Below are 144179 nucleotides of genomic sequence, written 5' to 3' on the forward strand. Positions count from 1 at the left end.
GTCATCCATGAATTGCTCGACGAGGCCGGTCGCCTTGTCAACCGAGGCATCGTTGATCTTGAGGAGCTTCAACAAGCCGTCGACTAGATCGTGCTGCACAGTGACGCTAGCGAGAATGTTGTCGTTGCCGGCGAAGGACTTCAGGGAACGCCTGCTCATCGCAATGGCTGACACCGTGAATGCGCTTGTGAGAGCCCTCGCGCGCCCGTGAGAGCTCGTTCGAGGGCTCCGCGGCGCGCTGGGACATCTCTGCTACGGTTGTGGCTTCGCAGCGGGACCTCTCTAGTGCTTCCGCGGCCTTGGTCTTTGCTGCCCGGTTATATGTCCACCCTAAACTCCTCCTACCTATCATGGCGGAACGACTTCACAGAAAAACAGTTTTGTGGGTGATGAGGAGAGGAACTGTGAAATAATTTTTGAGTGGGTAGTTTTTATAGCCCGGTGCTAAGTGTGAACACATATTAGTTTGATAGGTGTGAACAGATTTGCAATTACTTATTGCATTGTAATAAACAATATGATGAGAAACAAGGTCAAAATTTATTGATGGCTGAAGGTTGACCACGTGGTTGCTGGCCGTTGAGGCGGCCGCGACGCGCTCTTCTCTAGCGTCCCTGCGCGCGCTCTGCTCCTCGTTGAGGCAAAGTTACAATGGCAACGGTTAATAATTCTTAATAATTGTCTTACATATTCAGGATAATTTAAAATGCCAAATGCGGCAAGGCCCAGAACACTCATGACCTACATATGCATACAATTATAATAAAATATAAGCTCTGAGCTGGCGACCTTCCGACGATGGTCTTCTCGGACTCCACGATCAGCATAGCACCCTTGCGGCTGTTCACTCCAAGTGTCCCGACCCGCCTCCGCCTACGGAGCTGCTGGCACTGATGGGAGGCTCTTGGGGCTGCTGGCCCTCTTCCAGAAGAGCTTGACAGCGTGCAATCGCGCGCATGACAACTCCGTGGAATCGCTCCATTTCTATGCCTCTGGCCTGGTAGCAAATTCCGTCGATCACCTGCATCCTCAAGATATCACGTTGGCGATGTTCTACTTCGTCGGGGATGTCACCTCCGCCAAGGATGCGCTCGAGCCTGGCCACCACATCATAGGGATCGAGGTTGACACGGCCGCCGCGGGCAATGATGAAGCCGCAGGCTGCCTTTGTCTTGAATGAGTCGCAAAGGTCCTCTGCCCATTCCTTGCCGGGCATCAGGCTCTCGATGAGCACTGGTGACGGCGGTTCTTCAGGTGGGTCATCGATCATGCCGCCGAGTAGCTCTGGATCTTTCGCACGGTGGATGGCAAACTGCTCATCACACCTCCTCTGCAAATATGTCGATTGTGCTCCCAAGGACTGTGACATCGATGTCATTGCCGATGGGCCATGGTGCCTGCACCGGCCGATGAAGCTCTTGCTCCCCGACCTGCTCCGACTTGTTCTCCTCGCCAAAGATGTAACGCAGGTAGGCATCGACGTCGAAGCTTTGGTCGTTGCCTGACATGCTTGGAATAACTAATGGTAGATGGGTGAGGACTAGATCTTCGTAGAGTGTCACGGCGGTGCGTTGCCGCCTGGGTTATATGCAGCAAGCCGTTAGCTGGTGGCGGGAAACCGGTGAGGGAATAGGCGTGGATTTTACAATTCACTCATGTGGAGTGCGGGAAGTATTTGCTGGAGCGCGGCAAGACTAAGTGGAGCACACACACAACCCGAATACCATATCCGGTGCCACGTGTTATTTATCACACAAGTGTTAACATAAGGAAATGCATGTGTAACTTACTAATCATCGCACACGAGTACTCGCAGACGCATCGTGTGCGATACTCCTAGCCACCGCAAGCAACTAGTTTGCATTTTTCAAAGTTTTTTGTACACACAGAATCGCACACAAACTAACTGTATTAACTGTCTGTGTTGTAAATTCTCATCGTAAACAGTTCATCCGAGTCGGCCGTTTGCCACGTATCACACACATCTTGTTAAGTTGAATCGTTCTGTTGCATTCGCTAATCGAAAACTGTTCGTCCAAGTGAACCGTTTGCCCTATATCACACACACCTTGATCTAGCTAACCATTTATGTTGCACTCCCTAATAGCAAACGGTTTATCGGAGCGAACTGCATGCCGTATATCGCACACACATTGATATGGCTGCCTGTTTCTGTTGTTCTGCTTCATTGCAAACAGTTCGAACGGGTGAGCCGTGTGCCCTACATCGCACACGCAACTAAAATCTGAACCGTGTTTGATGCATCCTCCATCGCAAACGTTTTGCACCTTTTTTGACGGTTATTTTACACCACCATTTGCGATTATGGCATCGCACACAGTTTCGTCGAAGGGTCTCTGATCGTAGTGTCGCGTTAGCAGCATCCTCCAGTAGTGTGCATGTGGATACCCGTGGTGACAATGGGGTATTCTATTGAGTCATTTGATATATGTTTTGGTAATCAACTTGCAAATTCCCGTGGTGACATTGGGGTAATCTTGACATAGAGGTTGATACACGTTTTCGTCTACTCACTCCGATAGGAAGTTTGGAGTGATCCTTTGTCACACATTGAGGGATTGTTCTATGATTCAATTATGTTAGCATTGCTGAGAGATTGCACTAGTGAAAGTAAGAACTATAGGCCTTGTTTCCAAGCATTGCAATACCATTTGTGCTCACTTTTATCACTTGTTACCTTGCTATTTTTATTATTTCAGATTATAAAAATATACTTCTACCATCTGTATTACACTTGCATCACCATCTCTTTGCCAAACTAGTGCACCTACACAATTAACAACTGTATTGGGTGTGTTGGGGACACAAGAGACTCTTTGTATTTTATTGCAAGGTTATTTGAGAGAGACCATCTTCATCCTACACCTCCCACGAATTGATAACCTTAGGTCATCCAATTGAGAGAGATTTGCTAGTACCCTACGAAACTCTGCGGTTGGAGGCCCAACAGAGTCTACAAGAATAAAGTTGCTAGTAGACATCACTTTGCATGCTGCCGCGCGATTTGAGCGTTGACCTCACCAACACTTATACATGCCCTGAATCATGTCCCTTGAGACGACACCCCATACTCACACGGCAGTTTTGTAGCCAAGCCGGTTGCCCAGGCTCCTCTACCCCCTCTGAACTTCACTTTTGTCTAATGCCAATGGAGGAGGACGATGTTGGAGAAATTGACCAGCACACCGATGACTTGACGCCAATGCATGACTTCATGTCAAACCTGCCTGCACCCGATGCAGGTGGCAAAGACCAGACCTACACCTCCGAGGTCACTCCTCCGGAGGCCGGTGTCGGTGTACTAGAGTAGGGGTACCCTAGTATCCCGAACTTGTGCACGGGCAGTCGCAGCATCCCGCGGCAAGGCTTGCCAGGTGACCGCCAAGGTCCTCCGTGGTTCCTTTGGAGCCATTCAAGAACAAAGTATCCAAGACAAGACCCCGGCAAGAGGAGCTTGCCGGGAAGGCCACCCAAGGCATCCCGAGGAACTTGCCGCGACGCACCATGTGTCCCGGCAAGGCCCGGTGAGCGACAAGATCCCGGACGCGACAAGACAACAACCGCGGCAAGGCGCTTGCCGCGGTAAGCCACCACTCTGTACCCGCGCTCCAGTACATCCACCAACGTGTCGCTCTGGGACCCTTCCAGGCGTACGTGGCGGTAGGCTGTGCAGCCAGGGGTGCGCGGTGGCAAGCGGCGCTGACAAGATCGCCATCATGGCGAGCGGTGGCGTCCCTGACGTTCCCTTTTACACTGTTTAGGCGACGCAGACGGGCATTTAAGGCCCTTGTCCCCTGCCGTCAGGGTTAGGTATGATACACTGTAGCAGGTAGCTGTACCTACTGCAGCACCTTTCCATTTCTACCCTTTACCTCCGTTGCCACCTGTTGGTGACCCCTTGAGCATATAAAAGGAGGCCCGTGTGCAACGGAGAGGGGGGTTCGAACACTCACGCTCGGTCCCGTTAGCTGCCGAAGTGTACTGTAGCACTTCACGCTCCTGAGCGAGAAATCAATACAAACCACAAAGCAGGAGTAGGGTTTTACGCATCCGTGCGGCCCGAACCTGGGTAAATCACTCGCGTGTATCGCCTCGATTTGCTCTTTGTGTGATCTCCGCCCCCGCTGAACCGAAAGGGACTCGGTCCGCCGGTCCCATAGGTGTTCGTGGATCAGTACCCCGACATCTTTGGCGCGCCAGGTAGGGGGCGTCGAGGTTGTGTGAACCAGATCCAGCGTTCACGCGAGCTAGATCTTCATCATCCTCATCGACATGCCGCCGAAGAAGAAGGCTTCGGAGGCGGCCGCTCCGTCCACGCCGAACCCGCCACCGCCGGAGAAAACGGCTAGTGGGGTAGACGCCGGCGGGAGAACGGGCGTCGGCGGCGTAGCCGGCTCCCACAACGACCGGGCGCACTCCAAGACCTCAGCGTCCGCACATGCACCGCGCCCATCCCAGGAGGCGCAGGACCGGCAGCGTCATGGTATTCACGGTGCCATGCGTTTGCTGGACCAAGATCCAGCTGGTGGATCACGGAGTGCTCAAGACCAGCATGCACGCCAACATGCTGGCACGAGCGAGGCACGGTCGCCTGGACGGGATACTGCTCCTTCTAACATAGTTAGAAGTCCGAGCATATCCCGCTCCTCGCACCGTTCGACACCACCACCCGCCACTGCAGCAGAAGCTTTGGCGCGAGCTCAACTGCTCCTAGACTACCCTCCAACAGCAGACAAGATCGACGACTGGAGGGCCACCATCCAGAGTCTCATCGGCTTCGCCAACGACGACACTCAGCGGCAGCCGAGCACGTCGCAGCCGCGGCAAGTCAGCCAGGCACGAGCCGGTGGCGACAAGACCGGTGGGGGTGCAACCACTGTGCACTCTCCGCCCCGGAGGCCAAGATCGCCGACTCGCGGATCCACCTTGACAGAGACTCCACCGCATCATCAGATCCACGAGCTCGTCGCGATCAGTGCCAAGTTCTTCACGAACGACAGCAAGAAGACACTCGTACTCGCATCGAGCGCCGAAGAGAAGCGCGGCGTCAATCAGACCAGCGCGCTGGGCCCTCTGTCTACATGCATGCGCCAGGGGAACCAGGCGACTTGCTGTATGCGGTAGGTTGTCCTGCGTTCACTCGTGAGCTGCGGCAAGTCTAGTGGCCCAGCATGAAGAATTTCAAGCCACATGTACCAGAGAAGTACGACGACAAGTCGCATCCGTCGGAGTTCCTCAGCATCTACACCATCGCGGTGCATGCTGCCGGGGGACGGGACGACAAGATCCTTGCCAACTACTTCCCGCTGGTGCTCAAACCCAACGTTAGGTCCTGGCTCATGCACTTGCCGGACAACTCCATATCCTCCTGGGCAGACCTGTGCCATCAGTTTGTCGGCGCCTTTACAGGCGGCTACAAACCTCATGGCCAAGAGAGTGACCTTCATCTACTCGCCCAGAAGGAAGGAGAGCCCCTGCGCAAGTATATTCAGAGATTCAGCCATGTGCAGCACAACATCCCAGATGTCCACCCTGCCGCGGTCATCAGCGCGTTCCATCAGAACATGCGTAACCGCAGGATGCGGGAGGAGATGGCGATGTGCAAGATCAGAGACGTCAATGAGCTGTATGCCCTAGCCGACAAGTGTGCACGTGCTGAGGAAGGGAGGAGACTCCCCGGAGAGAATGTAGGAGCTGGGGGATCTGACAGCGAGGATGCTGCCCCGGCAAAGAAAAACCGGCGGCGGAACAGGAAGAAGAAAGGCAAAGATGTGCTAGTCATTGAGCAGTCCGGCAACGAAGGTGGCGCCAAGAAAGCCAAAGTTGGTAGCTCCAGCAAGGAGGTTGCCGGATGCACCAACTGCCAGGCTGTGGCGGTCGCCGACAAGCAGGATGGCACCGACAAGCAATACTGCAAGATTCACCGCACCAAGGGCCATGACCTCCAGAGCTGCAAGAAGGTCGAGCAGCTTGTCCAGCAACAAAAGGCTGAGTACAAGCGACGCGACAAGGACAGGGCCCAAGGAGGCGCTGGAGAATCCAGCAAGAAGCGTGTCGGCCGGGGAGGACGCCGCGGCAAGGCCAAGCAGCAGCAAGGAGATAGACCTCCCCGCGGCCGCGACAAGGATGAAGACGACGACACCGACGAAGACATGGATGATGTTGAGACCAGTGAGCAGGAGTTCTAGAAAGCCACAGAGGTCTTGTGCGTTGACGGCGGTGCTTCTCTGCATACTTCGCACCGCCAACTCAAGCAGTGGGTGCGGGAGGTCAATGCGGCAGAACCACCCGTCGAATCACGCAAGCTTCTGAAATGGTCCAGCACGCCTATCATCTTTGATATTGAGGATCACCCTGATCGCACAACTGCGGTCGGGTGCTTGCCGATGTTGGTTTCACCAACTATTCGCAACCTCAAGGTCACTAAGATGTTAGTTGACGGCGGGGCCGACTTGAACCTGATCTCCTCCGCTGTACTCCAAAAACTCCAGATCCCTGACAGCGAGCTTGAAGAGACCGGCACATTCCAAGGAATCAACCCGGGAAGGAGCAAGCCGAAGGGAAAGGTCACGCTGCCGGTAACATTTGGCAGCGAGCTGAACTTCAGGACTGAGAGGGTCACTTTTGACGTTGCCGACATTCCATTTCCCTACAATGGGATACTTGGCCGTCCAGCACTCGCCAAGTTCATGGCAGCCTCTCACTATGCATACAACATGCTGAAGATGCCAGGCCCGATAAGCGTCATCTCTGTCCCTGGCGACAAGAAGGATGCTCTTATCTGCGCCGACAAGATCTACCGGGAAGCGGCAGCCGCAGCAGATCGCAAGTCACTTGCCGCTGAAGCTCCCGGGGGAAAGAGGAAGACCAAGTCTGGCAAGAACTCTGATGCCCACTCCGGCAAGCGCACCTCTTCGGAGTGCTGCGCTGCCGTTGAGGACGCACCATCGAGCTCCACCGGCAAGTGTAAGAAGGCGATGGCAGCTCCGCCAGAGACGAAGAAGGTGTCCGCCAAGGAGGACGGCACTGGTGGTACCTTCACCATTAGTGCCACTCTCGACCCTAAATAGGAAAGCGCGCTCATTGCTTTTCTGTGGGCGAATGTCGACGTGTTTGCGTGGCAACCGTCCGAAATCCCCGGTGTTCCCAGGAAAGTAATTGAGCACCACCTTGCCGTTTGTCCTCATGCGTGGCCCGTCAAGCAGAAGGTCAGGAAGCAAGAAGTGGAGCGCCAAGAATTCATTGCAGAAGAGATCAAGAAGTTGGAAGCAGCAGGCCTTGTTAGAGGAGTGCTCCATCCTACGTGGTTGGCCAATCCTGTAGTCGTGCGCAAGGCGAACGGGAAATGGAGACTTTGTATCGATTTTACCGATGTTAACAAAGCTTGTCCCAAAGACCCATTTCCTTTGCCGCGCATTGACCAGATTGTTGACTCCACAGCCGGATGTGATTTGCTTTCATTTCTTGACGCATACTCAGGATACCATCAGATCTTCATGGCAGAAGAGGACGAGGAGAAGACCACATTTATTACTCCATGTGGCACGTACTGTTTCGTACGGATGCCTTTCGGATTAAAGAATGCTGGTTCAACATTTGCAAGAGTAGTCCATATCGCTCTTGAGCCACAAGTACATAGAAATGTGGAAGCCTACATGGATGACATAGTGGTCAAGAGAAAGGACAAAGCAACCCTGATCCAAGATTTAGATGAGACCTTTGCAAATCTACGCAAGATCAGCCTCAAGCTCAACCCCGAGAAGTGTGTGTTTGGAGTCCCCTCCGGCAAGCTTCTCGGGTTCTTCGTATCTCAGCGGGGAATTGAAGCCAATCCCGACAAGATCAAGGCCATTGAGCAGATTGAAGCACCAAAGCGCGTCAAGGATGTACAAAGACTTGCCGGTTGCATGGCTGCTCTCAGCAGGTTTATCTCTAGGTCTGCTGAGCGCGCCCTGCCGTTTTTCAAATTAAAAAGGCAGGACCAATGAAATGGACTCCGGAAGCGAAGGCTGCGCTGCAAGACTTGAAGAGATACCTGTCCTCCCCTCCAATACTTGTCACACCTAAGCCACAAGAGAAGTTGCTGCTATATATAGCGGCAACCAATCAAGTGGTTAGTGCTGCGTTAGTAGCAGAGAGGGAGGCAGATGGTGAGCCAGCAACCACGGCAAGCGCATCCAGCGACAAGCAGGGGGCTTCCCCGACAAGCTCTGGTCCCGACAAAGATGGATCTGCGCAGATGCACGAGGAGACACAAAAGAAGATGGTGCAGCGCCCAGTTTACTTTGTCAGTTCCCTTCTGCAAGGGGCTAGGTCAAGGTACTCTGGTGTGCAGAAATTGCTTTTCGGCCTTCTCATGGCCTCGAGAAAGCTGCGCCATTACTTCCAAGCACACGAGATCACAGTTGTCGCTCGCTTTCCGCTGAAGAGGATACTGCAGAATCCAGAAGCGACAGGCAGGATTGTCGAGTGGGCACTGGAACTGTCAAGCTTTGGCCTCAAGTTTGAGAGTACTTCAACTATCCAAAGCAGAGCATTGGCAGAATTCATAGCAGAGTGGACGCCAACACCAGACGAAGAAATTCCAGAAACGAGCATCCCCGTCAAGGAAGCAAGCAAAGAGTGGCTGATGTACTTTGATGGTGCCTTTTCGCTGCAAGGTGCCGGCGCTGGCGTGCTGCTTGTCGCACCCACCGGAGAGCACCTCAAGTACGTAGTCCAGATGCACTTCCCCAAGGAGCAAGCAACAAACAATACTGCAGAGTATGAAGGCTTGCTTGCCGGTCTCAGGATCGCGGCAGACCTTGGGATCAAGAAGCTCATTGTCAGGGGTGACTCACAGCTTGTCGTCCGCCAAGTGAAAAAGAGCTACCAAAGTCCGTTGATGGAAGCCTATGTCGACGAAGTGAGAAAGCTAGAAGAGCACTTTGACGGCCTACAGATGGAGCATGTTCCAAGGGCTCAGAACGCTATTGCTGATGGCCTGTCAAAGTGCGCCGCACTTAAGTTACCTGTGGAACCAGGGATCTTTGTGCTCAAGCTGACTCAACCGTCCGTAATACCGTCAACTGGACAGAGCAAGAAGAGGAAGTTGATTTCTAGTGACTATTTGCCGGCAGAGCTTCCCAAAGCCGCCGCCAGGAAGGTCCCCAAGATCAACGCCAAGAATGCTGAGGAGCAGTCTGCTCCGGCAAGCCCTAGGGTTTGTTCCGTTGAAGCAGAAGCTCCCGATAAGTTTTGCTCCGGCAAGCTTGTCGGGGAACGTCACGCTCCGGCAGAGACGCAGCTTCTCGCCGTAGAAGCGGATGCTCCCGCAGCAGCCGAGAACAACGCCAAGAGTGCTGAGGAGCAGTCTGCTCTGGCAAGCCTTAAGGTTTGTTCCGTTGAAGCAGAGGCTCCCGACAAGTTTTGCTCCGGCAAGCTTGCCGGGGAACGTCAAGCTCCGGCAGAGCCGCAGGTTCTCGCTGTAGAAGCGGATGTTCCCGCAGCAGCAGATATGCCTTTAGTCCTTGTTGTCGAGCCGCAAGCTCCAGCATGGGCACAGCAGATCGTCCATTTCCTTCAGACAGGAGAACTTCCCAAAGAGCAAGAAGAAGCGGAAAGAGTAGCCCGGCAGTCAAGTATGTACCAGTTTGTCGACAAGACGCTGTACAGAAGAAGACTCAACAGTGTGAAATTGAAGTGTATTCACCGGGAATATGGACAAAAGCTGTTGGCAGAGATACATGGAGGCATATGTGGTCACCACATTGGCGCAAGAGCACTTGTCGGAAAAGCATTCCGGCAAGGTTTCTTTTGGCCGACAGCCCTCCAGGATGCAACTGCACAAGTAACCAAGTGTGAAGCGTGCCAGTTCCATTCCAAGCAGATACACCAGCCAGCTCAAGCTCTCCAGACGATCCCTTTATCCTGGCCATTTTCGGTCTGGGGGCTCGACATCCTCGGCCCCTTTCCCCGAGCAGTCGGGGGCTTTGAGTACTTGTACGTTGCAATCGACAAGTTCACAAAGTGGCCGGAAGTGGAACCAGTGAGGAAGGTGACAGCACAGTCAGCAGTCAAGTTCTTCAGGTCGATTGTTTGCCGCTTCAGAATCCCTAACAGGATCATCACCGACAACGGTACGCAATTCACGAGCCGCACCTTCATGCAGTACGTCCAAGATCTTGGCGCCAAGGTCTGCTTCGCTTCTGTTGCTCACCCGAGAAGCAACGGTCAAGCGGAGAGGGCAAATGCTGAAGTGCTGCGAGCGCTCAAGACCAAGACTTTCGACAGGCTGCACAAGTGCGGAAGAAACTGGATTGAGGAGCTGCCGGTGGCTCTTTGGTCGATCAGGACGACACCAAATCGAGCCACTGGCCAGACACCTTTCGCTCTAGTCTATGGAGCAGAGGCAGTTATCCCCACGGAACTCGTATACGGGTCACCTCGAGTGCTCGCTTATGATGAGCTTGAGCAAGAGCAGCTGCGACAAGATGACGAGCTGCTCCTTGAGGAAGACCGTCTTCAGGCTGCTGTGCGAGCTGCTCGCTACCAGCAAGCTTTGCGCCGCTACCATAGCCGCAAAGTTAACGCCAGAAGTTTCGAGGAAGGCGACCTTGTTCTTCGGCGTGTTCAGTCCGCCAAGAATTCCAACAAGTTGATGCCGAAGTGGGAAGGCCCTTACCGGGTGAAATGAGTCACTAGGCCTGGCGCTGTCCACCTTGAGACCGAAGATGGCGTTCCGGTGAGCAACTCCTGGAACATAGAGCATCTTCGTAAGTTTTACCCGTAAGGCCCGGTTGCCGGAACCCGTTCCGGCAACCACCTTTTGTACAAGTCTTGCCGCTGTTGCATGTAATCCTTTGTACAAAGCCGGGCGCAGACCCCGTGCATAAGTAAAGCTCATGTGCTCCGCACATCTTGTCAATTTCATGCTTTCTATTTTTTGCATGTCTTATCTGACACTTTGTGCAGCACCTACCCCCGGTAAGCAACAACGAGCCATAAGGCTCCATATCTTTATTTTCTCTTCTTATCAAGGAAAGGAAGATTCCCTCGCACACAAGTTTGCCGGGGGGGAAGGAGAAGATAATAGTATGGACCAGGCATCGTTCAAGAAAGTTTTCGCCTTGCCGGGAAGCAAACAACAGAAAAGATAAGTTGCCAAAGTTTGAGCAATCAGATTTTTTAAATTTTTAAGTTATCTTCCTTGAACGACCGTGCTTTGTATGGAAAACCTGTGCGCGGAGGAACCAACTTGTAGCTAGTTGCGCCCTTACTTTGTTTCGAGTCCGCTCAACAAATTAAGTGAGCTGCGACGCGCCCTTACTTTGTTTCGAGTCCGCTCAACAAATTAAGTGAGCTGCGACGCGCCCTTACTTTGTTTCGAGTCCGCTCAACAAATTAAGTGAGCTGCGACGCACCCTTACTTTGTTTCGAGTTCGCTCAACAACTTAAGTGAGCAGCGACTAGTTGCGGCAAGGTTTCTTGTCGGCAGCGGCACCGCCAGCAGGCTACTGACGTCCCGCACTCAACGCTCGAGGCAAGGGTGCCTGCGCCGACAAGTTCCCTAAAAGCGTAGGGCAAAAACATACAAAACAAAGCATCAAGTAAAGGAGATAACATTGCAATCAATACTTAGAATAAAGTTATATTACAAGATAACTTGTCGCAGCTCTAACAGATTGTTATCATGACATGACTAGCAGCGACAAGAAAAGAAGAAATGGGCGGCCTAATCTACGCGATCGCCTTCGACCCTCTTGATCCCGCTCACCTTGTCCACAATGGGTGCGACAAGGGACTTGAGCTCCTCCAGATCAGCTTCCGGCGGCAAGGTCCTGAGGACGTTGGTGAGGCGGAGGCCCGGATTGCGGAAGGCCACCTTCATCAACACTTTTTGAAGAGCTCCCGCGCAGATCTTGCGCGACTCGTCGGCCAGCTGCTTGGGGATCCTTTCCCGGAGCCGCTGAAGGGTCGTCGCCACGCCCTTGAAGAACAGGACGAGCTTGGCGCTGGGTTGGAGGTTGTCGTCGGAGGGATACCCGAGATCCTCCATCCCCAGCTGCGCCAGCTCCTTGTCGATGTCTGTGGCGGTATTCACAAGACTCTCCGTCCAGTGCGTCACAGTCTCCCTGAAAGCATTCTGGGTGGTGGCAGCACTCTCCAGCAGCGCCTTGTCGGCCTTGATTTCCTCCTTCAAGGCCGCCTCCCGCTTCTCGGTGCTGTCCAGAGTCTTGGTCAAAGTGGTTAGCTTCAACTCAAGATCCACGTTGAAGACCTTGGCGGCGCTGAGCTCTTTGCCCTTCTCGGCAAGATCGGCCTCTAGCCGCGCCACCGTCGTCTTCAACTCCTCCTTGGCGGCCTCGGCGGCGGCGGCGTCCTCCGCTTGTTTGAGGGCTCCGCCAAGTTTTTCCTTGTGCGTGGCAAGCTCCTCCTCGTGGGCGTCGAGATTGACCTTCCGCTGCGCCATCTCGCCCTCCTCCACGGCTAGCTTCACAGCGGCAAGTCGCTGCCGCTCTTCGACTTCGGCCTTCTCGAGGAGGAAGGCCTTCTGCGCTTCAGCGAGCTGCTCCCGCTCCTCCGCCAGGGATCGGAGGGCTTCCCGATGGAAACCCCCGAGCTCTTCCGCACACTTCTCAATGTCTGCTCCCGCCTTCGCGACTAGCGCCTCGCGAGACTCCAGCTTGGCTTGCCGCGCGCGGTAGAGTGACAGCAACTTCCGCAGCAGCCGCTCCTCTTCAGACTCGTTGCTGCTGCTGCTTGGCGCGTCAACCACCGTCAACCCCGCGGGGGCAAGTACTTCTCCGTCGAAGATCTCCCCCTCGACCGGCGCCCTGGAGCTTGACGCCCAGGGGAGGTTGATGAAGACGCCTTCGTCGGCCTTCAAGTAGACGCCCGGCTGGGGCTCCTCGGAGCTTGGCGCTGCAACTTCGGCGGACGGGTCGGTGGTCGGTGTAGCGCCTGGCGCTCCTGCGGCCTCAGGGTCGTCAGTGCGATCACCAGACCCTTCGCCAGTTGCTGCGGCGGCAGCCTTGGCGGCCTCTGCGCCAGCGGCATCACCAACTCCGGCTACGTCTTCGGCGGCGACCTCGGTCTCCATCCGCTCCGCAGCAGATGGGTCTGACAACCGGCAAGGGGAGAAGAGTCAAGCAAAATCCAGCAAAAACCCAAGAAGATCAAAAGAAGAAGAACCCAAGGGGAGTTTTGAAGCAAGAGGAGTACCTGCACCAGGTTCTGCAGTCGTGGTCTCCGCTGTCGGGGGGCCGCTGGTGCTGTCCCTCGCCGGAGAACCCTCCCTTGCCGGAGACTTCTCCCTTACCGGGAAACCCTCCCTTGTCGGAGAATTCTCCCTTGTCGGGGGATTCTCCCTTTGCTCCTGGTGGGGCTGCTCGGCTCCTACACAAGTCAATAAGCAGATATCAGCAAAGACAAGTACCCATGCGCGCCTCACAGCGAAAAGTAAATCATACACTTACGCTGGGGGCTGCCCTGGAGAAAAGTCGCCGGGTCCGGCAAGGTTGTCTCGGGCGCCACCTGCTGTCGCAGTAGGCTCGTCCTCGATGTCGATCACCGGGACCTTAGCTCTCTTTGCCGCCTCTGGGCCAGAGTCCTGAAGAGGAACAAGTTCAGAGAAAAGCATGTGAGAAACAAGACAAACAACAAGAACTGAAGGACTACAAGTACAGCAAGAGAAGCATACTCTTCTTCTTCTTCCTCGTCGGAGCTGAACGCGGAGAAGTCGAAGTCCAGCGCGCGCCCGGCGCGAGGAGGCGGAGGGGTAGCTTCCCTTGGCCGCTTGCCGGGAGCAGTGGCGGTGGTCTGAGACGATCCCGCTCCGGCTGTCGGCGCGGCGTGAGCAGCGGTAGGAACTGAAGCGGTGGTCCGGCTAGACTCCGCTCCAGTTGCCGTCGCAGCATGAGGCGCTCCCGCGGCAACGGTGTTTGCCACGGTGGAGCGCGTCACGCGGCGCGGCGACTGTTGATCCGCTTGCCGCTCCGCTGCATCACCGGCCTTGCGGAGACGCCTTCTTGGTGGGGATGGAGGCTCTGCTTGCGGTGGGCTGTCTGAAGACGAGGTGGAAGAGGAGTTGATTTCCAATGAGCCGCTCGTGTCCTTGGCGGGCTCGCTCGGCTCGGCACCACGCCCGGCAAGCTCCTTCTTGCCGGTGGGCTCCCCTCGCTCGGCACGGCTTGCCGCTTCTGCTGCATCTGCCTCCTCCACAGTAAACCCAAATTCGCCCGCGGCTGTGGCTGCCGCTGCCTCTTCCAGCCTAGTGGCAATGAGCGCCATCTCCGCATCCGTGGTGTCGCAGGTAAGGCCATCCTTCTCGTCGGAGCGGATTGGCACTTCCACCAAGTCATCGAAAAACTGCTGCACGGCGTCGTCTGCAGGCTCCTGCCAAGTTGGCACAATCCCATGCGAGTCGCACTTCGGCATCATTGCACGGATGCGATCGAGCGAGGAATTGTTGCACAGCGGAACGACGCCCCCCGGCAACCTGAAAACCTCGGGATGTTGGGGGTCATACTTGAAGAGCTCCTGAAGCATCGCGTTGAGCTCCAGGACCGTGAAGTTGTAATTGAGGCCCGGCCGCAGCCTCATGATCTCTGCCGCGTTCTTGAACTCCCAAGTGGGCCTCCCCCGCTCCTGCAGGGGGGCGATGCGGCGGCGAAGGAAGTCTGCGCCAACGGCGCCAACAGTAAGCCCGGCAAGCCTGAGACGCAGGATCCTGGTGACGGCAATCTTCAGCATGTCGTCTTCCAGGGCCACGTCACTCCAATCGCTGCCGCGTGCTACTGGGGTTTGGCGCCGGGTGGTGAATGGCTGCGGGTTCTCCTCGTCAATCCAGCACCAATCTGCTCTCCACTCCTCCCACTTGCCGCGGAATTCTCCCTCTAGATAAGTTTCCTTCTTGCCGGCCCTTGAGATCCAGGCGATTCCGCCGGATAGAGGCTCTCCTCTCTCTACTCGGGGTATAAAGAAGTGGCGAAAGAGGGCTACATTGGGATGGACTCCGACAAAGTTTTTGCAGAGATGTGCGAAAACTGCCATGGTCAGAACGGCATTGGGGGTGAAGTCAAGGAGGTGGAATCCGTAGGTATTCATGATGTCGCAGAAGAATTCAGAGAAAGGCGGGCAGAGCCCGCAATAGAAGAACAAAGCGAAGAAAGGGTATCCGTTTGGAGCCTTCTTCCAAGCGGCGGCGGGAAGTACCTGCGTGCGCGGGTGCGCCCGCGTCTCCGCCGACCAGAAGAGGTAGTAGTTCTCCCTCAGCTCCTTCGCGGTGAGCCTGGGGGGGGGGGGAAGACCGCCCGCTCCTTTTGCAGCGCCGCCAGCCGCTGCGCCTCGGTCGTCTTCACAGCCTTCCCCTTGTCGGCTTTCGGGGCCATCGCGGAAGTGGTGGAGGAGGTCGACAGCGTTGGTGGTGCTGGTGGCGATGGGGGGCGGGGCGCTGCTCTCTTTCGGCTTTGGGAAGACGAGGGAGCGGCGGAGATTTCTGAGATTGAAGCAGCAACTGGGAAATGGGCGAACTACCCCTGTTTCCTCTGCTTATAAAGAGGGAGGGGGCGGACGTTCCGCATTTCCGAATAAAGAAACCACCCACGATCTCTCCCACGACGCCGCATTCAACGCGTGCCGTTCGGGGAGGGCGCGGCGGATACGGAGAGAGATACGGCGTAACCTAGGCCGCGCGTGCCCGTGCCCTGTTTTGGGCCTGGCCCAACAGCGCTCGGCACCATGTATGGCCCAGGCCCGGGGGCTCCTATCGGTGTACTAGAGTAGGGGTACCCTAGTATCCCGAACTTGTGCACGGGCAGTCGCAGCATCCCGCGGCAAGGCTTGCCGGGTGACCGCCAAGGTCCTCCATGGTTCCTTTGGAGCCATTCAAGAACAAAGTATCCAAGACAAGACCCCGGCAAGAGGAGCTTGCCGGGAAGGCCACCCAAGGCATCCCGAGGAACTTGCCACGACGCACCATGTGTCCCGGCAAGGCCCGGTGAGCGACAAGCTCCTGGACGCGACAAGACAACGACCGCGGCAAGGTGCTTGCCGCGGCAAGCCACCACTCTGTACCGGCGCTCCAGTACATCCACCAACGTGTCGCTCTGGGACCCTTCCAGGCGTACGTGGCGGTAGGTATGCAGCCAGGGGTGCACGGTGGCAAGCGGCGCTGACAAGATCACCATCGTGGCGAGCGGTGGCGTCCCTGACGGTCCCTTTTACACTGTTTAGGCGACGCAGACGGGCATTTAAGGCCCTTGTCCCCTGCCGTCAGGGTTAGGTATGATACACTGTAGCAGGTAGCTGTACCTACTGCAGCACCTTTCCATTTCTACCCTTTACCTCCGTTGCCACCTGTTGGTGACCCCTTGAGCATATAAAAGGAGGCCCGTGTGCAACGGAGAGGGGGGTTCGAACACTCACGCTCGGTCCCGTTAGCTGCCGAAGTGTACTGTAGCACTTCATGCTCCCGAGCGAGAAATCAATACAAACCACAAAGCAGGAGTAGGGTTTTACGCATCCGTGCGGCCCGAACCTGGGTAAATCGCTCGCGTGTATCGCCTCGATTTGCTCTTTGCGCGATCTCCGCCCCCGCCGAACCGAAAGGGACTCGGTCCGCCGGTCCCATAGGTGTTCGTGGATCAGTACCCCGACAGCCGGGAATGAACAAAATATGAGTGAAGTAAATTCCATGGTTTGACCGACACAAGAGCCACACCTTCTGTCGCCTCCATCCACAATGGTTGATCCGGCTTTACAGTTGGGGACATCCATCGAGCGGGAGGTCACCGAAGATCAACCACGCCCGTCGGTGTTTCATATCACTTTGGCCAATGCCATCATGGTGTAGGGACCTATGGACAAGTTGTTCGTCACAGGGTCTGAGGCAATGTCCACTCTACGTCATCGGCCAGCCAAGAAGTCTTGGCTGATTCCCTTCTTGATGATGGTGTAGAAAGAGGCCCTGACTAAAGGTGCAGGATGATGTGGTGAACGAGGGTGTGAAGCAGATGACTGATGTCTTCGTGCCTGGGATGGATGTAAAATTCTGTCATGCATTATAATTTTTGCATCATAGTATAGCTAGTAGCCCACAAGGTGCATATCGGCATGAAATCTGATATGCGCCATAAGCATTTAAGTTTGAACTTAGCACTTTCGCACACCACAACCCCCCAGGTGTAGTCTGGTTTGGAACAAGCCAGTTTATGGGTCATTTGACATAGACTTAGCTATACTCAGGTCGAATTGGAAGCAATCAACCTTGCTCGAGAACTTGTAACTTTAGAACAAACAGATGTGTTGTAGCCCTTGAGACTTAGGTCAGTCACTAGTCACTAGTAAAGTGAGGTGCTATACAAACGGTTTTTAACCACTTTCCGTGACAGCATTCGGAACCGTCTCCTAGTGAGTGTGGGCGATAGGGGGTTCTTCCCACACGACCCAGAAACCGTCAGGGGTATACCCTCTTGGCACACATGCTCGACAAAATGAGGTCGTGTGCGACCGGCGAGCGACCAAATACGGTTATACGTACAGTAGTGCTCAAAAAATACAATTATACAGGCGAAATCATTTCCGGTCGTAAGTACATCCCACAGAGTCAGTCCCTGCTAAACGTTTCCGTTCGTATATACATCCCACACAGTCACTCCAAGGAAAACATTTCTGTTCGCAAATATATCACACGCAATTTTCCCCATCAAATCGTTTGTGATAGTGTTTCCATTGCACACGGTATTAACAATTTTATCATTTGCGTTATTGAATGCATCACACACGGTGCGTAGAAGAAACTGTGTGTCAAAGATTGTCCATCACACACAATTTTTATGTGGTAAACATTTGCGCCAGGTGGCCTACTGCAAACAGTTTTTCAGAAGATGTCGTGTGTGATTGTTCATTAATCTAACACGGTTTATTCCTAGAAACTATGTGCGTTATTGAATGCATCGCACACGATGTTTTCTCAATAACCGTTTGCAATATAAAAACCCAATTAGCAGGCTAATTATCTGATTATTAACAATCCATTTATTCATCTAATTGACATTTCATATTAAGCACACAATATATTTCATTTTCATAATTGAAATACATCAGAGTACAACATCATATAGCTTCAACACTCAGCTACCCCATTACACAACTACACCAGCACCAAGTTTCACATGCAACATCAATAACCTTTCGAAATTAGCATCATAGATGGTACATAGATAGATGTATCTCATCTGGAAAACTACTGAACCAGAAGGTGAATATTGAGCCTTCATTGATGTTGAAGGTCTTTGTAACTTTAGGCCAGTGCCTGTGGATGATTGACCGTCCATCCTTCATCCTCTTCAGGAACACTTCAATATTGAACCGTGGGTGTTGTATGAATACCTTCTTCGCCTCCTGGCCATACAGGTGGTTTGAGAGGTAATCATCAGTGAACTGCTTTGGAAAGGCCTGAAAACAAGGATGTGCATAAATATCTTCTCTATATTGGAAATGGGGCGAAGGAATAAAAAAGGCAAGGTATAATAGTTAGTACCATCCTGTAGTGAACTGATGTCTTGTTCATTGTGCAGACAAAGATCTTGTTGTTTTTTGTCGCTAATTTCTTTATCTTAACAATCTTTCTGAGTTTCTTGACTTGACTGATATTCATGGACAACTCATTTCTCCATATGCAAAAAGGGTCGAACAGTGGGTCAAAACCTCTAACAGCAGGGCCTACATGTGCAAGACCAAATTGTTAAAAACCTAATATTAGAATGGTTCCTGCAATCGCACAATAATGTGCTATTAGACAACGAACCATGCACGTGCTAACCCCGATTGTAAACCTCAGTGCTTCCCATTGTTTCCCTATAACACATATAAGGTAGTTAGTCATCAGGTTATGTAAGGGTTCGCATGCTATCAGTAAAATATGTTGATGAAAAATAAGCACATTACAGATTCACCAGATTAATTCAAGCCACATGGAAAACCCATTTATCCAAACCAAGCATGATTAAGAACTAGGAAATATAACACTTGTATATGTTTATCATGTATTAAGTGCAGCCAAATTTGATTTATTCCTCACATGCACACCAATATAAAATTCTACCCACGACAATTGGACATCGCATTGCAGAATTGAACCAGGTAGCTAACTAAACACCACAACAAATGAACCAAAAATTAACTGAGCACCACACTGCACAATATAACATACTCCTAATAGAAGATTAGACAGTTAACCAAACCAAGCATGCTTACCAACTTGGAAATATAGCAATTGTATTTGTCTCTCATGTATTTAGTACAGCCAAATTCAATTTATTCATCACATGGTATACATAACAGAATGCACACACAACAATTGAACATCGCATTGCAGAATTGAACCAAACAACTAACTCAACACCACAACAAATGAACCAAACATTAACTGAGCACCACATTGCACAATATAACATACTCCTAATAGAAGATCAGACAGTTAACCAAATCAAGCATGCTTAACAACTTGGAAATATAGCAATTGTATTTGTTTCTCATGTATTTAGTACAACCAAATTCGATTTATTTCTCACATGGTATACAATAACAGAATGCACCCACAACAATTGAACATCGCATTGCAGAATTGAACCAAATAGCCAACCGCGTCGCGTCGTTGGCGCGCGAGGCGTCGACGGTGGCCTCGACGGCGAGGTGCTCCTCCAAGATATGGGGGTCGACACGAATGGCAGCCATCGCGACCTTATCCGCGTGTGCGACCGTGATTTTCTTCTCTGCTGCCAAATGCTCCTTCAGATCTTGGCTATACATGGGTAGAGATATAGTAATATGCTAGCCCGCTGACATGAAGCCTTCGGCATGTCAACATAGTCAACGTCTTCGCCGGATTCCGCAGAAATGTGTTGCTCCGGGACCGATAGGTCGGGGCGAACGATGGCCACCTTGCCAACATCTGCCGGAGAGGCCATGATAAACCTCTTCTTGGCCGAACGCTCGTCGGCCTCCTCGGGATACGTGGTCGAGCTTAGGCTGCGGCATTCTAGAGCAGGGGATGTGGATCTGGCGGGGAGGGACACTGCAAGCCTCATCTAAAAACTCAGGGGAGTGTGGCGACGGTATGAGAATCGTTGTGTAACCTGAACTTTCTTATCTAAGCTAGGAGGAATGGGCAGACCGGCAGGGGTTGGCGGGGCCGTCAACAGCGGCCGTGAGCTAGGGTTCAAGGGGAGAGGGGGCGGGTGGGGGACTGTGGAGGGGGCTGTTTGAGGATACGCCGTGGCTACATATTTTTTTAGTAATGGTGGGTGGATATGGTGGTGGACGAGGGAGGGCGACGGTTCAAATGTCTCGGCTACTGCAATTTTACCATAAGGTCGGTGCTGGAGGTGTGTGGGCGGCAATTGAAGTACGACGGCTACTAAAATTTGGGTAAAGGAATTGATGCAGGGCAGGAGTGCCCAAGATCATGCACAGTGAGGGAGTCCTGGATTAGGGGGTGTCCGGATAGCCGGACTATACCTTCGGCCGGACTCCTGGACTATGAAGATACAAGATTGAAGACTTCGTCCCGTGTCCGGAAGGGACTTTCCTTGGCATGGAGGGCAAGCTTGGCGATACAGATATGTAGATCTCCTACCATTGTAACCGACTCTGTGTAACCCTAGCCCTCTCCGGTGTCTATATAAACCGGATGGTTTTAGTCCGTAGGACGAACAACAATCATACCATAGGATAGCTTCTAGGGTTTAGCCTCTCTGATCTCGCGGTAGATCTACTCTTGTACTACCCATATCATCAATATTAATCAAGCAGGACGTAGGGTTTTACCTCCATCAAGAGGGCCCGAACCTGGGTAAAACATTGTGTCCCCTGCCTCCTGTTACCATCCGCCTAGATGCACAGTTCGGGACCCCCTACCCGAGATCCGCCGGTTTTGACACCGACATTGGTGCTTTCATTGAGAGTTCCTTTGTGCCGTCGCCATCAGGAAGGATGCCTCATCCCGTCTTTAAAGACGGCACCGTTGCTAAGGGAGCTTTGGCTGTCGGCCAAACTCTCAGGCTAGGTGGTTTCCTTGTGACCGCCCGTTCGGCTGCTGCGCCGACGATGACGTCTCGGGTCGTCGAAAGCAATCTTCACGTCAGCTCGGAATTCGCCGAGCAGCTAGATCCAATGGAGCTCTCTTCCCTAAACGAGTTCTTGGATCGCTTCGCCGCCCTGGGAGTCGCTATGGATTACGACCAGATTGGGCCTAAACCCGATCTGAGAGAGATTAACTTTCCCCAGGTCACCCATCATGTTGCCGCGGTAGAGGGACAGTGCGGCGACCCTTCATCTATCCTAAGGACAAGCTATGTCCGGATTCCCGACCCCTCGAAGCCGGATACCCGCAGAGGGGAGGACATCACTCAAGACCTGAACTTAAAGTCAGGTGACGGGCTAGATTCATTGGACAGCATCGAAGAATCCAAACTTCCGAGTTCGGAAACTCCTTGGCCCCTGGGTCTCAGATTGGTTGAGGTTTCAGATTTGATTCCACCCACCCACCCGTACATAAGCGATCTATCCCAAATTAGGCAAGAGCCCGAAGAAACAGTACATCATTACTGGGCCAGATTCCTCCTGGTTATGAACAGGATAAAGGACTGCCGCGAGGAAGACGCAATTTCATTCTTCTGCAATAATTTCACGGACAAGGGAATCCTCAACTCCATAAGTCATCGTGATATTACACGCTTCGCTGACTTGGCGTCCATAGTACGAAAGTACTGTGCGATGGAAAGCGCCTAGAAAATCGAAATAATATTTTGGGACAATCCGGCCCTGGATACAAACCCAGTCTGAAATAAAAGGGTGCATCATCGCCAGACACCCGGGTTCAATACCAAAAAGCAAAAGCCCTCTACAGGGCACAGAACCGTACTAGAAGGATGGCTTAATGGACCCTGTAAAATTCACAGTGCAGAGGGCGCCACACCAACTGACAGCCTTAGAGCATGTTGGATCCTCCGGCAGGTGGCAAAAATTGGCGAAGATCTTCTAATTCCAGAAGCCACAGAAAGCCACCCCAGAGACACCAGTATCGTATTAACAGTCTTCGAGACTTTCGCATCAAATAATATGCGAAAAAGAACACTTCGCAGCCTTGCCGAAGTCTACCAAGTAGCAACAATAAACCCATGGAGTGACACGGCTATTACTTTTAACGCCAGTGATGAACCTAAATTCCGAACAGCCCGAGCACCAGCCGCATTGGTCCTCAGTCCAATAGTGGACGGCTTTCGTCTTACCAAGGTACTCATGGATGGCGGCAGCGGATTGAACCTCATTTATGAGGAAACCCTTCAAAAAATGGAAATAGACTGGAACCACATTGAGCGAAGCAGCACAACCTTTAGAGGAATAATCCCCAGTTGGGAAGCGCGTTGTACATGAAAAATTACACTAGATGTGGTGTTCGGCATGCCGGATAATTACAGGTCCGAAGAGGTCATGTTCCAAGTGGCCCCGTTCAGTAGCGGATATCACGCTCTGCTAGGGCGGGAAGCTTTTACAATCTTCCAAGCAATACCCCATTATGGGTACATGAAGCTCAAGATGCCCGGTCCTAACGGAATCATCACTCTCGCTAGTGATCCGGACATAGCACTCCGCGCCGAAAACAAGATAGCCGCACTGGCCCTCGAGGCGCTATCCGAAGCCCTAGCGGCTGAGGAACTGACTGCGCAGCGCTTCATGGTGAATAGGGATGATGTGATACTTGACAAAAGATCCAAGTCCACCTCCTTTAAACCGGCGGACGAAATAGTCAAATTCCAGGTCCATCCAACGGACCCCAATAAAACAGCTTCCATCGGGGCACAGTTAAACCCCGATGTAGACGCTGCACTGCGAGAGTTCCTACGAGATAACTGGGACATTTTCTCCTGGCACCCTTCAGACATGCCAGGAATCCCACGCAGGCTGGCCAAACATAGCTTAAATATCCTAAAAGGATTCAAGCCAGTCAAACAGGCCCTTCGGCATTTTTCTAAACCTAAGAGACAGGCCATGGGAGAGGAACTAGCCAAGCTATTGGAGGCCGGATTCATCAAAGATATAAAACGCCCGGACTGGCTAGCAAACCTGGTGATGGTACCAAAGAAGGACAAATCCTGGCGCCTGTGCGTTGATTTTAAAGACCTTAACAAGGCTTGCCCAAAGGATCCCTTCCCTCTCCCCCGCATCGATCAAATTATCGACGCTACCACAGGACACAATTCGTTGTGTTTCCTCGATGCATACTCCGGCTACCATCAAATAAAGATGGCAGAGTCAGACCAAGCCGCAAAGGCATTCATCACACCATACGGCCCATTCTGCTTCAACACAATGCCCTTCGGGCTCAAAAACGTCGGTGCAACATATCAGCGCATGATTCAGACATGTCTGGCAAACCAGATTGGCAAAACAGTGGAGGCATACGTAGATGATGTGGTCGTTAAAACAAGACATGTCAAATCTCTAGTAGACGACTTGAGGCTAACATTCGATAACCTCCGAACATACTACATCAAGCTCAACCCGGAAAAAATGCGTTTTCGGCGTTCCAGCCGGAAAGCTCTTGGGCTTCATTGTATCCGGTAGAGGAATTAAAGCAAATCCAGCCAAGATCCGAGCTCTGTCACAATTGGATATCCCGAAGGACCTCAAACAAATACAAAAATTAACCGGATGCGTGGCGGCTCTAAGCCGCTTTATCTCCCGCTTGGGAGAAAAGGCCCTACCCCTTTACCGCCTCCTTCGGCGCACCGAACACTTCGAGTGGACGGATGCAGCCACGGCCGGAATCGACGAAATAAAAGCCATCTTGGCAACAAACCCAGTCCTGGCCGCGCCAAACATTTGCGAACCAATGCTATTATACATTGCAGCAACCCATCAGGTCGTAAGCGTAGTGCTCGTCGTCGAACGAGAAATGGACGGACACAAATTCCCCCTTCAAAAGCCGGTCTACTATGTGTCCACTGTCCTTACTCCGTGCAAGTCACGGTACCCGCATTATCAAAAGATTGCGTACGCGGTATTTATGGCATCCCGGAAGTTGCGATACTACTTTCAAGAGTGTTCAATAACAGTAGCCTCGGAAGTGCCACTTAACGATATTATAAACAACCGCGACGCGACGGGCCGGATTGCAAAATGGGCCGTTGAGCTCCTCCCATTCGACATAACTTACAAGCCACAGCGAGCTATCAAATAGCAAGTTTTGGCCGACTTCGTCGCAGAATGGATGGAGGCCGAACTCCCTAAAGAGTACGGCACATATTCCAACTGGGTCATGCACTTCGACAGCTCCAAAATGTTGGCCGGTCTAGGGGCTGGCGTCGTTTTGACGTCCCCCACAGGAGACACAGTTCAATACGTACTCCAGATAATGTACACAGACTCCAACAATGCAGCCGAATATGAGGCCCTTTTACATGGTCTCCGGATGGCAGTATCCATGGGAATTCAACGCCTAGAGGTGCGCGGGGACTCGAACCTCGCAATATCCCAAATAAATGGAGACTTTGATGCCAAGGATCCAAAAATGGCAGCTTATCGCAACGCCGTCCTAAAAATGTCAACTCGGTTCGAAGGGCTCGAATTTCACCATATAGCCCGGGAAAAATAATCAGGCGACAGATGTCCTGGCACGCATCGGCGCAAAACGCGATGTAGTCCCCCCCAACATCTTCTTGGAAAGGCTGTTCAAGCCATCCGTAGTATGGGAAGGGGAACCCAGCAATAACAGCCCGGACCCAACTGCACTGCCCGACACCGAACACTCTGACATAATTGGAGGCTCTGCCAATAAAATAACACCTTCAGCCCACGTAATAATGGCTGTCATCGCCCCGTGGACAGGACCATTCCTCGCCTACCTTACTAGGCAGGAACTCCCCGAGGACCAAAATGAGGCACGCTGCATAGTGCGGCGATCTAAAGCCTATAAAGTCCATGAGGGAGAGCTTTATAAGAAAAGCACTACCGGAGTCCTTCAAAGGTGCATCTCTGAAGAGGAAGGGTGGAACCTCCTAGCTGAAATTCATGCTGGACTCGGCGGTCATCACGCTGCAGCTCGGTCCCTTGTAAGCAAGGCCTTCCGTACAGGCTTTTATTGGCCGACGGCCCGGGCAGACGCCCAGGACTTAGTCCAACGATGCGTCGGTTGCCAGCTCTTTGCAAACCAAAGCCATATGCCACCCACCGCCCTCCAAACTATCCCCATCACTTGGCCCTTCGCGGTCTGGGAGCTTGACATGGTTGGACCCCTTAAAGGCGGAACCCACAAGAAAAAATACTTACTGGTCATGGTGGATAAGTTCACCAAATGGATAGAAGCCAAGCCTGTTAAGACGGTCGAATACGGACCGGTGATAGACTTTATATCCGGGGTTGTACACCATTACGACGTCCCCCATAGCATCATCACTGATAACGGCACGAACTTTACGACCGACGAGGTAAAACTCCGGTGGAAAAACATGGGCATCAAGCTCGATTATGCTTCCGTCTATCACCCACAAACTAACGGCCAGGTCGAACATGCAAATGGTCTTATCATGAGTGGCATCAAACCTAGATTAGTGCGGTCCCTTAAGGAATCTAATCCGCACTGGGTAGAGGAGCTCGACTCCGTACTCTGGGGGCTGCGGACCACGCCGAATCGCACCACCGGATACACACCATTCTTCATGGTGTATGGCGCAGAGGCAGTTTTGCCCTGCGACATAATTCATGACTCACCTCGAGTGCGCATATACGAAGAAAGAGAAGCCGAGCTCGATCGGCAAGACAGTTTGGACGCCTTGGAGGAAGAGCGTGACGTGGCAAAAGCCTGTTCCGCATTCTATCAATAGCAGGCTCGAAGATACCAAAGCAGAGAAGTACGAGCCAAAAATTACAACGTTGGCGAATTAGTTCTACGCCTGCCGGACAAGAAAAAGGACAAACTTAAGCCCAAGTGGGAAGGTCCCTTCATAATTGACCAAGTCCTGACTGGTGGAGCGTACCGTCTGCGAGATGCATCGGATAACCGACTCAAGCCGAACCCATGGAGCGCAGCCCGTCTCCGAAGATTCTATGCCTAGCGCCGGACTCTGTGTTCGTCTCCTTCCTCTGTCCATTTTTTATATACTTTCTGTCTTACATTTCTCTCCTTCCCCCCTCTCTCTCTCTTATAGCCTCTAAAGGCTCATAAAGTGACGCGCTATCCGCGCTCATTAAACCTAGGGGCTTCTTTAAACAGAAGCTTATTTATACGGGCTTCATGCCCAACGCATGTGTCACACTTCCGCATGTACCTTTTTATTCACCATTATATGCATCGATATGACTTAAGTTTTGGCCAAGCTGGGTTGCCTGGCTCCTGTGCTTACCCCTACGTTCCCGATTGTTCGGCTAGGTGGTAAGGGGAGCACCTCTGCGATTGTTACTGCCGGGTCAGCCGGATGTGTACCTCAGACTGGGTGAAGCCGAAAGCTAGCGTTCTTAAGGGAATATTTGGTCAGTGAACTAAAGATGATCTTTTTTCACTTATTTATCTATACGCCCCCAGATGTTTTTCCTGCGTCTCTTTTCGCAGAATGGACATGCACTTTGGGGTATGCCTCCTAGGGAAAGGAACCCCTAACGGAACTATTCTCCCTGGAAGATGTTTCTTACTAACCATGTAATATAACATAACTAGTTGGGCACTTGTCTGTTCAAGCACTAATGACCCCTACGGCTGGTCTCCATGCATACCCCGGTTCTTATATAACCGCGAGGGTATTCGGACACACTCCGGACCGTCAGGTCCCGAGGTTGAAGCGAAAAGGTCAGCCATGACAAACGATCTACAATCCGGCTAGAAGGCATTACACATGTCAATAAAAATTACATAGTCAATCTGACTGATTGTATTCCTCTTCAATACCATCTAACAGGCTGTCTAGCTTATAGTCCTGTTGGGAATACTTTGCGGCCAATTCTACATGGCCGTATACTTAGCTCACAGGGATCTCCTTCCCATCGGGCCCCACGGGTCCGACCTCGGCCATGCGGTTTGGGTCAGCCTTCGTGTACTGCGTCTTCGCCATGGCCCAGGCCTCCCTGGGGCCTTGACGGCAGGCCGACATCTTCCACAATCGGAAGCGCCGCCGCGCTCCCTTCAGCTTCTCTACAAGCTCTCCAAGGCCTTCGGGCATGGAGACGGATGGCCACAAGGCCTGGGCGACACCTTGCATCACCTGCCGAACTCGCTCGTGCAGTTGTGAGAGCTCGGGAAGAAGGTCACCCGTAGAACCGGGCATTTCCTCTGTAGGACGACCTGTTAGCATACCTACAGACATTACTCTGTTAGTCGACTTCCTCGCCGAACTCTTTTTTCAAAGTTCATTTAAGCACTTACTAAATATGTCGCGTCGAAGCCGCTGATTCTCCTTAACGGAGTCCAACAGCTGGGCACGAACATCCTTCAGTTCAACGCCCAGATTGGTGTTGGCATCTTGGAGATCGTTCTTCTCCCGCCTCACCTTTGTCAGCACACTCTCACCAGCCTTCAGCTGGCGTAGGGGTTGTTGCTTTTCCGGATTTAATCCGGCGCCATCTGCAATTTCATTTGTCAGATTTGCACCCGCGTCGCACTTCGCAAAATACTTATCTTTTGAAGTGAATATTACCAGAGGGGGTCTCCTTGGGCTCCCCTGCCGCGGCTAGTGCGGCCTCAAGTTGGGCTTTGCACTCTTCCAGCTCCTGCGACAGTAGGGTATTCTTTTCTGTAAGAACCTGCATAACAAATGATCCTTAAATCAGTTATTCTAACTGTTTCAAGTCTTGGGGGCTACTGGTATATATATAGTTACCAAAATTTTCTTACCCGTATGTCTTTTACATACTGCTCCGTGGCTCTGGCTAGACCATTTTGAGCGGCACGGAGGTACGCATCTCCTGAATTGAAGGCATCCAATGCCTCTTGGGAGAAACAAGCGGCGCGAAGAACTGTCCGGCGACGCCTGTGGTTCATGGCACTCTCCATCTCGGAATTGGTGGCAGACAGCCTGTCCTCATCCTCTGTCGAAGGAGCTTCTGGTGCGCGCCTTGTGTTCGCCTCTGCTTCCGGACCAGGCTTTGGAGCCTGGCTGGTGGAGGCGCGATTGGCAACCCCTCCGAATATAGTCCGGCAAGGTCTCTTCGTCCTGAAGAGAGCACAAGCGTTAATATGCCTTGAAGGAATAGCACCTGGGAACAAGATGGCGCATTATACCTTTGCGCCGGCGTCTCAGTCCGGACCGCACTTCTTTTCAGCCCGCGGGGCCTTGCCGCCCCTCGTTGGCTAGTTGCCGCAGGCTCGGCCTCCCGTCTCAAGGACCTCCCCTGCAAAACACGGTTGTCATATGGCAATCGAAAACACGCGAGGATAGATCCCTTTTCAAAGTGCTGGGACTTCGGTCTCAGTTACCTGTGAGGCTGGGAGTAGCCCTGGGTAATCGGCCGTAATGGCCACCAAGGCGTTGTCCCTGCTCAATTGATGAAACACCCCATCAATCAGCTCCACAGATAAGTCCGGACCCTCTTGAGAGGCCGGGACAAGGGACCGTTCTGGATCCTCGGGTTGTGGAGGAGGGCTGTTTATTTCTTTAACAGCCTGGCGCAGTTCCTGTGTTGAAGTCGTTAGACTGAATATTTAACGATGGGAATATAAAACAGATGGGCAAGTAAAAGTGTCCACTTACCCAACTTGGGGGATTGTACATAGAAAATCCACCCTGTGGGTTGACGTGGAGAAATTCCTCCTCTTCTCCCTTGTACAAAGCGGACAAGATCTTTATTAGAGCGGCAACCGAATCTGGCCCCTTACGGCTGTGGCGGGTGGCGTCGTCCTCCCTGTTGAAGTCCCACATGGGTTGGCCTCTATACTGGAGCGGCTGCACCCCTCGCATGATGCATACGGCCATGACCCCTATCATGGTCAGTCCGGAATGAGCTAACAATCTTATCCGGCCCATTAGGTAAAGAACGTCCTTGTCGCTTTCCCTCCGAGGGCTCCGTGGACGCCAACTTAGGCACTTCTTTAGGGGAGCACTGTCGAACTCAGGGAGGCCGATCCAGACAGGATCCGACAGCGGGACGTCCTCTATATAAAACCATTCCGAAGGCCAGTCCTCGGACGCCTTCTTTGGGGTTCCGGATAGATATCCGGTCCCGGCGATGCGCCACACTTCGGCTCCGCCCACTTGATATATTGACCCCTTCTGAGAACGGGGCACAAGCCAGAATAGCTTTTTCCACAGCGCGAAATGAGCCTCGCAGCCCAAAAACAGCTCACAAAGGGCTACGAAGCCCGCGATATGCAATATGGAGGCAGGCGTGAGGTTGTGCAGCTGGAGGCCATAGAACTCCAGGAGCCCCCAGAGAAACGGATGAATTGGAAATCCGAGCCCTCTTACCAAGTAAGGGACAAGGCATACCCGCTCTCCTTTGGAGGGATTGGGGGCGCTCTTTGCTTGCTCTCCGCCATTATAGGTGGCAAGTCCGGCTCGAACCGGGACCATATAGGCCGGGGGGAGAAATACCTTGGTCTGGAGCGTCACTAGCTCGCTGTGCATGATGGAGCATATCTCCCATTCTCCAGGCTGAGGGCTGGAAGGGTGAGAGGAGGAGCTGCGGCAGCCGGCCATGATAGAATGGACCTCTGTCGGATACGCTCTGATGAATACTTGCGGAGGGGAGAAAGTGTGGTTTGGATCTAAATCCTCGTCCCCTTAAATAGGTGGCTCATTCACGCGGCTAGGGGTGTAAATATAAAAACACCCTGACTTTTCGTATTCGTTTGACACGTGGAAGACGGCCATTATTGGGCGTAGAAGCCAAGGAGCACTACATTTACAAGAAACCGGACATTATTCGACAGGTACACGGAAATTGGAGGAGAACCCGCCTTGCAATGCCGAAGACAATCTGCGCGCCGGACTCGTCGTCATTGAAGCCTGGTTCGGGGGCTACTGAGGGAGTCCTGGATTAGGGGGTGTCCGGATAGCCGGACTATACCTTCGGCCGGACTCCTGGACTATGAAGATACAAGATTGAAGACTTCGTCCCGTGTCCGGAAGGGACTTTCCTTGGCGTGGAGGGCAAGCTTGGCGATACGGATATGTAGATCTCCTACCATTGTAACCGACTCTGTGTAACCCTATCCCTCTCCGGTGTCTATATAAACCAGAGGGTTTTAGTCCGTAGGACGAACAACAATCATACCATAGGCTAGCTTCTAGGGTTTAGCCTCTCTGATCTCGCGGTAGATCTACTCTTGTACTACCCATATCATCAATATTAATCAAGCAGGACGTAGGGTTTTACCTCCATCAAGAGGGCACGAACCTGGGTAAAACATTGTGTCCCCTGCCTCCTGTTACCATCCGCCTAGATGCATAGTTCGGGACCCCCTACCCGAGATCCGCCGGTTTTGACACCGACACACGGTCCAATAACAATATGCGTGTATGATAATAAGGAAAAGTGGCGCGGAATCGCCGATTTTTGCAACGCACAAGGCGGATAGTTTGTTTTTATATTTCTAGCTTGTTGGTCTATCGCACACGGTTCGTCCTAATTTCCAAATAAACTTACCCGCCTTTAGCTTGCACATGTGGTGGTTTTACAGCGTACTTGCATTGCACATGGTTAAGCCAGTACCTCCACCCTTTGCTCACGCTTGCGCGGTTGTGGTGATTTTACAACGCACTTGCATCGCACACGGTTGAGCCATTACCTCCACCTTTACTCGCGCTTGCACATGCGTGGTGATTCACAACACACTTGTATCACATACAGTTAGGATATTATACCCGTGTCCGTTGATTTTCATCAGAGTCTTTGTAGCAAAAAATAACATCAGAGGGGGTCAGAAGACGGCCACACCAGCATGTGGCTGAAATATATATGAGTGAAAAGGGAGGTCTGTGATGTTCAAAATTCCAATGCACAACTTTGACCGCGCGGGCCCATGGTTGGGCGCGCCATCGAAGATCGATCAGAGGGGCCAGAAGCTAAGAACCACTTGGAAGTGGCCAAATATATGTAGGAATATTGGGGATGTTTAAAACTTTAAATACACAATGCATAACTTTGGTGGCACCTGCCTCGCAAACCCGAAAGACGGACCAATGAATCTATTGTTTGTCAAATGACAATTGTTGTTGTCGATAAACCTCTTGGGCCAATAGATTGAACCATCATAAAAAATCGCACAAGAGGGACCACAATACCAGCACCTCTTGCATGCGGCCCAAAATGATGTATTTTGGGAAGGGGTGATGTGTGTTTTCAATATAGAATAATGTACAATTCAGATGTGGTGCGTACCTCTCGATACAAACAACAACCATGAAGGCAAGGTAGTTAAGGACGAGATACGCAGGGTATGATGTAGGTCGAACCCAGCAATCCGAGCATGTGGGAGGGAATCCTAACAACGCATGAGCTCGAGCTTTGGTTGAGAGACATGTGATGGTGACCGGCCCTAACACGAACTAGGAGGAATCCATTGATGGCCCAACACATACCCCGTATTATTGGTCAAAGGGGTGATATATATATATACACTTGGGGAGCCCACAGATATGCGTGTCGTCACAAAAAACCGCACAACGGAGACGCGGTCGAACAAAAGACCCCGTATACACTACATGCGGCCCGAAAATATGTATGGGTACGGTAGTTTGTGTTGTGTTTATATCCCAAATGCACAACTTCGATGGGCCACCAACTACATTATAAACCAAACACCGTACCCGACTCCAAGCCTGGTTCAATACGTACTATATCAATTTCCCAACTTCGAGGCGGCGGCGGCAGGGGGGTGGGTCGTGCCACGCATGCGCTCAAACTTTATTTGGTCTATCATGGGACACACCTATATCTATACCCCTATATAGTGTCCGAATAACTTTGAAAGTTGGTTGTTGGATGAAGCCAATCCGACGGTACAGAGATGGCAAATCCGAGCACTACATGTCATTGGATATCATCTACATTCCACCAGATTCTGCCACATGTACAATCTAGAAGACTCCATGGTTGAACTTAAGCATAATGCACAAACCTCAAAACACAAACACTTCTCCTTTGTTCTCTACAATCTTCCATATCTTAATTGTCCAAACTTTTTTTCTAAATGAATTGTCACCTTTTGTTTTTATTTTGTGCTTTACAATGCACAATTCCATGAATCTTAAAATAGATCTTTTTACAAAACTAATTGATTTAGGATGAGATGAACTATAAGAATTAAACGAACATCTAAATAATGCCTATATGACTCAAAGCTTACATGCTATAGTGTGGTATTTATTCATAATTTGGTTACCAAATCTCATGCGTGCAATGCGCGTGTACCTTAATAGTATCAATAGGAAACCATCATAGTCAAACCCTTCTCATTGTTGGGTCAAAGGTATAGATTATGTGCCCCCCTAATTGTCGGTAAAGGATATAAGCCGCACAAGGGAGACATGCTCGAGAAGAACACCCTGCCACCTATACCCTGCATGCAACCTGAAAAGGGTTTATATAATCGCCATGACAGGTCAAGTCAATCATTATTTATTCTTTTAGAGCAAAAAATAACCCACAAAACATAGTAGGTTTATATAATCGCCATGGCAGGTCAAGTCAATCATTCTTTAATTTTTTAGAGCAAAAAATAACCCATAAAAACATAGTCTACAAATTAGCAAGACAAGGATCCCAAGGTTTATATAATTACCATGATAGGTCACTGTAGAGATATAATATATCTCTATAATGACCGTGTCATGGCATTTAAATGAAGCTTGACATAGTGCCTAGTGCCAGTGCCTGTTTTTTCCATGTTTTTTACATCACAGGAAATCAATATCAAATGGAGTCCAAATGGCACGAAACTTTACGATGATTTTTTATGGGCCAAAAGGAAGCATATGGGCCCTGGTTGCACCTGGGGGAGTCTCGAGGAGGGGACAACCCACCAGGGTGCGCCAGGAGGCCCTGGCGCACCCCGGGGGGTTGTGCCCACCTCGAGTACTCCTCGGACTGCCTCTTTGCTCTATAAATACCTCGAAAATCCCAGAACCCTAGGGGAGTCAACGAAATATTCATCTAGCCGCCGCAGAGTCCAGAAACACCAGATCCAATCTAGACACCATCACGGAGGGGTTCACCACTTCCATTGGTGCCTCTCCGATGATGCATGAGTAGTTCTTTGTAGACCTTCGGGTTCGTAGTTAGTAGCTAGATGGATTCATCTCTCTCTCTCTCTCTCTCGATTCTAATTACAATGGTCTCTTGGAGATCCATATGATGTAACTCTTTTTGCGGTGAATTTGTTGGGATCGATGAATTTTGAGTTTATGATCAGATCTATGTTTTATATCCATGAAAGTAATTGAGTTTCTTTGATCTATTTTATGCATGATCTCTTATAGCCTCGTATTTCTTCTCCGATATTTGGGTTTTGTCTGGCCAACTCGATCTATTTATCTTGCAATGGGAAGAGCTGCCCGGTAGTGGGTTTGATCTTACGGTGCTTGATCCCAGCGACAGAAAGGGAACCGACACGTATGTATCGTTGTTACTAAGGATAAAAAGATGAGATATATATCTACCACCATATAGATAAACAGATCTTGTCTACATCATGTCATCGTTCTTATTGCATTACTCCTTTTTTCCATGAACTTAATACACTAATGCATGCTGGATAGCGGTCGATGTGTGGAGTAATAGTAGTAGATGCAGGGAGGAGTCGGTCTACTAATCTTGGGCGTGATGCCTATGTAATGATCATTGCCTGGATATCATCATAATTATTTGAAGTTCTATCGATTGCCCAGCAGTAATTTGTTTACCCACCATTTGCTATTTTTCTCGAGAGAAGCCACTAGTGAAACCTACGGCCCCCGGGTCTTATTTCTCATATATTTGCCTTTGCGATCTACTTTTTCCTTGCTTTTATTTTCAGATCTATTAAACCAAAAATATAAAAATACTTTGCTGCACTTTATTTTATTTGCGATCTATTTATCCAATCTATTACAACCTTTTTGCCGTCACGCACCAATTTCTGGCGCCGTTACCTGAAAGGGATTGACAACCCCTTTAACACGTCGGGTTGCAAGGTGTTGTTATTTGTGTGCATGGGCTGTTTACATTGTGTTGCTTGGTTCTCCTACTGGTTCGATAACCTTGGTTTCATAACTGAGGGAAATACCTACCGCCGTTGTGCTCCATCATCCCTCCCTCTTCGGGGAAATACCAACGTAGTTCCAACGGCCATCAAGGAGAATTCCTGGCGCCGTTGCCGTGGAGGATCTTCAGCATAACCAGGTTCCTAATCACAAATCTCATCTACTTGCAATTTACATTATTTGCCATTTGCCTCTCGTTTTCCTCTCCCCCACTTCACAAAAATTTGCCGTTTTATTCGCCTCTCTTTTCCATTCGCCGTCTTCTTGCCGGATGTGTTTGTGTGTGTGAGATCTTGTTTGCCACTTTGGAGAATTCCTCCTCTACTGCTTGCACTCCCGAGAACGAGGTTCTCAACTTTAAACAAAGGGGAGGAGAAAGTTTAAAAGATGCTTGGTATAGAATTTGCAATGCTCATAATAGATCTATCCGTAAGCAATCTACCATTGTGCATCTGCGTTGTTTTTATGTTGGTATCACCACTTGGTATAGATTCATCCTTGATACGATTACCAGTGGAAATTTCTTAATGAGTCCTCCTTTTGATGCTCTTAATGCTATGGGAAATTTAGTGGGCTCACCACCTCTTATAGTTAATGAAAAAAAATTGACTCTTGAGCATATTATGGAAAGACTAGATGCTATCGAAAAGAAAATGCTCACTGAAGATCATATGGAAATTATACATAAAAAGATGCATAATTTCGCCACTAATCTTGGATCAAAAGCAGGCGATATTTTTAAGTTGTTAAAAGAAAGGGGTACTTTAATCCATGAAAGAATAGAAGAAAGTCCGTCTCAAATCGTATAAATTGGAAGAAATCTTTAGTAATCTAAGCACGGCTTTTACTACCACTAAAATTATTGAGGAAACTCCCATAAAGAGTAGGAGATCCAAAAATAAGGGTGCAACTCCTAGTGACAGCAATAAAGGAGATCTTAGGATGATTAGTATCCACCCTGATTTTGTTGAAGAGATAAAAGATCCTTTTTGCAAGAATGAAATCTTTGAATTTATTCCTAGGAGTGTTGTTATTGAAAATCTTTATGTTAAATCTTTGAGGGATTCTAAGTGTTTGATTGAAGAGTTGGACAAGGATGACAAAACTCAGATCCTTGCTTTATGCCTAGCTAAGGGCGTAAAACTATAGCGCTTGTTGGGAGGCAACCCAATGAATAAAATTTATTTTTTCTTTTTGCTTCCGATTCTTGTGTGTTTACACAATTATGCTACTGTTATGATTGTGTTTTTATGTTTAATTAGTGTTTGTGCCAAGTAAAGCCTTTAGGATCTTCTTGGTCAATAAATTGTTTGATCTTGCTGAAAAACAAAATCTTTTACGCTCACGAAATTAATTTTCATTTTTTACCAGAGAGCGATAAAATACCCATTCCACTTGAAGTAGATCAATATACAAATTTCTTAGCTCGTCCTAATTTATCAGAATTTCTGGAGTTACGGAAGTATTTGAAATAGTCATATTGCTATAGACTATTCTATTTTCTTTGTGTTGTGTGCTTATTTTGATGGCACTATGGTTTTCTTTGATGAGTTTTTTCCACAGAAAAGTTGGAATACAGTAGATATAATACAAAAACAAAATCTGAATTGGTTTGATACAACACTTATAATAGTGGTTTATTATTCCTATACTACCGGATCTCAGAAAGGCTTTGTTGAGTTTTGTGTGATTGAAGTTTTCGTGTTTTTGGTTATCTTACGATGGATGAAGGAATGATGTAAGAGCCTAATCTTGGGGATGCCTTGGCATCCCAAGCTATTATCCAAGAATGAGAAACCAACTAATCTTGGGGATGCCCCCGAGTGGCATCCCCACTTTCTTCCAACAACTATCGGTATTTTACTCGAGACTATATTTTTATTCGTCACATGATATGTGTTTTGCTTGGAGCATCTTGTATGATATGTGTCTTTGCTTGTTTCATTTTGTGTTTTAAGTTATCAATCCTTGCTGGACACACCTTTTTGAGAGAGCCAAAACTTTGTCATGACTTGTTAGAATTGCTCTATGCTTCACTTAAATCTTTTATGAGCTAGGACTTGCTCTAGTGCTTCACTTATATCTTTTTGAGCATGGTGTGCTTTGTTATTTTTGAAGAAATGCTCTCTTGCTTCACTTAGATTTGTTTGAGAGTTAGTAAAATTTTGAAGAAATTCTGTCTTGCTTCACTTAAATTATTCTGAGAGAAAGAAAATTTGTTATGCTCATGATCTTCACTTATATTTGGTTGAGCTTATGAAAAGCAACACATGAATATTAGTGCCAAAAGTGATATATATCCAAGAAGGATAAAGAAAATAAAATGTCATGAAGATCATTTGACAAAATAAACTTGATTCTCAGTAATAGTTTTGAGATATGATGATGTGATATGTGAGTTATGTTGATGAGTAATTGTGTTCTAGTAAGGATATTGGTGTTAAGGTTTGTGATTCCCTATGCAAGTACGAAAGTCAATAGTCATGCAATGAAAAATATATCCTACTTGTGGTGCATTATTCGGTGTTAATTATTCTTAATGCTTGCTTATGAGATTATTCATTTCTTGGTTGGTCGCTTCCCACTCTTTTGCTAGCCTTCATTTTGCACTAAGTATGACCTCTACTTGTGCATCCAAAACCCTTTAAACCAGTTTTGCCACATGACTCCACTATATCTACCTATATGTGGTATTCTATTGCCGTTCTAAGCAAATTTGCATGTGCCATCTCTAATTTTCAAAATAAACTTCTCTTTTGTGTATTTGTTTCGCTCATGGAGCGGTAACGTGTGGCTAATATTTTCCATGCTAGATATGTTATTCTCAAGATGAGTGTTTATTCACTTGTCATTGCACGAGAGTAAGGCAAATGTATTAGGGATGCCCAGTCCCGAAATGCAAAAAGAAATGGATTTACTTTATGTTTTCAAATAATAAATTCCTTGGAAAGTGTTGATATGGAGGGAACCCGTGGATATGGTTAGCCATGGAAAGTGAAAGTTATGGTGGAAAAAGGAATAAACTTTATTTTTGATATCTATGCATGGAAAGTATTGGGAACTCTAAGTCATTTTCGTTGGTGGGATGGATACACCTCCCAAAATGTTTTTATCTCAAATTTTTTGCTTTGAGCTCTGGCACCTCTACAAATCCCTACTTCCCTCTGTGAAGGGACTTTCTTTTACTTTATGCAATTTTTATTTTGAAATTTGAGTCTCCATCTTCTCTCATAAAAAGCACCAACTAGGAGGCAATATGGTCGTGCTCAAGTATTGGGTGTATTTAATATTCGAGTGTGTTTCATGAATGGATCAATGTTTGAGCATGATGGGTTAGGGATAACTTATTTTAGCATTGATATTTTGAAAGACATGGTTGCTTGTTGATATGCTTGAGTATCTAAATTATTATGTTAAAACTAGACTATTGCTTTGAATCATATAAAAGTCCAAATGTCCATGCTATAAAGAAAAGAATATGATATGACTTGATGAACAACACTCCACATCAAAAATTATGTTTTTATCACTTACCTACTCGAGGACGAGTAGGAGTTAAGCTTGGGGATGCCGATACGTCTCCAACGCATCTATAATTTTTGATTGTTCCATGCTGTTTTATTATCAATCTTGGATGTTTTATAATAATTTTATAGTCATTTTATATCATTTTTCGTACTAACCTATTGACATAGTGCCCAGTGCCAATTCATGTTTTCCATGTTTTTTACATCGCAGGAAATCAATATCAAACTGAGTCCAAATGGCACAAAACTTTACAATGATTTTTTATGGGCCAAAAGGAAGCAGATGGGCCCTGGTTGCACCTGGGGGGAATCCCAAGGAGGGGACAACCCATCAGGGCACACCAGGAGGCCCCTGGCACGCCCCGGTGGGTTGTGCCCACCTCGGGTACTCCCCGGACCGCGTCTTTGCTCTATAAATACCCCAAAAATCCCAGAACCCTAGGGGAGTCGATGAAATATTCATCCATCTGCCACAGAGTCCAGAAACACCATATCCAATCTAGACACCATCACAGAGGGGTTCACCACTTCCATTGGTGCCTCTTCGATGATGCATGAGTAGTCGTTTGTAGACCTTCGGGCCCGTAGTTAGTAGCTAGATGGCTTCATCTCTCTCTTGCTTCTCAATAGAATGGTCTCTTGGAGGCCCTAGCGTGCCCTGGTGGGTTGTCCCCTCCTCGGGTACTCCCCGGACCGCCTCTTTGCTCTATAAATACCCCTAAAAATCCTAGAACCCTAGGGGAGTCGACGAAATATTCATCCAACCGCCACAGAGCCCAGAAACACTAGATCCAATCTAGACACCATCACGGAGGGGTTCACCACTTCCATTAGTGCATGTCCGATGATGCATGAATAGTCCTTTGTAGACCTTTGGGTCCATAGTTAGTAGCTATATGGCTTCATCTCCCTCTTGATTCTCAATAAAATGGTCTCTTGGAGATCCATATGATGTAACTCTTTTTGCGGTGTGTTTGTTGGGATCGATGAACTTTGAGTTTATGATGAGATCTATGTTTTTATATCCATGGAAGTATTTGATTTTATTTGATCTCTTTTATGCGTGATCCCTTATAGCCTCGTATTTCCTCTCCGATATTTGGGCTTTGTTTGGCCAACTCTATCTATTTATCTTGCAATGTGAAGAGGTGCCCGGTAGTGGATTCGATCTTACGGTGCTTGATGCCAGTGATAGAAAGGTAACCGACACGTATGTATCATTGCTACTAAGGATTAAAAGATGAGATCTATATCTACCGCCATATAGATAAACCGATATTGTCTACATCATGCCATCGATCTTATTGCATTACTCCATTTGTCCATGAACTTAATACACTAGATGCATGCTGGATAGCGGTCGATGTGTGCAGTAATAGTAGTAGATGCAGGCAGGAGTTGGTCTACTAATCTTGGACATGATGCCTATGTAATGATCATTGCCTGGATATCGTCATAATTATATGAAGTTCTATCAATTTCCCAACAGTAATTTGTTTACCCACCGTTTGCTATTTTTCTCGAGAGAAGCCACTAGTGAAACCTACGACCCCCGGGTCTTATTTCTCATATATTTGCCTTTACGATCTACTTTTTCCTTGCTTTTATTTTCAGATCTATGAAACCAAAAATACAAAAAATACTTTGCTGCACTTTATTTTATTTGTGATCTATTTATCCAATCTATTACAACCTTTTTACCGTCACGCACGAATTTCTGGCGCCGTTACCTGAATGGGATTGGCAACCCCTTTAATACGCCGGGTTGCGAGGTGTTGTTATTTGTGTGCAGGGGTTGTTTACGTTGTGTTGCTTGGTTCTCCTACTGGTTCGATAACCTTGGTTTCATAACTGAGGGAAATACCTACTGCCGCTGTGCTGCATCATCCCTCCCTCTCGGGGAAATACCGACGTAGTTCCACTGCCATCAAGGAGAATTTCTGGCGCTGTTGCCGGGGAGGATCTTCAACCTAACCAGGTTCCTAATCACAAATCTTATCTCCTTGCAATTTACATTATTTGCCATTTGCCTCTCGCTTTCCTCTCCCCCACTTCACAAAATTTGCCGTTTTATTCGCCTCTCTTTTCCGTTTGTCGTCTTCTTGCTGGATGTGTGTTTGTGTGTGAGATTGATAACCTACAAGTATAGGGGATCAATTGTAGCCTCTTTCGATAAGTAAGAGTGTCAAACCCAACGAGGAGCTAAAGGTAGAACAAATATTCCCTCAAGTCTTATCGACCACCAATACAACTCTACGCACGCTTGACGTTCGCTTTACCTAGAACAAGTATCAAAACTATTAGTACTTTGTAGGTGTAACGTGATAGGTTTGCAAGATTATAAAGAGCACGTAAATAAAAACTAGAGGTTGTTTTAGGTAAAGAAGCAATAAAGTTAGTATAGCGAGTGTGGAAAAGTGGTGGTAGGAGTTACGAAATTGTCCCTAAGCAATTGACTACTCTACTAGACCGATAGCAAGTTTAATGTGGGAGAGGCCACTGCTAGCATGTCATCCCTGACTTGGAATTCTATGCACTTATGATTGGAACTATTAGCGAGCATCTGCAACTACTAATGTTCATTAAGGTAAAACCCAAGCATAGCATTAAGATATATTGGTCCCCCTTCAATCCCATATGCATCAATTTCTATGCTAGGTTGAAGCTTCTGTCACTCTTGCCCTCCAATACATAGTCCTATCAACATACAACTAACCCTATGGTGTGATCCACACGCGTGCTCATATGATGGGCACCAAAGGACAACAACATAACCACAAGCAAATTAAACCATAGCAATTCACCAATTACCGATAGGACAATGAAAATCTACTCAGACATCATAGGATGGCAACACATCATTGCATAATAATATGAAGCATAAAGCACCATGTTCAAGTAGAGGGTACAATGGGTTGCGGGAGAGTGGACCACTATAGATAGATGGGGGAAGGTGATGAAGATGTTGGTGAAGATGGCGGAGGTGTTGGTGTAGATCGCCGTCACATGATGATGGCCCCAGCGGCGTTCCGGCGCCACCGGGAGAGAGGGGTAGAGAGCACCCCTTCTTCTTCTTCTTCTTCCTTGACCTTCTCCCTAGATGGGAGAAGGGTTTACCCCCTGGTCCATGGCTTCCAAGCCGACGGAGGGGCCAGAGCCCCTCCAAGATTGGATATGTCTCTCTGTCTCTCTCTGTTTCTGTGTTCCAGATTCTGGCCTTTCACTGTTTCTTATATTCTTGGAGATCCGTAACTCCGATGGGCTGAAATTTTAACATGATTTGTATCCGGATATTGGCTTTCTTGCAGTGAAAGAAGGGCACCAACTGCCTTACGGGGTGGCCACGAGGGCCAGGGGCGTGCCCACCCCCTAGGGTGCGCCCCCTGCCTCGTGCCCCCCTCGGGCATCGTCTCACGTTGATTCTTCTTCCCAAAAATCACATATATTCCAAAAAAACTCCATAAGTTTTTATCCCGTCTGGACTCCGTTTGATATGGATTTTCTGCGAAATGAAAAACATGCAACAAACAGGAACTGGCACTGGGCACTGGATCAATATATTAGTCCCAAAAATAGTATAAAAAGTTGCCAAAAGTATATGAAAGTTGTATAATATTGACATGGAACAATCAAAAATTATAGATACGACGAAGACGTATCAGAGATCTTGTTTGCCACTTTGGAGAATTCCTCCTCTACTGCTTGCACTCCCGAGAATGAGGTTCTCAACTTTAAACAAAGGGGAGGAGAAAGTTTAAAAGATGCTTGGTATAGAATTTGCAATGCTCATAATAGATCTATCCGTAAGCAATCTACCATTGTGCTCTGCGTTGTTTTTATGTTGGTATCACCACTTGGTATAGATTCGTCCTTGATACGATTACCGGTGGAAATTTCTTAATGAGTCCTCCTTTTGATGCTCTTAATGCTATGGGAAATTTAGTGGGATCACCACCTCTTATGGTTAATGAAACAATTTTGACTCTTGAGCATGTTATGGAAAGACTAGATGCTATCGAAAAGAAAATGCTCACTGAAGATCATATGGAAATTATACATAAAAAGATGCATAATTTTGCCACTAATCTTGGATCAAAAGTGGGCAATATTTTTAAGTTGTTAAAAGAAAGGGGTACTTTAATCCATGAAAGAATAGAAGAAAGTCCATCTTGGATCAATAAATTGGAAGAAATCTTTAGTAATCAAAGCACGGCTTTTACTACCACTAAAATTATTGAGGAAACTCCCGTAAAGAGTAGGAGATCCAAAAATAAGGGTGCAACTCCTAGTGAAAGCAATAAAGGAGATCTTAAGATGATTAGTGTCCACCCTGATTTTGTTGAAGTGATAAAAGATCCTTTTTGCAAGAATGAAATCTTTGAATTTATTCCTAGGAGTGTTGTTATTGAGAATCTTTGTGCTAAATCTTTGACGGATTCTAAGTGTTTGATTGAAGAGCTGGACAAGGATGACAAAACTCAGATCCTTGCCTTATGCCTAGCTAAGCGCGTAAAACTATATCGCTTGTTGGGAGGCAACCCAATGAATAAAATTTATTTTTGCTTTTTTGCTTCCTGATCTTGTGTGTTTACACGATTATGTTACTGTTATGATTGTGTTTTTCATGTTTTAATTAGTATTTGTGCCAAGTAAAGCCTTTAGGCACACAACTTTCGTGAGGGGGAGGGGGGCATCAGCCACGGTTTGGTAGGCACACAACTTTCGTGAGTGAACCGTGTGATATTTGAAAACATTTTGTGAGAAGAATCTCGGTTTTTAAATCCTCGTAAATCCAAAACTAACCCAAAAATTGTGAAACTTGGCATGGTATCACGACATGTTACATATATGTCGAGGAATTTTTTTCGTCCATTTTGGCCCAAGTTTTATTACAAGCCTCTAACAAACCAGAGCTTCTCTCAAAGAAGCCTCGTGGTCCCGATAGGGAAACGTGTCCCCCTTGTGGGCAAAACGTAATCACTGCCTCTTTTCTCCTTGTATTTTCTTATAGGGGAAACATGGAACGATAGGATATCTATGCTGAAATTTAAACTTATTCATGGTTTGTTTGGCCTTTTTATACACTAATTGAGTTTCCTAAGCATTTAATGTCCATACTTTAAATCTGAACTTCAAATGCATGCCCCAGTTCACCAAAATGGCTAGAAAATTTGTACATGTGTCCTTGGGTGCATGTTTAGGTCACATGCCAGGAATGGGAACAAATTACAACTATACCCGCGTCCTGGCTCGTCCTCAAACATTTGGAATCTCGGTTTTAAATCCCCGTAAATCTTAAACTCACTAGAAAGTCATCAAAGGTGGCATGGTGTCACATCATGGCACATATATGTCGTGGTAAAAACATTGTCCAATTTGGGCCAAGCTTTATTGCAAACCTCTTACAAACCGGAGCTTCTCTCAAAGAAGCCTCGTGGTTCTGATAGGGAAACATGTTCCCCTTGTGAGCGAAATATAATCACTACCTCTTTTCGCCTTGTATTTTCTTCCACGGGCAACATGGAACAACATGATATCTGTGCTAAAATTTAAACTTATTCAGGGGTTGTTTGGCCTTTTTATACACTAATTGAGTTTCCTAGGCATTTAATGTCCACAATTCAAATCTAAACTACAAATACATGCTCCAGTTCACCAAAATGGCTAGAAAAATTATACATATGTCCTTGGGTGCATGTTTAGGTCCCATGCCAGGAATGGGAACGAATTACAACCATACCGGTGTCCTGGCTCGTCCTCAAACATTTCGAATATCGGTTTTTAAATCCCCATAAATCCAAAACTCACCAGAAAGTCATCAAAGGTGGCATGGTGTCACGCCATGACACATATATGTTGTGGTAAAAACATTGCCAATTTGGGCCAAGCTTTATTACAAACCTCTTCCAAACCAGAGCCTGTCGCAAGAACCCTCGTGGTTTCGATAGGGAAACGTGTCCCCTTGTGGGCCAAACGATAATCGCTCCCTCTTCTAGCCTCGTATTTTCTTCTACACGCAACATGGAACAACGGGAGATTCGCGCTGAACATTCAAATTATTCAGGGTTCGTTTGACCTTTTATATTCATTAATTGAGTTTTCTAGGCATTTAATGTCCATAATTCAAATCCGAACTACAAATACATGCTCCAGTGCACCAAAATGGCTAGAAAAATGTACATGTTTCCTTGGGGTGCATGTTTAGGTCCCATGGAACGAATGGGAACGAATTCAACCGTCTCGCCATCCTGGCTTGGCCACAAACATTGCGAATCTCGATTTTTAAATCTCTGTAAATCCAAAACTCACCAGGAAATCATGAAACTTGGTATGGTGTGACTACAAGGTACATATAATTGTCCAATTTGGGCGAAGCTATATTACAAGCCTCTTACAAACTGGAGCCTGTTGCAACCCTCATGGTTCCGGTAGGGAAACATGCCCCTCTTATGGCCGAAACGATAATCGCTGCCTGAGGGAGTCCTAGATTAGGGGGTCTCCGAACAGCCGGACTATATCCTTTGGCCGGACTGTTGGACTATAAAGATACAAGATTGAATACTTCGTCCCGTGTCCGGATGGGACTCTCCTTGGCGTGGAAGGCAAGCTTGGCAATACAGATATGTAGATCTCCTCCCTTGTAACCGACTTTGTGTAACCCTATCCCCCTCCGGTGTCTATATAAACCGGAGGGTTTAGTCCGTAGGACAACATACAATCATACCATAGGCTAGCTTCTAGGGTTTAACCTCTACGATCTTGTGGTAGATCAACTCTTGTAATACTCATATCATCTAGAACAATCAAGCAGGACGTAGGGTATTACCTCCATCAAGAGGGCCCGAACTTGGGTAAACATCATGTCCCCTGCCTCCTGTTACCATCCACCTTAGACGTACAGTTCGGGACCCCCTACCCGAGATCCGCCGGTTTTGACACCGACATTGGTGCTTTCATTGAGAGTTCCACTGTGTCATCATCATAAGGAGGGATGGCTCATCTCATTGTCAAGGACAACATCACCTCTGGGGGAGCCCTGACTGTAGGCCAAACTCTCCAACTAGGCGGCTTCGTCATGACCGCCCGCTCGGCCACTGCGCCGACGATGACTTCTCGGGTCATCGAAAATAGCCTCCACATCGGCTCGAAATTCACCGAGCAGATGGATCCAATGGAGCTCTCCTCTTTGAACGAGCTCTTGGATCGCATCACCACTCTGGGAGTCGCTACAGACTATGATCGGATTGGGCTTAAACCCGACCAAAGGGAGATTAATTCTCCGCCGGTCACCCATCAGATAGCGGTGGTGGAGGAGCAATGCGGCGATTCTCCCTCTACCTCGAGGACGAACTATGTCCGGATTCCCGAGCTCTCCAAGCCAGATACCCGCCCACGGGAGGACATCGCCCTAACCCTGAACCTAGAATCAGGCTGCATGCCGAACTCGCGGGGCAACATCCCGGAGCCTGAATTTCCAAGATGGGAAACTCCCCCACCCCGGAGTCTCAGATTGGGTCAAGGTCTAGACTTAAATCCACCCACCCACCCAGATACAAACGATCTTTCCCACATTAGGCAAGAGCCCCAAGATACAGTACATCACTATTGGGCCAGATTCCTCATAATGAACAAGGTCAAGGACCGTCGCGAGGAAGACGCAATCTCGTTCTTTTGCAACAATTTCATGGACAAGGGAATCCTCAACGCCATAAGTCGCCGTGACATAGCACACTTCGCTGACTTGGCGGCCATAGTATGGAAGTACTGTGCGATGGAAAGCGCTTGGAAAACCCAAACAAAATTTTGGGATAATCCGGCTCTGACAAAACCCCTAGTCCTAACTAAAAGGGCGCACTCTCATAAGTCACCCGACTCAATTACAAAGAAGCAAAAGCCCACTGCAGGGCGTGGAACCGTATTGGAGGGATGGCTTAATGGGCCCTGCAAAATTCATAGTACAGTGGATACCATACCAACACACAGCCTTAGAGCATGTTGGGTGCTCCGGAAGGTGGCCAAGAGCGGTGAGGATCTCCTCATCCAAAACACCTCAGAGCACCATCCCATGGATAACAATACAGTATTGACAGTCTTCGAGACCTTTGCCTCAAATAACAGGCGTAAGCGAGCACTCCGCAGCAATAAATCCATGGAGCGACATGGCCATCACCTTCAATGCCAGTGACGAACCTAAATTCCGAATAGCCCGAGCACCAGCCGCCTTGGTCCTCAGTCTAATTGTGGACGGCTTTCGGCTCACTAAAATGCTCATGGACGACGGCAGCGGATTAAACCTCATTTATGAGGAGACTCTTCAAAAAATGGAAATACACATATACCGTATTGAGCAAAGCAGCACGACCTTCCGAGGAATCATCCCTAGTCGGGAGGCACGTTGCGCTGGGAAGATCACACTAGATGTGGTATTCGGCACTCTGGAGAATTACAGGTCCGAAGAAATTACATTCCAGGTGGCACCATTCAGTAGCGGATACCACGCCCTTCTAGGGGGGGAGGCATTCATGATCTTCCAAGCCATACCCCATTACGGGTACATGAAGCTCAAAATGCCCGGGCCCAATGGAATCATCACTCTAGCTAGTGATCCGGACATAGCACTCCGCGTCGAGAACAAAACAGCCACACTAGCCCTCGAGGCATTATCCGAAGCCCTTGTGGCGGAGGAATTAACCGCGCTGCGCTCCACAGTGGACAGGGATGACGCGATACTAGACAAAAGATCCAAGTCCACCTCTTTTAAATCAGCGAATGAAATAGTCAAATTCCAAGTCCATCCAACAGACCCCACAAAAACAGCATCCATCGGGGCATAGTTAAACCCCGCTGTAGACGCTGCACTACGGGAGTTCTTGCGTGAGAATTGGGACATATTCGCCTGGCATCCTTCAGACATGCCAGGAATCCCACGCAGGCTAGCCGAGCATAGCCTTAACGTTCTAAAGGGATTCAAGCCGGTCAAGCAGACTCTTCGGCGTTTCTCCGAACCTAAGAGGCAAGCCATGGGAGAGGAGCTAGCCAAGTTACTGGAGGCCTGATTCATTAGAGAAATAAATCATCCAGACTGGCTAGCACACCTGGTGATGGTACCAAAGAAGGACAAATCCTGACGCCTATGCGTCGACTTCAAGGACCTTTATAAGGCTTCCCAAAGGATCCCTTCCCCCTCCCTCGCATCGATCAAATTATAGACACTACCGCAGGACACGACTCATTGTGCTTCCTCGACGCATACTCCGGGTACCACCAAATTAAGATGGCAGAGTGCAATCAAGCCGCAACGACATTTATCACTCCATACGGCCCTTTCTGTTTTAACACAATGCCCTTCGGGCTAAAAAACGCTGGCGCAACGTATCAGTGCATGATTCAGACATGTCTGGAAAAGCAGATCGACAAAATAGTGGAGGCATACGTCGATGATGTGGTCATTAAAACTAGACACGTCGACTCCTTAATAGATGACTTGAGGCTCACGTTCGACAATGTCCAAATATACGACATTAAGCTCAACCCGGAAAAATGTGTTTTCGGCGTGCCCGCCGGAAAGCTCCTGGGCTTTATCGTCTCCAGTAGAGGAATTGAAGCAAATCTGGCTAAGATCCGGGCTCTGTCGCAGTTGGCTATCCCAAGTGACCTAAAGAAAATCCAGAAGTTAACTGGATGTGTGGCGGCCTTAAGCCGCTTTATCTCCCGATTAGGAGAAAAGGCACTCCCCCTTTATCGCCTTCTTCGGTGCACTGAACACTTTGAGTGGACGGACGCAGCCACGGCCGGATTGGAAGAAATAAAAGCCATCCTGGCCACCAACCCAATCTTGGCCGCGCCAAATGTCGGCGAACCAATGCTGTTATATATAGTGGCAACTCACCAAGTTGTAAGCGTAGTGCTCGTCGTCGAACGAGAGACGGACGGACATAAATTCCCACTTCAAAAGTCGGTATATTATGTATCCACTGTCCTCACTCCATGCAAATCACGGTACCCACATTATCAAAATATAGCATACACGGTATTCATGGCATCCCAGAAATTACGACACTACTTTCAAGAGTGTTCAATCACGGTGGCCTTAGAAGTACCACTCAACGACATAATAAACAACCGCGATGCCACGGGCCGGTTGCAAAATGGGCTATCGAGCTCCTCCCGCTCGACATAACATATAGACCATGGCGGGCCATTAAGTCGCAAGTACTGGCCGATTTCGTCGCCGAATGGACAGAAGCCGAACTCCCTAAAGAATACGACGCATACTCCAATTGGATCATGCACTTTGACGGCTCTAAAATGCTGGCTGGTCTGGGGGCTGGCGTCGTCCTAACGTCCCCCACCGGAGATACAGTCCAATACGTACTCCAAATACTATATACAGACTCCAACAACACAGTCGAATACGAGGTCCTATTACATGGTCTCCGGATGGCAGTTTCCATGGGCATTCAAAGCCTGGAGGTGCGTGGGGACTCGAACCTTGCAATATCTCAAATAAATGGAGACTTCGATGCCAAGGATCCAAAAATGGCGGCATATCGCAATGCCATCCTCAAAATGTCAACTCGGTTCGAGGGGCTTGAATTCCACCATGTGGCTTGGGAAAACAATCAAGCGGCGGATATCCTCACCCGTATCGGTGCTAAGCGCGACCCTATCCCACCTAACATCTTCCTGGAAAAGTTGTTTAAGCCATCCATGGTATGGGAAGGGGACACCGGTAACAATAGTCCGCACCCGGCCACAACACTAGATACCGAACACTCTGACACAATCGGAGGCTCTGCCATCAAAATAATACCTTCAGCCCACGTGATAATGGCCGTCATCGCCCCGTGGACAGAACCATTCCTGGCCTACCTAACCAGGCAGGAACTACCCGAGGACCAAAATGAGGCACGCTGCATAGTGCGGTGATCTAAAGCCTACAGGGTCCATGAGGGAAAGCTCTATAAGAAAAGCACTACCGGAGTCCTTCAAAGGTGCATCTCCGAAGAGGAAGGGCGGAAGCTTTTGGCAGAAATCCATGCTGGACTCGGCGGCCATCACGCCGCAGCCCGGGCCCTTGTAAGCAAGGCCTTCCGTACAGGTTTCTATTGGCCGACGGCCCGAGCAGATGCACAACATCTGGTCCAACATTGTGTCGGTTGCCAGCTTTTTGCAAACCAAAGCCATATGCCGCCTACCGCTCTCCAAACAATCCCCATTACTTGGCCCTTTGCGGTCTGGGGGCTTGATATGGTTGGACCCCTTAAAGGGGGAACCCATAAGAAAAAAAATACTTACTGGTCATGGTGGATAAATTCACCAAATGGATAGAAGCCAAACTTGTGAAAACGGCAGAATCCGGACCGGTGATAGACTTCATATCTAGGGTTGTACAGTGTTATGGCATCCCCCACAGCATCATCACTGACGACGGCACGAACTTTACAGCCGACGAGGTGAAACTTTGGTGCAGCAACATGGGCATCAAGCTCGATTATGCTTCTGTCTATCACCCGCAAACTAACGGTCAAGTCGAGCGAGCAAATGGTCTTATCATGAGCAGCATCAAAACCAGATTAGTGCGGTCCTTAAAGGAATCAAACACACACTGGGTAGAGGAGCTCGACTCCGTACTATGGGGGCTGCGGACCACGTCGAATCGCACTACCGGATACACACTATTTTTTATGGTGTACGGCGCAGAGGCGGTTCTGCCTTGCAACATAATTAATGACTCACCTCGAGTGCGCATGTATCAAGAAAAAGAGGCTGAGCTCGATCGGCAGGACAGTTTGGACGCCCTATAGGAGGAGCGCGACATGGCAAAAGCCCGTTCCGCATTCTATTAGCAACAGGCTCGAAGGTATCAAAGCAGAGAAGTACGGGCCAAAACGCATAACGTTGGTGAACTAGTTCTACGCCTGCCGGAGAAGAAAAAGAACAAGCTTAAGCCCAAATTGGAAGGTCCCTTCATTATTGACCAGGTTCTGACCGGTGGAGCGTACCGTCTGCGGGATGCATTGGACAATCGACTCGAGCCAAACCCATGGAACGCAACCAGACTCCGAAGATTCTATGCCTAGTGCCGGACTCTATGTTCGTCTCCTTACCTCCGTCAATTTTTTGCATATCAATTATCTGTCTATTCTCTCTTTCTCTATTTTTTTCTCCTCAAGGCCTTAAAAGGCTAAACTTGTGTCTTGGTTACACAATCTTGACGCGCTAACCGCGCTCATTATACCTGTGGGCTTCTTATACAGAAGCTTAATATAACTATTTTTCTGGGCTTTATGCCCCGCACATGTGTTATTATTCCGCATGTACCTTTTTTCGCCATTATATGCATCGATATGACTTAAGTTTTGGCCAAGTTGGGTTGCCTGGCTCTTGTATTTATGCCCTACGTTCCCGTTAATTCGGCTAGGGCATAAGGGGAGCACCTCTGCGATTGTTACTGCCGGGTCAGCCGGATGTGTACCTCAGACTGGGTGAAGCCGAAAGCTATCGTTCTTAAGGGAATTTCCGGTCGGTGAACAAAAGATGACTTTTATTTAATTCGACACATGCCCCCAGATGTTTATAGCCTGCGTCTCTTTTTGCAGTTCGGACATGCACATTAGGGCATGCGTACCCAGGGAAAGGAACCCTTAACGGAACTATTCTCCCTGGAAGATGTTTCTTACTATCCATGTAATATATTATAGCTAGTTGGGTACTTGTCTGTTCAAGCACTTATGACCCCTACGCCTGGTTTCCATGCGTACCCCGGTTTTTACATAACCGAATGGGTATTTGGATACACTCCAGACTATCGGGTCCAGAGGTCGAAGCGAAAAGGTCCGCCATGAAAAATGATTTACAATCCGGCTAGGGACATTATATATGTCACTTGAAGTAGACAATCACTAAGACTGATTAAATTCTTCTTCTATACTATCCAACAGGCTGTCTAGCCTACAATCCTGTTGGGAATACTTTACGGCTAATTCTACTTGGTCATATACCAAACTGACGGGGATCTCTTTCCCATCGGGCCCCACAGGCCCGACCTCGGCCATGTGGTTTGGGTCAGCTTTGGTATATCGCGTCTTCACCATAGCCCAGGCTTCCCTCGCACCTTGTCAGCAGGCTGATATCTTCCATAATCGGAAGCGCCGCCGTGCTCCCTTGAGCTTCTCTATAAGCTCCCCATGCCTCCTGGCGGGGACGCGGATGGCCACAAAGCTTGGGCAATACCCTGCATCACATGCCGAGCTTGTTCGTGGGACGACCCGTCAGCATACCTGCAGATATAACTCTGTTAGCCGGCTTCTTCGCCGAACTCCTTCAAAAGTTCGTTCAAGCACTTACTAAAAATGATGCGTCGAAGCCGCTTATTCTCCTTCACGGAGTCTTCAAGTTGGGCTCGGACGTCTTTCAGTTCCACGTCCAGCCGGATATTGGCATCCTGGAGATTATTTTTCTCTTGCCTGACCCACATAAGCATGCGCTCGCCAGCATTTAGCTATCGATTAACACGTTGCGCATCCTCCGGCACGGCCTCCGGATTCACTCCGGGGTCATCTACAATATCTACTGTTAGATTTGCATGCATGCCGCATACTATCTGGCACTGGTAATTCTTTGCAATAGAAGCAACTATTACCAGAGGGGGCCTTCTCGAACCCCTTCAACGCAGCCACCGCAGCCTGTAGCTGGGCTTTGCACTCTTCCAGCTCTTGAGACAATTGGGTATTCTTCTCTGCAAGAACCTACACAAATAATGATCCTTAAATCAGTTGTGTCAACTGTTTCAAGTCTCAGGGGCTACTAATATATATATATATATATATATATATATATATATAATTGTCAGATTTTCCTACCCGTATATCCTTTACATACTGGTCCGTGGCTCTGGCAAGACCATTTTGAGCAGCATGGATGTACGCGTCTCCTGAGTTGAAGGCATCGAACGCCTCTTGGGAGAAACAAGCATCATGGAGTATGGCCTGGCGATGCCTGTGATTCATGGCGCTCTCCACTTCGGAATTTGTAGCGGATAGTCTGTCTGCATCCTCTGTAGGAGGAGCATCCTGCGTCCGCCCCGTGTTAGCTTCCGCCTCTATATCCGGCCCTGGAGCCCGACTGGTGGAGGCTTGATCGGCAGCCTCTCCGGATATAGTCCGGTGAGCGTTTTTCCTACTAGGAAACATGGACGTCATTATATTTTAAAGAAAGACGACAACCACGGAGCGAGGTTTTGTATCATACCTCTGCGCTGGTGTCTCGGTCCTGACCGCCTTCCTTTTTGGCCTACCCGGCTTCGGTGCCCCTTGTTGGCGAGTCACTGCGGGTTCGGCAGGGCGTCCCGAAGGCCTTCCCTGTAAAACACCATATGTGTACGGTAGGTGAAGTGCATAAAAGGGGATCCTTCTCGGAAGTTGGGACTCTGGTTTTTCCTTACCTGCGATGCAGGGAGTAGCCCAGGATAGTCGGCTATGATGGCCACCATGGCGTCATCGCAGCTCAACTGATAGAATGTCCTGTCTATCAGCTCCACAAATATGTCCGGATCCTCTTCGAGTTCGGGATCGAGGGCCCGGTCAGGGTCCTCCGGTTGTGGAGGTGGGCTGTTGACCTCCCTTACAGCTTTTCGCAGTTCCTGCCGTGAAACGGCAAGGTGAGTATTTACGACGAATAATGCGGGAAGGTTGGGAGTAAAGAGTGATAGCTCACCCAGCTTGGAGGGTTGTACATGGAGAATCCATCCCGTGGCTTAATACGGATGAACTCCTCTTCCTCTCCCTTGAACAACTTGGACGGAATTTTTGCTAGAGCAGAAGATGAGTTCGGTCCCTTACGCCCGCTGCGGGTGGCATCATCTTCCCCATTAAAGTGGCCGCACCCCCCGCATTATGCATATTGACATAACCTCGATTATCGTCAATCCTGATTGGGCCAGCACTTTAATCCGGTCCGTCAGGTAAAGGACTTCTCCGTTGGCTTCCTCCTGGGGGCTCCGTGGACGCCAGCTTCAGCATTTCTTCAGAGGAGCATTGTTGAACTGAAGACCCCTCTGAATAGCATCTAGAAGGGGGACGTCCTCCATGTAAAACCACTCTGACGGCCAGTCTTCGGATGTCTTCTTCGGAGTGCCGGACAGGTATCCGGTCCCGGCGATGCACCATATTTCAGCTCCTCCCACTTGATATAGTGACCCCTCCTGTGTATGGGGCACCAAGAAGAATAGCCTCTTCCACAGCCCGAAATGAGCCTCGCAGCCCAAAAACAGCTCGCATAGGGCAACATAACCAGCAATGTGTAATATGGAAGCAGGGGTGAAATTATGCAACTAGAGGCCGTAAAACTCCAGGAGCCCATGGAGGAACAGATGGATTGGAAATCCAAGTCCCCATAATAAATAGGGGACAAGGGATACCCGCTCCCCCTTGGAGGGATTGGGGAAGCTCTCCGCTTGGTCCCTGCCATTATAGGTGGCAAGCCCGGCTCGAACGGGGACCATATATGCTGGAGGGAGGACTCCCTGGGTCTGCAACTCTACTAATTGGCTGTGCAGGACGGAACACTTCTCCCAGTCACCGGGCTTAGGGCTACGTGAGCGGGAGGAGGAGCTGCGGTGGCCAGCCATGTTGGAATGGATTTTTCCGAGCGTGCTCCGATGGATACTCGCCATGGGAGGATGGTGTGGTTTGGATCTAAGAATCCCCGTCCCTTTAATAGATAGTTTATTTACATGGCTAGGGGGCGAATGTAAAAATGCCCTGGCTCCTCGCATTCGGTCGACACGTGGAAGATAGCCCTTATTGGGTGCAGAATCCATGAAGTGCAACATTTATGGGGAGCCGGACACTACACACAGATATTCAGGATTTGGAGAAGAACCCGCCTTGCAATGCCGAAGACAATCTGCGCGCTGGACTCATCGTCATTGAAGCCTGGTTCGGGGGCTACTAAGGGAGTCCTGGATTAGGGGGGTCTCCAGACAGCCGGACTATATCCTTTGGCCGGACTGTTGGACTATGAAGATACAAGATTGAAGACTTTGTCCCGTGTCTGGATGGGACTCTCCTTGGCGTGGAAGGCAAGCGTGGCAATACAGATATGTAGATCTCCTCCCTTGTAACCGACTTTGTGTAACCCTAGCCCCCTCCGGTGTCTATATAAACCAGAGGGTTTAGTCCGTAGGACAACATACAATCATACCATAGGCTAGCTTCTAGGGTTTAGCCTCTATGATCTTGTGGTAGATCAACTCTTGTAATACTCATATCTTCAAGAACAATCAAGCAGGACATAGGGTATTACCTACATCAAGAGGGCCCAAACCTGGGTAAACATCGTGTCCCCTACCTTCTGTTACCATCTGCCTTAGACGCACAGTTCGGGACCCCCTACCCGATATCCGCCGGTTTTGACATCGACACTGGTTCTTCTCGCCTTGAAATTTGTTTTCTACAGGCAACATAGAATAACAGGAGTGTCAGGCTGAAATTTGAAACTATTCAGGGTTCATTTGACCATTGTATATATTACTAATTACTAAGTTTTCTACGCATTTAATGTAGTCCATAATTCAAATTTGAACTACAAGCACATGCTCCAGTGAAACAAAATGGGTGGGAAATCGTACATGTGTCATTGGGTGCATGTTTAGGTCTCATATAAGGAATGGGAATGAATTACAAACTTGTCATAGTCCTGAAACATGGAGAATCTTGGTTTTTAAATCCCTGTAAATCAAAAACTCATCCAAAAAACATGAAACTTGGCATGGTTTCATGACATGGCACATATATGCCGTGGTAAAAAATCGTCCAGTTTGAGAAGAGGAGCACACATTAGTAGCCAACGAAGTCCTTTTTGAAACAAAAAGCTGACACGTTAATATTGCAAACACTTTTATTATATTAACCGTGTCGAAATTTAACCATACACGGTGGCGTGCGTGCAGCTGTTTGATTAGACGGGACGAGCGCGAGAAGTCTGCCATGCAGGCTCGACGGGACGCGTGCGAGCAGTCCGCCGCACAGGCTCGATAGGACGCGTGCATCCTGTCCACCTCGCAGGATCGACGGGACACGTGCAAGCAGCAAGGCCGCCCATGCTCACCGGGAAGCGAGCTCTTTGACCTCCATGCACTAGCCGCTGCCCGCCTCGCTCAAAACTTCTCCATTAATGGGTTAATTAAAGCACCTGGACGGAGGGTGTTTGCTTGTGATCCCATGGCAGCATTTGCTTTGTTCGTGTTTTCAACTCGTATTTCCGCCCTAATTTAAATTGCCACATAGGGCAATGGATAATACGACCACAAATAAAATGGCAATGGATAATAAGATGACAAATTTACAATGGCGCAGATAATAATATTCTTACATATTCTGGATAATTTAAAATGCCACATGTGGCAAAGCCCAGAAGACACGGGGCAAGAGAAGAAGGAAATTGCAGACAACGATCTGGGTTGCTACTGTCTCTACTCGTCGATGGATCACCGGGCGACGATATCCTCCAGCTCCTTCTTTAATTCCTCACGACTTTTCTTGGAAGTAGCCACGAATTCCTCCACCTCCTGCTCACGCTCAATCCAGAGCTTCCTCAAGTCACCCATCAGTTCCTCGACGACCGCTATCAGCATCATCCCCAAGGCACTACTCTGCTCATGCAGCATCTTCTAGCCGGCGGCCTCCTCCTCCTTCTTTGCAAGCGCCTTGAGGAGCTTCGCATTGTCACCCATGAGTTGCTTGACGAGGCCATTCGCCTTATCAATCAAGGCATCGCTGATCTTGAGCAGCTTCATCAAGCCGTCGACCAGCTCCTGCTGCATAGTGATGCCAGCGAGAATGTCGTCGGCGGCGGCGAAGGACTTCAGGAACGTCGGCTTGTTGCGATGGCTGACGCCATGGATGCGCTTGTGAGAGACCTTGTGTGCCCATGAGAGCTCGTTCAAGGGCTCCGTGGCGCGCCGGGACATCTCTGCTACATCTGCGGCTTCGCGGCATGACCTATCTAGTGCTTCCGCAGCATTGGTGTCGGCGTTCTGGGAACGGGGGTCCCCATACTTGACTGCCTGTGGCCTACGGCGTGGCTCAAAGGGGGGGCCCAGCATGGCCCATCTTCACCAACACAAACCCAAGACCCTCGCGAGGGGCCAAGCCTCGCGAGGCGGACAACGTGAAGCTTCCTCAGGCACGGCCTCGTCAGGCTGGCTCACGAGGAGGCGGAGAGATCAAGGCAGGGTACCTCACGAGGAGCCCGTGACGCAAGCCATGACGACTCAGGGCGCCAGGCGGGTGCCAGCCCGCGCAGCGTCCTCCTTTCCTCTTTGGTGCAAAGGGGCAAGCGCAGCCGTGGAGTACCGAGGCATCAGGCAAAGGTTGCCATTTCGGTGCAATGAGACCAAGACCAGGAGGACTACGAGACGGAGGTCACCGTGGATCCCAAGACGGCGTCATCACCAGAGCTTTGCGCAGGCGAAGACCGCTTTTGTCAGGATAGCTGATACTTGCTGTCCCCCTTCAAATTAGCCCGCCATTGTTGGCTCCCTTCCCACTCAATATTTGGGAAGAGGACCAGGGCCTCTATAAATAGGACTAGCCACCCACACAACAAAGGGGGTTCGGCAAAAGGAGAGCGGAGAGGGAGAGAGAGAGAGAGAAAGGTGGTTGAACTCCTCCCAGCAGTTCATCGCCTCAGCCAAGAACAGACCCTCGCGAGGCTGTTCTTCCTTGTATTGTTCATCATCACCAGCCCAAGAGGCAATCCACACACCACACACTGGATTAGGGTATGACACCACAACGGTGGCCCGAACCAGTATAAACCCTGTGTCTCTTGTGTTGTTCTCTCCTTAGTTTAGATCTTAGCATGGCGGAGGGGTGAGGGTAGGTAGGAGGCGAAATCTCCGCGCGTACCCCAGTGTTTGAACCTCAAGGGTCTGCCGGAACCCAAAATCCGACATTTGGCGCGCCAGGTAGGGGTGCGCCGGAATTCGTCTTCCACCGCCCCGTTCTCCTCCGATCGTCACGCTCATGTCTGACGCCCGTCGGGCCCGCGCGGAGCGCCGGGCTGCCCTCGCTTCCCGCGTCACCCAGACGACCCCTATCGGCGGGCATCCACGCCATTCCCCGTCACCTGCCGTCAACGCCGCCACCGGCCCGGCGGGGGACGAGCGGCAAGCATCGTCCCAGCACCCGTCCGTGCGGCAAGACGGCCGCACCGCAACTCCCTCGCTCGCCCCAGCTAGATCTTCGTCCCGCGCGCTCCGCGCGCCCATGGAGGCTCGGGCTGCGCTCATCGCGGCAAACAAGCTCCTGCGCTACCGTCCCGTCGATGACGTCTATGAAGAATGGCTCGACCGCGTCGTCGAGCTTGTCCGCGCTGCAGGGGGCTCTTCCGCGCCGTCTGTTCCGCTGCACCACACCCCGCCCCGCGCGGGCGAAGAGGCCCCAGCGGCGCCCCGGCTGCCTCCTCCTCAAGAAGACGCCATGGCTCCAAGGCGCATGGTCCCTGGGCGGAACCCGCTCCATCAGGTGCCAGCGCAGCAAGAACAGAGCTGCCAAGAAGTCACTGGCCCGCCAGAAGCTGCCCGGGCGCTCCTTGCTCTAGCACGTCGTGACCATCCCCCTGCTCCAGCGTGTGGGGACATGCAAGACCAGGCTCTCCGTCACCTAAGGCCTCCCGTGGCCACAGCAGGCTGCCGCGCCTACACCACCAAACTACGCAGCGTCGCATGGCCCGGCAAGTTCAAACCAGACCTGCCTCCTCGCTACGACGGCACGGCCGACCCTGCGGAGTTCCTCCAGCTCTACGAGCTGGGCATCAAAGCTGCCAACGGAGACGAGAAGGTCATGGCGAACTGGTTTCCCATGGCGCTCAAGGACGGGGCCCGCACCTGGCTCCTGAACCTGGCTCCAGGCACAATCTCCTCCTGGGAAGAGATGCGCACCCGCTTCATCGCCAACTTCCAAGGTACTCGCGACCGGCCACCCACCGTGAGCGACATGCGCCGCATCAAGCAACAACCCGGGGAGACCCTGCAGAAGTACATCCAGCACTTCAACAACGCACGCCTCAAGATCCCCAAGGTGACTGAGGAGGCCATCATCTCAGCTTTCTCTGATGAAGTGCGCGATGTCAAGATGAAGGAGGAGCTGGCAATGCATGAAGACCTGTGCACTTCCTTGGAGCTGTTCAACTCGGCAAACAAGTGCGCCAGGGCTGAGGAGGGGCGTCTCTCCCTCCTCGAGCTGCCTGCCGTAGACCCAGAAGAGAAGAAGCTCAAGGCCAAGGATGTGAAGCGCAAGGGGGCTGCAGTGCTCGCGGCAGAACCAGACACCAAGCGGGGTAGAGATCAGCCCGAACCTCCCAAGGGCAGCCGGTACTGTGTGTACCACGACTTCCACACCCACAACACCAACGAATGCCAAGAACTCCGAGCCGTGCGTGAAGGAAGGATCGGCCGTCGCCCCGACTGCGGTGACCGGGGCTACGGTCGAGGAGGAGGAAGAAACGCAGGACGTTGGGAAGACCGTGGGCCGCGCCAACGGTGGCGCGACCAACCTCGCGAGGATTGCTGGCAAGACCCGCCTCGCGAGATAGGATGGAGGGATCAGCCTCGCGAGGGAGACTGGAGGGATCAGCCTCGCGAGGATCGCCCGCTAGGCAACGCAGGCCTCCCACCGCTGCCGCCGCAGCCAAGGAGAAACGATGACCGCCATCAGGACAAGGAGGCTGGGGGCTTTCAGGAGCCGCGCGCGATCGCCTGCATCTTGGGCGGAGCACAAGCCCCAGCCTATCAGCGCATCTTCAAGCAGTTCGCCCACGAAGTGAACGCAGTACCCCCTAGACTCGAAGCCACATGCCCTCTCAGGTGGTCGGCGTGCGCCATCACGTTCAGCTCAGCAGATCAGCTCAAGTGTGCGGCAACCGCCGGAGTCCTCCCGATGCTTTGTTCCCCAATCATCAGCAACATGGTGGTCACCAAGACCCTCATCGATGGCGGGGCAGGGCTCAACGTCCTGTCCGTGGAGACGTTCAACAACCTCCAAGTGCCCTACAGCCAGCTTCAGCCAACCAAGCCCTTCTCCGACATCACTGACGGATCCACGGTCCCGATTGGGCAGGTCCGCCTCCCTGTCACCTTTGGGGCACGCGACAACTACCACACTGAGCTCATCGACTTCGACGTCGCTGACATTCGCCTACCGTACAACGCCATCCTTGGGTACCCAGTGCTGGCCAAGTTCATGGCCGTAACTCACCACGGCTACAACGTCCTCAAGATGCCAGGAAGTGGCGGAGTCATCACGGTGCCCTGTGAAGAGAAGGACGCGGTGTGTTCCCTGGAACAAGCCTTTAAGGCCGCATCACCGAAAGACCCGGATCGCGGAAGCAGGAGGCTTCCCGAGACCACCCCCAAGAAGAAGAAGACATCGTCCGGCTCGACCACTCAGGAGGCAGGCCCCTCTGGGCCCGCGCCTGCCCAGGGGGAGCCTCCCTCCATCGCATAGGAAAGCACGCCCGGCGCCCTCCCCAGGCAGGGCTCGGGGGCTCTCCCCTGGAGGGCCACCGACCTAGCTAGGGTCACGAGGGAGGTGCTTGGGCACCACATGGAGGCGTGTTTTGAAGCACGTTTCCCTCAAGAAGGAGCAAGGCAAGGAGATCCAGACCCACAGGAGTTCGTCAGCAAGGCCATTCAGGAGCTACAAGAGTCAAGAGTCATGAGAGGCGCCCGCCGCCGACCAGCAGTGGCCCCCCATCCAGGCGAGGATGGTGGGCTGCGCGTCTGCATTGACATACCAGGGCTCAACCGAGTCGTCTCTCTGGAGCGCCTCTGGCCCTCGCGAGTGGGGCGCTGCGGAGGTCCACCCCACAGCTACGTTCGCATGCCTTACGGCTTGCCGAACGCAGCCGACGCGCACCAGCGCCTCATGAGGGGCATCACGGAGGTAAGAGAGGCCAGGCGCTCCGCAGCCCTGGCAGAGATGGAGATGGCCCGCGAGGAGTCGCCAGCGCCTCCGGAGCCTCCCGAGGCCCCTGGGCCTGCGGGCTCGTGAGGATCGGCTCCCGCAGCCCCCCGAGCCTGCTACACCAACACCCCTTCGTCCTCAACATCATCAGGTGACATCTTTCGAGTTTTACTTCCAGCTGGGAGCGCCCCAAGGGCTGCATTATTCCCAGGCCGCGTGGGTCCATCCCTGCGGCGTGTGTCCCTTTATTCCACGTTGTTAGCTTACCTTGTTGGGGGCGCCCCTCAGGCTGCATCACCCCCAAGTCGCTCGGGCCTGACCCAGTGATCTCCGCATTCCCAGCATCTATTCGAACGAATCCACTCCTTCACGGCTAACGTGTTTTACCTAGTGGCCTACTCAGCTGACGCCAACTAACGGAACTGCTCCCGAACGGCACGACACTTGCGCATGGGTCCGTCCCTGCAACACCGACAAACCTGGATGGCTGAGCTCTGGCCACGGCAGCCCCGCACAACATCACCTCGTCAAGCCTTTAGTGCCTCACTACCCCTCGGAAGCAACCAACGGCGGACCGTCAATTGTATAGCAACCCCTTGCTTTTTTCTATGATGGACCTGCAGGACCTCCTGAAGGAGCTGCGTCAGGCGAGGCTCTTGCTGTGCCTCCTACGCTCTTGTCCGCGCGAACCTCTTGCACGTTAAAGGGGGGGTGCCTGAGCATCGCGACTCAGGGCTCCTACTGGCTCTCCAGCCCTCACCCTCTGGCCTTGACCACGGCATCACGACCTGGCATACCAGCAACGGCTGAGATTCGCTCGAGGGCCGGGACCCGAGGACGTAGAGCAGAAAGGGGAGCTAAGGCGAGAGGGAGGAGACACACGAGGACCTCGCCAAGCAACCCCGCTCCTGCCGATGCGCGGACCCGGCCACACACCAGAGAGCGACCCCTGATCCTTGAGATAAGTTATCGCCTGGAAGCGCCAGCTACCGTGGCACCATCCCCGCACCTAATGCTATCCCTTGTTAGCGATGCCGCTCCCCTTTTTCACCAAACGACGGCTGCTTGGGCGCCAAAGGGGACCTCCTGAGCATCGCGACTCAGGGGCTCTTACCGGACTCCGGGTCGGTCACCTCCTGGCCTTGACCACGGCATCGCGACCTGGCATACCAGCGACGGCTGAAGCCGCCTTGGGACTGGGACCTGTCAGCGCAGAGCACCAAGCCCTCGTGAGGTTCGAAAGGGAGGACTGAGCTAAGATGGAATGAGCAACTCGCGCAATTCTACGACAAGTGTTATATATACAAGACAGGATCACAGGCACCTTACAAGCCCCTACGGGACGCGTTTTTGATTCCTCGCAGGGAACGGATCCTAAAGGGACACAAACTACGCGCGTCCCTGCAAAAGACGCCATCATCAACAGTGGGCCGTCAAGCACCGACGCCAACCCCATCCAGATCAGAGTTGGCGGCGGCCTAATGAGCCCGCCCTGCTCCAGGAGCGGCGCCGGCTCGGGGGCTCGTAGCTGTCGTCGCTCGTCTCCGGAGTCGCAAAGAGCTCGCCGGAGTCGCTGGAACCTCCGACGCCTCCACCACCTGAGGAGCCTCCAAGGGAGTGGGTGCAGTGCCCAGTCCTTGTCACAGCAGGGCCTTGGCCACCTTCCCCGGGGCAGCACTCCAGCCAGCGCCCGCTCGCATCCAAGACCTTGAAGAGCATCACCGAAGCACCGTCATAGTCCAAGTGGATCGCGAAGACTCCCCTTGTCCTGCAAACCCGGGCGATCTCCCTCCAGCCGCGGGTCATGTAGACCTCGCCCGGGGCGACGACCGCGACCTCTGCCTCAGTCGCGAGGGTGCTGCAGCCAGCATGCTGCAGCCAGAGCTCCAGGGGATCCCCTTGCGGGATGATGGAGGCGAAGAAGGGAGGCAGGCGAATCCAAGACTGAAGAGGAATGGCGACATGGATCACGAACTCTTGGGAGGAGCCCTCGGTGTGGACCCCAGGGGGGACGACCCACACCTCCGTGACCCGTCGGCGCCGACGATGGCGCCGCCCGTGGCGGTCAGCATCAGCTCTTTCAGGGCCCTCGACGTGGGCGTGCAATGGAAGCGGGAACCCCGGCGGCGCCCGCTCGCCCCAAGGCCTCGGCACCACCTGAAGGGCCCCTTTGTCCGGGCCACGGGGGATGAGCCGTTTCTTCAGCGGGAGAGGGTCTGGCCCCTCTCGGGGAGCCTTTCCCTTTTCTGCCGCCGAGAACCGGCGGATCGGAGCCATCGCGGCAAGACGGAGCAAGGATCGGGAAGAAGGAGAAGCAAGGAGGGGTGGGCTGGAAGCGCGCGCGCCGTTCCGTACTTATAGCCGGCGAAGGCCAACCACCGGCCTCCATGATCGCAGGTAATCATGATCCGTTTTTGCATGCAGGGACTTGTCCCGTCCGTGCAGTTGCCGAGGCATCATGGGGAAGTGGAGGCGCACACGTCCAGTCAGCCGCCACGCGGCGCTCAAGGCCGCAGGCTGTTAGGGCCCGTGGCGCTTCGTTCTTGCCCTTCCGCCTCCCTGCACGGCCAAGTCCGGGCGCGCCTTGGGACCAGGGGCTACTGTCGGCGTTCTGGGAACGGGGGTCCCAGACTTGCCTGCCTGTGGCCTGTGGCGTGGCTCAAAGGGGGGCCCAGCACGGCCCATCTTCACCAACACAAACCCAAGACCCTCGCGAGTGGCCAAGCCTCGCGAGGCGGACGACACGAAGCTTCCTCAGGCACGGCCTCGTCAGGCTGGCTCACGAGGAGGTGGAGAGATCAAGGCAGGGTACCTCACGAGGAGCCCGTGACGCAAGCCATGACGACTCAGGGCGCCAGGCGGGTGCCAGCCCGCGCAGCGTCCTCCTTTCCTCTTTAGTGCAAAGGGGGCAAGCGCAGCCGCAGAGTACCGAGGCATCAGGCAAAGGTTGCCATTTCAGTGAAACGAGACCAAGACCAGGAGGACTATGAGACAGAGGTCACCGTGGAGCCCAAGATGGCGTCATCATCAGAGCTTTGCGCAGGCGAAGACCGCTTTTGTCAGGATAGCTGATACTTGCTGTCCCCCTTCAAATTAGCCCGCCATTGTTGGCTCCCTTCCCGCTCAATATTTGGGAAGAGGACCAGGGCCTCTATAAATAGGACTAGCCACCCAGACAACAAAGGGGGTTCGGCAAAAGGAGAGCAGAGAGGGAGAGAGAGAGAAAGGTGGTTGAACTCCTCCCAGCAGTTCATCGCCTCAGCCAAGAACAGACCCTCGCGAGGCTGTTCTTCCTTGTATTGTTCATCATCACCAGCCCAAGAGGCAGTCCACACACCACACACTGGAGTAGGGTATTACACCACAACGGTGGCCCGAACCAGTATAAACCATGTGTCTCTTGTGTTGTTCTCTCCTTACTTTAGATCTTAGCATGGCGGAGGGTTGCGGGTAGGTAGGAGGCAAAATCTCCGCGCGCACCCCAGTGTTCGAACCTCAAGGGTCTGCCGGAACCCAAAATCCAACAATTGGTCTTTGCTTCCTGGTTATATGTCCACCCTAAACTCCTCCTACCGGTCATGGCGGAACGACTTGACAGGAAATACCAGTTTTGTGGGTGATGAGGAGAGGAACTGTGAAGTGATTTTTGAGTGGGTACTTTTTATAGCCCGGTGCTAAGTGTGAACACATATTAGTTTGATAGGTGTGAACAGATTTGCAATTACTTAGTGCGTTGTAATCTGCAATGTGACGAGAAACAAGGTCAAAATTTATTGATGGCAGAAGGTTGACCATGTGGTTTCTCGCCGTTGTGGCGGCCGCGAAGCGCTCCACTCTGGCGTCCCTGCACGCGCTATGCTCGTTGTTGAGGCAAATTTACAATGGCAACGGTTAATAATTCTTAATAATCGTCTTACATATTCAAGATAATTTAAAATGCCACATGCAGCAAGGCCCAGAACACTCACGACCTACATATGCATACAATTATAATAAAATATAACCTAAAAGGTTGAGCTGGCGGCCTTCCGACGATGGTCTTCTCGGACGCCATGATCAGCATAGAACCCTTGCGGCCGTTCACTCCAAGTGTCCCGACCTGCCTCCGCCTACGGAGCTGCTAGCGTTGGGAGGCTCTTGGGGCTATTGGGCCTCTTCCAGAAGAGCTTGACAGCATGCAATCGCGCGCATGACAACTCCATGGAACCGCTCCATTTCCATGTCTCTGGCCTGGTAGCAAATTCCGTCCATCACCTGTATCCTCAAGATATCATGTTGGCGATGTTCTACTTCGTCGGGGATGTCAACTCCACCAAGGATGCGTTGAAGCCTGGCCACCACATCATCAGGATTGAGGTTGACACGGCCCCCGCGGGCAATGATGAAGCCGCAGGCCGCCTGTGTCTTGGCTGAATCGTAGATGTCCTCTACCCTTTCCTTGCGGGGCATTAGGCTCTCGATGAGCACTAGTGACGGCGGCTCTTCGGGTGGGTCGTCAATCATGCCGCCAAGCAGCTTTGGATCTTTTGCACGGATGGCAAACTGCTCATCACACCTCCTTTGCAATATGTCGATTGTGCTCCCAAGGACTGTCACGCCGATATCGCTACCAATGGGCCATGGTGCCTGCACCGACCGATGAAGCTCTTGCTCCCTGACCTGCTCTGGCTCGTACTCCTCACCGAAGATGTAACGCGGGTAGGCGTCGACATCGAAGCTTTGGTCGTTGCCTGGCATGCTTGGAATAACTAATGGTAGATGGGTGAGGACTAGATCTGCACAGAGTGTTGCGGCGGTGTGTTACTGCCTGGGTTATATGCAGCAGGCCATTAGCTGGTGGTGGGAAACCGATGAGGGAACACTACTGCAGGATGCTGCTAACGTGATACTACGATCAGAGACCCTTCGACGAGACTGTGTGCGATGCAATAATCGCAAACGGTGGTGTAAAAGAACCATCAAAAAGGTGCAAAATGTTTGCGATGGAACCAATCAAACACGGTTCATATTTTAGTTGCGTGTGCGATGCAGGGCATATGGTTCAGTTCAATTAGCTGTTTGCGATGAGGCGGAACAAAATAAACATGCAGCCAGATGAAGGCATGTGCGATATACGGCATACGGTTCACTTGGATGAACTGTTTGTGATGAGGAAGAACAATAGAAATGGGAAGCTAGATAAAGGTGTGTGCAATTAAGGGCTTACGCTTCAGAAGGATTAACTGTTTGCGATTAGGCAACAGAACAGAAATGGGTCAGCCAGATCAAAGTGTTTGCGGTTGATGGCATACACTTCACACGGATGACCTATTTGCGATTAGGCACAACAATCAACATGTGTGCACTAGACGGGCACACACATTCTAATTAAAAGAAGTGTGCGCGATGGTAATAACGAGTGCGCGCGGTTGTTGGTACAAGACGTGTGCTAATATTGCCTATTGCGGTGCACCCTATGGTGCAAACGCCACGTACGCGGCCGGGAAGGTGTGCCCACGTTACGCCTTTCGGGAATAGTGCCGCACTTATAACAATCAATAAATTTTGAGCCTGCGTCCCGCCACATTCCAAATTGCAAACCTGTTCACACCGATCAAAACCTAAATGGTTTCCCACCTAGGAGCATATTAGTACCCGGTTATAAATACTACTACTCCAAGATGACTACACATTCCTCCTCAACTCCTCATCCACAAAAACAAACAAGTCATTCATCATTGTTCCCTTGCATCTGCCATGGGCAACGTGAGTTCTGGGTCGAGAGATTGCCACCAGGGAGATGCGAGCATAGAAGCGGAAGCACGAGAGATGTCCCGCCTCGTCGCGAATGCAGCCAGCATGTCCCACTGTGCGGCCGTAGCAGCACAAAGGTCCCGCCACGCTGTCGAATCAGCATGCAGGTCCCGCCCCACTGTCGATGCAGCAAACTGGTCCGGCCGCGCCGCGGAAGTAGAAGAGATGTCCCGCAGTGCCGCGAATGCAGCAGAGATGTCCTCCCGCGCTGCGGCGGCCTGGGAAAATGTCTCGCGGGTAGGCGAGGACTCTTACAGGCGCATGCATGCAATCGTGCATAGCCATATGGATCAGATATCCGATTGGGCGAGGTTGCAGGACGACATGAAAGCCTCTTTTGAACAGCCTACCAGTGTCATCCAGCAACTAAATGAGAGCAATGCGAAGCTCTTGGCCGAGCACGACCTGCTGAGGGCGAAGATCGTCGGAAGTGCGGAGTAGTAGGAGGAGACCACAGCCTTGTTGAAGAGGACCAGCGTCATCATCGAGAAACTTATGGACGAGAATGCCATGTCGCCCATCGAGCATAGAAGTCTGGTGGAGGAATCCATGTATGTTCTCAAGCAGCATGTTGAGGACAAGAAAGAGCTCATCGCCGCTCGCCGCAGAGACTAGTTCCGGCGGCCTGCAGCAACGCATCAAGAAAGTAGAGATCAACAAGCCAGATCGTTGTCTTCCTTCTTCTTTTGCCCTTGTGTATTTTAGGCGTTGCCGCATGTGGCTTTTTTAATTATGTTCCTAAATATGTAAGACAATTATTATCCACTGTCATCGTCCTTAATATTCATCATGCTTGCTATAAGTCGCAGTCGATGCTATGTAGGTTCGTCGGATCTTACATCAAGATCCGTGCAAAACTTTCTTTTCAGATTTTCATTTTTCTCTCTTAAATCTTAGTCCAGTGAGACATATAGCCACGCTATAGAATAGGGGCTCGGGCGCCATTAATGAAGACGTTGGGAGGAAGGTGCGCGGCAGGTAGAGGTCAAAGGGCTCTCCTCCGGTGAGCATGCGCTGGGGTCTGATCGCACGCCTCCCATACTCACATAGCTACCCCGCACGGCTCCTCCTAGCCAATAAAAAAGGGACGCGTAGAGGCACGTAATTGGTAAGTAGAACACCCACGGTTTCAATAATACTTTTTGTTTCCGATTTGTAACAAGACGACACTTGTTTCAAAATGACTTTGTTGATTGTTAATGTGTGCGCCTTTGCAAATCGGACATAAAAATTACCAAAGCATGTTGGTGCCATGTCATGATACCATGCCAAGTTTCATGATTTTCAGGCGTGTTTTGGATTACAGGAATTAAAAAACCAAGTTTCTCAATCTTTACGGCCGAGCCACGACGCCTAGATGTTTGAATTTCATTGCCATTTCTTGCATGTGACCTACAAATTTACCCCGGGACACACATGTGATTTTTCAACCAACTTTGGTGCACCGGAGCATGTTCTTGTAGTTCAAATTTGAATTATGCACATTAAATGCCTAGAAACTCAATTAGTGTATAAAAAAGGCCAAACGAACCCGGAATAATTCCAAAAATTAGCACGATACTTCTATTTGGTCTAATCTGCCTGTGTAAAAAATTAAGGCAGGAGAAGGCAGTGTACGTATGTCATTTCACACACAGAGGTGACATGTTCCCTTTCGGAACCACGAGCCTTCTTTAGGGAAGCTCCAGTTTGCAAGAAGCTTACACCAAAGCTTGTCCCAATTCGGCCAAAAAAATTACCGCAGCATGTTGGTGCCATGTCATGACACCATGCCAAGTTTCATGATTTTCTGGCGTGTTTTGGATTTACAGAAATTTAAAAACCAAGTTTCTCAATCTTTACGGCCGAGCCACTACGCCCAGATGTTTGAATTTCATTCCCATTTCTTACATGGGACCTATAAATTCACCCAAGGACACACATGTGAGTTTTCAACAAACTTTGGTGCACTGGAGCATGTGCTTGTAGTTCCAATTTGAATTATGCACATTAAATGCCCATAAACTCAATTAATGCATAAAAATGCCAAACGAACCTGGAATAATTCCAAAATTTAGCACGATACTTCTATTTGGTCTAATCTGCTTGTGTAAAAAAATTAAGGCGGGAGAAGGTAGTGTACGTATGTCATTTCGCACACGGAGGTGACACATTCCCTCTCGGAACCATGAGCCTTCTTGAGGGAAGCTCCGGTTTGCAAGAAGCTTACACCAAAGCTTGTCCCAATTCGGCCAAAAAAATTACCACAACATGTTGGTGCCATGTCATGACACCATGCCAAGTTTTATGATTTTCAAGCGTGTTTTGGATTTACAGGAATTAAGTTTCTCAATCTTCCCAGCCGAGCCACGACGCCCAGATGTTTGAATTTCATTCCCATTTCTTGCATGGGACCTATAAATTCACCCAAGGACACACATGTGATTTTTCAACAAACTTTGGTGCACTGGAGCATGTGCTTGTAGTTCACATTTGAATTATGCACATTAAATGCCCAAAAACACAATTCATGCATAAAAATGTCAAACGAAGCTGGAATAATTCCAAATTTAAACACGACACTCATGTACTAGTTGCATGTTCATTGTACGTAAATGTTCTCGCAATTCAAACACCCTCCTTTCCCTCCGTAACACCATTTTGTCTTTTCAAAACATAATGAAAATATCAGGTATACCATAAACAGTTTACTAGAAAGAATCGTGTGGGATGTGATATAAAATGTCTTGGCGCACCGTGTTGTCTAGCTTGCGCAGGAAGCTTCGTCATCTACAGTCCACCGCCCCCTCTTGAACCACACTTGCACGCTAGTTTCTCGCGGCACCGGGCAAATTTGTTTTTGCCACCACGGAAATATCTATCTCCCCGCCCCTCCCTCCCACCAAAAGCCACATTTCCACTGTTCCTCCTTGCTTTCCAAGTTCAAACCTTCACTATTGCTTAATGGCAGCTTAGCCTCCTCGTCGGCGACCCTTCTTCCTGTAGCTCAGCCTCCTCGCCGGCGACCCTTCTTCTTGCAACGCCGCCTCCTCGCCGGCGACCCTTCTTCTTGCAGCCCCGCCTCCTCACCGGTGACCCTTCTTCTTGCTGGGCGGCCTCCTTGCCGCCGACCCTTCTTCTTGCTGCGCGGCCTCGTTGATATGGTCAGGTAATCTACACCCCACCCACACCATCCTCCTTCTTTCCCGTCCCACATGCCCTGACCGACGGCGCTACACCTTCCGTTGAAATCACTGTCCCCCTCCTCCAATTAAGCGCCGCCCACAACCATTTTGCATGCAGTATAACATGGAGCTCAGTAGCATGTGGCCACACGCGCACACGAGGTCGCTATGGCTGCTGTCGGTGTCAAAACTGGCGGATCTCGGGTAGGGGGTCCCGAACTGTGCGTCTAAGGCGGATGGTAACAAGAGGCAGGGGACACGATGTTTTACCCAGGTTCGGGCCCTCTCGATGGAGGTAATACCCTACGTCCTGCTTGATTGTTCTTGATGATATGAGTATTACAAGAGTTGATCTACCACGAGATCAGAGAGGCTAAACCCTACAAGCTAGCCTATGGTATGATTGTCTGTTGTCCTCCGGACTAAAACCCTCCGGTTTATATAGACATCGGAGGGGGCTAGGGTTACACAAGGTCGGTTACAAAGGAGGAGATATCCGTATTGCCTAGCTTGCCTTCTAGGCCAAGTAGAGTCCCATCCAGACACGGGACGAAGTCTTCAATCTTGTATCTTCATAGTCCAACAGTCCGGCCAAAAGATATAGTCCGGCTATCCTGAGACCCCCTAATCCAGGACTCCCCTAGTAGCCCCTGAACCAGGCTTCAATGACGACGAGTCCGGCGCGCAGTGTTGTCTTCGGCATTGCAAGGCGGGTTCCTCCTCCGAATACACCACGGAAGAGTTCGAATACAAGGATAGTGTCTGACCCTGCAAAATAAGTTCCACATACCACCGTAGAGAGAATAATATTTCCACAAATCTAATCTGCTGACGCGTTTTGGCAGCATGACATCACGCCACGGCCCATTAATTATTAGAACCATTTTTCTTTAACCAGCCCCGCACACAACGCGGGGCGGTTTCTTGACACGTCTTGTCAAAGCAGAGATCGTGTTCCCCTTATCACGGGATTCTCATCAATACAAACGTGGGTAACCCAACCGTGCCTGTTGGTATGACTCCTAGATCTTAGGTAAGTCTCGAATAGCCACGAGGAGGACGCCTGATATTCATCCCCTTTATAAAGGGACAAGTATTTTTCTTTTCCCCTCATGTGCTCAATCGAATCCTTCCCCCGCCTCGAGTTCTAACACCCAAAGCTCAGGTCAGGTGCCTCAGACCTTCAATCATGTCCGGATCCAGCCTTCAAGGCTGGTGGGTGCCTTCCTCCGTCATGGAGGAGGACATCAAGAAGTTGAGGGAGGCCAGATATCTGACCGCCGAAATTTCGCATAGGCTGCCCACCCGGGGGCAGGTCGTCCCTACTCCCGAACCCAACGAGAGAGTTGTGTTCGTCTCCCACTTCCTCCGAGGACTAGGCCTCGCTCTGGATCCCTTTGTTAGGGGTCTTATGTTCTATTACGGGCTAGATTTTCACGATCTGGCCCCGGATTCCCTTCTTCACATCTTGTCATTTATTGTCGTGTGTGAGGCCTTCCTCCGCATTACCCCTCACTTCGGCCTGTGGCTCAAGACCTTCGATCTGAAGCCGAAGATGGTCGAGGGGCAGTGCGCAGCGTGCGGAGGTGCTTTAATAAGCAAAATTGTTGACGCTCCATGGCTAAAGGGTTCCTTTCCAGAGGTGTCCGGATTGTGGCAATGGGAGTGGTTTTACGTCACAGCTCCCTGAAGTGCCAAATGGGTAGCTGCCCCCACCTTTTGCTCGGGCCCCCCACCACAAATGATGTCATGGATCAGCAGGGGGCTGAGCTGGGGTCCAGACAAGGATGTGCCAATACTGCAAAGTCGTATCCGAGATCTCTTCAAGGGAGATTTCAGTCTGGTTATGGTAATGCAAGTTATGCTGGTTCGTCAAGTCCATCCTTGCAAATGTCGGCCCCTCCGCATGTGGGAATTCAACCCGGAAGGACCGTGCACTATTCAGCATTTCCTCGGCATGACGCATGAGGAGATGTACAAATCGTTCTTCGGACCCCAAATAGAGTGTCCGGACACTACCGAGGACGTGGGCCTGAGCTGCAACCGCCTCGCTGCCCAAGTAAGTAATCCCCTAGCCGTACACACTGTCCTTTTGTTTATCATGACATCATTCTGACAAATCGCTCTTTGACCAGGACTGGATAGCAATGGCGAAGATGATCCTGTGTTCGGCCCCCCTTCCTGAAGGCTTGGACAATCCGGTGCTGGAAAAGATGCTCAAGCCAGCACCTCGTCTAGTGCCCTCAAAGGAAGATGAAGGGGGGGGAATAAAGAGGGCGAAAGCAGGCCTCCATCGCTACCTATTCCAATCAAAGGAATGAGCGCCTCTGCGAGGGAGGATAACCAAGGGGAAGAATTTGATATTCTCCCTCCCCGAGGAAGGAAGAGGACTACCTCTGAAGATCCGGAAACTAAGGTTTCCAAATGGGAGAAGAAATCTCCGCCAGAGGGTCCTGCCTCGGAGGGCATTCTTGCCGCACGGTGTCCGTGCGGAGATCATCCCTCTACCGAGCTATAAGTAATCAAAAAGTACTTATTAGTGAAGATATCCTACCTTGCTTCCGAAGACAATAACCGATGCTTGTAAATTGTAGTCCGGATCGCAGCTCTTCTCGACAGAGTTCATCTTCGGGGGATCTTCTTCCGGAGATGATGGAGAGCGAAACGCCTCCCCCGGACTCCCCAGCCCAAGAAGTGGGTGACCTTGAAGTGTCGTCGCGAAGCGTATCTCCGGATCCAATATCACCGGAAGATAACCCTTTGGCTGCCCGGCATCCCCAGTATCCGGCTCCTGAGGAGAGAGACATCAAGGGTTCATATAGTGTGCGGTCGGACGTGCTAAAGGATCTTCTGGGGCAAGCTATCGTCTCGGAAGCACATCGTACGCTAATGGGTATGGTAATTGAAAGGATTTCATCTGCCGAAAGCGGTTTGCATGAAGCTTTTATGAGTCTGCTAAAAGGCTTCGAGGTACGTGAAATAATGTATGCCTTTAATAGTACCACATACGTTAGGTATGCCTATGCAGATAGTAGCCCCTGAGACTCTGGTTGTCGTCGAGAACGGCGGCAAACAGAGGATCATAGTCCCAGGTAATAACCAGACCGCCTTTATGTGCAGGTAGTTGAAGCTCCGGTGGCTAGCCGGACTGATGGGTTTGCCGAACTAAAGCGACAGCTGGATGTGGCAGATGCCGACATCATGCTTGTCAACATGCGGCTTGACAAGGCGTAGGGTGAGTGATTTTTCTGGTGATCGTCACATAGTAAGAGCAGCATGATGGGAGGTGGACGAAGAGCACACGGAGGCGCACTTCTCTACAATCCTTTTTAGTTTCGCTACTGAACCAATACAATTTTAATACTCACATGGCATTGTAGAGAAGTAAAGGCGAGTTGCTTTTTGTTAATGGTACAATATGCCAGAAGTAAATGTGCATTGACTTTATGTCCACACATGGTTAATTCATGCATGTTGGCAGAGAAAGGATGTCAGATAATTACTACGTAATAAATGTGTTGGAGCTCGCAGGTATACCACGGTTTAATAAATGAAACCAAACGGCAGTATGCAATGTAATTAGGATTAATTCATCTTTGCTGGACCATGAAGATAAATGGTTACATACATCTGCACTAATAAATCAGTAGGCAACGTCAGTAAAACATAACTTTTTTATGGCAGAAAAAGTCCTGAGATTAGTATAAGTAATTTTTCTAGAATTATTATCATTGAGTTCTCATGTTTCACTAGAAATAAAAAATGAAAGACATAATTTCATGAAATTTGTACCTTGAATTTTCCAAGAATTACAATACTGAATTATCGTTCTTTTCTATTTGAAATGTAACAATCATGAAATCCAGTATTTACTTTAATTATCCCATCACAAGATTCTCAGTTTATTGAAGAGACATAACTTAAGGAAATATATTTGATTTCACATTTCCTAAACCTTGGAAATTATTCAAATGCATTAAACATAAATTATTTTGAAATTTGAAACGATATACAATTTTAAAACTGGTACAAATACAGAAACTTGTGAAAGATATTTTTAGAGTTCAAATAATATTGCATTTAGAAAACTTGGGACAAACTGAATATTAGATGTGTTGCATGATTCAAAACTTTGAGATCAACAAAATCTACATGCATGTGATTCACAAGTTAATGAGTCGTTGTTGGTTGTTGGGGGTTGGCACGAGAGCATGGGGAGGAGTGGGGTAGGAGAGGGACAGTCTGCGCAGACAATATCTCCTTATACTACTTATACAAGAAAACATAGAGCGAACTATAACAAAGAATGCAAGCATGCTAATATAGCGGTGCAAATCCCTATGCATATTGAATGGTGAGATATCAAGGAAGATAGCCTGCAAGTGCTCCTATGCATTATCGCAGCATGATGCCAGTATCTTTAATATGTTGTGACTGCAGATGGAGTTGCCACCGTGGAGACCCTTCGGGCGGAGCTTACCCGAGCCAAGGAGCAAGGGAGGAGTACCAATGCGGCCGCTTTAAAGGCGGTCGAAGAGTTAAGGGCCGAACAGACCGCGCCTTGCAAGAGCAAGGAGAAAATAGCCAAGATGGTTGTAGAATTAAAAGATGCTGCTGACCGTTACCGGCTTCTTGAAGAAGAAGGGCGAAAGCGACGGACCTGGAGAAGGCCCGGGTGGCTGCCAAGGAAGCCCGCTCCAAAATTAGAGCGACGAAGGTGGAGCTGAATCAAGTTGCAGATATCGTGTCTGGGAAGCCCTTCTTGTTGCGGACTAAGTTTGGAGATCCGAAGTATGCTCCTATGGACCGGCTATGGAACTCTGCGGACAAGTACATGGATTTGGCTGCAAGTGCTGCTGATGCAGCCGAGTACTTCAAGGATCAGAAAGGTCCTGAAGTGGAGAATCTATTCTGGTCACAGTTTCACGCTCTAGTTCGTCCGCTGCTGCTGAATGAGCGATTGACCGGTTGGGCCGAGCTCCATAGGTTGTCCGGACTTGCCATGAGGTCCGTTGTGGATCACCTGTGGCCGGGAGGGCCAAGGCCGAGTAGCTACTTTAGCTTAGTGCAACAATTTCTTGAAGCTATGCCACACATCGATGTTGTAAAGAGATCAACGTGCATAGAAGGTGCGCTGATGGCCCTAGCCCGTGTCAAAACATACTGGGCGGAGATGGAGGCCACCACTGTTGCGGCACAGGGTTCGGCCATAGGCCGAGTGGCTGCCGAGCACTACTTTGAAGAAGTCCTTGAAGGCGCTCGCTTGATAGAGGCTTAGTGCTCGAAGAATATTATTTTCCAGTGACATGTAGTCCCATTGTACAAACAATGTTTTTCTGAATTAATCAACACTGTATTTATACTTTTGCCCGAAAGTACTATGATGCCTCCTGTGCGGCTGTTTATGTATATATGTATATAACCTAAAAGTTTGCAGTCGTCGGCTTCCACCCCCATGCATATAATGCGGGGGTGTTTGCAAAAGATGCATATCCACACTTGATCCAACGTCTTGGTCCTTTAAGGAGGTGATAGCGTTGCGAACAAGGCAATCGGACTATATTGCTTTAACACTTTCACTTAGCCATAGGAGTTTGACAGTGGGGCTACTATGTAACCCCTGGTACTTCTGTGCTCGTCCGAATACGGTGCACGTACGTACATGACTGGGAAACGGCCCTTCATTAATGCGGAGGAATCCCGAAGATTCCGATTAGTCATCGAGTGGTTGACCAGTCTCTCGCTATATCATGACAGTCAGTTTTCAGCTTTCTCTACTGAGGTGCCCATCCGAACGAACCAGGGCACAATCGCAGTAGTTCTCCCAGTGCTACCTTAGCCAATATAACAGAACATAAGGTACCAAAACATGGGAGCTGGGCAAACCCAACATTTGACCAAAGACATGATCCGGAGCTGATGCATATAGGGCCAAACTCGCGACGACGAACACTCCCTAAGGTGTTTGGTCTTTATAACATATATCGGGCTAAACAACACCCTTTATAAGAAATCCCATGTGTACAGGTACGTGCAAAATCCTGGCATGGCCACATGCCAATAACGTTGGCATCCTTCTCAGTTGTGTGGAGTATCCAGAGGATGTGAGCAACAACAGACAGTAAAAAAGGTCTACGCAGGGCCTTAATCTAAAAAGAAACCTTTTGGGCGGGTCCCTGCTGCATGTCTGCGCCTGTGTCTCCGTTGTGCCGTGTCCTGGACGGGTGTAGCACGAGTGTCATATGCAAAAGGAGAGAATTTAGGTGAAAGTTGTCATGCCAAAAAGAAGAACGAATTATCAAAATTCCAAAGAAGCTTAGTTGAGCCGGGTTGGCCCTCATTACACGCGGGAAGCCCCTGGTATCGTTTTATGAGGGTTTGAAAACGAACCTCATTTATGTATGATGGAGCGCCGGACTCGTCTAATCGTGTCCGTGGTCTTGACGACCTGCCATTTTTTCTGGTTGGTGAGGCCGTCTAATGTGCGGCTGTTAGAGCCGTCGCGTCCTCCTCCATTCATAAGGAACAATTGGTATTTCCGCTAACTGTGATGATGCCTCGTGGACTGGGCATCTTGAGCTTGAGAAAAGCATAATGCGGTATTGCGTTAAAACGAGCGAACGCCGCCCTTCCGAGTAGTGCTTGAAAATCACTTCGGAATGGAGTGATGTGAAAAGTTAACATTTCACTTTGGAAGTTATCGGGAGAACCGAATACCACCTCTAGTAGTAGAGAGCCCGTGAAGTGGGCCTCTTGGCCTGGTATTACTCCCTTGAAGGTAGTATTACCGTGGCTTATTTGTGTCGGGTCTATCCCCATTTTGCGGACTGTATCCTGATATATCAGATTTAGATCACTGCCGCCATCCATTAGGACCCTTGTGAAATGGTACCCGTTTATTATTGGGTCTAACACCAAGGCCGTCAGTCCTTCGTGCCGGATATTTGTACTGTGATCTCTACGATCAAAATTGATCGGGCAGGCCAACCAGGGGTTGGACCTAGGGGTGACGGGCTCGATGGCGCATGTGCATCGGAGTGCGTGATTGCTTCTCCTCCTTGTCACATTGATCACATTTACTGTTTTAACCTCCGGTGGGAATTTTTTCTGTCCTCCGGCGCTTTGCTGGCGAGGTTCATCCTCGTCTTCGCTTGGTGTCTCCTCCCCTTTGTGTTCAGCGTTTAGCTTACCGGCCTGCTTGAAGATCCAACATTCTCTGTGGGTATGATTTGCAGGTTTGTCTGGGGTGTCGTGAATCTGATAGAGTTTGTCAAGAATTTTGTTTAGGCCATATTGTCCTTCTCTGTTGCCTTTGAAAGGCTTTTTCCGCTGACCTGGTTGGGAGCCCCTAAATCTGGCGTTTACCGCCGCATTATCTGGGCTACCGTCTTTATTTCGACGCTTGTTTTTGTTGCGTCGTGGCTTACCATTGCCATCCCTTACTTCGGATGTGCTTGGGTCGCTGGTGCAGCTACGGGCCAACCAGCTGTCCTCGCCCACACAAAAGCGGGTCATGAGGCTTGTTAGAGCTGCCATTGTTCTCGGTTTTTCTTGACCGAGGTGTCTAGCGAGCCATTCGTCTCGGACGCCGTGTTTAAAACCTGCTAAGGCTTCGGCGTCCGGATAGTCAACTATTTGGTTCTTCTTGGTGAGGAACCTGTTCCAAAGATTTCGGGCGGACTCTCCGGATTGCTGGATTATGTGACTTAAATCGTCTGCATCCGGAGGTCGGACATAAGTCCCTTGAAAATTGGCCCGGAAAGCGTCCTCGAGCTCCTCCCAACTTCCAATTGAGTTTTCGGGGAGGCTTTTCAGCCAGTGCCTAGCTGGCCCTTAAAGCTTGAGGGGCAAGTATTTAATGGCATGGAGATCGTCTCCATGATCCATATGAATATGGAGGATGAAGTCCTCTATCCAGACTCCAGGGTCTGTGGTTGGTCGTACGCCTCTATGTTCACTGGTTTGAATCCTTCTGGGAATTCGTGATCCAGCACCTCATCAGTGAAACATAGTGGGTGTGCGGCACCCCTGTATTGGGATGCGCCATAGTGTTCGGATGGTTGTTGTATTCAGTGTTGGTTGTGTACCATAGCGCGCTTCCTAGATCCATAGATAGATCTGGTCGCGCCGGATTTTTGACGCAAGTTCTCACGTAGAACGTGTGTTGACTTATGCGTGTCTTTGTTAGCCGCTCTATCGCGTTCACAGGGCGGTGGATCCGGCCGGTTGGCCGTATCACTTATCGGCTGTATGGGCTCTAAGGCCTCGTCGTCGAATTCCGGTAATAGCTTGCGCTTTGGATAGCTATTTGGGTGGTAGCTTCTACCATACTTTGTTACTTTGTTCCACTTGCTGTTGAGCGTATCTTGTGAGACCTTGAGCATTTGCTTCTGTTTCTTTAGGCTTCTCGCTGTGGCAGTAAGCCTTCTGCGGAGGTTCTCTTGCTCTAAGTGTATTTCCGGGATGATGGGTGCATCATCGTCCGGACTGTTTTCTTCCCTAGATGGGGATTGATGATGCTTATCTTTGGCGTCCTCGTGTTCGGACGTCGGATCCGTACTATGTTTGTTGTTTGCATCTTGATCATTTTCTGCCACCGGGGTGGTGCAGTTGTCGTCTTTTCCGGAGTCGCGTGGACTATTGTTATCACTGTTTTTGCTATGGCGGGACTTAGGGTGGCGCCGCTGACGTCGGCGCTTGGGTTGCTTCTTGGAGGGGTCATCCTCCGCTTTCTCGTCGCCATTGGCTTCGTTGGGGGTGTCCACCATGTACACGTCATGTGATGAAGTAGCGGTCCAGCGCCCTGTGGGTGGTGCTTCCGGTTCATCTCCGGCTTCGTCGTCCATACCGTCGAAGTCCTCGGAGCCGAAGTCAAGCATGTCGGTTAAGTCGTCGACAGTGGCTACTAAGTGGGTGGTGGGTGGGCGGCGAATTTCTTCGTCGTCCGCATCCCATTCTAGTCGAACATAGTTCGGCCAAGGTTCTCCTGACAGGGAGAGAGACCTTAATGAATTTAGCACATCTCCAAAAGGTGAGCGTTGAAAGATATCCGCGGAGGTGAACTCCATGATCGGCGCCCAGTCGGACTCGATGGGCTTGGATACGAGCGGCTTGGAGTCCGTGACCGAAGATGAATCCAGTGGTTCGGCAACACGGCTCTCGTAAGGGGTGAAGTCAGTATCCGGCTCTATCGCCACTGAGAGTGCGGCCTCCGTGGCGGGGTCCATCCCTCCGCTCTCGGATGGCGTGACTTGCTCCGGGTTGATGGACGGAGTAGCTACGGATGCGATCTCCTGAATACTGTCCGACAGCAGAGTTACGTCATGCTCGTCAAGACTGTACGGCGCGTCCGACATGGGCTCGAATCCGTCGAAGATCAAGTCTCCGCGGATGTCGGCCGTGTAGTTCATGTTTCCAAATCTGGCCCGGTGGCCAGGGGCGTAGCTCTCAATCTGCTGCAGATGGCCAAGCGAGTTGGCCCGTAGTACAAAGCCGCCGAATATGAAGATCTGTCTGGGGAGGAAAGCCTCACCCTGAACCGCATCGCTAGCGATGATCGAAGGAGCCATCGAGCCTTATGGTGATGACACAGTGGAACTCTCAACGAAAGCACCAATGTCAGTGTCAAAACCAGCGGATCTCGGGTAGGGGATCTCGAACTGTGCGTCTAAGGCGGATGGTAACAGGAGGCAGGGGACACGATGTTTTACCCAAGTTCGAGCCCTCTCGATGGAGGTAATACCCTACGTCTTGCTTGATTGTTCTTGATGATATGAGTATTACAAGAGTTGATCTACCACGAGATCAGAGAGGCTAAACCCTAGAAGCTAGCCTATGGTATGATTGTCTGTTGTCCTACGGACTAAAACCCTCCAGTTTATATAGACACCGGAGGGGGCTAGGGTTACACAAGGTCGGTTACAAAGGAGGATATATCCATATCCGTATTGCCTAGCTTGCCTTCCACGCCAAGTAGAGTCCCATCCGGACACGGGACGAAGTCTTCAATCTTGTATCTTCATAGTCCAACAGTCCGGCCAAAAGATATAGTTTGGCTGTTTGGAGACCCCCTAATCCAGGACTCCCTTAGCTGCCATGCGTGCCGACCTCCAGATCTTGGAGGAACACCTCGTCTTCGAGGCCACCGTCGACATCGCCACGCGGTTGTCTACTTTAAAATATAGTTCGTTATGTTTTCTCGAGGCCACCGCCAGTGCCTTCTAGCGATTTGTCCTCTGTAATGTTAATATGCAATCTGATGTTCAGTTAATAGTTTGCTCCTCCCAAATGTAATGTTCAGTTAACACTTTGGTCCAACAATCGCTACATTTCGTAGTACTGTTCTCAAGTATTCTTTGTTTTATTAACTGTCTTATCTTCTAGTACATGTTTCTATTCTGCAATGTCGTGCTCAGTTAACTATTTTGGTTCATTTGGTCTGCTGTCCATTTAACTGTTTGGTTCGGCTCTGCAATTTGATTATCATTTGTTGTGGGTTCAATTTTGTATTGTTATGCATGTGACACCAATCGAATTTGGTTGTACTCAATACATATTCTACTGATAGTATGGCAACTCTCAGTTAACCTGATCAAGATCTTCCTTATGTGTGTTGTAGGGAAACAATGGGAGACACTGCAGTTTACCATCAAGGTTTGTTCAAGCATGGTCCTTTGGCTAATAGCACATTATTGTGAAGTTGTAGGAATCATGTTAATATTTAGGTTTCTTACAAATTGGTCTTGCACATGTAGGTCCTGCTGTCAGAGGCTTATACCCACTGTTCGACCCATTTTTCATATGGGGAAATGAGATGTACATGAATATCAGTCAAGTCAAGAAACTCAGAAAGATTGTTCGGATGAAGAAACTTGCGACGAATAACAGCAAGATCTTTGTTTGCACAATGAAGACGACATCCTCAACTATAGGATGGTACTAACTCTTTTACCTTGTTTTTACCCCTTGCGCCATTTCAAAATTTGTAACGGCGATTTATGCATATCTTTGTTTTCAGTACTTTATAAAGTAGTTCACCGATGATTCCTCTCAAACAACCTGCATGGTCAAGAGGCGAGTAAGGTAATCACTCAACACCCGCGGTACAATATTGAAGTCTTGCTGAAGAGGACAAAGGTTGGGCGGACAATTATCCATAGCCGCTGGCCTAAAGTTGCAAGGACATTCAACATCATTGAAGGCTCAATATTTGCCTTCCACTTCTGCAGTTTCCCAGATGAGATTCATATGTCTATTTACCATGTATGATTCTACTTTCCAAAGGTTTTTGATGTTGCATGTGAAGCTTGGTGCTGTTGTGTAATGGCGTAATTGAGTGCCGAAGCTAACTGATGTAATTCGATTATGAAATCCTGGTTGCTTTTATACGGATATGAAATATCTGGCGTGTCTTATAAGAAATATCAATTTGATTAGTACATGGATTATCAATAATAGGCTAATTACCCTGCTTATTGGGGTTTTCTATTGCAGACAGTTGCTCAGACAGCACCGTGGGCGATGAACTCAAACAACCCACACGGTTTCTAGAAAATAGGTGTGTTCGATCAACAACAATCACACACGGCTTCCGGCAGTGAACTGTTTGCGTTAGGCCACCTTGCACAGACGTTTCCACACAAACAACTATGTGTGATATACATACAAACGGAAGTGATTTTCTGGGATTCACCATGTGGTATGTACATACCCACGGAAATGATTTTCTGCGATTCACTGTGTGGGGTGTACATACGTACAAAAATGATTGGGTTTCAATGCCTCATCCGATCGGACACGAGCTCATTTGGTGTCCAGGGAGGGCCTATCCCCGAAGATTTTTGGGTCATGTGGGAAGGACCCTCCCCCCTATCGCCCACACTCACTTGGCGACAATTCCAAACGCTGTCGCAGAAGGGGATTAAAAACCATTTGTATAGCACGTCGGTGTACTAGTGGAAGAGGCGTGGATTTTAAAATTCACCACGTGGAGCACGGGAGGCATTCACTAGAGCATGGGAAGACTAAGCGGAGCACACACACAACCCGAATACCGTATCCGGTGCCACGTGTTATTTATCACACAAGTGTTAACATAAGGAAACATATGTGTAACTTACTAATCATCGCACACGAGTACTCGCCGACACATTGTGTGCGATACTCCTAGCCATCGCAAGCAACTAGTTTGCATTTTTCAAAGTTTTTTGTACACACAAAATCGCACACGAACTAACTGTATTAACCGTATGTGTTGTAATTTCTCATCACAAACAGTTCATCCGAGTCGGTTGTTTGCCATGTATCACACATATCTTGTTAAGTTGAACCGTTTCTGTTGTGTTCGCTAATCGAAAACAGTTCATCCGAGTGAACCATATGCCCTATAACACACACACACATTGATCTGGCTAACCATTTCTATTGCACTCCCTAATAACAAATAGTTCATCGGAGCAAATTGTACGCCGTATATCGCACACACATTGAAATGGCTACCCATCTCTGTTGTTCTGCCTCCTCGCAAACAGTTCGAATGGGTTAACCGTGTGCCCTGCATCGCAAACATTTTGCATCTTTTTGACGGTTTTTTACATCCCCATTTGTGATTAATGCATCGCACACAGTTTCACCAAAGGGTCTCTGATCGTAGTGTTGCGTTAGCAGCATCCTGCAGTAGTGGTAGGGAGCGTGCCACCTTTGGGGACGAAACAATATCCATTGCCTCGTATTGCTTTCAAAATTTTCTAGTGTCAACATAGAACAATAGGAGTGTTGTGTTTAATTTTGGAATTTTTCGGGGTTTGTTTGGACATTTTTATACATCAACTGAGTTTTCTAGGCATTTTATGTGCATAATTCAAATTTGAACTATATGCACATGCTCCAGTGCATATAAATTGGTTGAAAAATCAAATATGTGTCCTTGGTTGCATGCTTAGGTCCCATGCAAGAAAAGGGAATGAATATCAAACACCCTGCCACCATCACTCGGCCACAAACATTGAGATACTTGGTTTTTAAATTCTAGTAAATCCAAAACTCGTCTGAAATTCATTAAAATTGGCATGCTATCATGGAGCGGCATCAACATGCAGTGGTAAATTTTTTATCCCATTTGGGGCAGGTTTGGGTATAAGCTTCTCACAAACCAGAGCTTGTCACAATGAGCGTGATGGTTTCGGTAGGGAACGTGCCACCTTTAGGGACAAAACGATAACTGTTGCCTCTTATTGCTTTCAAAAATTTTCTAGTGTCAACATAGAACAACAGGAGTGTTGTGTTTAATTTTGAAATTTTTCAGGGTTCGTTTGGACATTTGTATACATTAACTGGGTTTTCTAGGCATTTTATGTGCATAATTCAAATTTGAACTGCATGCACATGCTCTAGTGCATATAAATTGATTGAAAAATCAAATCTGTGTCCTTGGTTGCATGCTTAGGTCCCATGCAAGAAATGAGAATGAATGCCAAACATCCTGCCACCATCACTCGGCTGCAAACATTGAGATAGCTGGTTTTAAATTCTAGTAAATCCAAAAATCATCTGAAATTTATGAAACTTGGCATGCTATCATGGAGGGGCATCAACATGCCGTGGTAAAAAATTTGTCCCATTTGGGGCAGGTTTGGGTATAAGCTTCTCACAAACCAGAGCTTCTCACAACAAGCGTGATGGTTTCGGTAGGGAACGTGCCAGCTTTGGGGACGAAACGATATCCATTGCTTCTTATTGCTTTCAAAAAATTTCTAGTGTCAACATAGAACAAGAGCAGTGTTGTGTTTAATTTTGGAATTTTTTTTGGTTTGATTGGACATTTTTATACATTAACTGGGTTTTCTAGGCATTTTATGTGCATCATTCAAATTTGAACTACATGCACATACTCCAGTGCATATAAATTGGTTGAAAAATCAAATCTATGTCCTTGGGTGCATGCTCAGGTCCCATACAAGAAATGGGAATGAATTTCAAACACCAGGGCACTATTGATTGCCGGCAAAACGTTGAGATACTTTGTTTTTAAATTCTAGTAAATCCAAAACTCGTCTAAAATTCATGAAACTTGGCATGCTATAACGGAATGGCACCCGACATGCTGTGGTATTTTTTGTGTCCATTTTGAGAGAAGGCACACTTGAATAACAGCCAACAAAGGCATTTTGAAACAAATAGCTGCCACTGTAACATCTCAAATGTTTTGTATAATTTAAATCATGTGCATTCTGTTAACCATGCACGTGACGCCACGCCTCACTCTTTTAATGGCTAGGAGGTGTTGTGCACATAGGTGCTTGAGTGCTTGACTAAACGGGAGGCGTGCGAGTTGTACTCCAATGCGGAGGCTCACCAAGAAGCATGTGAGCTGTACGCCGCGGAGGCCCATTGGGAAGTGAGCCCTTTGACTTCCATGGGCGCCCGCCTTGCTCACATCCTCTCTATTAATGGTGCCCAAGCCAAAGTTTAATATGGTTTTTAAATATAGAACACTCATCGCAAATGTTTTAGTTAGAACACCCATATGCAAAACCGTCAACTTCCCCAGGAAGCCATGGGAAAATGTTCCTAGGAGGATTTGTGCAGCTCTTGATCGCAAACGCTTTAGTTAGAACACCTGTATGCAAACTGACAGCTTCCCCAGGAAGCCAAGAGAAAATGTGCCGAGCAGGATTTCTGCAGCTCTTGATCACAAACGTTTTAGATAGAACACTCGTATGCAAAGTGAGAGCTATGGTCTTCCCCCTTAAGTCGAGGGAAATTTCGCAGCGCAGGATATGTGCATCCCTTCAACGCAAACGGTTGTTTTGAATGAACCGTGTGCAATCATCTACAAACAATTTGGTAAGATTTGCATCTATCATATTGGGTATGTTGCCATTTGTCAAGCTGGAAAGTTTGATCTAGTAACATTGCCATTTGTCAATCCTTATAACACTGCGATTTGTCAAAATATGCAGCTAAAAATCACTAGCACTATCTAATTTTTGCAACTAAAATTCAGTAATTAAGTATAGATTTCATTCATAGATTAAGCAGTCATTCTTAATTTATACAAACAGTTCAACTCAACAGCTGAACCAACCAAACTTTTACCCAATTGTTGCCAACCACGTACTGAAATAGCTAGTTCAACTATATATACTAGCTAATTTTAAGTACGTTGTACAGTTCCACCACATCTATAGTCAGATGAACTGAACAAAATAGCCCCTAAATACTGCTACTATGGAGGGGCTTTGTGCTACTTTCGGCAGCCTCTCCTTAGCCGAGCGCTCTCAGTAAGAGGCAGAGGAGGAGGAGGAGGAGCCTACCGACGAGCTGGACAAATGCAATACGGTGCCTGCCGCTGCTGCACGTTCAACGATGCTCGCCAGCTCGAATGCCTATTGCCGCTCCAAGCAATCCCTCTCGAAGTGGCCGGACTGCTCGTAGATCTCCTGATTCCTCGCCTCTGCGTCGGCGTGTGCTATGGCCACGGCTGCGGTAAGGCTCTTTGCATGCTCGACGAGGCGCTCCTCCTCCTCCTGTAGGAACTCGATGTAGCGCGCAAGGTCGCTGACGCACGTGCGGGCCTCCACCTCCGCCTCCCTCCTTCGGGCGGTGATGTGATGGCGGAGCGGGTGAGATCCCGGCGGTCAACGGTGGGCTTGCGGCCATGAAGGTCGATGATGGAGTGGCGGCCACGAAGGCCACCTCCCGCCTTCAGGCCGCGGTGGCGGAGCGAGTGATGGCTGATAGTGGGGTGGCGGCCACGACGGCCACCTCCTGCCTTCGGGCCGCGGTGGCGGAGCGTGTGATGGCCGGCAGTGGGGTGGCGGCCACGACGGCCACCTCCCGCCTTCGGGTCGTGGCGGCGGAGCGGGCGATGGCCCTGGCTTTCATCGGTTGTGTGGCGGCAATGGCGGCCGGCAACAGCTGCCGACGGGCACCGACGGCGGAGCGTGTGGTCGGTGTTCCGCGCACACCCAACAGGGACGCCACATGCACTACACTACGCCAGGGACCGAGCCGCCGCCGCGGTGTAGCCTCCAAGATGGAGCTGTCCTTTGATGACGGCGGAGTGGCTGAGCGACGATGATGGACCGGTGCCATTGGTGATTGTGGGAGAAGCAAACGAGTTAAGCTACAGGGAGGGAGGGGAAAATGCGGTGCAGGACTCGCCGGCCGTGAGGGTTTATATAGCAGGCCGGTAGGCATTGGGATTTTGGGGGATTTCACTGAGTCGGGCAGGAAACTTGCGCGGGAACCTTCGAGGTTGCGCGGGAATGGGCTCACCAACGATTCATTGGCGCCATTTCGAGGCACCGTTTGGCCAAAAGAATGCCCCCGCACGCTGCGCAAGCTTGCGCTGTAAGCCATCTGCGGCAGCAGGGTGACAAGACGTGCGAGAGGAGGATGAAAGGACACATACACATACGGTTAATACAAAAAATGTTTGCGATTTAATTACCTACTATACCCCCGTCCTGGTTTGTAAGTAGGATTTAACTAATAAAATACGAATGCATGTCGCCAAAGATTATATTGTTGGATTCGTATTTGAACACAGTTTCCAGTTATATAATTTTTGTAACATGCATTAACACTATTTGGTTAAATTTAAGGTTATATACTAGCAAGCGTTTGCCCGCAACACACACGGCTTATTCCATCACAAACAGCTCGGATGGATCAACTGTATGCCACGTATCGCGCACGCAACCCTAATCTGATTCGTGCTTGATGTCTCCAACATTGCTCGCACAGTTCATCTTATTTGCCACGTATCACTGTGCCGGCCTCTGCTCGCGTCCCTCGGCAAGCTCTACTCGCTGTTAGGCTCTGCGACGCACTCTGCTCGTGTCCGTCAGCGTGCTCAGCTTGTGTACAACTTTTCCTTGCGTGTTCAACTGCTATATGCATATATATATGGTTGCTCACCATTGAGGCGACCGCGGAGCGCTTTGCTCGCGTCCCTCCGCACGCGCTCTACCAGTGGTTGTCCGTGCGCACGATCACGTCGGGGGCCCCATATGCATGCGGTTACGCCGCACGCATTGCCACGTGATGCAGTTACGTGTGGCATGATGGAGTTACGCGCTGCAAATTAGAACTGCCATCAGGGCCTGCCGATATTTCTGGCCGTCCGGCTTCCCCTTTAATTCCCGCGGCCATTATAACCTTAATCTCTTCTTAGTCTCTATAACCTTTCGATCGCGCCCCACAACACAACAAGCACACCCACGAAGACACATAGAGAGGGGATGTCTAGCGGCGTTCCAATGGAGTTCGGCGAGCATACAGTGGAGATCCACGCGAGGGAGACGGATCTCTCGATGGTGTACACCATTGACCCGGACATGGTGGACGACTACATCAACAACGTTAAGTAGTTGCTTGCTCGAGACAAGTACAAGGTGGTCGGCATCGACCTCCAGTACACCGTCGATCGTCTCGGCATAGATCAGAAGGTTGCCGTCGCCCAGTTGTGCGTGCGCCATCATGTCCTCATCTACCACTACTACATGGCCACAGAGCCTTGCGACCGTTTCAACAGGTTTGTCAACAGCACTGACTACAAGTTCTCCACGGTGGAAACCACCAATGATGTAAAAGCGCTCAGGGTTACGGGCTTGGCCTGCAAGAACCTTGTCGAAATCCGTGAGCACTATAGGGTCTAGGGCAACACGAAGAAGGTCCCTGATTGAACTCGCCTCGGCCATCATCGACCCCTACTACAAAAAGATGAAGCAGAATGCCCAGAGAACAAGTCCCGTATCCTGGCATAGGGCCTGGATGCGGCAACTGGATGAACCTCACCTCAGGTTCGCGGCCAAGAGCATGTACAAATGCTACGAGATGCACAGGCGGATCGTTGACATGAGGAAGTGCCTCGTTACCCAAATCGACGAGTCCAGATCGAGCCACAAGCAGAGCAAGCGTCACAATAAGTAGGTGATGATCAGATGATCGTTTATGCTAGTTAATCATGCATGTAATATATAGTTTACTTTATTGGTGTGTGGAAATGTCATGTGTGTAGTAGCCACCTATGTAATTATGCATGTAATAGTTTACTTTGGTGTGTGCAAATGCCATGGTTGTAGTAGCCACCTATGTAAGTGGATGTTTAATTTGGTTATGCAACCATGTCCTTATAAGTGTGTGTGTGTGTGTATGTTGTTGTTCTGTATGCAATCCCATCGCACAACACACACGTTATATTAGCAGCAACCGTCTATGTTATTATCAGTCTTCGCACACATTTTTGATTACCGACCTGTTTGCCGCGTATCACACACATCTTGATATATTGAACCGTTTCTATTCTCTTGTCTCAACACAAACAGTTCATCCAAGTGAACTGCATGCCGTATATCACACACACCTTGATATGGCTGACCGTTTCTTTTGTGTTGCCTAATCACAAATAGCTCATCCGAGTGAACCATATGCTATATATCGCACACACCTTTATCTGACTACCCGTTTTGTTTGTTCCTCCTCATCGCAAACAGTTAATTGAACTGAACCATATGTCCTGCATCGCACACGCAACTAAAATCTAAACCGTGTTTGATGCATCCGTCATCACAAACGTTTTGCACCCTTTTTGATGGTTTTTACACCATCGTTTGCGATTATTGCATCGCACACAGTTTCGTCGAAGGGTCTCTGATCGTAGTGTCGCATTAGCAGCATCCTGCAATAGTGAGTGGCCGATTTGAGGATCGTAATCTCCTCAGAAACCCATTCTTGCACCTAGAATTTTTTTCATAAGAAATGTTGATGTAGTAGCCCCTAAGACTAATGTTGGCTAGAAAAGGCGATGTCAGGTTTGAATCTCCTTGGGTCCGTGCAAACCAACTTAAACATTTCCATGCTTGTTATGTGCACAAAGCCACCTTGGACAACGAGCGCCTCTCTGGAGAGATGGAGACCTAATACGTCTCCAACGTATCTATAATTTTTGATTATTTCATGTTGTTATATAATCGATCTTGGATGTTTTATAATCATTTTATAGTTATTTTATATCATTTTTGGTACTAACCTATTGACATAGCGCCAAGTGTCAGTTGCTGATTTTTGCATGTTTTTTACATCGCAGAAAATCAATACCAAACGGAGTCCAAATGCCACAAAACTTTACGGAGATTTTTTATGGACCAAAAGACACCTAATGGGCCAAGGCTACGCCTGGGGGTGTTCCGAGGGGAGCACAACCCACCAGGGTGCGCCAGGAGGCCAAGGCGCGCCCTGGTGGGTTGTGCCCACTATTGGTGTCAAAACCGGCGGATCTCGGGTAGGGGGTCCCGAACTGTGTGTCTGAGGCGGATGGTAATAGGAGGCTGGGGACGCAATGTTTACCCAGGTTCAGGCCCTCTCGATGGAGGTAATACCCTACTTCCTGCTTGATTGATCTTGATGATATGAGTATTACAAGAGTTGATCTACCACGAGATTAGAGAGGCTAAACCCTAGAAGCTAGCCTATGGTATGATTGTTGTTGTCCTGCGGACTAAACCCTCCGGTTCATATAGACACGGAGGAGGCTAGGGTTACACAGAGTCGGTTACAAGGGAGGAGATCTACATATCCGAATTGCCAAGCTTGCCTTCCACGCAAAGGAGAGTCCCACCCATACACAGGACGAAGTCTTCAATCTTGTATCTTCACAGTCCAACAGTCCGGCCAAAGGATATAGTCCGGCTGTCTGAGGACCCCCTAATCCAGGACTCCCTCAGTAGCCCCTGAACCAGGCTTCAATGCTGACGAGTCCGGCGTGCAGATTGTCTTTGGCATTTCAAGGCGGGTTCCTCCTCCGAATACTCCATAGAAGATTTTGAACACAAGGATAGCGTCCGGCTCTGCAAAACAAATTCCACATACCACCATAGAGAGTATAATATTTCCACAAATCTAATCTGCCGACAACTTTTCATAACATGACATCACGCCATGGCCCCGGTTATTATCCGAACCATTTTTCTCAACCAGCTACTGCACATATTGCGAGGCGATTTTCTTGGCACGTCTTGTCGAAGCAGAGATCGTGTCCCCCTATCACGGGATTCTCATCAATACGTGTGTGGGTAACCCAACCGCGCCATTAATCACGGTGCTTGGGGAATAAGTGAATTTACCAAGCAGGTGGGGAGGCGCATAGTTTCTTCTGCCCTTATAATGGGATAAGGGTTCCACCTTTTTACCCACGCCTTCTTCTCTCCTTCCCATCCATTCTCGCGTACTCGAGCTCCAACGCCCAAGTTCGCATTTTCTCCGAAGAACCACTCCAAATATGTCTGGAGCGGGAGGCAAGTGGATGGCCTCTACCGTACGGAAGAAGGACATCAAGAAACTTCGGGAGGCCGGGTATCTTGCCCAGAAAATCGGCCACCGTCTCCCGACGGCGGGATAGATCGTCCCTACCCCGGAACCCCACGAAAGGGTCATATTCCTCCCTCATTTTATTCGCTGGCTAGGTTTTCCCCTCCACCCATTTGTTTGCGGCATCATGTATTATTACGGGATCGATTTTCATGATCTATCCCCCAATTCCTTCCTCAACATCTCGACATTCATTGTCATGTGCAAGGCTTTTATCCACATCCCACCACCCTTCGACTTATGGCTGAAGATTTTTAATGTGAAACCCAAGGTAGTGGGTGGTGAGCACGCTGAGTGCGGGGGCACTATGGTGAGCAAGATGCCCAACGTCACATGGCCAACAGGTACCTTCAATGATTCCGTCAGGGAGTGGCAACAGGAGTGGTTTTACATCATTCAGCCGCGCGGCGCGGAGTGGGCCACTGCTCCCGAGTTTTGATCCGGATCCCCTCTGCGGCTCACGTCCTGGCTCAAGAAGGGCCTGGACTGGTCTTTGTCTGACGAACTGTTAGCGCTCCAGACGCGCGTCAAGGATATGGAAGACAAGAATATCAAACTTGTCAATGTAGTCCAGGTGATGTTAGTCCGTCGGATCCTACCTTGTCAACACCGGACTTGCAATCTATGGGAATTCGATCCGGCCAAGCACCAGACCCTGCGAGAGCTCTTTCGCTCCTCACACAAAGACATCTGGAAGGTGCTTTTTAAGCCCGGCAAATCATGGCCGGACTCGGCCGAGGACCGTGGGTACCAACTGTCCCGCCCTGTGATAACCCACAAGTATAGGGGATCGCAACAGTTTTCGAGGGTAGAGTATTCAACCCAAATTTATTGATTCGACACAAGGGGAGCCAAAGAATATTCTCAAGTATTAGCAGCTGAGTTGTCAATTCAACCACACCTGGAAACTTAATATCTGCAGCAAAGTGTTTAGTAGCAAAGTAATATGATAGTAGTGATAACAGTAACAAAAGGTAACAGTAGTAAAAGTAATGTTTTTGGGTATTTTGTAGTGATGATAGCAATAGCACGGGAAAGTAAATAAGCGAAGAACAATACATGGAAAGCTCATAGGCAATGGATTAGTGATGGAGAATTATGCCAGATGTGGTTCATCATGTAACAGTCAAAACCTAGGGTGACAACAGAACTAGCTCCAGTTCATTGATATAATGTAGGAATGTATTCCGAATATAGTCATACGTGCTTATGGAAAAGAACTTGCATGACATCTTTTGTCCTACCCTCCCGTGGCAGCGGGGTCCTTGCGGAAACAAAGGGATATTAAGGCCTCCTTTTAATAGAGAACCAGAATAAATCATTAACACATAGTGAATACATGAACTCCTCAAACTACGGCCATCACCGGTAAGTGTCCCGATTATTGTCACTTCGGGGTTAACGGGTCATAACACATAATAGGTGACTATAGACTTGCAAGATAGGATCAAGAACACTCATATATTGATGAAAACATAATAGGTTCAGATCTGAAATCATGGCACTCGGGCCCTGGTGACAAGCATTAAGCATAGCAAAGTCATAGCAACATCAATCTCAGAACATAGTGGACACTAGGGATCAAACGCTAACAAAACTAACTCGATTACATGATAGATCTCATCCAACCCATCACTGTCCAGCAAGTCTATGATGGAATTACTCAAGCACAACGGTGAGCATCATGAAATTGGTGATGGGGGATGGTTGATGATGACGATGGCGACGGATTCCCCTCTCCGGAGCCCCGAACAGACTCCAGATCAGCCCTCCCGAGAGGTTTTAGGGCTTGGCGACGGCTCCGTATCGTAAAACGTGATGATTTCTTTTGTCTGGTTTTTTCTCCCCGAAACTCAATATATGGAGGTGGAGTTGGAGTCGGAGAGGCAACATGGGGCCCACGAGGTAGGGGGCGCGCCCCCCACCCTCGTGGCAAGGTGGTGGGCCCCCTGGCCTTCATCTTTGGTAGGTATTTTTCTTATTTTCTGAAAAGTGGCTCCGTGAAGTTTCAGGTCATTCCGAGAACGTTTGCTCCTGCACATAAATAACACCATGGTAATTCTGCTGAAAACAGCGTCAGTCCAGGTTAGTTCCATTCAAATCATGCAAGTTAGAGTCCAAAACAAGGGCAAAAGTGTTTGGAAAAGTAGATACGTTGGAGAAGTATCAACTCCCCCAAGCTTAAACCTTTGCTTGTCCTCAAGCAATTCAGTTGACAAACTAAAAGTGATAAAGAAAAACTTTTACAAACTTTGTTTGCTCTTGTTGTTGTAAATATGTAAAGCCAGCATTCAAGTTTTCAGCAAAGATTATGAACTAACCATATTCACAATAAATCTTAGGTCTCATGTTTACTCATATCAATGACATAATCAACTAGCGAGCAATAATAATAATTCTCGGATGACAACACTTTCTCAAGACAATCATAATATGATATAACAAGATGGTATCTCGCTAGCCCTTTCTGAGTCCGCAAAACATAAATGCAGAGAACCTTTAAAGATCAAGGATTGACTAGATATTGTAATTCATGGTAAAAGAGATCCAATCAAGTCATACTCAATGTAAACTAACATTAATGAATGCAAATGACAGCGGTGCTCTCCAACTAGTGCTTTTTAATAAGAGGATGATGACTCAACATAAAAGTAAATAGATAGGCCCTTCGTAGAGGGAAGCAGGGATTTGTAGAGGTGCCAGAACTCAATTTTGAAATAGAGGTGAATAATATTTTGAGCGGTATACTTTCATTGTCAACATAACAACCAAGAGATGGCGATATCTTCCATGCTACACACATTATAGGCGGTTCCCAAAGAGAATAGTAAAGTTTATACTCCCCCTCCACCAACAAGCATCAATCCATGGCTTGCTCGAAACAACAAGTGCCTCCAACTAACAAGAGTCCCGGGGGGAGTTTTGTTTGCAATTATTTTGATTTAGTTTGCATAAAGCATGGGACTAAGCATCCCGGTGACCAACCATTTATCTCGTGAGTGAGGAGCGGAGTCCACTCCTCTTGAGAATAACCCGCCTAACATGGAATATACGGACAACCCTACTTGATACATGAGCTATTCGAGCATACAAAACATGATATTTATTTGAAGGTTTAGAGTTTGGCACATACAAGATACCGTATATAGGTAGGTATAGTGGACTCATGTGGAATAACTTTGGGGTTTAAGGGATTGGATGCACAAGCAGTATTCCCGCTTAGTACAGGTGAAGGCTAGCAAAAGACTCGGAAGCGACCAGCTAGAGAGCGACAACAGTCATGAACATGCATTAAAATTAATCAACACTGAATGCAAGCATGAGTAGGATATAATCCACCATGAACATAAATATCGTGAAGGCTATGTTGATTTTATTTCAACTACATGCGTGAACATGCACCAAGTCAAGTCACTTAAATCATTTAGAGGAGGATACCACCCTATCATACCACATCATAATCATCTCAATAGCATGTTGGCACGCAAGGTGAACCATTATAACTCATAGCTAATCAAGCATGGCACAAGAAACTATGATCTCTAGTTGTCATTGCAAACATTTTATTCATAATAGGCTGAATCAGGAATGATGAACTAATCATATTTACAAAAAAAGAGAGGTCGAGTTCATACCAGCTTTTCGCATCTCAGTCAGTCTATCATATATCATCATAATTGCCTTTCACTTGCACGACCGAACGATGTGAATAATAATAATAGTGTGCGTGCATTGGACTAAGCTAGAATCCGCAGGCATTCAATAAACGGGATAAGACAAGGCAATATGGGCTGTTTTGTCAGATAAACAATAATGCATATAAGAGCCACTTCAACAATTTAATTATGGTCTTCTCCTATCGACCCCCAAAGAAAAGAAAAGAAATAAAACTATTTACACGGGAAAGCTCCCAACAAGCAAAAGAAGAACAGGAAATCATTTTGGGTTTTCTTTTTAATTACTACTACGAGCATGGAAAGTAAATTAATTAAAAGCTACAACTATTTTTTTTGTTTTTCTTAAGGTTTATTAAACACACAAGAAGAAAGCATAAAAAGGAAATAAACTAGCATGGATGATACAATGAAAAAGTATGAGCACCGACATCTAACAATGAGTGTGTGAACATAAATGTAATGTAGGTGGGAAATACGTACTCCCCCAAACTTAGGCTTTTGGCCTAAGTTGGTCTATGGCCACGGCTGGCATGGCGGATATCCATAATAGTAGTTGGGGTCATACTGAGATGAAGAAGAGGAAGACTCAGCTTGCCACTGGCTGACAATCATCTTCGGATCCCACTGGTAATTAGACTGTCGTGAAGGATCAATTTGTGGTTCCGGCTCTGGCTCCTTAGCTAGTGCGGGGTTCCGGTAGGCGTAAATAGCCTTCACCGGAACAAGGTACGTTCCTACAGATAAATCAAACAAAGAAGGAGCAGGCAGGGTAATAGTCTCAGGATGGTGTTTATTAAAGAACAATTGATATTTAAGCTCTCCTTCCCTATTCTTAACAATAAAATCATGTGCCACCATACTTTTATAATCTAGATAAACACGAGGCAGCACTTTTTCTTGCTTCTCAACATGCCTAATAGGTATGTTAAAATGTGCAGCTAGGCGTGAGGCATAGATGCCTCCAACGATGGGGCCCTTGGTACGGTTCAGACTTAACCGTTTAGCAATAATGCCGCCCATACTAAAAGTGTTATCACCGTATAAACCTTGGAGCAAAATAATAATATCAGGGATACGAAGGTTTCCACAGTTTCTGCGACCAATTAAGCAACGACTAGCAAATAATGCAAAGTAACGTAAAACAGGAAAATGTATGCTAGTGATTCGTGCATCGGAAACCTTCCTTGTTTCCCCTACAGTGATAGTATCAATAAACCCCTCCACGTCATCACGATGTGGTTCTTCTATCTTTCCCTCAAAAGGGACTAAACAAATCCGACAAAAATCATAAAGTGACATCTCCTTATGCTCATCATATAAATGAAACTCCACCGTAGGTGGCGAGTTCCTAGAATGAAAATGAAAGTTTTGCACAAAGGTATTTGTGAGTAAGAGATACTGATCGCATTGGTCGTGGAGGAAAGCGGTGAGGCCTGCATTATGAGCCAATTCATGAAAATCTTCATAAATCCCGGCGGCTCTCAAGAAATCCTCGGAAGGCCACACCCGAACCTCCGCGGTGCGAGGCAGATTATACTTAGGCTTTGGTGCCTTTTCCTTCGAGCTTTGGCTCGATGAGCCCCTCAAAAGTCTCCTCATCATTTTCTGAAAAATTCTGAAATTTTTAGTAACTTAAAAATAAAACTAAACCAAACTCAATAATATTGATAGCAACTACTCCTACAAGTGCCTAGGGCCTATGTCAGGCATCAAAACTACTTTTGACCATATAAATTTGACATGCAAGCTCAAGAACAGGGTCACCTAAGCAGCAAAAATTTGCAATGAATAAAGCACTAGAACAAAAACTAATTGGACCAATGGAGGAGTCACATACCAAGGAACAATCTCCCCAAGCAGTTTTGTGAGAAGTGTTTTGAGCAAGGAGATCGAAAATGGCAGCAAGATGAGCTAGAACTCGTGCTTGAGCTGGATATTCGTGTTTGTGGGAGGAATATGAAGTGTGTAGGTTCAGGAATAAGTGGAGGAGGGCCACCGTGGGCCCACGAGACAGGGGGTGCGCCCTAGAGGGGTGGGCGCGCCCTCCACCCTCGTGGCACGATGGTTGACCCCCCTGGTGTGTTTTCAGTTCCATAAATCCTCAAATATTCTAGAAAAAATCATATTTAAATTTTAGGGCATTTGGAGAACTTTTATTTTCGAGGTATTTTTATATTGCACGGATAATCAGATAACAGACAGAAAAATATTTATTTTTATTTTATTTAATATAAATAACAGAAAGTAAAAGTGGGGTACAAAAGGTTGTGCCTTCTAGTTTCATCCATCTCATGATCATCAAAAGGAATCCACTAACAAGGTTGATCAAGTCTTGTTAACGAACTCATTCCGAATAACATGGAACCGGAGAAATTTCGAATAACACTATGTTACCTCAACGAGGATATGCACATCCCCAATAATAAGAATATCATATTTCTTCTTGACAGTAGGAAGAGGAAATTCAAAACCTCCAAATATAATCGATGGAATTTTTCCAATAGAGTTGATACTATGAACTTGAGGTTGTTTCCTCGGAAAGTGTACTATATGCCCATTACCATTAACATGAAAAGTGACATTGCCTTTAGTGCAATCAATAACAGCCCCTCGGGAATATCAAGAATAACAAAGTCCGTTAAAATAGTAACGTTTGCAACTACTACATGCACATCCTCACAAATACCGACAGGTATAGCAGTTGATTTATCAGCCATTTGCAAAGATATTTTTAGTAGGTGTCAACTTATTCAAATCAAGTCTACGATATAAAGAGAGAGGCATAACACTAACACCGGCTCCAGGATCACATAAAGCAGTTTTAACATAGTTTCTTTTAATGGAGCATGGTATAGTGGGTGCTCCTGAATCTCCAAGTTTCTTTGGTATTCCACCCTTAAAAGTATAATTAGCAAGCATGGTGGAAATTTCAGCTTCCGGTATCTTTCTTTTATTTGTAATAATATCTTTCATGTACTTAGCATAAGGATTGGTTTTGAGCATATCAGTTAATCGCATATGCAAAAAGATAGGTCTAATCATTTCAGCAAAGCTCTCAAAATCCTCATCATCCTTTTTCCTGGATGGTTTGGGAGGAAAAGGCATGGGTTTCTGAACCCATGGTTGTCTTTCTTTATCGTGTTTCCTAGCAACAAAGTCTTTTTTATCATAATGTTGATTCTTTGATTGTGGGTTATCAAGATCAACAGCAGGTTCAATTTCTATGTCATTATCATTACTAGGTTGAGCATCATTATGAACATTATCATTAACATTATCACTAGTTTCAGGTTCATTACTAGATTGAGTTTGAGCATCAGAAATAGAAATATCATTTGGATTCTCAGGTGTTTCAACAATAGGATCACTAGAAGCATGCAAAGTCTTATCATTTCTTTTTCTTCTTTTTAGAAGAACTAGGTACATCTATATTATTTCTCTGAGAATCTTGCTCAATTATCTTAGGGTGGCCTTCAGGATACAAAGGTTCCTGAGTCATTCTACCAGTTCTAGTAGCCACTCTAATAGCATAATCATTATCTTTACTATTCAATTCATTGAGCAAATCATTTTGAGCTTTAAATATGTGTTCTACTTGAGTGGTAACCATAGAAGCATGTTTACTAATAAATTTAAGTTCACCTTTAACATTAGCCATATAATCACCCAAGTGTTCAAGCATATTTGAATTGTATTTCAAATGTCTACCAAAATAAGCATTAAAGTCTTCTTGCTTAGCCATAAATTTATCAAACTCATCTAAGCATGGGCTAGCAAACTTAGTAAATGGGATTACAGCTTTATCATATGTATAGAGAGAATTTACCTTTACTACCTGTGTCGGGTTATCAAGACCATGAGTTTCTTCAATAGGTAATGGATTAAGATTACATATCTCTTCAACAGGTGGTGAATTAAGACCATGTATTTCTTCAATAGGAGGTAAATTCTTAACATCTTCAGCTTTAATACCTTTTTCTTTCATAGATTTCTTTGCCTCTTGCATATCTTCGGGACTGAGAAATAGAATACCCCTCTTCTTCGGAGTTGGTTTAGGAATAGGCTCAGGAATTGGCTCCGGAGGTGTCCAATTATTTTCATTTGTCAACATATTATTCAATAGAATTTCAGCTTCATCCGACGTTCTTTCCCTGAAAATAGAACCAACACAACTATCCAGGTAATCTCTGGAGGCATCGGTTAGTGCATTATAAAAGATATCAAGTATTTCATTTTTCTTAAGAGGATGATCAGGCAAAACATTAAGTAATTGGAGAAGCCTCCCCCAAGCTTGTGGGAGACTCTCTTCTTCAATTTGCACAAAATTATATATATCCCTTAAAGCACCTTGTTTCTTATGAGCAGGGAAATATTTAGCAGAGAAGTAATAAATCATATCCTGGGGACTACGCACACAACCAGGATCAAGAGAATTAAACCATATCTTAGCATCACCCTTTAATGAGCACGGAAATATTTTAAGGATGTAAAAGTAACGAGTTCTCTCATCTTTAGTGAACAGGGTGGCTATATCATTCAATTTAGTAAGATGTGCCACAACAGTTTCAGATTCATAACCATGAAAAGGATCAGATTCAACCAAAGTAATTATATCAGGATCAACAGAGAATTCATAATCCTTATCAGTAACAAAGATAGGTGAAGTAGCAAAAGCAGGGTCAGGTTTCATTCTAGGATTTAAAGATTGCTTACTCCAGTTAGCTAATAATCTTTTGAGTTCAGTTCTATTTTGGCACGCTAAAATAGCTAAGGAAGCTTCTTGATCAAAGACATAACCCTTAGGAATAACAAGTGATTCTTCATCATCACTTTCATAAGTATCATCAGATTCAATATTTTCAATTTCTCTAGCCCTAGCAAGTTGTTCATCAATAAAATCACTAAGTGGCATAGTAGTATCAGGCATAGATGTAGTTTCATCATAAGTATCATTGTAGGACCGAAAGTATGTCTAGATGGGGTGATTAGACTACTTAACCAAATAAAAGTCTAGCCTTTTCCCAATTTTAGTATTTGGCATATTTTAGCAACTTTGCCCAAGTCAAGCAATCTTAACACAATTCAAGCAAGCATGCAAAGAGTCTATGAGCAGCGGAAAGTAAAGCATGCAACTTGCAAGAATGTAAAGGGAAGGGTTTGGAGAATTCAAATGCAATTGGAGACACGGATGTTTTTGTCATGGTTCCGATAGGTGGTGCTATCGTACATCCACGTTGATGGAGACTTCAACACATGGAGGGTAGCAGTTGCGCGAGTCCACAGAGGGCTCCACCCACGAAGGGTCCACGAAGAAGCAACCTTGTCTATCCAATCATGGCCATCGCCCACGAAGGACTTGCCTCACTAGCAGGAGATCTTCACGAAGTAGGCGATCTCCTTGCCCTTACAAACTCCTTGGTTCAACTCCACAATCTTGTCGGAGGATCCCAAGTGACACCTAGCCAATCTAGGAGACACCACTCTCCAAGAAGTAACAAATGGTGTGTTGATGATGAACTCCTTGCTCTTGTGCTTCAAATGATAGTCTCCCCAACACTCAACTCTCTCTCACAGGATATGAATTTGGTGGAAAGAAGATTTCAGTGGAAAGCAACTTGGGGAAGGCTAGAGATCAAGATTCATATGGTGGGCATGGAATATCTTGGCCTCAACACATGAGTAGGTGGTTCTCTCTTAGAAAATGTATTGGAAGTGTAGGTATGTTCTGATGGCTCTCTCCTCGAATGAAGAGTGGGTGGAGGGGTATATATAGCCTCCACACAAAAACTAACCGTTACACACAATTTACCAATCTCGGTGAGACCGAATTGAGAAACTCGGTCGGACCGATTTAGCAAACCTAGTGACCATTAGGATTTTCGGTGGGACTGAGATGCAACTCGGTAGGACCGATATGGTTAGGGTTAGGGAATAACGTAATCTCGGTGTGACCGATTACACAAACTCGGTGAGACCGATTTTGGTAATAAGTTAACCAGAGAGTTGGTCAGGTAAACTCGGTGGGACCGATCGCTCATTTTGGTGGGACCGAAATATTACAAAAGGGAAACAGAGAGTTTACATTGCAATCTTGATGGGACCGATCGCTCATCTCGGTAGGACCAAAACGTTACGAAGGGAAACAGAGAGATTACAACCCCATCTCGGTGTGACCGAGATCCCTATCGGTGAAACCGATTTGCCTAGGGTTTGTGGCAGTGGCTATGACATCTGAACTCGGTGGCGCCGGATAGAAAGAATCGGTGGGGCCGAGTTTGACTTTTGGTTTAGGTCATATGTGGATGTGGGAAGGTAGTTGAGGGTTTTGGAGCATATCACTAAGCACTATGAAGCAAGAACCACATCAAGCAACACCTCATCCCTCCTTGATAGTATTGGCTTTTCCTATAGACTCAATGTGATCTTGGATCACTAAAATATAAAATGTAGAGTCTTGAGCTTTGAGCTTGAGCCAATCTTTTTGTCCTTAGTATTTTGAGGGGTCCACTTTCCTCATCCATGCCATGCCATTCATTGAGCTTTTCCTAAAATATTAATCTTGGAATAGCATTAGTTCAATGAGCTATATGTTGTTAGGAATTACCAAAACCACCTAGGGATAGTTGCACTTTCAATCTCCCCCTTTTGGGTAATTGATGACAACATATAGATCGAAGCTTTGACAAATGATAATAAGAGTGAAAAACATTGTTGCTTTGAGAAGTATGTGAAAAGCAAGAGCTCCCCCTAAATTTGTGCATAGTTTATGATTTGCTTTGGACTGAAAATGCACAAAGAGTTAGGCTCATGGGTTACTCTTCCATGTCACATACATCTTGGTGGAGCGCTCAAAATGATAATAATTAAATACATGCACTCATCACCAAGCAAAGTGAATGATCATATAGGGATAAAATGATAATGTCATCCAACAAGCATTAAGGTAGCATATGATCAAACACACATGATCACCCAAGTATCACACGGACAGAAAGTATCTCAAAAAAGCAAAGCAAATAATGTTTAACCACCAAAGCAAGAGAGAATAAGAAGCAACGCTCTCTCTCGAAGCCTATGATCTATACATTTTTCTCCCCCTTTGGCAACAAGTTACCAAAAAGTTCCTAGAAAATGCATAGCACTAAATCGTCTCTCGGGCTTGGTCTTCAGGTGGTGGTGTCCGGATAACTCCAAGAATGAAGGCTTCAGTCGATGTAGATGGAGCTAATGGAGTAGGTGCTGGAGCTGGTGGCGCTGAAGCTGTAGCTGGTGCAGATGAAGTGGCTCTGGTGTCTGGAACAGGCACTGTAGCAGATCTCTGAGCTCTAGGCACTCTGGAAAATGCATCAGTGGTTGTCTTGCCCTTCCTCTCCTGCATATCATCCTGAAGTTGCTCCACAACAGACTGGATCTCAGTTACCTTCACATCCAAGTCATAGAACTTCTGCTCCACGATCCTTTCCAAGCTCTCCTGGTTTTGAGTCAGGGTGGCCAGTCCCTTCTCAATCCTCAGAGTGAAGGCAATCAAGTAGCCAAGCTGATCTTGCTTGCTCTTCAGAAGATACTGAGATGCTTCTTCAGTAGTTGGCATCCTTGCAGCCTTTTCAGCCTTTGCCTTCTCCTTCTTGGCTTGTGCGTGCATAGAAGATGGTTCATTTTCATCCATCACCACAGTGTTTTCCTCAAATTTTGGGTAGATGGGCAGGTGCTCCTTGTCCAGCAGATATGTGCTAGTGCCCATATTGGAGTTAATCAACTCCTGGATCTGTGGGGCATACCCACAACTCCTCTTCTGATCTGCAGTTGTCCTCTTTAGGGTTTCCACTATGAGGCTCATGACTTTGAACTTCTGTGGGACATCAAAGATGTGAAGCAAGCTTATTGCATGGCCTCTGATCATCTTGTGATCACTTGACTTTGGCAAAAGAGTGTGCCTGAGGATCCAGTTGATAGTTGGCAAGCCTGACAGAAGGTAATGTACATATCCAAACTTGTGTGTCTCAAGAGCAGCATCTGGGATCTCCTTGTACATGTGTGCCATGGTGTTGTTATCCTTCTTCTTGTTGGCATAGACATCCAAGTCATCTTCACTCTCTTCTGGAGCATTGATCAATTTCGCCCATTCAGCAACCGTGGACTGGTACCTAGTGCCTTCAGACATCCAGACAATCCTTCCATCTGGGTAGAAGTGAGCTGTGGAGTAGAACTGCATGATAAGCTCATCATTCCATTTTGTGAGCTTCTGAGCCACAAACTCATCAACTCCACAAGCCTTGAAACTGTCATACACACCTGGATAATGTTCATCATTCCCCTTGATGTAGTCCCAGTCGACTCATCTCATGTCACACACTATTGGTTTCTTGTCAAGCAAGATGGTCTCATAGAAGTCCTGTTGTTCCTTTGTATGGAACATGTAGTCCACGGCAGTCCTTCTTCTGGTGGCATATGGATCAGACTCTCTCCATAGCCTTAGACCCGAGTCCTTCCTGATCTTCATGTTCTCTGCAACTAGATGAGCATCCTTGTGATCTAGATTTTTTGGCTTTAACTTCCTCAAGACATGTGACTCGTCATCTTCTTCTTCCATTTTAGCTTCAGGCACTGGGGCCTTGTTCTTCTCCTCAGAAGGGATGTTCCTGGTGCTCCTCTTTGGTTTTGGCTTTGGAGTTGGAGCAGCAGCCTTAGGAGCAGTCTTAGGCTTAGATGGAATAGCCCCTGCCCTGATGGCATCACACATAAGCTTCTGAGCTTTGGGTGCTGGTGCAGCATCTTCTTCCTCTTCCTCTTCAAAATCTCTCATGATTGAGGATCTCCCAAGCACTCTAGCAGTGGTCTTCTTGACCCTCTCTTTCCTCTTCTTCTCTGCCACAACCTGCTCTTTGGGTGCAGATCCCAAAGTCTCTTGAGTAGATGATCTGGCCTTAGACATTGGATCTCTCTTGGTAGGAACCTTTTGCTTCATGCCTGGCTTGGTGGCAGCAGCTATGCCATATTCCTTCTTCAGGACTTTCCTCTTTGAGGTGGTTTCTTCTTCCTCAGCCACATAGTCCTCATCCTCTGACTCTGAGGTTCTTTTCTTGCTGGCCCTGGTGGCAGCCTTTGGCAGATTGCTTGGTGTGCTCCTGCTGCCATCATCTGAGCTGCTAGAGGGACTAGTGCCCTCACTCAAGTGAACCTGCTCCTCTAACTTGTTCTGGCTGTCACTCTAATCAGACATATTGCAAACACTGACAGCAGACCCTGTGAATAGATATAGATGAGATAGAGTGGATGAGCATCACAAAATGCAGAGGTTTTTGCAAAAGAATGAGTCAAAAACTTAGATTTAGTTTTCCACAAAAAGCATTTCGGATCAACCGATTTGTAAACTCGGTGATACCAAAACAGCCGTTGGAACCTAAACTAGTGAACTCGGTCAGACCGAGTCACAGTTCGGTGGCACTGAGACTGCTAGGGTTTCACAAAGTCCTGAACTCGGTCACACCGATTTGCAATTCTCGGTCAGACCGAGAATCACATGTGCAATGGCCTGAGCCGAATTGGTGGTACCGACTTCCACAACTCGGTGGGTCCAACATGGTTTCGTCGGAAACCTAACCCTAAATTCTCAATTCACGACTAAACTATGGAGTGTTTTCGATGGATAGAATGATCTCAATCGTGGCAAGATACATGGCGAACACAATGTGCTAGGAATCAGATGAGGATAGCATAGTGATCGAGTTCATACCCTAGTTCGGCGATGAACTCGCCACGGCGGCAATGTCAGGGATGATTCCCGTTGACGGCGGCAGAGACCAGCGGCAGGAGGCGGCTGGCGACGAGGAGGACGATCCGGAGACCCAGGGAGGCAGAGCGGGCTAAGCGCGGGCGAAAGGGTTCGGAGAAAATTTCCAAAATTTTGCCCGTGGGTATATATAGCTCGACCCTGTCGGTGTGACCTAGTGGAACAACTCGGTGGCACCAAGATGCATAACTGTAAGCAGTTACTGCAACTCGGTGTGACCGAAAAGTTCAAATCGGTTGCACCGAGATTGAAAACCTAGATCGACTTAGTGATCTCGGTATGACCGAAATGGGTGAATCGGTCAGACCGAAACGCACAAAGAAGTTTTGGAAGTTTAAGTCTATGAAGAATTGGGGACTCCGAGTGCTCCTCACACAGAGTGGTTCGAATCTGACTTGATCAAATTTTGTGATGCAGCATGAATAGAGTTTGAGACGAGAAAAGCATAGATAGCTAGAGAAGGTTCTTAGGCATTCTTGTCCATCCACTTGGCCAAAAGAAAAGGAAACCAATCAATCAAAACAATAAGTGGATGTCCTCGAATGAGTAAATTATGCAACCAACATGCTCACACAATAAAATGGCAATTGAAATATGTGCCAAAGCATGCACAAACAATTCTAGCATCTATCAAGCAATTGGCGATGACTAGGTCATCTATATATGAGTATATTGACTTAGGAGTCAAATGAGAACATTTGATCATAGGTCATACTCACCGTTTAAGCACAAGTGGGGTTACCACTTTTACATAAAGCGTTGTTGTGTTCACACCATTAGAGTTGCTTTAACTCAATTGTTAGAGTAAAGCTCCCCCTAGATGTGAGATCCCCCTAAGAGGGATGAACTAACCTTGGGTTTTGTCGATGATGACTTCATGTAGATGTTGAAGATGTGGATGCTCAATGTTGATGTAGATCATTTGGAGCTATCCTTTGGAGTGAGTTGCACTTTCAATACCTACACGGGTTAGTCCCACAAGGAACAAACAAGGATATCCATAGACATAGAGTGATGCACACACAAGATGATGTCTATGAAAGCTTTAGGTTACCTTGTCCCTTGTCTTACCAACAAGAGGGTTTGTGACTCCTTGAACTAGTGCAAGATGTGGAAGTTGATTGCAGTCGTTCTCGCCAAAATGATAAGAGTGAAGTATGTTGGCGGAGTCACCCTCAAGAACTCTCTAGTTCTTCTTCTTCGGGATCCACACCATCTTGATGGGAATCCTCGGAGTTGTAGTTGTACTTGATGAAGTGGAACTTGATGTAGTCTTGGGGACCCACTTGACCAAGGCCTTAGGAGCTTCTTCAAATGCATCAATTTCCTCTTGAAGCTTGTCCTTGCCTTTTTTTTGTGGTCTTGTGGTGGAAGATCATCTTGAGCTTGTGTCCCTATGGAAGAAGTAGGATCATACTTCTCTTGTTGAGGAACAAACTTCATCTTGGGGTATTGATCTTCTTCCCACTCAACTCCATTGGCATTGAACTTTCATTCAAAACCAATACCTTGATTCTTTCGGTGCCTTCCTTGCTTGCGTACAATTTCCTCGAATTGCTTACTCCCGGCAAGGCTCTTGTAAACACCTTTCTCTATAATTCCCTTCAATAAGCTATTTTCTTGCTCAAGTGTAACTTGGCTAAGAGAATCATTAGTGGAATCAAGAGAACTACTAGAAGCAACAATATTGGATTTAGCATGATTATTGTTACTACTAGAAGAAGAATCCTTCTTGTTCTTATTACTAGACATGACTTGAGGCATGTAAGTGGATAAGAGTAAACGCTTGGCAATGTAAGAAGAACTTTTCTTGCGAAGATCATCATTGATTGCCTTTAAGAATTCATGCTCTTGCTCAAGGTTGAGCTTTTCAAAACATAATTTCTCATGAGTCCTTAAAAGTTCTCGATGATCTCCTAAGATAGTTTCATGAGCTAACTTAAGAGTGTTTAGTTCTTTAGTTAGAGACTCAATCTTCTCCTTATCATTATCATTCGTTTCATCATAGTATTCATCACTATAGTTGTCAACAAGTAAATCATCATCACCTAACAAGTCATCTTCATCACTATTGAAATCAACATACTCGGGGTGTGATACCTTTGGACCTTTGGCCATGAAGCATCTTCCAATTCCTTCATTTGGTGAATCAAATATGTCATAGGAGTTGGTTAACACAAGTGCTAGACCGGCAACACCTTCATCTTGAGTATATTCGGAGTCGGAGTAATAGCTTGTCTCGGAGTCATTGTCGGAGTCGGAGCCGGATACCCATTCACCAACATGAGCTTGATGTCTTCGTTTTGTGTAGCTCCTTGATGACTTGTCCTTCCTTTCCGAATCCTTGCTTCTCTGAGAGTGTCTTCGTTCATATCGATCATCCCTACTCCTTCTCTCCCTTGATGGTGATTCTTCTCTTCTACTTCTTCTTTTGGGAGAATCTTCTCTTCTCTTGTGGGGAGCCATAAACTCGTTGGAGTAGTGTCCGGGTCTTCCACAATTGTAGCAGTTTCGCTCTCGACTAGAAGATCTTTTGTCATTGTAGGACCTTGACTTGGAACTTCTCTCTTTGCTTCTATTCTTGTAGAACTTGTTGAAGTTCTTCACCATTAAGCTCAATTCTTCATTGAAGGTTTGTTTCTCACTTGATGATGTGGGAGCTTCACATGAGGCTTTGTAAGCACCACTTGACTTGTTATGGAGCTCCTCCTTATCCTTGAGTGACATCTCATGAGCAACAATTCTTCCAATGACTTCTGTTGGCTTGAGATCTTTGTAATTTGGCATCATTTGAATCAATGTGCATACGGTATCGTATTTTCCATCCAAGGCTCTTAGGATCTTCTTGATGATCAATTTGTCGGTCATCTCTTCACTTCCTAAGCCGGCAATCTCATTTGTGATAAGAGCAAGCCTAGAGTACATTTCAGCGACACCTTCACCATCCTTCATTTTGAACTTGTCAAGTTGACTTTGAAGCACATCCAACTTGGATTCCTTGACGGAGTCGGTACCTTCATGCATATCAATCAAAGTATCCCAAATTTCCTTTGCATTCTCAAGACGGCTGATTTTGTTGAATTCTTTGGGGCACAATCCGTTGAAGAGGATATCACAAGCTTGAGCATTGTATTGTAGCATCTTCAACTCATCCGCGGTAGCTTCACGATTCGGTTCTCTCCCATCAAAGAATTCACCTTACAATCCAACACACACAATAGCCCAAACGGCGGGGTTATGTCCAAGAATATGCAGTTTCATCTTATGCTTCCAACTAGCAAAATTAGTACCATCAAAGTAAGCACCTCTACGGTGATAATTTCCCTCGCTAGACGTCATACTCTCCTAGGTTGTGAAACCAAGGCTATGACCACCAAAAGCTATGGAAATCAAAGCAAATGGAGACCAAAGCTCTGATACCACTTGTAGGATCGAAAGTATGTCTAGAGGGGGATGATTAGACTACTTGACCAAATAAAAGTCTAGCCTTTTCCCAATTTTAGTCTTTGGCAGATTTTAGCAACTTTGCACAAGTCAAGCAATCTTAACACAATTCAAGCAAGCATGCAAAGAGTGTATGAGCAGCGGAAAGTAAAGCATGCAACTTGGAAGAATGTAAAGGGAAGGGTTTGGAGAATTCAAACGCAATTGGAGACACGGATGTTTTTGTCGTGGTTCTGATAGGTGGTGCTATCATACATCCACGTTGATGGAGACTTCAACCCATGGAGGGTAACGGTTGTGCGAGTCCATGGAGGGCTCCACCCACGAAGGGTCCATGAAGAAGCAACCTTGTCTATCCCATCATGGCCATCGCCCACGAAGGACTTGCCTCACTAGCGGTAGATCTTCACGAAGTAGGCGATCTCCTTTCCCTTACAAACTCCTTGGTTCAACTCCACAATCTTGTCAGAGGCTCCCAAGTGACACCTAGCCAATCTAGGAGACACCACTCTCCAAGAAGTACCAAATGGTGTGTTGATGATGAACTCCTTGCTCTTGTGCTTCAAATGATAGTCTCCCCAACACTCAACTCTCTCTCTCTCACAGGATATGAATTTGGTGGAAAGAAGATTTGAGTGGAAAGCAACTTGGGGAAGGCTAGAGATCAAGATTCATATGGTGGGCATGGAATATCTTGGCCTCAACACATGAGTAGGTGGTTCTCTCTCAGAAAATGTGTATTGGAAGTGTAGGTATGTTCTGATGGCTCTCTCCTCGAATGAAGAGTGGGTGGAGGGGTATATATAGCCTCCACACAAAAACTAACCATTACACACAATTTACCAATCTCGGTGAGACCGAATTGAGAAACTCGGTCGGATTGATTTAGCAAACCTAGTGACCATTAGGATTTTTGGTGGGACTGAGATGCAACTCGGTAGGACCGATATGGTTAGGGTTAGGGCATAACGTAATCTCAGTGTGACCGATTACACAAACTCGGTGAGACCGATTTTGGTAATAAGCTAACCAGATAGTTGGTCAGGTAAACTAGGTGGGACCGATCGCTCATTTCGGTGGGACCGAAATGTTACAAAAGGGAAACAGAGAGTTTACATTGCAATCTCGGTGGGACTGATCGCTCATCTCGGTAGGACCGAAACGTTACGAAGGGAAACAGACAGATTACAACCCCATCTCGGTGTGACCGAGATCCCTATCGGTGAGACCGATTTGCCTAGGGTTTGTGGCAGTGGCTATGACATCTGAACTCGGTGGCACCGGATAGAAAGAATTGGTGGGGCCGAGTTTGACTTTTGGTTTAGGTCATATGTGGATGTGGGAAGGTAGTTGAGGGTTTTGGAGCATATCACTAAGCACTATGAAGCAAGAACCTCATCAAGCAACACCTCATCCCTCCTTGATAGTATTGGCTTTTCCTATAGACTCAATGTGATCTTGGATCACTAAAATACAAAATGTAGAGTCTTGAGCTTTGAGCTTGAGCCAATCTTTTTGTCCTTAGTATTTTGAGGGGTCCACTTTTCTCATCCATGCCATGCCATTCATTGAGCTTTTCCTGAAATATTAATCTTGGAATAGCGTTAGCTCAATGAGCTATATGTTGTTAGGAATTACCAAAACCACCTAGGGATAGTTTCACTTTCAATCATGCATAGCAGAAGTGGCATCATCAATAACATGCGACATATTAGAACGAATAGCAGAAGCACATGTAGGTGTCACAAACTTACTCATAACAGAAGGTGAATCAAGTGCAGAGCTAGATGGCAGTTCCTTACCTCGCCTCGTAGTTGAGGGATAGATCTTGGTTTTTGGATCTCTCAAGTTCTTCATAATAATAAGCAGATATATATCCCAAGTGACTCAAAGAATAGAGCTATGCTCCCCGGCAACGGCGCCAGAAAATAGTCTTGATAACCCACAAGTATAGGGGATCGCAACAGTTTTCGAGGGTAGAGTATTCAACCCAAATTTATTGATTCGACACAAGGGGAGCCAAAGAATATTCTCAAGTATTAGCAGCTGAGTTGTCAATTCAACCACACCTGGAAACTTAATATCTGTAGCGAAGTGTTTAGTAGCAAAGTAATATGATAGTAGTGATAACAGTAACAAAAGGTAACAGTAGTAAAAGTAATGTTTTTGGGTATTTTGTAGTGATGATAGCAATAGCAACGGGAAAGTAAATAAGCGAAGAACAATATATGGAAAGCGTGTAGGCAATGGATCAGTGATGGAGAATTATGCCTGATACGTCTCCATCGTATCTACTTTTTCAAACACTTTTGCCCTTGTTTTGGACTCTAACTTGTATGATTTGAATGGAACTAACCCGGACTGACGCTGTTTTCAGCAGAATTGCCATGGTGTTGTTTTATGTGCAGAAAAAAATATTTTCGGAATGACCTGAAACTCCACGGAACATCTTAGAAAAAATAATAAAAAATCCTCGCCAAAGATGAAGACCAGGGGCCCACACCCTGTCCACAAGGGTGGGGGCGCGCCCTCCCCACTAGGGCGCGCCCCCCTACCTCATGGGCCCCCTGGATGCCCTCCGACGGCAACTCCAACTCTATATATTTGCTTTTGGAGAGAAAAAAATCAGAGAGAAGAAATCGTCGCGTTTTACGATACAGAGCCGCCGCCAAGCCCTAAAACCTCTCGGGAGGGCTGATCTGGAGTCCGTTCGGGGCTCCGGAGAGGGGGATTCGTCGCTGTCGTCATCATGAACCATCCTCCATCACCAATTTCATGATGCTCACCGCCGTGCGTGAGTAATTCCATCATAGGCTTGCTGGACGGTGATGGGTTGGATGAGATTTATCATGTAATCGAGTTAGTTTTGTTAGGGTTTGATCCCTAGTATCCATTATGTTCTGAGATTGATGTTGCTATGACTTTGCTATGCTTAATGCTTGTCACTAGGGCCCGAGTGCCATGATTTCAGATCTGAACCTATTATGTTTTCATGAATATATGTGAGTTCTTGATCCTATCTTGCAAGTCTATAGTCAGCTACTATGTGTTATGATCCGGCAACCCCGAAGTGACAATAATCGGGACCACTCCCTGTGATGACCATAGTTTGAGGAGTTCATGTATTCACTATGTGCTAATGCTTTGTTCCGGTTCTCTATTAAAAGGAGGCCTTAATATCCCTTAATTTCCAATAGGACCCCGCTGCCACGGGAGGGTAAGACAAAAGATGTCATGCAAGTTCTTTTCCATAAGCACGTATGACTATATACGGAATACATGCCTACATTACATTGATGAATTGGAGCTAGTTCTGTGTCACCCTATGTTATGACTGTTACATGATGAACCGCATCCAGCATAATTATCCATCACTGATCTGGTGCCTACGAGTTTTCCATATACTGGTTCTCGCTTATTTACTTTCCCGTTGCTACTGTTACAATCACTACAAAATACCAAAAACATTACTTTTGATGTCTTTACTTTCGTTGCCGCTACCACCACTATCATATTACTTTGCTACTAAACACCTTGCTCCAGATACTAAGTTTCCAGGTGTGGTTGAATTGACAACTCAGCTGCTAATACTTGAGAATATTCTTTGGCTCCCCTTGTGTCGAATCAATAAATTTGGGTTGAATACTCTACCCTCGAAAGCTGTTGTGATCCCCTATACTTGTGGGTTACCAATGCCGGATGCGGTTCATCATGTAACAGTCATAACCTAGGGTGACATAGAACTAGCTCCATTCATTGATATAATGTAGGCATGTATTCCGAATATAGTCATACGTGCTTATGGAAAAGAACTTGCAAGGCATCTTTTTTCCTACCCTCCCGTGGTAGCGGGGTCCTTACGGAAACAAAGGGATATTAAGGCCTCCTTTTAATAGAGAACCAGAACAAAGAATTAACACATAGTGAGTACATGAACTCCTCAAACTACGGTCATCACCGGTAAGTATCCCGATTATTGTCACTTCGGGGTTAACGCATCATAACACACAATAGGTGACTATAGACTTGCAAGATAGGATCAAGAACACTCATATATTGATGAAAACATAATAGGTTCAGATCTGAAATCATGGCACTCGGGCCCTAGTGATAAGCATTAAGCATAGCAAAGTCATAGCAACATCAATCTTAGGACATAGTGGACACTAGGGATCAAACCCTAACAAAACTAACTTGATTACATGATAGATCTCATCCAACCCATCACCGTCTAGCAAGCCTACGATGGAATTACTCAAGCACGGAGGTGAGCATCATGAAATTGGTGATGGAAGATGGTTGATGATGACGATGGCGACGGATTCCCCTCTCCGGAGCCCCGAACAGACTCCAGATCAGCCCTCCTGAGAGGTTTTAGGGCTTGGCGGCGGCTCCATATCGTAAAATGTGATTGTTGGTGTCAAAACCGGTGGATCTCGGGTAGGGGCTCCCGAACTGTGCGTCTAAGGCGGATGGTAACAGGAGGCTGGGGACACGATGTTTTACCCAGGTTCGGGCCCTCTTGATGGAGGTAAAACCCTACATCCCGCTTGATTTATTCTTGACAATATGAGTATTACAAGAGTTGATCTACCACGAGATCGGAGAGGCTAAACCCTAGAAGGTAGCCTATGGTATGATTGTATGTGTTGTCCTACGGACTAAAACCCTCCGGTTTATATAGACACCAGAGGGGGCTAGGGTTACACAAGGTTGGTTACAAAGGAGGAGATATCCATATCCGTACTGCCTACCTTGCCTTCCACGCCAAGTAGAGTCCTATCCGGACATGGGACGAAGTCTTCAATCTCGTATCTTCATAGTCCAACAGTCCGGCTGTCCGTAGACCCCCTAATCCAGGACTCCCTCAGTAGCCCCTGAACCAGGCTTCAATGACGATGAGTCCGGCGCGCAGTGTTGTCTTCGGCATTGCAAGGCGGGTTCCTCCTCCGGATACACCATAGAAGAGTTCGAATGAAAGGATAGTGTCTGACCCTGCAAAATAAGTTCCACATACCACCGTAGAGAGAACAATATTTCCACAAATCTAATCTGCTGACACATTTTTTCAACATGACATCATGCCATGGCTCGGTGATTATTCGAACCGTTTTTCTTTAACTAGCCCCGCACATGACGCGAGGCAGTTTCTTGACATGTCTTGTCAAAGCAGATATCATGTCCCCCTTATTACGGGATTCTCATCAATACGGGCGCTATTCAGAATTGCCTCGGCCTGACGCACGAGGAAATGTGCAAGTCGTTCTTCGGACCCCAAATAGAGTGTCCGGACACCTCCGAGGACGTGGGCCTAAGCAGCAACCGCACCGCAGCCCAAGTAAGTAATCCTCTAGTCGAACACACTGTCTTTCATTTATCACGACATCATTCTGAAGAATCGCTCTTTGACCAGGACTGGATAACAAAGGCAAAGATGATCCGGTGTTCGGCCCCCCTTCCCGAAGGCTTGGACAATCCGGTGCTGGAAAACATGCTCGAGCCAGCACCTTACCCGGTGCCCTCAAAGGAAGATGAAGGGGGGAATAAAGAGGGCGAAAGCGGTCCTCCACTGCTACCTATTCCAACCGAGGGAACGAGCGCCTCCGTGAGGGAGGATAACCAAGGGAAGGAATCTGACATTCTCTCGCCCCGGGGGAGGAAGAGGACTACCTCTGATGATCCGGAAACCAAGGTTTCCAAACGGGAGAAGAAAACTCCACTAGAGGGTCCTGCCTCAGAGGGTGCTCTTGCCGCACAAAGTCCATGCAGGCATCAGCCCTCTAACGAGCTGTAAGTAATCAAAAAGTACTTAATAGTGAAGATATACTACCTTACCTTTGAGGAGAATGACCGGAGTATTTATCTTGCAGTTCGGATCATAGCCCTTCTCAGCAGAGCTCGTCTTCGGGGGATCTTCTTCCAGAGATGATGGAGAGCAAAACGCCTCCCCCAGATTCCCCGGCTCAAGAAGCGGGCGACCTTGAAGTGTCGTCGCGGAGGGTCACTCCAGATACGGTGAGGCCAGAAGATAATCCTATGGTTGCCCGAAGTCCCCAGTATCTGGCTCTTGAAGAGAGCAACCAAAAGAATCCGGCACCGTCTGGTATGCGGTCGGTCGCACTGAGGGATCTGCTGGAGCGAGCCACTATCACAGAAGAGCACCGTACATTGATGGGTACGGTGATTGAAAGGATTTCGTCCGCCGAAAGCAGGTTGCATGAAGCCTTTATGAGTCTACTAACGGGCTTTGAGGTACGTGAAATGATATACATTTGTGATAGTACCGCACATTTTTAGGTGTGCCTTGTGTAGATAGTAGCCCCTGAGACTCTGGTTATTGTCAAGAACGGCGGAGAACAGAGGATCATAGTCCCAAGTAATAACCAGACTGCCTTTATGTGCAGGTGCCTGAAGCTCCGGTGGCTAACCGGACTGATGGGGTTGCCGAACTAAAGCGGCAACTGGATGCGGCAGATGCCGACATCGAGCTTGTTAACAAGCGGCTTGACGAGGCACAGGGTAGGTGATGTTTATAGTGAATGTCACATAATAAGAGCAGCGTGATGCCAGTATCTTTACTATGTTGTGACTGCGTATGGAGCTGCCACCGTGGAGGCCCTGCGGGCGGAACTTGCCCGAGCCAAGGAGCAAGCAAGGAGTAGTAATGCGGCCGCTTTGAAGGCGGCCGAAGAGTTGAGAGCCGAGAAGGATGCGCATAGTGAGAGCAAAGAGAAAATGGCCAAAATGGCTGTGAAATTAAAAGACGCTGCCGACCGCTGCCAGTTTCTTGAAGAAGAAAACCGGGCGAAGGCTACGGACCTCGAAAAGGCCACAATGGCGACCAAAGACACCCGCTCTGCAATGAGAGCTAAGAAGGAGGAACTGCATGAAGCCGGGGACATTGTGGCTGGTAAGCCCTTTATGCTGCAGAGGAAGTTCAGAGATCCGCGGTATGCCCCTCTGGATCGATTGTGGAGTTCGGACGACACATATCTAGACTTGGCGGCGAGCGCTGTCGATGCGGCCGAATACATCCGAGATCAAACAGATCATGAAGTGGACAAGCTATTCTGGTCGTAATTTAACGTTCCAGAGCGTCCGCTTCCATTGACTGACTAGCTTGCCGAATGGGCCGAACTCAATAGATTGTCTAGACTCGCCGTGAGGTCTGTCGTGGATCATTTGTGGCTGGAAAGGCCAAAGCCGAACAACTATTTTAGCTTGGTGCAGCAGTTCCTTGGTGCGGTGCCACGCATTAATGCGATGAAGAGGTCGGCATGTATAGAAGGCTCGCGGATGGCCCTTGCCCATGTCAAAACATACTGGGCGGAGATGGATGCCACCACTGTCGCGGCGCAGGGTTCGGCCATAGGCCGAGTGGCTGCCGAGCACTATTTTGAAGAAGTTCTTGAGGGCGCTCATTCGATAGAGGCCCAGTACTCGAAGAATGTTATGTTTGAGTGACATATATTCCCATTGTAAAAACAACGTTTTATTGAATTTATCAAGGCCGTATTTATACTTTTGCCCGAAAGTATTGTGATGCCTCCTATGCGGCCGTTTATGTATACATGTATATAACCTGAAAGATTGCAGTCGTCGGCTTCAGCCCCCACGCATATAATGCGGGGGTGTTCACAGAAGACGCGTATTCACACTTAATCCAAAGTCTTGGTCCTATTAAGGAGGTGATAGCGCAGCGAACTAGACAACCAGACTATAATGCTTTAACACTTTCACTTAGCAAGAGGAGTTTGACAGTGGGGCTACTATATAGCCCCTGGTGGCTCCGCACTCATCCGGATTCGGGGTGCACACATGCCTGGCCGGGAAACGGCCCTTCGTTAATGCGGAGGAATCCTGAAGATTCCAATAGGTCATCGAGTGGTTGACCAGTCTCACGCTATATCATGATAGTCAGTTTTCGGCTTTCTCTATTGAGGTGCTCGTCCGGATGAACCAGGGCACAATCGCTATAGTTCTCCTGGTGCCGCCTTAGCCGATAGAGCGAAACATAAGGTAGCAAAACACAGGAGCCGGGCAAACCCAACATTTGACCAAAGACATGATTCGGAGCTGATGCATGTAAGGCCAAACTCGCGACGCCGAACACTCCCTAAGGTATTCGGTCTTTATGGTGTAAACCGGGTCTAAACAGTACCCTTTGTAATAAGCCCCTGGTGTCCAGGTACGTGCATTATTCTGGCGTGGCCACATGCCAAGACGTCAGCATCCTTCTCAATTGTACTGAGAATCCGAGGGATGTAAATCAACAAGAGATAGTAAAAAAAGGTTTACGCAGGGTCTTAATCTACAAAGAATCCTTGGAACGGGTCCCTGCTGCACGTCTGTGCTTGTGTCTCCGTTGTGCCGTATCCTGGACGGGTGTAGCACGATGGTCATCTGAAAAAGAGAGGAACTTAATTGGAAAGTTGTCGTGCAAAAGTTAAGTCATACTAAATAAACAATATATAGTTCAAAATGACTAAAGGTGAGCCTTATTTCCACTTTTGCGCGCGCGTTGAGCCCCTTGTATTGTAATAGGGGTATAGCCATCAAACCTGTATTAATTACGTATAGCTGTGCCAGACTCGTCTAACCGCGTCTGTGGTCTTAACGACCTATCAAATGCTTGAGTTGGTGAGGCCGTTTAGTGTGCGGCGGCCAAGGCGGCCGCACCGTCTTCGACGTGCAAGGAGCGCTCAATATTTCCATTTACTGTAATGATGCCGCGTGGACCGGGCATATTGAGCTTGAGGGAAGCGTAATGCAGTATTGCGTTAAAGCGAGCGAAAGCTTCGCGTCCAAGTAGTGCTTGATAGCCACTTTGGAACAGAGTGACGTGGAAAGTTAAATTTTCGCTGCGGAAGTTATCGGGGAAGCCGAATATAACCTCTAGTAGCAGGGAGCCCCTGCAATGAGCCTCCGGGTCTGGCGTTACTCCTTTAAAGGTAGCATTGCTGCGGCAAATTTTTGTTGGGTCTATCCCCATTTTGCGGACTGTGTCCTGATATATCAGATTTAAACTGATGACGCCGTCCATCAGGACTCGTGTGAAGCGGTATCCGTCAATTATTGGATCTAATACCAAGGCAGCCCATCCTGCACGCCGGATACTTGCTCCCGATGGTCGAAGGTGATCGGTTGGGACGACCAGCGGCGGAGCTCCGCGGTGATAGGCCCTGGGGCATGTTTGTGACACTCCAAAAATTTTGATTTGGTTTTTATCAAAATCTTTATTTGATTTGAAAGAGGCTATTTAAATTTTTTCTTAAAACCTCTCCCTCTCAAAACTTTTATGACAAATATTTTGTTACTCTTCTCAACCTTGATTTTTGGTCTTGAGAGCTTTTCATTTTTGTCTTGACCCTACACAAATTTATTTTTTTGAAATACATTCTATTAAGAAGAAACCCTAGGGGTTATGGGTTTATTCTTTTCCCATTCAAAAATTTCCCCTTTTGCCAAGTCACATATTGACATTGCCCTCCAAAACCCATCCCTGCCTTGGATCAAGTCAATACTCCCACCTCCAGCAAGTTTCAAGCCTTTTTTGATTTTTATTCAATTTATTTTAACCTCAAAACTATTTCTGTGATTATTTTGGACCTAGGTGATTTACAAAGGACTACAAGTTTCCTTTGGATTTTTAACTCCAAACAAACTTCTCTGACTAGTCCTTAGTACCCTAAACTTAGACCCATCAAGATCCACTTGTCCTCAGTTCAAAATTTTCAAAATTTGCCCACCGCAAGTTTGGACCAGAAATGCCATTTTTGGTGAAATTCATATTGTTCCTTTTCCAAAAATTCTAAGATAATTCATGTAGCTTCCAGATACACCAAGAGGCCACCTCACCGAAGATCAGCTCCAGAAAAATTTCCCACATGCCAAAAACATTTCATCGAACAGTTGGCAGGCACTGTTACTGTTCAAAATTCAGAAAAATTCAGAGTTCAGTGTCAAGTTCAGTCAGCGGCGTCGTTTTCTTCAGAGTTTGGCATCGATCTCACCAGTGCGCATGCCGGCATCTTTCTCACTGCTCCCCCTCCTTATCCAGAGCGCCACAAGGTCGCTTGGCCGGGCGCGGGCGTCGGTGGCGACGTGGCTCGCCAGCTCCGGCGTCTTCTGCGGTGGCAGAGCCACCCGTGGCGGCCAACGGAGGCCGGCCCTGACTTTCGGCGCCGTCCGGCACCGCCCCAGCCACCAGAGGCCTCCGCGTGTCCACTCCCCTCCTCTGTGCACGACTGCGGCACCGTCGCCGTGGCCTGGCAAGCACATGGCATGCTCTCTGCCGCCGACGGGCCCGCGAGGTGCCGTTCCATCGAAACCGCGGAGCAGGCCAAATCCAACCGAGGTTAGCGTTTGAGTGGAGCCAGTGGATCATCTCGAAGCTGCCCAATCACCTAAATGGCCCGTTCAACCTCCGCACCGCCATAACCATCACCGGAGTTATCCCGTTCTCGGGCACCGCCTAGGCCGGCTATAAAAGGGGGCCTCGAGCTCGATCTCGACCAGGCATCACACCTCCACCTCTCCAGAGCCACGCCCAGCCACTAGGAGGACCTCGAGGGGGTCTTCTTCTCCATCTCCGGGCGCCCTGATCCGCTTCGGGCTCCGGTGAGAGCAACCCCGCCTCCCATACCTTTTCAGCAACCTCCTAGTGCACCCACACTTCTAACCCACGCCCCAATTTGAAGCTTGCAGCTCTGTTTGGAGAGAATCAGCCTCGCCCGAGCCACCGTTCGCTGGAGTTGGGGCCGCCGTCGACGTGGTGCTCGCCGACGCTCAACTCCACCACCCACAGGTGCGGAATAACACCGTGAACCCGTAGGTACCCCCGATCCCCCTGCCTCATCGTGGATCGCCACCGGCGACCACCACGGCCCTTGGGCGCCAGTGCCCTGTTTTGGTTTTCAAACCCGACGGGTGGGACCCCCCCCCATTAGCTTTTTCTCCTTTTCGAAGCATTTTCTGAAAACGCCTTCGGGCAAAATACGTCTCCCCTCTGGACTGGCGTATTTATAACTGAAATGTTTTCTGTTTTTATAAAATGAACCCTGGAAACTTTCTGTTTCATTACAGAAAAGTCCCTGGACTAAAACCCTTATAACTTTTAAACAAAAGATGATTTTGACTTTAATCTTTTTCTGCCATCTTTATTTTTCTGTCTAGTTTTTTGTCATATTTATTTGAAAAATATTTGGGATACTTTTGTGCACACACGGTATTTATGTAGTATCCGATTTTCTTTTAATACATAGATACCGGAGGAGGTAAAGGAGATGCGAACTTCACCGAGCTAGACTCCGACCTCTCTGAACCAGGCAAGCATGTTTGAACCTTTGATATGATGAGTGTTTTACATGTTTGCTCGAGTAGTTTTTCTCATGGCATGTTTATATAAGCATTTGTGAATGTTATGTGCATGCAAGGCAAGCTACAGGTGAGCTTCGAGGTTCGATGTGTCCTTATGATGATAAGATGACACGATCATGTGGTGACATGATGGGTTGCAAGCTGGTATTGTGGAAGCATACCAGTTTTATGTCAACCGTGAACTCCAGCTTTAACGTGGGTCAAGTCTCGATCCCGTTCGTTTCCCCTTCGTGTTGCCACATGTTTTCTGCAAAGAGTGTGTTTTAGTAAGTTGCAAACCTCTTTCCTTGTACACACCAAACAGAGGGACCGTGATGAGGGTTCCATGGCCCTGGATTAAAGCCCGTCATCCGGTCAGGGGGCATGGGTGTTTCCGGTTGGGACCGAGAGGGGGGCACCCCTTAGAGCGCGCGATATAAATTTGATCCCATGCTATTCGAGGTTGTGGCCTCCCCGTCTTAAGGTTTTTCTTGAACGTTGCCGAGGGTGATTCCTGGCAACGGAATGTGGAATGGGTGTGTACTGGTTAGACGTGTTCCTTCTAAAACACCATAAACGGAACTAGTCCTTGTGACTACCGAAACCCGTTGGCTGTGGTAAAGAGTACAAACTCTGCAGAGTCGAAACCATTCGAGTATCCATGTCCACGAGCAAGGACATGGACATCATCTCTGTGTCAGTGACAGTCTCAGTGGCAAATCTCAGTGTCAACCCCAGTGGCAGTCTCCGGAGAATGAACATGAAACTGAGAGTGGTAAACTCGGCTGAAGCTATTTAATGTGGATGGACTAACCAGTTTATGATTATATGCTGAGTATTTCCTTGCGAAGATTTGAATTTAGGAGCTACTTAAAATTTGAATGATAAACTATAAGCCCTTTATGTGATGTCGCTCAGACGTCCGACTGTGGCATTATTGTTATTTACTTTTGGTATAAGCCCTTTTTTGACGTCGCTCAGATGTCCGACTGTGGCATTATTGTTACCTACTTTTTGATATAAGCCCTTTATGTGATGTCGCTCAGACTTCTGACTGTGGCATTGTTGTTATTTACTTTTGGTATAAGCCCTTTATGTGATGTCGCTCAAACGTCCGACTGTGGCATCATTTTTATCTATTTTCATTATAAGCCCTTTTCGAGATGTCGCTTAGACGTCCGAGTGTGGCACGTTCTGTTATTTACTTTTCAGTATAAGCCCTTTATGTGGTGTCGCCTCGACGCCCGACTGCAGCATGTTAATCTGTTTCTACCTTTCGAGGCGTCGCTTCAGACACCCGATCGGTCTTCAGTTACTTTTATTGGGATTTCGGGAGGACTACCGCCTGACTTCCTTTTATTTGTCGTGCAGTGCAAATCTATTATTTGATTGTGCATACTAATCTGCTCATGTGCATCATGTTTACATTTGTTATATCTTATGTCCGAACTGTTTTGCGAGTACATTCAAAGTACTCACCTGGCTTGTTGATTTGGCCAGATGTTGACGAAGGCGATCTTATGGATGAAGAGTTCGATAGCGAGTCCGACGCCTAGAGGAGTCCCAGTCAGTCACGTGCGACCCTAGAGTTGTTCACTTGTATTATATACGCTTCCGCCACCTGAATAAAATCATCAAGCCTCACTCCAACGCTTGATGAGCTGTAAGATTTCAGAGTCATGTCATCCACCTCACTGTGACATATCCACCACCACTTTTATTACGAGTCAGTAGTTATGCCACCATACTCTTGTGTCATATCCGCCTTTATGTATAATATAGGCGTGCTTGTAATAAATTGTTGAGCATCCTCAGCTCAACCATGTATAATATTTAGTACTGCTAGATTTCTGTATCAAGGTTTTGTCTGCCAGTAAGAAGGATTCTTCTGTACTGGTCAACTCAAAGGTCGGCTTTTCAATAAATGTTTTATTGGAAAGGCAGTCCTGACAATGTTTCTCTAAAGGTGCCGCTTTGTTTATCCCTTTTATCACGTGTAACACATTGACTGTTTTGACTTCTGGTGGGAATTTCTTCTGTTCCCCTGTGCTTTGCTTGCGAGGCTCGTCCTCGTCTTCAGTTGGTGTATCCTGCCCCTTGTGTTCAGCGTTGAGCTTGCCGGACTGTTTGAAGACCCAACATTCTCTGTGGGTATGATTTGCAGGTTTATCAGAAGTGCTATGGATCTGACATATTTGCTCCAGAATTTTGTTTAGGCTAGACAGTTCATCTCTGTTGCCTTTGGAGGGCGGCTTCTGCTGACCTGGCCGAGAGCTTCTAAATCCGGCGTTTATCGCCGTGCTCTTCGGGCTATCTTCTTTATTCTGGCGCTTATTCTTGCTACGTCGTGATTTCCTGTTTCCATCCCTGACTTCGGATGTACTTGGGTCGCCCGTGCTGCATCGGGCTAACCAGCTGTCCTCGCCCGCGCAAAAACGGGTCATGAGGCTTGTTAATGCTGCCATTGTTCTCGACTTTTCTTGACCGAGGTGTCTGGCAAGCCATTCATCTCGAACGCTATGCTTGAAAGCTGCTAAGGCTTCGGCGTCCGGACAGTCGACTATTTGGTTCTTTTTAGTGAGGAACCTGTTCCAAAGTTTTCGGGCTGACTCACCGGGCCGTTGAGTTATATGACTTAAATCATTTGCATCCGGTGGTCGGACATATGTCCCTTGAAAATTTGCCCGAAAGGCGTCTCCGAGCTCTTCCCAGCTTCCGATGGAGTTTTCGGGGAGGCTTTTAAGCCAGTGCCGAGCTGGCCCTTTGAGCTTGAGGGGTAAGTACTTGATGGCATGGAGATCATCTCCTTGAGCCATATGGATATGGAGGATGTAGTCCTCAATCCAGACCCCAGGGTCTGTTGTTTTGTCATATGCCTCTATGTTTACGGGTTGAATCCCTCTGGAAATTTATGGTCCAGCACCTCGTCGGTGAAACATAGGGGGTGTGCGGCCCCCCTGTATTTGGGTGTACCTTGGTGTTCGGATGTTTGTTGTGTTGCATTGTATGTCGGAGCGCGCTTGTGTGGTCCATAGATAGGTCTGGTTGCGCCGTCCTTTTGATGCGAGCCCTTACGCGGATCGCGTACTGGTTTATGTGCGGCGTCATTTGCCGCTTTATGTTGGCTATGAGGTCGTCTATCCGACCGGATGGCCATTTTATTTTTTAATTGTGGGGGATCTAAGGCCTCCTCATCAAATCCAGGTAGCAACTTTCGCTTCGGATAGCTCTTGGTGTGGCGATTACTGTCGTACTTTGCTGCAGTGTTGAGTACTTCACTCCATTTGATTTTGAGTGTGTCTTGTGCAGCCTTTAGCCTTTGCTTCTGTTTTTTTAGACTCCTCGCCATGGCAACAAGCCTTTGGTGGGCATTATGTTGCTCCTGGCGCCTGTCCGATGTGGTGTCGTTCGGACTGTTATCTTTGACGGAGTCGGGTTGTTCGGTTTGATTCCCCGTGTTGCCCTGGTCGGGCAATGGTTCACCCTGCTCTATCGCTGGGTCTATATGATCGTTATTTCTGCCGAGGCGAGATTTGGAGCGGCGTTTACAACGCCATTTTGACTGCTTCTCGAGGGAACAACCCTTCGCTGCATCCTTCTGTTCCTCGTCGTTGTTTTCTTTGGGTGTGTCCACCATGTATACGTCATGTGATGAAGTGGGCGTCCAGTGCCCTGTGGGTAGTGGTTCCTGTTCGTCTCCTGCATCGTCATCCATACCGTCGATGTCTCCGGAGTCGAAGTCGAGCATGTCGGTTAAGCCGTCGACAGTGGCTACTAAGTGGGTGGCGAATTTCTTCGTCATCCGCATCCCAATCCTGCTGGACATAGTTCGGCCAAGATCCTCCTGGCAAGGAGACAAACCTTAATGAGTTCAGTATGTCGCCAAAGGGCGAGTGCTAAAAAATATCCGGGGAGGTAAACTCCATGATCGGCGCCCAATCGGATTCGACAGGAACGGGCGCAGGCGGTTCGGAGTCCTTGGCCGGAGAAGGATCCGGCAGTTTGGCAACACGGCTCTCGTAAAGCGTAAGGTCGATATTCGGCTCGATCGCCGCAGAGGGTACGACCTCCGTGGCGGGGTCTATCCACCCGTCCATGGATGGCGCAACTGGCTCCGAATTGAGGGTCGGAGCGGCTGGTGGTGCGATTTCTTGAACATTGTCCGATGATAGAGTTAAATCGTACTCATCGTGACTGCGTGGCGCACAAGGCAGGGGCTCAAATCCATCGAAGATCAAGTCTCCGCCGATATCGGCCCTGTAGTTTAAGCTTCCAAACCTGACCTGGTGGCCAGGGGCATAACTTTTGATCTGCTCCAGATGGCCAAGCGAGTTGGCCCGCAGTGCGAAGCCGTCGAACACAAAGATCTGTCCGGGGAGAAAAGTCTCACCCTGGACTGCATTGCTATTGATGATCGTAGGAGCCATCAAGCCTAACGGCGACGACACAGAGGAACTCTCAATGAAAGCTCCAATGTCGGTGTCAAAATCGGCGGATCTCGGGTAGGGGGTCCCGAACTGTGCGTCTAAGGCGGATGGTAACAGGAGGCTGGGGACACGATGTTTTACCCAGGTTCGGTCCCTCTTGATGGAGGTAAAACCCTACGTCCTGCTTGATTTATTCTTGACAATATGAGTATTACAAGAGTTGATCTACCACAAGATCGGAGAGGCTAAACCATAGAAGCTAGCCTATGGTATGATTGTATGTGTTGTCCTACGGACTAAAACCCTCCGGTTTATATAGACACCGGAGGGGGCTAGGGTTACACAAGGTCGGTTACAAAGGAGGAGATATCCATATCCGTACTGCCTAGCTTGCCTTCCATGCCAAGTAGAGTCCTATCCGGACATGGGACGAAGTCTTCAATCTCGTATCTTCATAGTCCAACAGTCCGGCCAAAGGATATAGTCCGGCTGTCCGGAGACCCCTTAATCCAGGACTCCCTCAGCGATGATTTCTTCTCTCTGGTTTTTTTTCTCCCCGAAACTCAATATATGGAGGTGGAGTTGGAGTCGGAGAGGTAACAGGGGCCCACGAGGTAGGGGGCGCGCCCTAGGGGGGCAGGCGCGCCCCCCACCCTCGTGGCAAGCTGGTGGGCCCCCTGGCCTTCATCTTTGGCAGGTATTTTTCTTATTTTCTGAAAAGTGGCTCCGTGAAGTTTCAGGTCATTCCGAGAACGTTTGCTCCTGCACATAAATAACACCATGGTAATTCTGCTGAAAACAGCGTCATTCCGGGTTAGTTCCATTCAAATCATGCAAGTTAGAGTCCAAAACAAGGGCAAAAGTGTTTGGAAAAGTAGATACGTTGGAGACGTATCACCCTGCAAGCTCGGTAAGTTACCATACGTTTTATTCGCATAACTCAAGGGAAATGCTTAATGTGTTTTACACAACTCTCCTAGGGCTGGACAAAGAAGGCGGGGCAGATCCAATGTCCGGCCCCGCTGCCCGAAGAACCGGCCAGCCACTTCTGACAAAGATGCTGGACCCGGCGCCTTACAAGGTGCCAGAGAAGAAGACCGAAAAGGAGGCCAAAAAGACCCGGGGCGGCCTTCGTCACCGTGCCCATCCCGCCTCCGAAGAGGATGAGGAGGAGGAGGAAGACAAATCCCCAGCAGGGGGAAGAAAGAAGAGGACGGCCTCCGTACACTTGGAGGCCGAGTCGCCTAAAAGGGGAAAAACTCTTCTTCCGAAAGAGTCCACTGCCGTCGCCGATAGTAGCCCGGCATGGGATCCTAGGGCCCAGCCCCTAGCAAACTCGTAAGTATATAAAATCCGGACACGTTCATGTGTCCGGACCCATCATGGCATAGTATTTTAACCTAGGCTATATTTTTTGTAGTCCAACGGGGTCCCATTCCGAACAATCCTTGTTCGAGGACTTGCTGAGTTCGGATGCTATGGAGAGCGAGACGCCTCCGAAGGCCCCTCCCACCAAACATGTGATCAACACCGAGGCTTCGTCCCAAAAGGACTCCGTCCAAGGAGGGGCGGAGAAAATTGTGAAGGCGGCGCCTGGAGGTCAAACTTCAGGGGGCGGAGACATGGGGGAGAAGATCCCCACAGGAGTCGACGGCAGGGACCATCTTGAATTCGGCCCCCAGCTGGACACAGTTTTGGAGACCAATATGGCTTCGAAATCAAGCAGGCGGCCTTCCTCGGCTGGAGAGGGCGTCCCTGTTCCACCGGCGACCTCTGTCCAACCAGAGGCGCCGGGTGCTTTATTGGCGGCGCTGAAGAGCACCTCCATCGTCGATGAACACCGTGCCCTTATGGGTGCGGTGATTGAGAAGATTCAGTCTGCTGAAAATGGACTAAATGAAGACTGTATCGACCTTATAAGAGGTTTTGAGGTATGTTTTATACGGTTTTGAAGAGTGTCATAGTATGGATAGTAGCCCCTGATACACTGTCCGGTGAACGAAAGAACCGGACAGAGGATCGAATATATTTTTCGCAGGAAGACTCATTTGATGACATCTATCTCTCTTCTTTTGTAAGCGGGTGTCTGTAGCGGCTACTGCCGCTCATACTGTGGAGGTTTCCAAACTGAATCAAAGTCTAGAGCGGGCCGAAGCGGAGCTTGGCCAGTTAAAAAGGCACTTGGAAGATCAACAAGGTATGCACAAATCTTGTTTGCGTTCAGTGCGAACGTATTTTCAGTATGATAGAATATGTGTCATGATTTGTGCCAGGGGTGATGACCGAAGTCGAGGCATTGAAGAAGGCTGTTGCCGAGGCCGAGGAAAAGGCAGCCGCAGAGCAGGCTCTTCGTGAGAAGCACGAGGCCAAGGTTGTGGAAGCTAAGCGAGAGCTCCAATAGGCCATGAAAAAATGCGAGACCCTGGAGCAGAGTTTAACGGAGAAAGAATCCGAACTCACCAGGTCTCATCAGGCCGTGTGCGATGCCCGTGGGGAAACCCAAGACGCCCTGCAAGAGATCCAAGAGGAGAGGGAGATCACGGCGGGTAAGGTCTTTTTCCATGTAAAGCAAGTATTTCAGGAGAAAATTATGCTTTATAATTTTAAGTTCGGATTTCTCCAGGGGTATTTGCGGAACTTCATCACAGCATATCGGATGCCGCCCAATTCTACCGAGCCGAAGAGGGGAATACTGTGGATAAGCTCTTCTAGTCGCAGTATCTGGCACCGAATTATCTGGTGCCTTTTACCGATCAACTGAAACAGCTGGTCGAACTGCATAAGGCGACCGAACTAGCCATGAAGGATTTGGTTATCCGGCTATGGCCCGCCGAGCCGATTCCAGGTAGCTACTTCGGGCTCGTGTAGCGACTTGTTAGTGCCTGCCCTTGACTTGACGTCATCAAGCGGTCGGTCTGTATAGAAGGTGCACGAATGGCCTTTGCCCGCGCAAAGGTGCACTCGGGGAAAATGGATGCTGAAAAGCTGATGACCGAGGGACCGCCAGAGGGAAAGGAGCACCGCAAGCCCGAATTGTATTATGAAAGTGTCCTGAAAGGATCCTGCCTTGCGGCGGAGCAATGCACCAAGGACATTGTATTTCCATGAATATAGTCATGTTGTCCTTTGTAATGTGTGAACAAGGTCATTTCTATTATTTATTGCCTGTTATAAAAGTTTACCCTCCTGCGCGGCCATTTTATATATTAAACCTGAGAATTGGCCAGTTGTCGGCTTCTGCCCCCTCGTAAGAAATACGGGGGTGTTCGGGATAAACTTGATCACTCTTTACCCCAGTGTTGGGTCCTTTGAAGGAGGTGTTCAGCATAGCGAACCAGGCAATCGGACTATAGGGCTTTATCATTCTCACTTAGCCATAGGAGCATTAGGAAGGTAGGCGCAGCCCCTGGTGTTCGGAAGACCGCACAAGGGGCCCTATAGGCACCTGATCGGAAGAAGAACCGATCCATCGCACGCTGCATTTGTTATGGCATTATGCAGGAGAAATCCTTAAAGATTTTACAATCTCTCGAACAGCAGACCAGCTCTCGCCGTATCATGACAGTCAGTTTTCGGCTTTCTCTACTGAGGTGCTCGTCCGGAAGAACCAGGACACAATCATAGTAGTTCTCCCTGTGCCGCCTTAGCTGATATAGCAGAACGTAAGGCAGCAAAACATGGGAGGCGGGCAAACCCAACATTTGACCCAAGACATGATTCAGAGCTGATGCATATAATGCTATAAGTTCGGGGAACTTCCATGAATGTGTTCAGACTTTATTGTCGTATTATGGGTAAAACGAAGCCCCTAGCAAAGGCATATCATGGTGTATGGATGCCACTTAACAAAAGAGTTTCAATAAGAAATAACAGCAAATAAGCGTCATATAAATCCACATGTTGTATTTGAATGATACGTCGAAGCATATGAGTACGGGTAATGTGATAAAAAAAAAGGGGAATATGACTGCGGAACCTGCTGGGACCAGGGAGGAAGAGGCTGTGTGCAGATCCGGAGTATAGTCAGATGGACGTCGCGAGGAATATCTAAAGATTCCCTTGTCCTTCGAGCTGTTACCATGTCACCGATCCCGGTCTGTGCAAAGGTGAGCCTGTAAAGGAAATGTGAGAAATATTTATGTGCCAGAGAGCGGTTGAGCCGCGATATGTGGCATGTTATGGACTTCACCGGAATGTTTAGTTGAGCCCGGGACGAGCTGGGCTATCCTACCATGAAGTAGTTCGGACTACTTTGAATGTGTCCGGGGTTTTGGCCGTCGACTCAAGATTTGACTGAATGGTGCCCTCCATTGCTTCTGCTGTTAAAGCAGCGGCGTACTCTATGGTACGAGGGAGAGTTCGGCCTCACCATTAACCGTAAAGACACCGCGCGGACCGGGCATCTTGAGTTTACGGTAGGCATAATGTGGCACCGCGTTGAATCGAGCGAACGCAGTTCGCCCGAGCAGTGCCTGATAATCACTGCGAAAGGGGACAATGTCGAAGATTAACTCTTCGTCACGGTAATTGTCTGGTGATCCGAAGACTACCTCGAGGGTGATGGAGCCGGTACAGTTGTCCTCCACGCCTGGTATAATACCTCTAAAGGTGGCTTTAGTGGGTTTGATCATCGAATGATCGATGCCCATCTTGCACACTGTGTCCTGGTAAAGCAGGTTTAGACTGCTGCCTCCGTCCATAAGGACTCGTGTGAGGTCGAACCCGTCAATTATTGGGTTGAGGACTAGTGCAGCTGGATTGCCGTGACTGGTGTTGATCGGACGATCCATTTGGTTGAAGGTGATCGGCCCTAGTTTGTATTGCGGGCTGACTGGTTTCGTTAGGTCGACATCCCTAAGGGTGTGCATCCGGTCCGGTTTGGGAGTGTGGGTGGCGTTTACCATATTCACCATCTGGATTTGCTGGAGAGATTTCCTTTGCCCTCCTCTATTCGGTGGTCTGGGCTCCTTGTCGCTGTCATCGCTTTGAGACCCCTTATCTTTGTTTTTGGCGCCTAACCTGCCAACTTGTTTGAAGACCCAACATTCTCTGTTGGTATGATTGGCTGGTATTCCTGGTTTGCCATGAATTTGGCATGGATGGTCGAGTATGCGGTCCAAACTGGACGGACCCGAATTGTCATTTTTGAGTGGCCCTTTCCGCTGACCGGTCTTAGAGCTATTAAATCTGGTATTGACTGCCATGTCTTCGGCGCTTTCACCATGTTTGCGGCATTTGTATTTGTTGCGCCGGGGTTTGCTGTTGCTATCTCTGGCCTCTGATTTGCTAGTGTTGCTTGTTGTGTTGTTACTACGAGCCAACCAGCTATCCTCGCCCACGCAGAAGCGGGTCATGAGTGTTGTGAGGGCTGCCATGGACTTTGGCTTCTCTTGGCCGAGATGTCGGGTGAGCCACTCGTCACGGATGTTATGTTTAAAGGCCGCTAGGGCTTCGGCATCCGGACAGTCCACAATTTGGTTCTTTGTGGTTAGGAATCAACTCCAAAATTTCCTGGCTGACTCTCCGGGCTGTTGTGTTATGTGACTTAAATCATCAGCATCCGGTGGTCGCACATAAGTGCCATGGAAGTTGTCTAGGAATGCGTTTGCCAGGTTCTCCCAACTTCCGATGGAGTTTGCTCGCAAGCTGTTTAGCCAATGCCGAGCTGGTCCTTTGAGTTTTAACGGGAGGTACTTGATGGCATGTAGATCATCCCCGCGGGCCATGTGAATGTGGAGGAAGAAATCCTCTATCCATACCGCGGGGTCAGTGGTACCATCGTATGATTCAATGTTCACGGGTTTAAACCCTTCTGGGAATTCATGATCCATTACTTCATCAGTGAAGCATAGGGGGTGTGTGGCGCCTCTATGCCGGGCTATGTCACGACGCAGTTCGTACGAGTCTTGTCTGCTGTGTTAGGCTCGGCCGGATTTGCTTTTGGTATATCCGGCATGACGGTCGTCGTCATGTGTTGGGGCGCGCCCTCGTGATCTGAAGATCGATCTTTTGTGTCCTACTTTGTTTTCCAATACGTCTCGCAGGTCCTGCGTGTTACCCCGGGCCTTGTTGTTCTTGTTTGACTGGCGACGGGGTGCGGGCTGGACTTCGGGCTTATATGCCACTTTGTCTCGGCCACGGGGTGGCCGGTTTGCCGCATCATACGCTGGAAGCGCAGGCTTTAATGCTTCCTCTTCAAGTTGGGGTAGCAACATGCGCTTTGGGAAACTTTTGATTGGGCACTCGAGTTCGTGTTCCTCGGCTGCCAGGACCTCAGTCCATTTATCCGCTAGCAGATCTTGCTCAGCTTGAAGCTATTGTTGCTTTTTCTTCAGGCTTTTTGCTGCGGCAATAAGCCGGCGCTTGAAGCGCTCCTGTTCGACGGGATCCTCAGGCACGATAAATTCTTCGTTGCCGAGGCTCACCTCGTCTTCGGAGAGAGGCATGTAATTGTCATCCTCTAATTCACCGTCTGCTGCCTGTTCCTTGGGGCTGGCTTGCCCATCCTCCTGCTCAAAGCCTGGCTGGAGGGGATTGTCTTCGTCTTCGACACTATTTGTAGCGTTATTGTCTCTTATGTCGGTATCGCTGTTTTTGCTATGGCGGGGCTTAGAGCGGCGCCGATGACGCCGGTTCTTGGATTGCTTCTCGGGGGGATTATCCTCCGCTGCCTTATTGCCATCGCTTTCTGTGGGGGTGTCCACCATGTATATATCATACGATGAGGTGGCAGTCCAGCGCCCTATGGGCGGTGGTTCCTGTTCGTCTCCCGCATCGTCATCCATACCGTCGATGTCTTCGGAGTCGAAGTCGAGCATGTCAGTTAGGTCGTCGACAGTGGCCACTAAGTGGGTGGTGGGTAGGGAACGAATTTCTTCGCCGTCCGCTTCCCACTCGAGCCGGACATAGTTCGGCCAAGGGTCTCCTGACAAGGAGAGAGACCGTAATGAGTTTAGCGCATCGCCTAGGGGCGAGTGCTGAAAGATATCCGCGGAGGTGAACTCCATGATCGGTGCCCAGTCACATTGGATGGGCACGGACGCGAGCGGTTCGGAGTCTGTGGCCGGGGACGAATCGGAGTGTCCGGCAATACAGGTCTCATAGGAGGTGAAGTCAGTATTCGGCTTTATCGCCGCTGAGTGTGCGGCCTCTGTGGCGGGGTCTATCCACCCGTCCTCGGACGGCGCGATCTATTCCGGATTGAGGGCTGGAGTATTTACAGGTGTGATCTCCTGAACACTGTCCGATGGCAGAGCTAAATCATGCTCATCGTGACTGTGTGACGTACCTAACATGGGTTCGAATCCGTCGAAGATCAAGTCTCCGTGGATGTCGGCGGTATAGTTCAAGCTTCCAAACCTGACCTGACGGCCAGGGCATAGCTCTCGATCTGCTCCAGATGGCCGAGCGAGTTGGCCTGCAATACGAAGCCGCCGAATACGAAGATCTGTCCGGGGAGGAAAACCTCACCCTGGATCGCATTGTTGCCAATGATCGAAGGAGCCATCAAGCCTTATGACGACGACATAGTGGAACTCTCAATGAAAGCACCAACGTCGGTGTCAAAACCGACGGATCTCGGGTAGGGGGTCCCGAACTGTGCGTCTGAGGCGGATGGTAATAGGAGGCGGGGGACACAATGTTTACCCAGGTTCGGGCCCTCTCGATGGAGGTAATACCCTACTTCCTGCTTGATTGATCTTGATGATATGAGTATTACAAGAGTTGATCTACCATGAGATCAGAGAGGCTAAACCCTAGAAGCTAGCCTATGGTATGATTGTTCTTGTCCTACGGACTAAACCCTCTGGTTTATATAGACACCGGAGGGGGCTAGGGTTACACAGAGTCAGTTACAAGGGAGGAGATCTACATATCCGAATTGCCAAGCTTGCCTTCCACGCAAAGGAGAGTCCCACCCGAACACGGGACGAAGTCTTCAATCTTGTATCTTCACAGTCCAACAGTCCGGTCAAAGGATATAGTCCGGCTGTCCGAGGACCCCCTAATCCAGGACTCCCTCACCCACCTCGGGTGCCCCCGGACTGCCTCTTTGCTCTATAAATACCCCAATATTCCAAAAACCCTAGGGGAGTCGACAAAAATCAATTCCAGCCGCCGCAGAGTCCAGAACCACCAGATCCAATCTAGACACCATCACGGAGGTGGTTCACCACCTTCATTGGTGCCTCTCTGATGATGCATGAGTAGTTCTTTGTATACCTTTGGGTCCGTAGTTAGTAGCTAGATGGCTTCCCCTCTCTCGTTTGATTGTCAATACAATGGTATCTTGGAGATCCATATGATGTAACTCTTTTTGCGGTGTGTTTGTTGGGATCAGATGAACTTCAAGTTTATGATCAAATCTATCTTTTTATATCCATGAAAGTATTTGAGTTTCTTTGATCTCTTTTATGCATGATTGCTTATAGCCTCGTATTTCTTCTCCGATATTTGGGTTTTGTTTGGCCAACTTGGTCTATTTATCTTGCAATGGGAAGAGGTGCTTTGTAGTGGGTTCGATCTTACGGTGCTTGATCCCAGTGACAGAAGGGGAACCGACAAGTATGTATCATTGCTACTAAGGATAAAACGATGGGGTCTATCTCTACATATATAGATCTTGTCTACATCATGTCATCGTTCTTATTGCATTACTCCATTTCTCCATGAACTTAATACACTAGATGCATGCTGGATAGCGGTCGATGTGTGGAGTAATAGTAGTAGATGCAGGCAGGAGTCAGTCTACTAATCTTGGACGTGATGCCTATATAATGATCATTGTCTGGATATCGTCATGATTATTTGAAGTTCTATCAATTGCCCAACAGTAATTTGTTTACCCACCGTTTGCTATTTTTCTCGAGAGAAGCCACTAGTGAAACCTACGGCCCCTGGGTCTCTTTCTCATATTATTTGCCTTTGCGATCTATTTTCCTTTGCCTTTTATTTTCCAATCTATTAAATAAAAAAATACCTTGCTGCAATTTATTTTATTTGGCGTTCGATCTATCAATATTTAAAACTCTCTGACGTCCGTTTGCCCATATTGGGGCGCCGCTACCCGAAAGGGATTGACAACCCCTTTTACAGGTCGAGTTGCGAGTAGTTGTTATTTGTGTGCAGGTGTTGTTTACATTGTGTTTCTTGGTTCTCCTACTGGTTCGATAACCTTGGTTTCATATCTAAGGGAAATACCTACCGCCGCTGTGTTGCATCATCCCTTCCTCTTTGGGGAAATACCGACGTAGCTTCAAGTGACAGCAAGACCCTGAAGAAAAGGTTGGCAGAATCCAAGCTCAAGGCGCAAAACCTTGAGCAGAATACCGGGAACACCGCTGGTATGTCTTCTGGTACCCTTTGATATTCTGCCCATAACCTTGACGGTATAAACTTTTGAAGGAAATATGCCCTAGAGGCAATAATAAATTTATTATTTATTTCCTTATTTCATGATAAATGTTTATTATTCATACTAGAATTGTATTAACCGGAAACATAATACATGTGTGAATACATAGACAAACATAGTGACACTAGTATGCCTCTACTTGACTAGCTCATTGATCAAAGATGGTTAAGTTTCCTAACCATAGACATGAGCTGTTATTTGATTAATGGGATCAAATCATTAAGAGAATGATGTGACTGACTTGACCCATTCCATTAGCTTAGCACTTGATCATTTTTGTTTACTGCTATTGCTTTCTTCATGACTTATACATGTTCTTATGACTATGAGATTATGCAACTCCCGAATATCAGAGGAACACTTTGTGTGCTACCAAATGTCACAATGTAACTAGGTGATTATAAAGGTGCTCTACAGGTGTCTCTGATGGTACTTGTTGAGTTGGCATAAATCAAGATTAGGATTTGTCACTCCGATTGTCGGAGAGGTATCTCTGGGCCCTCTCGGTAATGTACATCACTATAAGCCTTGCAAGCAATGCAACTAATGAGTTAGTTGCGGGATAGTGCATTACGAAACGAGTAAAGAGACTTGCCGGTAACGAGATTGAACTAGGTATTGGGATACCGACGATCGAATCTCGGGCAAGTAACATACCGATGACAAAGAGAACAACGTATAGTGTTATGCGGTTTGACCGATAAAGATCTTCGTAGAATATGTAGGAACCAATATGAGCATCCAGGTTTCGCTATTGGTTATTGACCGGAGACATGTCTCGGTCATGTCTACATAGTTCTCAAACCCGTAGGGTCCGCACGCTTAAAGTTCTGTGACGATCGGTTTTATGAGTTTATATGTTTTGGTGTACCGAAGGTAGTTCGGAGTCCCGGATATGATCACGGACATGACGAGGAGTCTCGAAGTGGTTGAGACATAAATATTGATATATTGGAAGCCTACATTTGGACATCAGAAGAGTTCCGGGTAAAATCAGGATTTTACCGGAGTACCGGAGGGGTTACCGGAACCCCCCGGGGGCTAATGGGCCTTGTTGGGCCATAAGGGAAAGAGAGACGGTCCGGCCTAGGGCAGGCAGCGCGCCCCTCCCCTCTGGTCCGAATTGGACTAGGAGCAGGGGGGCCTTTCCTTCTCTTTCTCTCCCTTCCTTTCCCCTCCTAGTAAGAGTAGGAAAGAGGGGAATCCTACTCCTACTAGGAGAGGAGGATTCCTCCTCCTCGCGCACCAACAAGGGTCGGGCGGCCTCCCCTTGCTCCTTTATATATAGGGGAAGGGGGCACCTCTAGACACACAAGTTGATCACAAAGATCTCTCCTAGTCATGTGCGGTGCCCCCTCCACCATAATCCACCTCGGTCATACTGTAGCGGTGCTTAGGCGAAGCCCTGCCATGGTAGCTTCATCAACATCGTCATCACGCCATCGTGCTGATGAAACTCTTCCCCGAGCTCTATTGGATCGTGAGTTTGCCGGACGTCACCGAGCTAAACGTGTGCTGAACGCGGAGGTGCCGTACGTTCGGAACTGAGGATCGGTCGATCGTGAAGACGTACGACTACATCAACCGCGTTGTCATAACGCTTCCGCTTAACGGTCTACGAGGGTACGTGGATGACACTCTCCCCTCTCGTTGCTATGCATCACCATGATCCTGCGTGTGCGTAAGAATTTTTTTGAAATTACTACGTTCCCCAACAGTGGTATCCGAGCCTGGTTTTATGTGTAGATGTTATATGCACGAGTAGAACACAAGTGATTTGTGGGCGATACAAGTCATACTGCTTACCAGCATGTCATACTTTGGTTTAGTGGTATTGTTGGATGAAGCGGCCCGGACCGACATTACGCGTACGCTTACGCGAGACTGGTTCTACCGACGTGCTTTGCACATAGGTGGCTGGCAGGTGTCAGTTTCTCCAACTTTAGTGGAACCGAGTGTGGCTACGCCCGGTCCTTGAGAAGGTTAAAACAACACTAACTTGGCGAACTATTGTTGTGGTTTTGATGCGTAGGTAAGAACGGTTCTTGCTCAGCCCGTAGCAGCCACGTAAAAGTTGCAACAACAAAGTAGAGGACGTCTAACTTGTTTTTGCAGGGCATGTTGTGATGTGATATGGTCAAGACATGATGCTATATTTATTGTATGAGATGATCATGTTTTGTAACGGAGTTATCGGCAACTAGCAAGAGCCATATGGTTGTCGCTTTATTGTATGCAATGCAATCGCCCTGTAATTGCTTTACTTTATCACTAAGCGGTAGCGATAGTCGTAGAAGTAATAGTTGGCGAGACGACAATGATGCTGCGATGGAGATCAAGGTGTCGCGCCGGTGACAATGGTGATCATGACGGTGCTTCGGAGATGGAGATCACAAGCACAAGATGATGATGGCCATATCATATCACTTATATTGATTGCATGTGATGTTTATCCTTTATGCATCTTATTTTTCTTTGATTGACGGTAGCATTGTAAGATGATCTCTCACTAAATTTCAAGATAAAAGTGTTCTCCCTGAGTATGCACCGTTGCCAAAGTTCTTCGTGCCGAGACACCACGTGATGATCGGGTGTGATAAGCTCTACGTCCATCTACAATGGGTGCAAGCCAGTTTTGCACACGCAGAATACTCGGGTTAAACTTGACGAGCCTAGCATATGTAGATATGGCCTCAGAACACTGAGACCGAAAGGTCGAGCATGAATCATATAGTAGATATGATCAACATAGTGATGTTCACCATTGAAAACTACTCCATTTCACGTGATGATCGGTTATGGTTTAGTTGATATAGATCATGTGATCACTTAGATGATTAGAGGGATGTGTATCTAAGTGGGAGTTCTTAAGTAATATGATTAATTGAACTTAAATTTATCATGAACTTAGTACTTGATAGTATTTTGCTTATCTATGTTGTTGTAGATAGATGGTCCGTGCTGTTGTTCCGTTGAATTTTAATGCGTTCCTTGAGAAAGCAAAGTTAAAAGATGATGGTAGCAATTACACGGACTGGGTCCGTAACTTGAGGATTATCCTCATTGCTGCACAGAAAAATTACGTCCTGGAAGCACCACTGGGTGCCAGGCCTGCTGCAGATGTTGTTGATGACGTTAAGAACGTCTGGCAAAGTAAAGCTGATGACTACTTGACAGTTCAGTGTGCCATGCTTTACGGCTTAGAATCGGGACTTCAACGACGTTTTGAACGTCATGGAGCATATGAGATGTTCCAGGAGTTGAAGTTAATATTTCAAGAAAATGCCCAGATTGAGAGATATGAAGTCTCCAATAAGTTATATAGCTGCAAGATGGAGGAGAATAGTTCTGTCAGTGAGCATATACTCAAAATGTCTGGGTATCATAATCACTTGACTCAACTGGGAGTTAATCTTCCTATTGATAGTGTCATTGACAGAGTTCTTCAATCACTGCCACCAAGCTACAAAAGCTTCGTGATGAACTATAATATGCCAGGGATGAATAAGACAATTCCCGAGCTCTTCGCGATGCTAAAGGCTGCGGAGGTAGAAATCAAAAAGGAGCATCAAGTGTTGATGGTTAACAAAAACCACCAGTTTCAAGAAAAAGGGTAAAGGGGAGAAGAAGGGGAACTTCAAGAAGAACGGCAAGCAAGTTGCTGCTCAAGATAAGAAACCCAAGTCTGGACCTAAGCGTGAGACTGAGTGCTTCTACTGCAAACAAACTAGTCACTAGAAGCGGAACTGCCCCAAGTATTTGGCGGATAAGAAGGATGGCAAGGTGAACAAAGGTATATGTGAAATACATATTATTGATGTGTACCTTACCAGAGCTTGCAGTAGCACCTGGGTATTTGATACTGGTTCTGTTGCTAATATTTGCAACTCGAAACAGGGACTACGGATTAAGCGAAGATTGGCTAAGGACGAGGTGACGATGCGCGTGGGAAATGGTTCCAAAGTCGATGTGATCGCCGTTGGCACGCTACCTCTACATCTATCTTCGGGGTTAGTTTTAGACCTAAATAATTGTTATTTGGTGCCAACATTGAGCATGAACATTATATCTGGATCTTGTTTGATGCGAGACGGTTATTTATTTAAATCTAAGAATAATGGTTGTTCTATTTATATGAGTAATATCTTTTATGGTCATGCACCCTTGAAGAGTGGTTTATTTTTGTTGAATCTCGATAGTAGTGATACACATATTCATAATATTGAAGCCAAAAGATGCAGAGTTGATAATGATAGTGCAACTTATTTGTGGCACTGTCATTTGAGTCATATTGGTGTAAAGCACATGAAGAAACTCCATACTGATAGACTTTTGGAATCACTTGATTATGAATCACTTGGTAGTTGCGAACCATGCCTTATGGGCAAGATGACTAAAACACCGTTCTCCGGAACAATCGAACAAGCAACTGACTTATTGGAAATAATACATACTGATGTATGCGGTCTGATGAATGTTGAGACTCGCGGCGGGTACCATTATTTTATGACATTCATGGATGATTTGAGTAAGATATGGGTATATCTACTTGATGAAACATAAGTCTGAAACATTTGAAAAGTTCAAAGAATTTCAGAGTGAAGTGGAATATCATCGTAACAAGAAAATAAAGTTTCTACGATCTAATCGTGGAGGAGAATATTTGAGTTACGAGTTTGGTCTTCATTTGAAACAATGCGGAATAGTTTCGCAACTCACGCCACCTGGAACACCACAGCGTAATGGTATGTCCGAACGTCATAATTGCACTTTACTAGATATGGTGCGATCTATGATCTCTCTTACTGATTTACCGCTATCGTTTTGGGGTTATGCATTAGAGACAACTGCATTCACGTTAAATAGGGCACCATCTAAATCTGTTGAGATGACACCGTATGAACTATGGTTTGGCTAGAAACCTAAGCTGACATTTCTTAAAGTTTGGGGTTGTGATGCTTTTGTGAAAAAGTTTCAGCCAGATAAGCACAAACCTAAATCAGAAAAGTGCCTTTTCATAGGATACCCAAAAGAAACTGTTGGGTACACCTTTTATCACAGATCCGAAGGCAAGACATTAGTTGCTAAGAATGGATCCTTTCTAGAGAAGGAGTTTCTCTCGAAAGAAGTGAGTGGGAGGAAAGTAGAACTTGATAAGGTAAATGTACCTGCTCCCTTATGGGAAAGTAGTTCGTCACAGAAATCGGTTCCTGTGACACCTACACCAATTAGTGAGGAAGCTAATGATAATGATCATGAAACTTCAGATCAAGTTACTACCGAACCTCATAGGTCAACCAGAGCAAGATCCGCACCAGAGTGGTACGGTAATCCTGTTCTGGAGGTCATGTTACTTGACCATGACGAACCTACGAACTATGAGGAAGTGATGATGAGCCCAGATTCCGCAAAATGGCTTGAGGCCATGAAATCTGAGATGGGATCCATGTATGAGAACAAAGTATGGACTTTGGTTGACTTGCCCGATGATCGGCAAGCCATTGAGAATAAATGGATCTTCAAGAAGAAGACTGACGCTGTCGGTAATGTTACTATCTATAAAGCTCGACTTGTTGCAAAAGGTTTTTGAAAAGTTCAAGGAGTTGACTAAGATGAGACCTTCTCACTGTAGCGATGCTTAAGTCCATCCGAATCATGTTAGCAATTGCCGCATTTTATGATTATGAAATTTGGCAAATGGATGTAAAGACTGCATTCCGGAATGGATTTCTGGAAGAAGAGTTGTATATGATGCAACCTGAAGGTTTTATTGATCCAAAGGGTACTAACAAAGTGTTCAAGCTCCAGCAATCCATTTATGGACTGGTGCAAGCCTCTCGGAGTTGGAATAAATGTTTTGATAGTGTGATCAAAGCATATGGTTTTATACAGACTTTTGGATAAGCCTGTATTTACAAGAAGGGACAATTGCATTTTTACCCCTAGTTGGTTCCTACCCACGGGTTTTGCCCTTACTTTTCGAGCTTGCTCAGTTTTCCCTTACTTTTTCCGTCGTGGTCCCTCAAATGCCCTTTGACCATTTGACCAAAACTTTAAAAATTCTAAATAATTCATATGAACTTAGAAAAAAGCAAATAAGATATCAAAATGTTTAGATAAACATTACCTTTATGTGCATATCATTTGCATTCAGGACAAAAGCACCCTTTAAACTACCTGAGGTAATTAATGTTATTAACATTATTAAAAATAAAAAGGTATAAACAATTTTTTTCATGAATAAAAATTACATGCAAATGTAGGTGATGTTTTCTGAACATCTAGATATCTTATTTGCATTTTTCTGAGTTTGTAATATCTTGTTATGAATGTTCTAACGACTTTGACCATTATTTGGAAACTTCATAACAAGTTGATACGAACTCAGAAAAATGCAAATAAGATATCAGGATGTTCAGAAAACATCACCTACATTTGCATGTAATTTTTATTCATGAAAAAAAATATTGTTTATACCTTTTTATTTTTAATAATGTTAATAACATTAATTACCTCAAGTACTTTAAACGATGATTTGTCCTGAATGCAAATGATATGCACATAAAGTTAATGTTTATCTGAACATTTTGATATCTTATTTGCATTTTTCTGAGTTCATATGAATTAGTTATGATTTTTCAAAGTTTTGGTCAAACGGTCAAAGGGCATTCGAGGGATCACGATGGAAAAAGTAAGGGCGAAACTGAGCAAGCCCGAAAAGTAAGGGCAAAACCCGTGGGTAGGAACCAACTAGGGGTAAAAATGCAATTGTCCCTTACAAGAAAGTGAGTGGGAGCTCTGTAGCATTTCTAATATTATATGTGGATGACATATTGTTGATTGGAAATAATATAGAATTTCTGGATAGCATAAAAGGATACTTGAATAAGAGTTTTTCAGTGAAAGACCTCGGTGAAGCTTCTTATATATTGGGCATCAAGATCTATAGAGATAGATCAAGATGCTTAATTGGGCTTTCACAAAGCACATACCTTGATAAAGTTTTGAAGAAATTCAAAATGGATCAAGCTAAGAAAGGGTTCTTGCCTGTGTTACAAGGTGTGAAGTTGAGTAAGACTCAATGCCCGACCACTGCAGAAGATAGAGAGAAAATGAAAAGTGTTCCCTATGCTTCAGCCATAGGCTCTATCATGTATGCAATGCTGTGTACCAGACCTAATGTGTGCCTTGCTATTAGTCTAGCAGGGAGGTACCAAAGTAATCTAGGAGTGGATCACTTGACAGCGGTCAAGAACATCCTAAAGTACCTGAAAAGGACCAAGGATATGTTTCTCGTTTATGGAGGTGACAAAGAGCTCATCGTAAATGGTTACGCTGATGCAATCTTTGACACTGATCCGGATGATTCTAAATCGCAAACCGGATACGTGTTTATATTGAACGGTGGAGCTGTCAGTTGGAGCAGTTCTAAACAGAGCGTCGTGGCGGGATCTACATGTGAAGCAGAGTACATTGTTGCTTCGTAATCAGCGAATGAAGGAGTCTAGATGAAGGAGTTCATATCCAATCTAGGTGTCATACCTAGTGCATCGGGTCCAATGAAAATCTTTTGTGACAATACTGGTGCAATTGCCTTGGCAAAGGAATCCAGATTTCACAAGAGAACCAAGCACATCAAGAGACGCTTCAACTCCATCCGGGATCAAGTCCAGGTGGGAGACATAGAGATTTGCAAGATACATACGGATTTGAATGTTGCAGACCCGTTGACTAAGCCTCTTCCATGAGCAAAACATGATCAACACCAAGGCTCCATGGGTGCAAGAATCATTACTGTGTAATCTAGATTGTTGACTCTAGTGCAAGTGGGAGACCGAAGGAAATATGCCCTGGAGGCAATAATAAAGTTATTATTTATTTCCTTATTTCATGATAAATGTTTATTATTCATGCTAGAATTGTATTAACCGGAAACATAATACATGTGTGAATACATAGACAAACATAGTGTCACTAGTATGCCTCTACTTGACTAGCTCATTGATCAAAGATGGTTAAGTTTCCTAACCATAGACATGAGTTGTCATTTGATCAATGGGATCACATCATTAGGAGAATGATGTGATTGACTTGACCCATTCCGTTAGCTTAGCACTTGATCGTTTTTGTTTACTGCTATTGCTTTCTTCATGACTTATACATGTTCATATGACTATGAGATTATGCAACTCCCAAATAACGGAGGAACACTTTGTGTGCTACCAAATGTCACAACATAACTGGGTGATTATAAAGGTGCTCTACAGGTGTCTCTGATGGTACTTGTTGAGTTGGCATAGATCAAGATTAGGATTTGTCACTCCGATTGTCGGAGAGGTATCTCTGGGCCTCTCGGTAATGTACATCACTATAAGCCTTGCAAGCAATGCAACTAATGAGTTAGTTGCGGGATAGTGTATTATGAAACAAGTAAAGAGACTTGCCGGTAATGAGATTGAACTAGGTATTGGGATACCGATGATCGAATCTCGGGCAAGTAACATACCGATGATAAAGAGAACAATGTATAGTGTTATCCAATTTGACCGGTAAAGATCTTCGTAGAATATGTAGGAACCAATATGAGCATCTAGGTTCCGCTATTGGTTATTGATTGGAGACATGACTCGGTCATGTCTACATAGTTCTCGAACCCCTAGGGTCCGCACGCTTAAAGTTCTGTGACGATCGGTTTTATGAGTTTATATGTTTTGATTTACCGAAGGTAGTTCAGAGTCCCGGATATGATCACGGACATGACGAGGAGTCTCGAAATGGTCGAGACATAGAGATTGATATATTGGAAGCCTACATTTGGACATTGGAAGAGTTCCGGGTAATATCAGGATTTTACCGGAGTACCGGAGGGGTTACCAGAACCCCCCGGGGGCTAATGGGCCTTGTTGGGCCATAAGGGAAAGAGAGAGGGGCCAGCCTAGGGCAGGAAGCGCGCCCCTCCCCTCTGGTCCGAATTGGACTAGGAGAGGGGGGCGGCGCCCCCCTTTCCTTCTCTTTCTCTCCCTTCCTTTCCCCCTCCTAGTAGGAGTAGGAAAGAGGGGAATCCTACTCCTACTAGGAGGAGGATTCCTCCTCCTGGCGCACCAACAAGGGCCGGCCGGCCTCCCCCTTGATCCTTTATATACAGGGGTAGGGGCACCTCTAGACACACAAGTTGATCACAAAGATCTCTCCTTGTCGTGTGCGGTGCCCCCCTCCATGATAATCCACCTCGATCATACTGTAGCGGTGCTTAGGCAAAGCCCTGCCACGGTAGCTTCATCAACATCGTCATCACGCCATCATGCTGATGAAACTCTCCCCGAGCTCTACTGGATCGTGAGTTCGCAGGACGTCACCGAGCTGAACGTGTGCTGAACGCAGAGGTGCCATACATTCGGTACTGAGGATCGGTCGATCATGAAGACGTACGACTACATCAACGGCGTTGTCATAACGCTTTCGCTTAGTGGTCTACGAGGGTACGTGGACGACACTCTTCCCTCTCGTTGCTATGCATCACCATGATCCTGCGTGTGAGTAGAATTTTTTTCGAAATTACTACGTTCCCCAACAACTTTGTTGAACACCTTGACATCTTTCCGAATAACCGAACAACGGGTAGCCCAGCCGAAAGCCCAACTCGTACCCAACCAGCAGCAAGCCCAGGTAACCCGGGAGGAAACCCAGAAGATGACCTCGCAACTTCCGCAATAGCAAGAGGCGAGTCAGGCAGCCCGGGACGCGGCCACCCTCCTCCAGAAAGACCTCAGCCAACGCCAAGAACAAACATGATAAGCTCCAGGTTCAGAAGAGCACCTTGGCCAAGGACCTAAAGAAGGTCTAAAAGGGTAGGAAGGAGGCCAAGTTGCACGTGCAGAATGCCGAGGAGGGTGAGGGAGTCCTGGACTAAGGGGTCCTCGAGCATCCGGCCTGTTATCCATGGGACGGACTGATGGGCTGTGAAGACATGAAGGCCGAAGACTGCACCGTGTCCGGATTGGACTCTACTTGACGTGGAAGGCAAGCTTGGCGACCGAAGATTCCTTCTTATGTAAACGACTCCATGTAAACCGTACATCCCCTCGGTGTCTACATAAACCGAAGGGGATAGTCCGGAAAGGACAACACATATACTCATTACCATATTCACATAGGCTAGACTTCTAGGGTTTAGCCATTATGATCCCGTGGTAGATCAACTCTTGTAATACTCATATTCATCAAGATCAATCAAGCAGGAAGTAGGGTATTACCTCCATAGAGAGGGCCCGAACCTGGGTAAACATCGAGTCCCCCGTCTCCTGTTACCATCGATCCTAGACGTACAGTTCGGGACCCCCTACCCGAGATCCGCCGGTTTTGACACCGACATTGGTGCTTTCATTGAGAGTTCCACTGTGCCATCAACAAAAGGTTCGATGGCCCCTTCAATCGTCAATAATGACGATGTCCATGGGGAACCTTCCTCCCCGGACTGATCTTCATATTCGGCGGCTTCGTACTGCGGGCCAACTCGCTTGGCCATCTGGAGCAGATCGACACCTACGCCCCTGGCCATCAGGTCAGATTCGGAAGTTTCAAATACATCATGGATATCTGTGGAGACTTGATCTTCGAGGGATTTGAGCCCGTGGCAATCGCTCCCCCTCATCTCGATGAACGTGACTTAAATCTGTCATCGGATCACACCCAGGAGATGGTTCCTTCGGCGGAAACGACCTTAGAGTCAAAGTAGACCGAGCCATCCGAGCCCGCGAAGTCCGCGGCATTGGAGCCGCACATGGACTCAACACCCTGCAATATTCGCTTTAGTGGAACTTCGGACTCGTCTTCGGCTATAAGTTCCGGACTGTGTACACCCGCGGACACCGAGCTAGATCGGTTATCGATCTTCGAGTTCAGCGCCGCTGACGTTTTCCAGCACTCACCTTCCGGTGACGTGCTAAAATCTTTAAAGAATTTGTCCTTGGAGAAGGACTCACAGCCGAACTATATTCGGTTCGAGCTAGAGGCGAACGATGAGGAATTTTGCTTCCCACCCGCCACCCACTTCATAGCCATCATCGATGACTTAACCGACGTGCTTGACTACAGCTCCGAAGACATCGACGATATGGATGGCGATGCCAACAAGGAACAGGGCCAAGACCTGCCATTTACTGGATGCTGTACGGCCACCTCTTCATATGACGTGTACATGGTTGATACACTTAAAGGATCTGGCGACGACAAAGAAGAGCCAGACGCGAATAAAACATCTGAGATGCAGTCCCAGCGCCGGCACCCCAAACGCCGCTCTAAGCCTCGACGCTCAAAAGATGGCAACATCGGCACCACTCCGGGCGGCGCCGAAAACAACGAAGACCCTATCGGAGCTACATCTGAACAGGAGGAACAAGACAAAGGGCAAGATAACCCTGATGAACAGGCCACAGAAGATGACCCGGAGGACGATAGTTACCGTCCACCCTCCGAGGAGGAGACAAGCCTCGGCAACAACGATTTCATCGTGCCTGAGGATCCTCTGGAGCAGGAGCACTTCAAGCTACAGCTCATAGCCACTACAAGGAGCCTGAAAATGAAACAGCAGTAGCTTCAAGCCGACAAGATCCGCTCGTTGACAGATGGATTGACGTCCTGACAGCTGAAGAATATGGCCTCAAGCGCCCAGCCAAGAGCTACCCAAAACGCAGACTGCTACCTCAGTTCAATGAGGAGGCACCAAATCCCATACCTCCCTCACGCAATGCGGACCGACCACCACCTGGTCGGGATAGAGCGGCGGACCGGCCACCCCGCAGCCGGGATAAAACAAGAACCCAAGCCGAACAGTAGCCCGCCCCACCGCCTCGCAAAAACAGGGACAGACCAGCTCGGGACCATACGTACAACCTTCGGCGGACCCTGGACAGTAGAGCAGGACATACAAGATCGATCTACAGATCACGAGGACGTGCCTCAAGGCACGACGACGACTACCTATTCGGACGTGACAAACCCAACCACGCCCGGGCCGAATACCATAGGCAGACTCCATCAGAGCTACGCCGCGATGCGGCCCGGTACAGAGGTGCCGCACACCCTCTCTGCTTCACAGATGAAGTACTGGATCACGAATTCCCCGAGGGGTTCAAGCCTGTCAATATCGAATCATACGACGGCACAACCGATCCCGCAGTATGGATCGAGGATTTTATTCTTCAGATACACATGGCCCGAGGAGATGACCTCCATGCCATCAAATACCTCCCATTAAAGCTCAAAGGACCAGCTCGACACTGGCTAAATAGTCTGCCTAAGAATTCCATCGGCAGCTGGGAGGACTTGGAAGAGGCCTTCCTCGACAACTTCCAAGGTACATATGTCCGGCCACCCGACGCCGATGACTTAAGCCACATAGTTCAACAATCTGGAGAATCAACCAGAAAATTCTAGACTAGGTTTCTAACCAAAAAGAACCAGATCGTCGACTGTCCGGACGCTGAAGCCCTAGCGTCCTTTAAGCATATCATCCGGGACGAATGGCTTGCCCGCCACCTCGGCCAGGAAAAGCCGAGATCTATGGCATTCCTCACGGCACTTATGACCCGCTTTTGCATGGGAGAGGATAGTTGGCTGGCTCGCAGTACAAACACAGCCAACGAAAGAGGCCCCTCCGAGGCCAAAAACAGCACCAGCAAGCTCCGGCGCAACAGACACATACGCCGAAGCAATGGAGATAACTCCGATGACACTACAGTTCATGCCGGATTCAGTGGCTCCAAGTCCGGCCAGCGAAAGAAGCCCTATAAAAGGAGCAGCGGAGGACCATCCAGCTTGGACCGCATACTCGATCGTCCTTGCCAGATACATGCACTAGTAGAAAACAGGGCTTTGGTCACGGGGCAATATTCACATTAGTCCCGGTTCAGTCATGAACCGGGACTAATGTGAGCATTGGTCCCGGTTCGTATGGCTAAGGCATTAGTCCCGGTTCACCTGAGCCTTTTAGTCCCGGTTTGAGAC

This window comes from Triticum dicoccoides, chromosome 5A, assembly GCF_002162155.2.
Source record: "Triticum dicoccoides isolate Atlit2015 ecotype Zavitan chromosome 5A, WEW_v2.0, whole genome shotgun sequence".
NCBI lineage: Eukaryota > Viridiplantae > Streptophyta > Magnoliopsida > Poales > Poaceae > Triticum > Triticum dicoccoides.